At 42.1% G+C, this 144,179-nt stretch overlaps 5 protein-coding genes and 1 long non-coding RNA gene across 8 annotated transcripts; 4 read left to right on the top strand and 2 right to left on the bottom strand.

Annotated features, from left to right (window-relative positions):
* Window positions 1-13,991: 13,991 nt before the first annotated feature.
* Window positions 13,992-14,782, bottom strand: LOC134285633 (uncharacterized). Its single transcript, XR_009996513.1, has 2 exons — window positions 14,224-14,782; window positions 13,992-14,157 (listed from the first exon to the last, which is right to left on the bottom strand). It is a non-coding gene; the product is annotated as an uncharacterized LOC134285633 (long non-coding RNA).
* A 105-nt stretch (window positions 14,783-14,887) lies between these two features.
* LOC109429297 (uncharacterized) lies at window positions 14,888-17,789 on the top strand. The gene is made up of 4 exons (XM_019705190.3): window positions 14,888-15,032; window positions 15,096-15,852; window positions 15,997-16,419; window positions 16,499-17,789. The coding sequence occupies exons 1-4, from the start codon at window positions 15,019-15,021 to the stop codon at window positions 17,702-17,704; spliced, it is 2,400 nt and encodes a 799-aa protein (XP_019560735.2). The 5' UTR covers window positions 14,888-15,018; the 3' UTR covers window positions 17,705-17,789.
* Window positions 17,790-19,326: 1,537 nt separating this feature from the next.
* On the top strand, window positions 19,327-32,402 carry LOC134291784 (uncharacterized). Its single transcript, XM_062859984.1, has 2 exons — window positions 19,327-21,112; window positions 28,228-32,402. Exons 1-2 carry the CDS (start codon window positions 19,327-19,329, stop codon window positions 32,400-32,402), a joined length of 5,961 nt encoding a protein of 1,986 aa, XP_062715968.1.
* A 17,110-nt stretch (window positions 32,403-49,512) lies between these two features.
* LOC109398221 (uncharacterized protein B0303.4) lies at window positions 49,513-51,801 on the bottom strand. 2 transcript variants are annotated; one of them, XM_019670546.3, is made up of 5 exons: window positions 51,696-51,801; window positions 51,564-51,624; window positions 50,983-51,377; window positions 50,288-50,822; window positions 49,513-50,216 (listed from the first exon to the last, which is right to left on the bottom strand). In XM_019670546.3, exons 3-5 carry the CDS (start codon window positions 51,191-51,193, stop codon window positions 49,736-49,738), a joined length of 1,227 nt encoding a protein of 408 aa, XP_019526091.2. In that variant the 5' UTR covers window positions 51,194-51,377; window positions 51,564-51,624; window positions 51,696-51,801; the 3' UTR covers window positions 49,513-49,735. The 2 variants fall into 2 exon arrangements, with proteins under 2 accessions (XP_019526091.2, XP_019526092.2); XM_019670547.3 differs by having other exon boundaries at window positions 51,691-51,760.
* Window positions 51,802-62,724: 10,923 nt separating this feature from the next.
* Window positions 62,725-138,465, top strand: LOC109398214 (kelch-like ECH-associated protein 1B). The gene is made up of 5 exons (XM_029859991.2): window positions 62,725-62,916; window positions 121,595-121,924; window positions 121,989-122,246; window positions 122,320-123,002; window positions 136,468-138,465. The coding sequence occupies exons 2-5, from the start codon at window positions 121,619-121,621 to the stop codon at window positions 137,849-137,851; spliced, it is 2,631 nt and encodes an 876-aa protein (XP_029715851.2). The 5' UTR covers window positions 62,725-62,916; window positions 121,595-121,618; the 3' UTR covers window positions 137,852-138,465.
* LOC134285631 (uncharacterized) lies at window positions 77,849-91,843 on the top strand. 2 transcript variants are annotated; one of them, XM_062846787.1, is made up of 2 exons: window positions 77,849-87,759; window positions 88,063-91,843. In XM_062846787.1, the coding sequence occupies exon 1, from the start codon at window positions 77,905-77,907 to the stop codon at window positions 81,166-81,168; it is 3,264 nt and encodes a 1,087-aa protein (XP_062702771.1). In that variant the 5' UTR covers window positions 77,849-77,904; the 3' UTR covers window positions 81,169-87,759; window positions 88,063-91,843. The 2 variants fall into 2 exon arrangements, with proteins under 2 accessions (XP_062702771.1, XP_062702770.1); XM_062846786.1 differs by having other exon boundaries at window positions 77,849-87,764.
* Window positions 138,466-144,179: the final 5,714 nt, after the last annotated feature.

The following is a 144,179-nucleotide window of genomic DNA, read 5'->3' as shown; positions in this document are numbered from 1 at the left end:
TGATGATGATGATGATGATGATGATGATGATGATGATGATGATGATGATGATGATGATGATGATGATGATGATGATGATGATGATGATGATGATGATGATGATGATGATGATGATGATGATGATGATGATGATGATGATGATGATGATGATGATGATGATGATGATGATGATGATGATGATGATGATGATGATGATGATGATGATGATGATGATGATGATGATGATGATGATGATGATGATGATGATGATGATGATGATGATGATGATGATGATGATGATGATGATGATGATGATGATGATGATGATGATGATGATGATGATGATGATGATGATGATGATGATGATGATGATGATGATGATGATGATGATGATGATGATGATGATGATGATGATGATGATGATGATGATGATGATGATGATGATGATGATGATGATGATGATGATGATGATGATGATGATGATGATGATGATGATGATGATGATGATGATGATGATGATGATGATGATGATGATGATGATGATGATGATGATGATGATGATGATGATGATGATGATGATGATGATGATGATGATGATGATGATGATGATGATGATGATGATGATGATGATGATGATGATGATGATGATGATGATGATGATGATGATGATGATGATGATGATGATGATGATGATGATGATGATGATGATGATGATGATGATGATGATGATGATGATGATGATGATGATGATGATGATGATGATGATGATGATGATGATGATGATGATGATGATGATGATGATGATGATGATGATGATGATGATGATGATGATGATGATGATGATGATGATGATGATGATGATGATGATGATGATGATGATGATGATGATGATGATGATGATGATGATGATGATGATGATGATGATGATGATGATGATGATGATGATGATGATGATGATGATGATGATGATGATGATGATGATGATGATGATGATGATGATGATGATGATGATGATGATGATGATGATGATGATGATGATGATGATGATGATGATGATGATGATGATGATGATGATGATGATGATGATGATGATGATGATGATGATGATGATGATGATGATGATGATGATGATGATGATGATGATGATGATGATGATGATGATGATGATGATGATGATGATGATGATGATGATGATGATGATGATGATGATGATGATGATGATGATGATGATGATGATGATGATGATGATGATGATGATGATGATGATGATGATGATGATGATGATGATGATGATGATGATGATGATGATGATGATGATGATGATGATGATGATGATGATGATGATGATGATGATGATGATGATGATGATGATGATGATGATGATGATGATGATGATGATGATGATGATGATGATGATGATGATGATGATGATGATGATGATGATGATGATGATGATGATGATGATGATGATGATGATGATGATGATGATGATGATGATGATGATGATGATGATGATGATGATGATGATGATGATGATGATGATGATGATGATGATGATGATGATGATGATGATGATGATGATGATGATGATGATGATGATGATGATGATGATGATGATGATGATGATGATGATGATGATGATGATGATGATGATGATGATGATGATGATGATGATGATGATGATGATGATGATGATGATGATGATGATGATGATGATGATGATGATGATGATGAAATATATCGTAGAAATCCATGACTAAACACACGCGTTTTATTCACTCTGCTGCCCATTAGGTTATGGGCCCAGAGAAAGTTCTGTGAAGAATCGAAGATGCAGCAAGCAAATTCTGGAAGAAACGGATCCGGAGACTTGACGGCCGTCACGGGATCTCAAGCTCGGGCGGCCACGCAGAATTACTCCACACAGAACCACCCGGCAATCGAACGCCTGGTTGGCCGCTAAAACTGGCAAACATGGAAGTTTGCAGTACGGACCTTTCTGGAGGTGGAGGACCTTTGGCCTACACCGGATGCCGACGGAAATCTCCCAGTGGTGGATGCGCGGAAGGACAGGATTGCAAGAGGCAAAATAATTTTGCTGATCGATCCGGTTAACTACATCCACGTCGAAGAAGTGAAAACGGCGGCGGAAGTCTGGAAGAAGCTAACCAACACCTTCGAAGACACGGGGCTAACACGCCAGTGGGCACTGCTGCACAAGCTAATCACGACCAACCTCAACAGCTGCGGTTCAATGGAGGCCTACGTGAACCGGATGGTTTCCACAGCGCACCAGCTGATTGGAATCGGGTTCCCGCTGGACGATAAGTGGATTGGTATGCTGCTGCTAGCTGGCCTGCCCCAGGAAAATCGTCCAATGGTGATGGGCCTGGAAAATTCGGGAATCGAAACACAGGTGCAGGGGCGTACAATTTCGTTTCAATGATACACTTTCATGCAACATTTGAATGAGTCACTTCAAGTGTTTCATACATTTTTCTAATGACTCGGTCGTTAAAAAAAACTTTTCCACTCATCGTAGCACTCGGTAGTCTCCCACCCGGTCGCATTGCTTGTGCTTCACCCGTCAGAGCATTAGTGTCTCACTGGTGCGCGCTAGTCTCTCAATGGTTACGGGCGTCGGTAAATTGGATTTAAGTGGTCGAATTTGTTATCCTCTTTCATAAAACATAATTATCATTCTATTGGCGTGCACCACTATTTAAAAATGTGGTTTAAATAGTGTTTTTAGCATGTTGAAGTATTTCAATGACTCATAAATGAAATGAAAATCCAAGTGTATCATCCCATGTTTCATACACACTTGTTTCTGTAGCAGCAACGAACGAGTGTGTTGCTGGGTGAGAGATGAAGCATCACAGCAGTCCGTTATGGGAAACGATTTGCTACAGTCGTCGTACGTCATGTTTTCCTTTCGAAATTGCACGACCCTGCACAGGTGACATCATTAAAACAAAATTGATCCAGGAGACGGACTCGACAGTGGTTACCATGTAACCAGCGTTTGTTTCGGCGAAGAAAAACTCAAGCGGTTTCCATAGCAACGCGAACACAAGCCCGAAGGGAGAAGGACCGAAATGTCGACGGTGTGAAAAATTTGGTCACATCGCAAAATACTGCCAAGCCAAAGGACCAGCGAAGCGGAACGGACAGGACAGGAAAGGGGACGCCTTTTGCACCGTTTTGTCTGTACAGGACGCAGCTGCGGACAAGAGTTGGTATTTCGATTCGGGTTCAGCCAAGCACCTCACCAACAACAAGGCACTTCTGGAGAACGTACGGGAAGCGAATGGTAGCATCTACGCGGCGAACAAGGGCATGATGAGAATCGTTGCGGAAGGATCTGCCAAGCTACAGCCCACCTGCAATCCCGATGCGGTCAAGGATGCGGTCGAAGTGCGAAATGTCGAGCTGATGAAATGAAAGCTTATCGCCTTTACAACTTGAAGGCGGGCACGTTCTTCAGAAGCCGTGACGTAACATTTTTGGACGAGGGAGTCCACGAGCGTGAAGTGGTCGTAACTGCGAGGTCAAGCGTTCCTGACCGTACCTTCGTTAGACTGGATTTCACGGTTCCGAATGTCGATGATGAAGCCCGCCCAGAAGTTTGTGAACAAGTTGATCGCAACGAGACGGACGACGATGAAGCGATTTCGAGTGATGAGTCCTTTGAAGATGCTGATGACACCGTGACAGATCCTGCGCTCCCATCGCACCAAGTTTCAATTCCGCCCGTGTCACAGGCGTTGAGGCAAAGTGGTAGGGAGCGCTTTCTTGCAGGCAAGTATAGAGAATTTCGTTTAGAATCAAAGGGACTGCAGTCGTTAAAATTTTCAGATCGGAGGCGTTCCACCGTCCAGCCTGCAAACGTTACCGAGGAAACCGCTGCGCCCCCGTCGTCTTCAAATTCAACACCCACCAGCGATGAGATGCAAGGAGGGTTGATGCTCTGCGATAGGGGGCGCCTGCCCCAAGGCAAGTATTCCAATGATGTTGTTCCATGTTCAGATACTGGACGAAGCTGGACGACCCAACCACGCACCAGGAAGCACTATTGTTCGTGCAGTTGAAAATCGGAATTTTTGACACGCGAAAATCGATTTTTCTCCTAAACCGTGTGTCGGACGTACGTCGGGCACAGTGCGCTGGATAGAGGGCCAGGTCCGCTGTCCAGCGCACTACGTCCGACGTTAGGTTTCACGTATGGATTTTGAGAAAATTCGATTGTCGGGTGTGAAGAAACTTCGGGTTTCAACCGCGACTACAATATCTTGTGATGATGCGGAACGTTGGCAGCAGCGAGGGCAGCAGGCGATGCAGGAGGAGTACGGTTCAAACGTAAGAAAAACAGTATAATAGGGGGATTCACTTAACAGCGTAACCTGATTAAACTGATTAAACGTCGCGGTCACCAAGGCAATCTTTGATTATTTCATTCGCAGAATCATGAAATATTTCAAATAAGCAGAAAGTCATGGCTTACGCAGCAATTTCATCTGTTTAGTGAGTACCCCTAATATATTATTACATACAAATCGAATGTAACTGTATAGTAGCTACAATGTGCAAAGCTTTTAGCGAACCATTTCATTACAGTCCGGATTCGCTGGTTGGGTCACGACTGCGCCCCGATTAGCGAATCGTGTTCGTTCGTTGGGGCAACTGACAACTGATCAAAATGCTCTAGACACACGCAAGTGACGAGAAATACGTCACGGAACACTCACATACTTGCGTAAACGTTCTGTATACAGGAGCTGTGATGCGACGGCGGTCAGACGTCAAACTCGTTTTGGCATCTATTTTGGCATTGACAGTGCTTTTTAGTTGGGTTTTGCCCCAACCAGTGAACATTCAACCATCGAGACAGCCCATCTAACGAGCTCTCAACGAACGAATCGTCACTGTATAATATACATTATTGTAGCTGGTACACCGACGAACCGACGTGACAGCTAGAACAAATAAATTCAAATTTGTTGTCCGCGACGCCATGATGAAAAATAGCCGAACACTATCGCCACCTCTATAACGGCTCGCGATGTTTTGCTAGCACGACACCAAACCCCCGTGTGTTCATATAGGAAACGGTTCGTGTCTGCGCTGATTTGACAGAAGCGATCGCTCGCTTCGCTGGTCGACCGTTAAATTGGGGGGGGGGGGGGCAGTTTTGAATCAGCACTGTCATGTCGGTTCGTCGGTGGCTGGTACACTGCATCACAGACAAACAGACGTAACTGCTTGAACGATTTTCATGGAAATCCATCGCCCAGTTCACACTACCATCACCTGGCGGAAAAGTTGCACGAATCACTGTGTTGTGCAATATCGTCAACATAAGGCGCTAGTGTGAAACGTCAAACGTATAGAAAAACGATGCGCGCTCCTCTGGTTGTGAAAGCCACAACTGTGAAAATTTAAAATGATCGTTAAAAGCGTGGTCGATGGAAAATTCGCAAGTGTTACGTCTGTTTGTCTGTGACTGCCGAGGAATGGTTTTCACCAAACACCCTATGGTTATTGTCGGCGAAGCACTAACTTAGAATTCGGTGGTTGGACTTCCGAACCGAACTTTTCTTCCGAAGTAACTAACTGTCAAACTGGTCAAACTACTTGTCATTCGAGTTGTCACTGCAGGTCACTGCCACCTGTGCCCCCTTAGTAAAAAAAAAACCAAAACATTAGGCCACATGAATAAAGCTGAGTAAATACTCTTTACTAAATCTTTGTGAAGCCGTAGAGCAAATCTTTGTGAAACTTCACAGAGATCTGAGTAAAGAGTATTTACTCAGTTTTATTCATATGGCTTATTGTTACTCTCAAGCGCTGACTGCAATTTCTAGGACATTTCATTTGAATTTGTGAGGTTTTCTGTGTGGTTTAGGTGGTTTCTTCATTCGCATTGCATAAACATGGCTGTAGGAATCATAAACCACCTATAGCATCATCAAAAGAATGCTATGTGGAGCGGACCTGGTGTGATGGTTAGAACCCTTGACTATCACGCCGAGGACCTGGGATCGAATCCCACTCCCGACAAACTCGCAAAATGTGAGTTCTTCCTTCGGAAGGGAAGTAAAGCGTGGGTCCCGAGATGAACTAGCCTAGCGCTAAAAATCTCGTTAATACAGATAAAAAAAAAAAAAAAAAAAAAAAAAAGAATGCTATGTGATCTTCCGAAGAGTATGACAACCGCAGGCGAATCCGAACACGGTTTGTATGGCCACTATTGTTGTTGCCTGATGCCCAGGAAACGGGAAATCCGTGACAAAAAACGACTATCGGTTCAGCCTCGGGTTCAGCTTGTACGGAATCAAAGGAATCAAACCTACAAGAAGTTTCTGAGAAGCGCTGCTCAATTTCAAATCAAACCTTCTTCTAATCTCTAAACGACTCGAGCCGGTTGGAGCCGGTGTTGAGAAAAGTAAATAAACCCTACTTGGACCAGTGGTCTAAGGTTGTCTGATCAGAGAGACACGTGAATTACATAAAACTGGACTTTTTTTTCTTGATAACTGTGCAAATTGCATCAAAAAATTTAGTGAAACGTTTTATAATATTACATGACAATGGAAAATGATTGTTTAATATTAACGAGTGGTTATTTGATGCCATTATGTATTATTACGAAACATGATTAATTTCATACTTTTTCGTCCCGACCACATGTTAGTGACATACTATGAACTTCGGAAGAAGGTAGACGTGTCGTTCACCGAAGCAGATTTTCTATTTTTTTCCGAACAGACAATAGTTTTTATCCGGGAATCTCTCCAAAAAAAATTAAAACATACTAAAATTTACTCTTTTTTTCCAGCCGAATTAACACCTTGAACGATTTTCATGGAAATCCATCGCCCAGTTCACACTACCTGGTGGAAAAGTTGCACGAATCACGAAATTAGTCTATGGTGCTAGTGGCCGGCTGTTCGGGCTCTAAAGAAGTTGATCATCAATATAAATTTCTATTCCCGATCAGCCTAGATAGCCGTGTAGTGGCGGTAGCAGTTCCCTCAACTGGCTAAGAATATCACTACGGATTGCCTAATCCGGTGGTAAAAGTCCACCAAACAAGCGACCCCTAATTCATGGTGTTAAGCGAACCGTGCCTAGGAATGAATGGTTAGGGGGGTCTTATAAATACTTAACCGTGAACGGAGCCTGTGGAGTACCAGGGCACCCTCCACAGTATGTTGCCCTTACTGTGTTAAACGGAGCAATGACGCAGTGGACCTTATTTGTCTCCGGGATAATCGGCCACTTTTCTTACGTCTCAATTCCGAGGCTTAATAAAAGTGGGTAAATGAAAATTTTTTTTTATGACAGGAATTAAGTTCGTACAGGTAAACCTTCATCACGCAAAAGGTGCTTCTGCTGTGTTGAGTCGAAGGTTTAAAAAAGAAGGACTGGAAGTGGCGCTTATTCAAGAGCCATGGTCCAATAAACGAAAGATTCTTGGAGTTCTGACACAAAATAGTAAACTATTTTATGATGAGCAACAAGATTCACCCAGAACCGCTGTCTTAGTACGCAAAACGTTAAAATGCTATCCTATTACAGAGTTTATCAGAAAGGACATTGTTGCGATCATGGTAGAGGTACCAACCACTAGGGGTAAAACTGAGATCGCTGTGGCTTCAGCTTACTTTCCTGGTGATGTTCCTGAGGCACCTCCTCCTGAGATCGCATCATTTGTCCAATTCTGTAAAGAAAACAACAAATCGTTTATCATCAGCGTTACCAGATCTACGGAAATTTCCGTAGATCTACGGAATTGCGCTTATTTTACGGAACTACGGATCCGTAGAATAAATCTACAGAAAACCCGGTTTTTATACGGAAACCTACGGAAAGCTACGGGAAATCTACGGACTTTCAACCTGAATCTACGGAATAAAAATTCTGAAATTCTCCCCCCCGCTCATCAATTTTCATCTACGGAAGCACTTGAGAAAAAATCTGACATCACTGTTTATCATTGGCTGTGACGCCAATGCACATCACACGGTTTGGGGTAGTACGGATATTAACAGTCGAGGTGAGTCACTATTAGAGTATATGTCTTCGAACAATATAGACATTTGCAATAATGGTGATAAACCTACTTTCTCAAATGTAATCAGACAAGAGGTCTTGGATCTAACACTGTGCAATGCTGCAATCTTTGACAAGATCACAAACTGGCACGTGTCAGATGAGATTTTCCTATCTGATCATAAACACATAATCTTCAATTGGAGTGGTGGAGATTATTCTAGAACCGCATTTAGAAATCCCAGGAGGACAAATTGGGATCAATATGTAGAATTGTTGAATACGCATTCACTTACAATGGGAGAAACTATTGATTCAACCCAAAAGTTAGAATCATTTTCTCAAAGGGTAAATGAAAGTATCATCAATTCCTTTAACAGAAGTTGTCCCACCACTGGCGTAGCCACGGGGGGAGTTTTAGGGTTAAAACCCCCCCCAGAGCCAAAATTTGTGGAACAAATTTTCAGTATAAAGCGCTTTGCGACGAAAAAATTTTCGGCTGCGCTGCTATTTTCAAACTAGGAATACAATTGCTCATTACATTTTACAAAATGTAAATGTCTAATCAAAAAAGGTATCATTGACCGTTGAAAACCCCTCCCAGAGACAATTTCTGGCTACGCCACTGTGTCCCACCATACAATCGTCTTCTACTAGAGACGTGCCATGGTGGAACTTAAAACTGGATCGCCTTAGAAAATTTTCTCGTAAAATGTTCAATAGAGCGAAACAAACGGGAGATTGGACTCAGTACAGGAAAGCCCTGACTGAGTACAACAACGAAATACGAAAATCGAAAAGAAAGTCTTGGATGCTGACATGTGAAAACATAAACAGCACTCCTGTAGTTGCAAGACTACAGAAAACGCTTGCAAAAGATCATTCAAATGAATTGGGAAACCTGAAGCGCGACGATGGAGCTTTTACCAAAACTCCTCGTGAAACTTTGGATTTAATGATGGAAACCCATTTTCCAGGTTCGGTTCTAAGTGTGGATTCCAATGATACTATATCTCTGGAAGGTGAAGGATGTCCTAGTATAAACTCTTCGGAGTCAACTAGTACAATAAGCACCGCCTCAGATTTAGCTGATGAAATCTTCACGAAGACCAGAGTGGAAAATGCAATTAGATCTTTTCAGCCTTTTAAATCTGCAGGAGTTGATGGAATATTTCCAGCACTGATTCAAAATGGAGAAGCGGTGTTGGTTCCACCACTAATTGAGATGTTCAAGGCTAGTTTAAGATTGAATTACGTTCCATCAAAATGGAGACTTGTAAAAGTTATCTTTATACCAAAAAAGGGGAAGCGAGACAAGACGCATCCCAAAGCATACAGGCCAATTAGTCTTTCTTCAGTTTTGTTGAAGACTATGGAAAAGGTTTTGAAGGATTTTATCAATTCTTCTTACATAAAAGAGCATCCCCTATCAGACTTCCAGTTTGCTTATCAATCTGGTAAGTCAACGGTTACGGCACTTCATTCGCTAGTAACAAAGGTGGAAAAAACGTTTTCAGCAAAAGAAATAGCTCTATGCGCCTTTTTAGACATAGAAGGAGCATTTGATAATGTTGACATAGTAGGCAATCGCCCCTGCCCCGAGGGGTTAGTTACACCCTTGACAACCATGGAATGTTATTTTTTCCTAACAGTTAGTTCTTGATTAGACTCCGACCAGTGTGGTCGTTAATAAACTTACTCCGAAACTTACCAGTGTCCGTTTCATTCCGAAGCTCCCACTTCAACAGGTTATGGGCACCAGCGCGTTGCTACGTGGAAGCGGTGCAGTGGAGTGACCATGTGTGGAATGCGGATATTCTCGGATGCAAGAGGATTGTCGGAGGTGCTCACCGATGTGGTCTCGGAAGAAGCAATCGATAAGAGCAAGTTTGAAGAATGGAATCTCCAAGCGGCTGGCGTATCAGAGGTGATCACCGGTGTGGCACCGGAAGCATCAACTGAACGAGTCGTGTTGGTGAAGGACCGAAAGTAATCTCCAAGCGGCGGACAGAAGTGATCACCGGTGTGGCACCGGAAGCATCAACTGGACGTGTCATGTTGGAGAAAGATCGGAAGTTACCTCGGCTGTTTAACGAAACGTAGGGCGTTGCGGAAGTTCTCACCGGAGATAAAGCCAAGTTCGAGCCAGAGGGGGAAGCAAGACGCACGAGGGCAAGGTGAATCGCAATTTGATCGTCGGAGGTTTTGCGGATCCAGTGGGACTGGAGTCCCGGACTGGAAGCACAACGGAAGGTTCAATTGTCGAATAGTTGTGCCTGGATTAGTGGACCAACGAACCTCAGGAATCCAACACCAAATCCAAAGACGAAGGGAAGTTTTCGCTGTTCGCGGAGGTCGCCGGGTGGTCGATTGAGAGGGGGTGTTGACATAGTAGGCAATCGCCCCTGCCCCGAGGGGTTAGTTACACCCTTGACAACCATGGAATGTTATTTTTTCCTAACAGTTAGTTCTTGATTAGACTCCGACCAGTGTGGTCGTTAATAAACTTACTCCGAAACTTACCAGTGTCCGTTTCATTCCGAAGCTCCCACTTCAACAGATAATGCCTCCTATTCATCTATGAAGCGTGCCATGGAGAACAAAAACTTCGACCAATGTATCATACATTGGATTTATACTGTGCTTGCAAAAAGAGAAATCACCTCTGAGCTGGGAAGTTCTTCTATAACAGTAAGGGCAACGAAAGGTTGCCCTCAAGGAGGAGTCCTCTCACCACTAATGTGGTCCTTGGTTGTAGACGATCTTCTAAGAAGCTTGAAGGAAAAAGGTTTCGAAGTTGTGGGCTTTGCAGACGATATAGTCATAATAGTGAGAGGAAAGTATGACGTATGACTGTTTCGGAGAGAATGCAAAGGGCCCTAAATTATACACATTCATGGTGTATTAAGGAGGGCCTTAGCATCAACCCGTCAAAAGTCGTAATCGTCCCTTTCACTAGGAGAAGGAAGATCAACCTAAAAGCTTTTCGGCTTGGAGGGATACAAATTCATCCTAGTGATCGAGTCAAATACTTAGGTTTGATACTGGATGCTAAACTGAACTGGAATGCTCAAATTGAGTCCGTGATCGGTAAGGCAACAAGTGCGTTCTGGTTATGCTCCAAAACTATTGGCAGGAAGTGGGGCTTGAAACCAAAAATGATAATGTGGATTTATACTGCCATAATCCGCCCAAAAGTGACGTATGCTTCGTTTGTCTGGTGGCCAAAAACAAAAGAGGCTACCACGCAATCAAAGCTTGCGAAAATTCAACGTCTTGCGTCCATTGCTGTTACAGGAGCGATGCGAAGCACACCATCAAAAGCTTTAGATGCGATTCTCAATCTGCTACCTTTGCACGAGTATGTGCAATTAGAAGCAGAGAAGGAATTGCTGAGATTTGAACGAGTTGAAAAGTTTATGCCAGGTGATCTTGTAGGTCACCTGAGCATTTCACAATACTTCCAAAATAGGCCAGTAATGAAAATGATTAAAGACTGGATGAAACCTGTGGAAAACCATGATGTTCCTTACAAGTTGCACGAAACAACTCGTGCAGATTGGGAAGTCGGAGGTCCCACTGTTCGTCAAGGATCAATCAAATTCTATACAGATGGCTCAAAAGTTGGAATAAAAACGGGAGCAGGAATCTACGGCCCTGGAATACAAACATCAGTGGCGATGGGACACTATCCTACGGTGTTTCAAGCAGAGATTCTTGCTATTTTGAAATGTGCAAATATCTGCCTTGAGAGAAAATACAGATATGCAAATATTTGTATTTTCTCAGATAGTCAAGCTGCACTAAAAGCATTGTGCGCTTACAAATGTACTTCAAAGCTTGTCTGGGAATGCATTCTTTCACTGCGCAGGCTGTGCCAAGGGAATTCAGTAAACTTATACTGGGTTCCAGGTCACTGTGGCATTGAAGGAAATGAAATGGCAGACGAGCTTGCTAAAAGTGGTTCCAATTTACAGTTTGCTGGCCCAGAACCATTCTGTGGTATATCAAACTGTACAATTAAAATGGACCTGAAACGCTGGGCTGAGCAGAGGGTGATATCCAATTGGATGGACGTCAAAAATTGCAATCAGTCAAAACGATTTATAACACCAAATGCTTATAAAACCAAAAAGCTCTTAGAGCTCAACAAGAGAGCTCTATGTACATACACTGGCCTAGTAACTGGACACTGCCCGAGCAGGTATCACTTGAAAAATATTGGCCATATTCAGAGTGATATCTGTCGTTTCTGTAATACGGAACGTGAAACCTCGGAACATCTGCTTTGCAGTTGTGGTGCTTTATACACGCGCAGGCAAAGATTTCTGAATAGTGGTTGCTTGCAACCCAGTGAGATCTGGTCTGCAAAACCTGGGAAGGTCTTGGAGTTTATCAATTCCATTGCACCTGACTGGGAGACGACGCGTCATGGCAGTAGCTGATTACTTGACACATGGTAATTAGCTGGCTAGATGCGAATATCAAAACGGGACATGCCACAAAAGTTCAGCCTATTGGACGCAGTGGCTTAATTTCCCCAACAGGGGAGGAAAAAAAAAATGGTGCTAGTGTAAAACGTCAAACGCATAGAAAAACGATGCGCGCGCCTCTGGTTGTGAAAGCCACAACTATGAAAATTTAAAATGATCGTTAAAAACGTGGTCGACGGAAATTTCGCAAGTGTTACGTCTGTTTGTCTGTGACTTTACTCTTTAAAGAGTAACACGCTTAGATCAGTTTACCCATAGATTTAATTCCAAGATGTAAAAGTAAGGAACAAATTCCGTTCAATTCATGACGCCATTCGCTCCCCCAGTAAATTCGCCCGTTCCTGTTTTCGCTCGAAGCGGCGCCTTCACTTGTGAATTCGCTTCATGTTCTTGCCCATTCATCATAGCAAACAAGTAAATTCGGCAATCCCGTTACCATGGTCAAAGCATTCTTGTTTATTTATTTCATGTCTGGAAAAAATGACACGAAAATCATCTGCTTCGGCGTCCACGGAAAAGCATCTGGCTGTAGCTCTCAGAGCGATCAAGGAATTGCCTTTCATCAGGATCCTACATGAAGTGACCTCCACTTGCGTCATCGAAAGACCTAGGGCCACATTATTGGTCATTTATCAATAAAAGCGCACTCCCTTCAACGTCATTCTTGCCTTATCGTTCCCGAGTCCCGGTCAATTCTATCGAAGCTGAAGATGCACATCTCACTTGTGCAACAGCACAGACTGGTCCAGTGTAAATTATTAAAATGAAATAAATAAACAAAGTATTTTCCAACAAGGGTCCACCCACACCTTTGACTTAGACACTACTTCTCCCTCGTCCGAAAACGTCCAGTGGTCGAATTCCGGCGCACAATTTCTTGGAAGAGAAGAAATTTTCTTCCCTTACTCACCAGCAAAAAAAAATCGTTTCTTCGAAGAAAAAGTGCGCCGAAATTCGCCTTCAGGAAACCCAAAAAATCAAAAAGGATTCTGGGAGAATCGAGGTTTTTCGAGCCCATTCCGGAAGCTACAGTTGATTTGATCTGCAGCATGGTGGCTACGCACCTTGGCACGTAGGTAGACCGGATAGGGTCCCGGTGTGCAATCCACTGGGTTTGCAGTTGAATCGATTTTCCATCGGAAAAAAATCCCTTCGTATCAGCAAAGCCGACGTTCCTGCGTTGTACCTGGCTCTCCTATGGAAATCTGCTGTGTTAGACGTCCTTAGGGACCGTGTGCCTATCAATGGCAAAGTGAACCCTTCTGAGGATAATCCTCTAGTATATCCGTGAGGTTAACTGAATAAACCAACATGCTCGCTGAACTTGTTTCGGGTCAGAATTTCTCCTTTGGAGAAAAAGCTCCACATTGGGAATCTCCTGGAAAGCTCCAAGCTCGAGAGAATCCCTGGAATAACTGACGCGGGGAAAAATGGCTGGGTAAATCCCCAGTGTAGTCCACAAAATATGTGTACACGGTGTTTATTTCGGGCTTCTAGATATTCATAAATCGCGTTGATTTCTGTTCCATCAAAAGTTGTCACGCAATCCTTATCTTCCTGCCGACCGAAACATTGGAATATCCATTGGGTTCTGACCTGAAGCGTCGTAAAGCACTCAGTATCGTGTGGCCTGTGAGAGATCAACAACCTCGTAACCATTTTGTTCTTTCCGGCTGCGTCACTGCAAAGCTGATACCATAATGACCTCTCTATGAACCACCGCTTATGCTCCGTGAGATCACTCAGATCTGCGTCCGTGATACCCGGCACCATCCAGCAGTATATGTAAAAGTCCGTCCGCTATGGCCACTTCATCCACCTCCAGCAACCACGCCACCGATGATAACATGAAAAAAAAAACACGATTGACAATTAGAAGTGTCAAAAGCGTCGCCTCCTTGTGCGCATTCAAAAAGTACGTACTGGGGGATTGGGGTCATTGAAATCTGACGAAACTGGGGTCACGGGCGAATTGCTAGTTTCGTATTGATTGTTGGTTTACCTTTTTTCCAAAAAGTGCACAACCGCAAATATGCGTAAATGATACTCAAATATAGGTTAACAAAACTCAAATATGGGTAATGTGGACACACATATGAGTAATTGTAACCCAAATATGGATTATTATTACCTATAAATGAGGTTGTGCACTTTTCCAAAATATGAGTTTTATTTACCCATATTTGCGTAAAGTTTACGCAAATTTGAATAAAATTTACCCATATTTTAGAAAAATAGGTAAACTGATCTTAGCGTGAAAGGCAAGTGAAAGGTCGTTTACTCTTTTTATGAGTTCACAGTTACTCTCGAAATGGGTACTTTTTCACCCTTTAAAGAGTACTTTGATCTTACAGTGCATGCTGTGGTTGCTGTGAAGTTCAATGTGAAGCTTTTATTTGTAAACAAAATTTCGCTCTGGCTGGAAAGAAATTTTTATTATTTTTCGAATAAATCATTAAAATCAGATTATTGAACATATTTTGTTATATTTATGGACGCAGCAAGGTAAGTATAAGGCGATCTATCAGTGTAGATTATTTTCCAACATGTATCATCAATGGCTTCCAGGGAAAATATCGCGAAGTATGCCACCGGCAGCCAAGAAGACAACTACTGCCGATTGTGTTTCGCCAAAGCATTCAAACTACGGAACGTGTTCCCCTACGGAGATGACCCAAACAATGACCTGTACCGCAAAGTGCTAACACTGGCGCTGGTGAATTTGGACCACAAACTGGAGCCGGATTGTTGCATTTGCTTCCGGTGCATTACGCAGCTGGAGGACTTCAGCAAGTTTCAGCAGAACTGTGTGGAATACAATCGTCTGCTTTATCGGGCTCGGGGCCAAGGGGAACCTGCTTCGGTGCCGGCGGTAGAGAGCGTCCCACAGTTGCAGTCGGTTAGCAGCAGCAATTCGGTTCCAAGCTCCACGAGGACCCCGCGCGGAAAAGGCCGAAAGGATGAGGATCCATTCGCATCATCTCAAGCTGCCGATACAAGCAGCGGAGGAAGAGAAGCGAAGCGACGAGGTAAGGCCCCGAAACGGTATTCTCCCACAGAGGCGAAATCAATCGGGCGGAAGCCCGGTCCGAAAGTGTCGAAGCGGTATCAGCAACAGGAGTCTTCCTTCGAGGAAGACGCCAGCGATTCGGCCGATGATTATGTGCCTTTGGCTAAGCGAAAGCTAAAGGGGCTGAAGGGAAGAAAGCAGAAACGAGCGGTCACGGTTTCACCAGCAGCGCAGAAACCGAAGCGCTCTAGGCGGGCGAAGAACGTGAGCATCGACGACTCGGACGCGGAAATGGGCGAATCAAAGCAAGCAAAGGTGATATTTGCTAGAATTTTTAATAATACTTTTAGATATTTATGCATAAGTTTCTGAAAGCATCTGAGAATTTCCGTAGACGCTTGTCAGAAGCATTACTATGATTTGGAAAAAGATTTCGTAATAACATAGATTCATTTGTAGGTTTTGACATCCATAAACTTCGTCGTGTACAACGCTGGCCACGGAAGTATCAACATCATGGCCGGTGGGTACCGTTATTACAAGTACCGTTACTACAAAAGCGGCAAGGATGACATTCGCTACGGTTGGCAGTGCATCGAATCGGACTGCCCTTCGCAGATGTACACGAGCAGCATCAATACAGGAACCATCTACTGGAGGGATCGATACTTCGAGCACAATCATCCCTCGGATAACGTCGAACAGCTGATGGACGCTAAAGAGGAGCCCATGACTGCGGAAGAGTGCGAAGAGGAGGCTTCCCATCAGTACGAACTGATTGCTAGCGGGCGTGGCCGGCATACGTACAAACTGATGAAGTTCTCCACGGGGCGGGAAATCTTGATGTACGGCGAACATCGGCACCGGTTGTTGACTGAAAGGGTGAGTTAACGTGCCAACCAACCTTTAGATAGATTTGCGTCAAAAACAATAAAAAATTTAAACCATACTTTATTTCCAGTCGGATGGCATCAAGATTTTTGGATGCACCACGACTTCTTGCCAGACCGTAATCTACGTGGCCCCAGACAACGAAATGCGTGTTTACTGTGGTGCGCTTACCAGCACCGAAGAGGCCGCCGAGCAGGCCTACCGGAAGACATCTAAAATTCTCCGCTACGAGGGCCACTACTTCATCTACAGTGGCCGTAAGCTAGAGAACCGGAACTGCACGGCGTGGAACTGTGTTATGCGCAAATCGCTAGAGTGTCTGACCGTCATCTACTGCACCAAAGATGACACGGTCATCACGTTGAGGAACCAAATTAAGTATTCCCATAACCATCCGGCCGATGCCTTCAAGATCGTTGATGGGATGCATATCGTTGACGTTAAAAAAGAATCATATCCTCTCGAATCGACCGACTATCACATCGCCAAGAACACCCAGAAAACCGATTTCGTCATCTTCGAAGGCATGCGCTACTGCATTGTGAACACCAAAGTAGACGGAACTAAAACCTGCCGATGCTTGGAAACGGAAAACTGCGGATGTTACATCTACCTACTGCCCAACGGAACGGTCATCAAGTATAGCAACTGCAACGAGCACAGTCACCCGATTGTCGATCCGCCCAAGAGTATATACGAGTTCGACTACATCATCGAAACGTTGGACGTGTCACCGATAAACAACGAAAACAACCTGCTCCGGCGGTGGTACAAAGACTACGAGTACACACAGAGTAACCAGAAGCAGGCAGGGTTCTTCTACTATCGGTGCGTTGAGAGACTCTCGGGCTGCGGTGCAGCGTTCATCACCAACGAAGATTTTACCAACATCCGGGAAACTAACGAGCACCACAATCACCCGAGTCCGCAAACGGAGAAAGAGCAACGCAAGATCATGATAACGGTCGAAGGCACCAAGGACTTTACCATGACGGCGAACAGCGAAGGGCACAAGATATTGAAGTATCAGGGTAATCGGTACTGCCATTTCTACAACCACAAGGACGGTTGGCGGGTGTGGCGGTGCTTTGGTGGACCACGCTGCAGGGCCACGGTGTTCCAGGATCCCGCCAACGGCCGGATCAACGATGTGGAAAGGTTTGCTCACGCGCACCTCAAGGGGTGGCCGGTTAACTACAGTGAAAGTGAACCAGTAACGCGCAGCAAGGAGCCTGACGAGGGTTCGGACAGTCGCGAAAGTGCAGATTGGTTTTGAAGACTGGCAGGTAAGTAGCTGGAGAAGGTGGAAGTGTTGATTAGATTAGATATGGATTATAAGAAAAAGTCATTTTTTGAATTGACTCGATACGTCGTTTTGAAGATGCCTCTGTCCCCGCCTCTGCGGTATCAGGCTCGTAACGATAAACCCCAAGAAAACCCAACAACTATTAGGTCTCAACAAAAGGGATCTCAACATCTACACCGGTCTAATAACTGGACACTGCCCCTGCAGATACCATCTACAAAAGATCGGAGCAATCCAAACCTCAAATTGCCGCTTCTGTGACGAGGAGAGGGAAACATCAGAACACATCCTCTGCTATTGCAGTGCACTCACTCAACGTAGGTTCAAAGTTCTGAGCAAGCCCTTTTTGGGCCTGCTGACATATGGATCATATCTCCCAAGGACGTGGTTGGCTTCCTAAAGCTAGTCTCGCCAGAATGGGGGAGTCACATACTGTAACTCAGGATCTCTATTCATCAATAATAGATGGTCTTGAGTTCAGTCGATACCAAGGTATCTCAGTGACAAATATGGTTCGATTCCAGGTTGCGATTTTGTTTTATATTGCGCAAAAATATTTCATAAGATGTCTTATGAAATGATATCATAAGAATTTCTTATATATACAGGGTGTTAGGTTCCTGAGTGCAAACTTTTTAAAGGGTGATAGAGGACCATAAATGGTGAAAAAAAATTGTTCTACGCATATGGTCAAATCTCAACCGTTACGTAGTTATTGAGCTCCCCATGTTTTTGACTCTTATTGCCTTAACTGGCTATAACTTTAAAATGGTCAAACTTTTCGCAGTTTTTTTACCCTTATTCGAAAGATTATTGAATTTTCTATCAAATGGCATCTGTTACGGACCACCCTATGTCCGTGCGCACCCTTCATAGGTGACTTGGCCGACGCACACTATAGCAGCCTGATGATAGTACCTATTGAGCATTTGTGTTTGAAGTTCGCTGCATTGTGAGCCAGGACATAGGAAAACAACAGAATTGTAAAGCGCATACAACACGCGAAGTGCAGTAAATTGAATAATTCTTGTTATAGTTTGATATAAAGATACTAAAAATTAGGGTCATGCATTGAATTTGTACCTTAATCTAAGCCTTAATCTATCATACATGCTACGAAGTGATATCTACATGCTACTGGTGAGAAATCATGCAAAATCATTAATACTACTTACTCTAACCATAAAACTAAATCATGCAGGTTTCTATTATCCACAAATAGACGATAACTACGGCTAAATTGGGGTATATTATCGATAACTATTACAAACAGTTGGTAAGTTGTAACAGAAATAAAATCTATAATGTACAAGATTGTTAAACATCATACTACACATGCTAGGCTCACCAGTTAGTCGAACAGAGTGGTACCGTCAAGACACCGAATACCGTCTCTGTAAGAGTAAATGCAGTAAACGTAAGTTGTTTTACCACTTCTTTGTCAAACCCTAAACTGAAGTTAACAAAACGAAAATGTATTTGGCTTTAGGAATTTATAATCCTCCAGTTCGTGAAATATATGGATTAATACGTTCGGAAACTCTTTTTTATTCGGTGGTGCCAACATCTTATAAATTCGTTTAACGCGAGATATGTCTAGCCGTAGCAATCTCAAACCGCATTTGAGACCCGGTGCGATGACAACCCGGTCTGTTGCCAAATCTGGTGGTAGTGGTGGTCAAAGTGAAAATCAAGTGGAGGATGGTGCTTACGGTGGAATTGTGCCGGTGGTGGTCACAGGGGTTACGTCGCCAGAGCATCAGACGGATAAAACCCTGCCGGGAAGAACATGCAAAGTGTGTAGTGGTCCAGACAATGATGAAATGGTCCAGTGCGACGTCTGCCATAAGCGGTATCATTCTGTCTGCGTGGGAGTCACCAAGGAGATTGAAGACAGGAGTTGGAGCTGTGCTGCCTGCGAAACAGTAACCAGGGCTCTGCAAATCCTATCAACCTCCGACAAGGCTCCAAAGCAAGCGGAAGTAGCATACAGAAGCAGGTCATTGAATCCAATCATCTCGTCGAAACAGTATACACTGCAGCCTCCGGAAGGACCGTCGAGCAAAGGAGCTGTGAAGAAGGCGTCGCAGTCGAAATCCATATCAGACCGATCGGCCAAAGGAACCTACTCTTTGGTCTCTCACGGTTCTTCCAAAAGCTCTTTGCTGAAACTCGAACTTCAAAAGCTGGAAGAGGAGCGGGATCTGGAGCAGAAAGAAGCGGAGAAACAACGTAACTACCTGAACAAAAAGTACGACCTCCTGAGGCAGCTCACAAACCAGTCAGAAGCGACCTCTGTTGCGGAAAGCGTGGATCGAGTAGATGCCTGGATCGATGATGTAAACGGTCGTGCACGCAGTGAATCGGTCGTTGAGCCACCTTTCGTGAATTTCTCTCCTCGCGGATGTTCAACAACAAATCTCTCAAACATAGGCAGGGGTTCCCATGCTGTAAGTGAACAGTCCCCTGTGTTGGCCGCTCCTGTTAACATCAGTAGACGTTCCATTCCAGTTCCAAATCCCGGCAATGCTTCTCTTTTGCGCCCGTCTAAATTTCTCACGATCCCGCCAAACTACGATGGAGCATCCTCTGTAAGTCAGAGTTCCTCAACACGTCATCGAAATGTCCGACATGGACCTACTCGAGCACAGCTAGCTGCTCGGCAGGCCATCTCCAAAGATCTGCCTAATTTCTCCGGCAATCCTGAAGATTGGCCGATTTTTCTGTCGTCGTTTAACAGCACCACATCGATGTGCGGTTTCACAAACGACGAAAACATCATTAGACTGCAGAAGAGTTTGACAGGCCGGGCATACGAGGCAGTAAAAAGTCAGCTAATGCATCCAGCAAACGTCCCCGGAGTAATGGGCACCCTGAAGATGATGTTCGGGCAGCCTGAAGCCATCGTACACTCGCTTTTAGCCAAGATCGATGCGTTGCCAGTCCTGAGGGAGGACAAATTGGAGACACTGGTGGATTTTGCGGTGAACGTGAAGAACTTTTGTGCAACGGTGGACGCTTGTGGTTTAGAGGATCACTTGTACAATGTGTCGCTGTTGCAACAACTGGTGGCCAAGCTTCCGCCAATCTTGAAGCTGGACTGGGCATGCTACCGTATGTCTGTACCTCGAGTCAACTTGGCGACTCTCGGAAATTTCCTCTATTCCCTAGCAGAGGCCGCTAGCACAGTCACGATCCCTACGGCTACCATAGATCAGAAGCAAACTCGGAGCGAACTTCGCTCATCGCAGAAGGGCAATGCCTTCCTAAACGCTCACTTGGAGTCCCCACCGGAAATCTTCACATCGAAGCTAGCTACACCAAGCAGCGTCAAAGATACCGCAGCGCCCAAAGATCGGGTCAACGAGTGTCCGATTTGTAAGAGCAGTTGCAGAGCAGTCGACAAGTGTACACAGTTCCTTGAGCTCACCCGTGATGCACGCTGGGCTGCCGTGCGTGAATTCGGATTTTTTTTTTTTTCATTTATTTAAGGCTCATGCGCCAACAGGCATAACGGAGCCGAATTCAGTTAAAACTTTTTACAATTTCATGTTTTTGACTTATAAACTATGTTAATTTTGGGAAACCGTAAAACTCGCGGTTTGGTCGAGGTTAGGGGGAACAAAAGTATTCGAGGAAAGGATAGGATGATGGGGGCTTTTCGTTGACACGTGGCAGCATGGCGTGGTGTATTGCTGCTGGTCGAACGTAGAGTAGACAAACAACCTGTAACGATACAAACAAACGATTTTCGGAGGGACACAAGGTGGACAAGTGGAACAACAAGTTTGGGTATCAAACGTAGACACGAGGTGGACAAGTGCATCAACAAGACGGGGGTATCAAACGAAAACTTCAGCTTGTTTCAAGAAGTCGTACACAAGCTTCATGTACTCAAGATCAAGTTTACCCAACACATCTCTAATGTCTTCCTTTTCTGGTTTCCCTCGGGCCCTGAGGGATGCACATAAATCGGATCTGGCAATACCGTATTCGGGGCATTCCCACACAACATGGTTGATATCTTGATAGCCTACACCACAGCTACAGCGATTGCTATCTGTGAGCCCTATTCGATAGAAGTGCGAGCCCAGAGAGTAGTGATTGGACATAAGTCGACACATTATCTTGATAAAATCTCGACCCATGTCCAACCCCTTGAACCACGCCGTCTTCGATACCTGTGGGAGAATTGAATGTAACCACCTGCCCAATTCCCCTGCATCCCATTTTTGTTGCCAACTGACCAAGACATGCTGACGAGCAATCGAAAAAAAATCATTAAAGGCGATATGACGGTCATAAATATCGCCTTCCATAGCGCCCACCTTGGCGAGCGAGTCCGCTTTCTCATTACCCGGTATCGAGCAATGCGAAGGGACCCAAACCAAGGTGATATTATATGCTTGATACGATAAAGCACTCAAAATTGATCGAATTTCGCTCAGGAAATACGGGGAGTGCTTCACCGGCCTCATTGAGCGAATAGCCTCAATTGAACTGAGACTATCCGTAAAAATGAAATATTGATCAGAGGGAAGAGAGGCGATTCGCTCTAATGCGTAGTGTATAGCCGCCAATTCTGCGACATATACTGAGCAAGGACTTTGAAGTTTATGGGCGGCACTATGAAGTTCGTTAAATACACCAAATCCAGTGGAATCATTTGTTTTTGACCCGTCAGTGAAAAACCTTCTGTCGCAACTGACTTGACCGAACTTGCTTGCAAAAATTTTTGGAATTTGCTCCGATCGGAGCGGATCTGGAATTCCACGGATTTCTTGCAACATGGACAGATCAAAAACTATAGTGGAATTGGAGAAGTCTTGGAAGCAATCACGGTTGAGAACATTCGAAGAAGGGTTAACCTCCAGAGTCATGTACGTGTAGTACACTGTCATAAACTTTGTTTGATGAATTCGTTCAATCAGCTTTTCAAAGTTTTCAATTACCAATGGATTTAGCACCTCACAGCGGATGAGGAACCTTAACGACAATTCCACGAAACGATCTGATAAAGGGAGTACTGCTGCTAGTACCTCCAAACTCATTGTGTGCGTCGAGTTCATGCAGCCTAACGCGATCCGAAGACAACGATACTGGATACGCTCTAGCTTCAGTATGTGTGTTTTCGCGGCGGACTGAAAGCAAAAGCTACCGTATTCAAGAACCGACAGTATCGTTGTACGATAAAGCTTTATCAGATCTTCCGGGTGGGCTCCCCACCATGTTCCGGTGAGGGTACGCATGAAGTTGATTCGTTGTTGGCACTTCTGATACAGATAATTAATGTGCTTTCCCCAGGTGCTTTTAGAGTCGAACCAGACCCCCAGATACATATGTGAAAGACCTTGAGTGAGTTCCCTACCCAAAAATTGAAGCTCTAGATCTGCTGGATCACGCTTCCTAGAAAAGACAACTAACTCAGTTTTCTCCGGAGAGAATTCGATACCCAGCTTTACAGCCCAAGCAGACAAATTGTCTAAGGTATCTTGCAGTGGTCCTTGCAGATCTTCCGCCTCTGGTCCGGTGATAGAGACCACGGCGTCGTCCGCAAGCTGTCGTAGCGAGCAATTTTCCACGAGACATTCGTCGATGTCTCTGACGTAAAAATTGTAAAGAAGGGGGCTTAAGCATGAGCCCTGGGGGAGACCCATGTAACTAATTCGTGAAGTTGCCGAGGTTCCATGAGAGAAAAACATGTGCTTCTCAGACAATAAATTGTACAAATAGTTGTTTAAAATCGGGGAAAGCCCACACTCGTGGAGTTTGTCTGAAAGGACATCAACGCAAACTGCATCAAAAGCCCCCTTAATATCCAAAAATACTGAGCCCATTTGCTCTTTTTGAGCGTAGGCTAGTTGAATTTCTGTAGAAAGCAGCGCCAGACAATCGCTCGTTCCCTTGCCTCTGCGGAAACCGAATTGAGTATCTGAAAGAAGGCCGTTCGATTCAACCCATGTGTCGAGCCGATGGAGAATCATTTTCTCTAGCAGCTTCCGTAAGCACGACAACATCGCAATAGGGCGGTACGAGTTGTGATCCGACGCGGGCTTCCCGGGTTTTTGAATGGCAATAACCCTCACTCGTCTCCAGTCATCCGGAACAGTGTTGCTCTCCAAGAATAGATTGAACAAATTCAACAAGCGCCTCTTCGCGACGTCTGGGAGGTTTTTGAGCAAGTTGAATTTAATTCTATCCATTCCTGGGGCAGAGTTGTTACATGATAGAAGCGCGAGTGAGAATTCTAGCATCGAAAAGGGTGAATCTATCGCATTCCTTTCGGGTGGATTACGACGAATATTCGCTTGTACTTGAACCGAATCCGGACAGACTTTCTTTGCGAAGTCAAAAATCCATCGAGGCGAGCTCTCTCTGTCCTCATTAACCGACACCGCGTTACGCATTCTCCTTCCGACCGTCCAGAGAGTCCGCATTGACGTCTCCCGCGATAAACCGTTGACGAAATTCCTCCAATAACCACGTTTCTTCGCCTTCACGAGGTTCGTGAATTTGTTGTGAAGAGAGGAATACCGCTCGTAGTTATCCCGTGTACCGCGCTTCCGGTAGATCTTGAACGCAGCGGATCTTTCGCGATAGGCTCCGGTACATTCTTCATCCCACCACAGAGTGGGGGGTCTTCGCCGTATCGAAGTTCCCGGAACCGGCCTACGCTGCGCTTGAAGAGCACTTTCGACGATTAACCCGGACAAGAATTGGTATTCTTCCTGCGGTGGAAGTACGTCAACCGACTGCTCGCCCTCTGAGATCAATTCAGCATATTTACCCCAGTCGATATGCTTCGTGAGGTCATACGCGACGTCGATCTGGCGAGCCTGACACGAATCATTGGTAACTGAAATTTTGATTGGCAGATGATCACTACCATGGGGATCCTGAATTACATTCCACGTGCAATCCAATGATAGTGAATTCGAACATATTGAGAGGTCTAACATGCTTGGAGGATCTGGAGGTTTAATTCGCGTTGCTTCCCCGGAGTTCAAAATTGTCAAGTTGAAATAGTCGCAGAGGTCATATATCAGGGTTGCGCGATTGTCGTCCTTCGAAGACCCCCAGGCTGTTCCGTGTGCATTAAAATCTCCTAGGATCAACCAAGGCGCAGGCATAACACAGCATATTTCCGCAAGATCTCTTCGAGATACTCTAGCGCTGGGCGGTATGTACACACTGGCTACACTGAAACTTTTACCCTGTATAGTAACATGACATGCAACTATTTCAGTGTCGTTCATCGGGGGGAAATCAATTCTATAAAAGGAATGGAGCTTTTTGATCCCCAAGATCACCCCTCCATATCCATCCCCTCGATCACAACGAATAATATTAAAATCGTGGAAAGAGACATCTTTATCGGAAGTTAGCCATGTTTCACTAAGAGCAAATATGTCGCAGCGTGTGTTGTAGACTAAAAATTTGAACGCATCCATATTTCTAATTAAGCTTCTACAATTCCACTGTAGGACTTCAATCATATCTCCGACCTCACTGGACAAATTATCCATCGAAAGATATGAAAGATTCAAGAATCGGCCATTTTGAAGTCAGTTGCTTCAGAAGAGGTTTCAAAAAAGGAAGAGCCATGCTTATCAACCTTCTTATAGCGGGGGAGACATTCAACGTTTCGAAGATGATATCCACTATCCCAGAAAGAGTCAATTTTCCGGAAGGGTCGACTGGATTCTGTCGACGTTCCTGTTGACTAGATTGTTGGTTTTCAGGGCGAAAAACTGGGGCAACTGGGGTTTTAGATGCACCCGGAAGTGACGGAAAGTCTCCAGACGAAAATTTAAAGCCTGGAGGTGATACCTTTTTAGTGTTTCCGCTACTTCTTGATTTTGCCAGAGGGATTCGCTGAGCAGTTTGAGTAACAGGAGCGTTTTGAGAAACTTGCTGTTGCATGTGCCGTTTTGCAACAGCTCGCTTCCTTTTCGTTCCTGTCTCAATTATATTGTACTCCTCGCCTCCCTCAGAGTCAGAGCCTTGATCATCTGCCGGCAGGGATGCGAAGATGTTATTGCTAGTAATAGGATGGGCCGATGAGACAGCAACCGGGGCGATCTTTTTCAGCATTTCTGCATAAGATCGTCTCGATCGCTGTTTTAGAGAGTTTATGTCGCGTTTCTCCCGCTCTACGTACTTCGGGCATGCACTGAGCTCGTGGGGAGGAGATTCGCCACAAGTGGCACATTTTGGCTCCATATTGCAGGAGCCCTCCGCATGTTGATCACCGCACATACTGCAACGTGGTTTGTTACTACAGTAAAGTGCGGTGTGGCCCAACTGCTGGCATTTTGCGCAGTGCATTACCTTCGGTTCGTAGAGGCGAACAGGTAGTCGAAGGAGCCCAATCACGAGAACGCTCGGTAAAGCGGAGCCGGAAAAGGTCACCCGGAAAGAGTTGGACGACGTTTTTGTGCCGTCAGGATGTGCCTTGTTCATTTGCACGGCATCAAGTACCGGAACTAGCGGGACGGCACGATTTTTAAACCCGCCGGCTCCAGACAGGATGGCAGCACGAGTTAAATTATCTTCGGTGACCACTCCGTAACACTCTATCTCGTGACTAGGAAGATAAGTTCTGTACTCCCGCAAAAAGAGCTCAAAGGCAACAATTCTGTTCGCTTCTTCGCGATCACTAACAGTGACACGCAATTTATCGCGGCTGGGTGAGTCTATCTCAAGGATGCTTCGAAACGATTTTGCCAGATCTTTTTCGATTTGTAATTTATTTAATTTTTTTCCATTCGGTTTGGGCCGAAAGAAAACCAGAAAGGGACCCTTAGATCCGGGTGGGTAAACTTTCGGACGGGGGCTCGCCGAGTTAGTAGTAGATCCAGGGATAGAGGAGAATACAGGGGGTTGAGATGAATTGCCAGGCGGACAAAAATTTGTTACCAAGAGATTTTTCACCATGGGTTGGGACCGTGTTTCATTCACCAAAGAACTAATTGGGACAATTCCGGAAGAAGCAGAACAACGGAGTATTTGAGAAACTCCTGGATCATTTTGATTATCACCAGTCTCCATGGCATCAGAGTTCTGAGTTAGCACTATAGAATTAGTGGACAAACCACAGGCTGTCTCGTCATCGGATGAAATTATGTGATCCGACGAACCCCCACCGGTGTCATTCGTTTCCATGCGGGCCTATTTTATTCTACCACAGGGAAACAAGAATGGAATCAACTGAGCTGAGTATGCTTATACCAGCCAATGTTAATAAAAAACCAATAAGAGGACAAAATTAACCGAAACCGAATGTTCAAATACAATATAAAGTTAAATCGGGAAAACGAAGAAAATGAAGGAGAAATATAGCAACTAAAAAAAATGCCAATTCAAATACGTATACCTACTTAAGTACTAATATAGTATAAGAAAATGTAAAAAAAAAGAAAAAAAATCAAAGAAATAGAAGGATAGCAACTAAAAAAAAACAATCACTAATTCGAAGACGTGGTATTACCTGAATGTAACCAGTAGCCCTACTTCGAGAAAAATAACCAAGTCAAAAAAAAAACGAGAATAAATCCAAAGAAAATTGCTTTTATAACCACTGTGGTAGGGAAACGGCAGAGCGAAAGGGAGTCAAACCAAAAGAATACCAATAACAGTTGAAGTAATATCGGAAGAAACGGGCAAGGAAAAGAGAAAAAAAAATGGAGAGAAAGGATTGCAACTAAAAAAAAACACCATATATGTGTACCTACTTAAATACTAAATTAGTATAAGAAAATATTATGAAAAAAAAAATTAAAGAAGAAGGATAGCAACTCAAAAAAAAAAACTTATAAAATTAATGTGATGAAAATAATTCGTGAAACAGGGGGAACTACTGTACCATCGAAAATCAAATTAAAATTATTGCTGCGAGCCAGACGGGGGACTGGGGAACAATAGAGCGGCAAAATCTATCAAACTACTCAATTTGTCTGTGCACACGCAAGACCAATTGGGAATAATTTTATATCCAGCGACAAAGAAAAAGAGCAAACCAACAGATCAAAGCGAAATATTTACCATACGCTCCGAAACAACGTTGAACCATGCGCTTTGCCTCCATGCACATGAGCAATGCCCGGTTGGATGACCACCGCAGACACTGCCGCTGTTGTTGTGGACGGTGTGGTGTTCAATTTTGCAGGCGATTGTTGCACTCTCGGTTGGGTAGGTAGACTGTTTCTGATGCTGTCATCGTCGTTGGGTGATGAGACGGATGAGGTGTAGATGGCAACACGTTGATTTTATTGCCTTTTTGGACAGCTCCAGGGGAATTGATGAACGGCCACTCCGTAGGACTCGGCCTGGGAATGCCGCTTCCAAGTAAAGCAAAGCCTATTTTTTCACTAGTTAATTAGGCACTAGTTGAACTTGTAAAAAAACCTATCACTTTTAATAGGAAAAAACAATCTCTATTGAAATAGGCTAGGGCAAGAAAAATACGTGTGTCTCGCTCAGATGCTTGACAGGGAATGAGAATGAATTCGGATTGTGCCGTAGGTGTCTCCGGCGACACAGTGGAAGCTGCAACAGTAAAGAATGTGGAAAGGACGGATGCACGTTCAAACACCATGCATTGCTACACAATGATCAGCAGAGACCTCAACAATCAGCCGCAGGAGCGATATCGCCGAACCCGACACCTAGATCTTCCCAGCTGGATACTAACCTAGGTCACGGATGTAATACTCATCGTACAAAAACTTCGGCTGTACTCTTTCGATATTTGCCCGTGGTGCTAAGAAACCGTGATAAAACAGTAGAAACATACGCGTTTTTCGACGAAGGTTCTGAGCTCAGTCTGCTCGATGATGGTTTGGCGAAGTTCTTGGAACTGGATGGCGAAATCAGTCCACTGTGTTTAAGATGGACTGGTGGAAAAGAGCGCAACGAAGACAACTCCCGCGTCGTAAGCCTGGAAATAGGAGGAATGTGTAACCAACCCAAGATGTTTAGTCTGAACAATGTGAGGACAGTGCAAGAGCTGCTGCTGCCTCACCAGACAGTCGACATGAAGGAATTATCGCAGTTATACCCCCACCTTCGTGGGCTTCCAATAGATTCGTATCAGTCCGCTCAACCACGGATCCTCATTGGCCTGAAGCATGCGTTCGTCGGCTTAGTGCTCCAAAGCAGAGAAGGAGAGCTTAATCATCCAATCGCATCGAAGACACGACTTGGATGGACCGTGTATGGAGGATGTACGGAGGATGTTCCTAACGTTGTCCAATGTGCATTTCATGAACTCCAGCACAACAATGGTACGGACGATGCCCTACACCAAGCAATGAAAGAGTATTTCTCTTTGGAAAGTCTCGGAATAGCGAAAACGACGAACTTACTTCTGTCTGATGAGGATCAACGAGCGGAGAATCTTCTACGTTCCCTGACGAAGCTTAAGGATGGCCGTTACGAGACAGGCCTACTCTGGCGCTACGATGGTGTACGCCTTCCAGACAATCATGACATGGCCCTTCGCCGTCACCGTTTCCTCGAAAAGCGCTTGGAGAAAGATCCGCAGTTGGCGAATACGCTGAATCAAAAAATTGTTGATTACCTGCATAAGGGATACATTCGTCAGGTTACTGAAGAGGAGCTGAACCAACAGGTATTGCGTGTATGGTACCTTCCGATCTTCCCGGTCACAAATCCGAATAAACCAGGAAAGATAAGGATTGTCTGGGATGCTGCAGCCTCAGCATTTGGGAAATCGCTCAACTCGGCGCTTCTGAAGGGCCCGGATCAGCTATGTTCGTTGCTGTCTATTCTTCTCCAGTTCCGTGAACATCGAGTTGGCCTAACAGGTGATATCCGTGAGATGTTCCACCAGGTGGACATTCGAGAGGAGGACCAGCACTGCCAACGTTTTTTCTGGACAGACCAAACCGGCGAAGTACGTATCTACATAATGCGCGTCATGACCTTCGGAGCCTGCTGTTCGCCGAGCTGCGCTCAGTACGTTAAAAACGTCAACGCTGAGCGGCATTCGCAGAAGTACGAAAAGGCGGCCGAAGCTATTACTAAAAAGCACTATGTGGACGATATGCTCGTGAGCGTCGAGACAGAGCAGGAGGCCATCCAACTTGCAAACGAAGTGAAGTTAGTGCACGGAAACGGCGGGTTTGAAATGCGTAATTGGGTCAGCAACTCGAGTCCAGTTTTGAAGGCATTGCAAGGAGAGAACGTTCCAGAGAAAAACCTGGATTTGTCATCAGAGCTTGCTACCGAAAAGGTTCTCGGAATGTGGTGGTGCACATCAACAGATACCTTCACGTTCAAAATTTGTTGGCACCGGTACGATAAAGAGCTGTTGAACGGTCATCGTTGTCCGACCAAGAGGGAAATTCTACGGGTGCTCATGACAATCTTTGACCCTTTAGGATTGATCGCCCATTTCCTCATGTTTTTGAAGATTTTGCTGCAAGAAGTCTGGCGTTCCGGAGTCCAGTGGGATGAACCGATCCAAGAGGCCTCTTTCGAAAAATGGAAGCAATGGCTACAGATCCTTCCTCAAGTAGAGCAAACAAGTATTCCCCGTTGCTTCCGAATCCGCACCTCCCTTGACGTAGCCTACGAAGCGCAACTACATGTGTTTGTCGACGCGAGCGAAAATGGTTTTTCTGCAGCAGCATATCTTCGCTTTCAGCAGGATAACGTCATTGAGTGCTCACTGGTTGCAGCCAAAACACGAGTGGCCCCGCTGAAGTTTACATCTATTCCGAAACTTGAGCTTCAAGCAGCTGTCATTGGTGCTAGACTGGCCAACACAATTTCCGAGTCCTTGTCAGTTCCAGTCTCAAGTCGTGTTTTCTGGTCTGATTCCCGGGACGTAATCTGCTGGATCAACTCGGATCATAGGCGATACAGCCAATTTGTGGCATTTAGAGTGAGCGAAATCCTCGAAACCACCGAGATCAACGATTGGCGTTGGGTACCTACCAAACACAACGTTGCAGACGACGCCACCAAGTGGGCTGGTTGGCCAGACCTGAGCCTCGATAGCAGATGGTTTAAGGGACCGGACTTCCTGTGGCGGGCTGAGTCCGAATGGCCGCGTGCCCCTTTCAAGGCCTCCTCGACTACTACGGAACTTCGTCCGAATCTGTTAGTACACCTCACAGTTCACGCGCCAATAGTGAATGTGATCGATTTCTCCAGTTGGAAGCGACTTCTCCATGTGACGGCCTTCGTACTCCGGTTTCCTGCAAACTGCCGACGCAAGCTACAACAATTACCCACCGGCACCGGACCGCTAACCGCAGAAGAACTGATCGAAGCTGAAGCCTACTTGTTGCGGGTTGCGCAAATTGACTCTTTTTGTGAAGAGATCGCCATTCTTCGAAGAGTGCAGAATTCATCGCATGAGCCTTCAACGCCACTGCCCAAAACGAGTGCCCTTTACCAGCTTTCTCCTTTCCTGGATACCCGTAGCGTTCTCAGGATGCGGGGCAGAACACGGCTGTGCCAGTATACTGCAGAAGACTCCAAGAATCCCATCATTCTACCGCGTGACTACCACATAACCACCCTAATCATTGCACACTACCATGAACGATACCACCACCGCAACCATGAGACCGTCATAAACGAGCTACGCCAAAAATACAATATTTCTCGAATCCGCGTATGCTACAGCAAAATAAGAAGACGATGTCAGCGATGCAAGAATGAAAGCGCCATTCCACGTCCACCCATCATGGCTGACCTTCCGCCGGCTCGACTGGCAGCTTTCTCACGTCCCTTCACACATGTAGGGATAGATTACTTCGGCCCCATCCAGGTATCCATCGGGCGAAGAACCGAAAAGCGCTGGGGAATGCTGGCTACTTGCCTAACGATTCGTGCGGTCCACATCGAGATAGTCCACACCCTCAGTACGGCCTCTTGTATCATGGCCTTAAGAAATTTCATCGCTCGTCGTGGAACACCCAGAGTGATTTATAGTGACCGAGGCACAAACTTCGTTGGAACGAATCGTGAGTTACGCGAAATAGAAGCAGCTATCAACGAGCCGGACATTATGAAGGAGTTTACCAGCACTGAGACGAAATGGGTGTTCAACCCTCCGGCGGCCCCACACATGGGGGGAAGTTGGGAAAGGCTGATTCGTACTGTGAAAAATAATTTGATGTCGATTAGCCCTTCCCGTACCCTGCGAGTTGAAGAGCTCCAGAACTTCTTGATCGAGGTCGAGAATACTGTCAACTCTCGCCCGCTAACTCATGTACCGCTTGACAACGATTCCGAACCGGCTATCACCCCAAATCACTTTTTTCTCGGTTCATCCAACGGTACAAAGCCTCTCACCTTGATCGACGACAGCGGTATCGCGTTGAGGCAGGCTTACACCAAATCACAAATCCTAGCTAACCAATTTTGGAAGCGTTGGGTAACTGGGTATCTTCCAGAAATCACCAGACGGACAAAATGGTTCACCTACACAAAACCGATATCCGTCGGCGACATTGTTGTCATCGTCGATCCCCAGTTACCACGGAACTGCTGGCCCAAAGGTAAGGTCATCGGAGTTACAACAGGAAAGGACGGCCAAATCCGATCAGCTACAGTGCGCACAACGAACGGTGTGTACGAGCGTCCCGTGGCCAAGTTGGGAGTCCTTGATGTCAGGCGCGATGGTGAGTAAGTCAACACTGGGTTGGCGTACCCTGAGGGGAGTGTTACGGACCACCCTATGTCCGTGCGCACCCTTCATAGGTGACTTGGCCGACGCACACTATAGCAGCCTGATGTTAGTACCTATTGAGCATTTGTGTTTGAAGTTCGCTGCATTGTGAGCCAGGACATAGGAAAACAACAGAATTGTAAAGCGCATACAACACGCGAAGTGCAGTAAATTGAATAATTCTTGTTATAGTTTGATATAAAGATACTAAAAATTAGGGTCATGCATTGAATTTGTACCTTAATCTAAGCCTTAATCTATCATACATGCTACGAAGTGATATCTACATGCTACTGGTGAGAAATCATGCAAAATCATTAATACTACTTACTCTAACCATAAAACTAAATCATGCAGGTTTCTATTATCCACAAATAGACGATAACTACGGCTAAATTGGGGTATATTATCGATAACTATTACAAATAGTTGGTAAGTTGTAACAGAAATAAAATCTATAATGTACAAGATTGTTAAACATCATACTACACATGCTAGGCTCACCAGTTAGTCGAACAGAGTGGTACCGTCAAGACACCGAATACCGTCTCTGTAAGAGTAAATGCAGTAAACGTAAGTTGTTTTACCACTTCTTTGTCAAACCCTAAACTGAAGTTAACAAAACGAAAATGTATTTGGCTTTAGGAATTTATAATCCTCCAGTTCGTGAAATATATGGATTAATACGTTCGGAAACTCTTTTTTATTCGGTGGTGCCAACAGCATCTTTGAACTGATTGGTTTAGTTAAATAAGTAAGTTTTCTAGAGCAAAATAGCTAAACATAGCGTGTTTTAATTTGTTTATGTCAATTATCTTTGAAAAATGCGTAATAATTAAAAATTATTTATTTCGCAAAGTTGTGGCTTCTGTTCCACTCTACAATTCGTTCTTTGACATCAAACTTCTATCTCTTATCGTTTTCTTGCAATTTCGATTTAAACATCGCATTTCAGATCATAAATTTGCAATCGTCATGGTAAGCACTTTTTTGCGCACTGTGCCACACATTTAAATCAAAATTGCAAGAAAACGATAAGAGTTAGAAGTTTGTCGTCAAAGAACGAATTTTAGAGTAGAACAGGGGCCACAACTTTGCCAAAGAAAGAATTTTAATTTATTACGCATGTTTCAAAGATAATTGACATAAACCATTTAAAATACGCTATTTTTAGCTATTTTTCTCTAGAAAACTTACTTATTTAACTAAACCAACCGGTTCAAAGATGCCATTTGATAGAAAATTCAATAATCTTTCGAATAAGGGTAAAAAAACTGCGATAAGTTTGACCATTTTAAAGTTATAGCCAGTTAAGGCAATAAGAGTCAAAAACATGGGGAGCTCAATAACTACGTAACGGTTGAGATTTGACCATATGCGTAGAACAATTTTTTTCACCATTTATGGTCCTCTATCACCCTTTGAAAAGTTTGCACTCATGAACCTAACACCCTGTATATGATATCTATAGATATCAAAACTTTTTCTTATGTCGAAATTTCATAAGACAAACTTATGACCTTCTTAAGATCAGTTTTCTCAGTGCATAGGTGACTTCAACACGAAGGTCAGTTCCAACAAGACGAACATAACATAAGCATGTTATGGGACGATATGGTCTTGGAGAAATAAGCGAAAACGGCGAGCTGTTTGCATAGTTCTGTGGCAATAACGACCCGGTGATCGAGGGCTAACTCTTTTTCCAACGACCAGTGCATAAAGTCACGTGGGCGTCTCGTGATGAACATACTGAAAACCAAATCTACCACATCTGCATCAACATAGTAAGGAGACGAGGCCTTATTGATGTCCCGGATGTGTTGCGAAATGAGCGAGTACTCACACATCTAGTCAAACTCACTCATGAGTATGAGCAGTACACCTTAAACTCACCGTGAGTATTACTCACATTTGAGTAAGCGCTGTACAACTCACACTCACTCGTGAGTATTGACGTGCACATACTCACTCACGAGTATGCTTTACTCATATTCATACGGTAATCTAAAATTTATCTAAAGGCTTGGAATCCTATCAAACATTAAAATGGTATGTTTTATTGGGGCGAATGTATTGAATCAGTAGACAAGGTTGCTTGTCAATAATTCTATTGTTATTTGTTTTATTCTAGTGAATTGTAACTTACTGCTAGTTCTTAAGCGCTCCGATAAGGGCGGTCCTGAAGAGGTCCCCGCTGAGCCCAACAGCTTCGTAAGGGCTTTTGTCTGAACTTAAACCTCTTGTAGACAGAGATCATTCCCCTGAAATGGCTGTCATCCACATATAACTGGCGTGAAGCCAAAAATTTGGTGCAGGACGTGGTGTGATTTGAATGGGCGGTTGTAATCAGCTGAAAACAGTAATTTTTTTCTGTTAGTGCAGGCGTGATATTCACATATAATTAAGTTCAGCGTTGTTTTAAATGTACGAAATGTATTTTCATGCTTGTGCGTCTTGTAAATTTAACAAAGAACATTAATCGCATTGAACAAATGTGTAAACGATCGTTTCTCAAATGCACGATAATTCGTACGACGAATTGAAAGCAGATTGAAAGGCAAGCTGAATTTCGCAAACCTGTAACCGTGACGCCCCACCAAAGGCGGCGGCTTCAAGAACTAACGCTTTCTTCAGGGGGTTGGCAGAGATAGCAATTAAAAAAGTAATTTTACGGAATCGTGTGGTGTGCTCGATTGGTAGCCGATTTGCAGTGGTGGAAAGCATCATGCGCTTGACGTGTTTTTTGGTTCGCATCAAACACAATCTTTGCTCACGTGCTCGCGAACCCAAAAAGAGAGAACGGTTCACGATTTTCCGAATCGACGAACCAACACAAAACAAATGTCGAACGAGCAGAATCGCAGTTGGTTCGCCAGAAGGATCACAATGTAGAGCACTTGGTTTGTTGCCATTTTTTGTACACTTAAAGGTAATTAGTTGGGTGTTTTATGATTATACTGGTCAGGTACCATACCAATAAATGATATAGACGAAAAAGTTTACCAACATTTGATTTCATTACAAAAATATCGGCCGCGAACCTCTAAAATAAAAAAGCATCGCACTTGCAAAAGATGCGATGCACTCGTTGGCGTTCGTGTCGTACGATCGTGAGCCACAGGCGTGCGAACACAATCGCACAGCAGAGGTTTGCGATGCGATGGCATTTTTTTGTAGCGCGTAAGCTCACGTTCGCGATCCATTTCCACCACTGCCGATTTGATAGTTCGATAGCAGCAGACTAGCATTTAATGACCTGCTGTAGTGGTGCATATAGTGCTGAATTAATGCCATTTCAGCTGCTTATTGGTTACCTGGGTGTGATTACTGGCCATGTTACTGGTAGTAATTTGCTCGGCAGTTTTTTTTTCTTTTTAGGTCCGAGGCTCATATAATTAGGGTGGTCCAACTTTATATGAAAAAAAAACTAAGACTTAAAAAAGCTCATGGGATTCCTTCAGAATTTGTTGACAAAAGGACCCATAAGTTCCAATAAAGTTTTGTTTCAATTCTATCAAGTCTAAGCATTTTTTACCCTTCTTACACCCATAAGAAGGGTATAAATACCGCTTGGAAAACCGACTTTCGATCCGAGGCCCGCAGGGCCGAGTCACATATACCAATCAACTCAGCTCGACGAATTGAGCAAATGTCTGTATGTGCGTGTGTGTGTGTATGTGTGTGTGTGTATGTATGTTACAAAAAAATGTCACTCACGGTTCTCAGCCGTCTGTTGACCGATTTGAGTTCTCTTGGAAGCAAATGAAAGCTACTACATCCTAGTAGAACGCTATTGAATTTTATTTTGATTGGACGTTCGGTTACCGAGATATCTTTCAAAGAGTGCTAGGGAGTAGTACAACTTAATTATTTTAGATATTTTTGACAAAGTGTATCACCATAAATTTCTCAGCCGTCTATCAACCGATTTGGGTTCTTAAGGCCCCAAACGAAAGCTACTACATCCTAGTAGAACGCTATTGAATTTTTTTTTTTTTTGATTGGACGTTCGGTTACCGCGATATCTTTCAAAGAGTGCTAGGGAGTAGTACAACTTAATTATTTTAGATATTTTTGACAAAGTGTATCACCATAAATTTCTCAGCCGTCTATCAACCGATTTAGGTTCTTAAGGCCCCAAACGAAAGCTACTACATCCTAGTAGAACGCTATTGAATTTTTTTTTGATTGGACGTTCGGTTACCGAGATATCTTTCAAAGAGTGCTAGGGAGTAGTACAACTTAATTATTTTAGATATTTTTGACAAAGTGTATCACCATAAATTTCTCAGCCGTCTATCAACCGAATCGGGTTCTTAAGGCTCGAAACGAAAGCTACTGCACCCTAGAAGAACGCTTTTGAATTTCATTCCGATTGGACATTTTGTAACCGAGATATCTTTCGGGGAGTACTTTGGAGTAATACAACTTTACTTTTTAAGAGGTCTTTGACAAAATGCTTCATAATAAATGAATCAGCCGTGTGTCAATCGATTTGAGTTCTCTCAGCATCAAATGAAAGCTACAGCATCCAAGTAGTATGCTATTAAATTTCATGCCGTTTGGACATTTTGTTTCCGAGATATCTTTCCACGAGTACTAAGGAGTAATGAAATTTACGCTTTTGAGAGATTTTTGATAAAATGTATCATAATACATTTCTCAGCCGTCTGTCAACAGATTTTTTATGATCATATTTGGTTACACAAGTTAGTTATACATGAAAATGCAATTGCATCAAATACATAAAAGCTACTATCTCTTTGTAATATTTGAGCTAAATAAACAGTAGCAAAAATATCACGGAATGTATGTAAGAAAAGCCTTTTTACCCTTCTTACACCCATAAGAAGGGTATAAATACCGCTTGGAAAACCGACTTTCGATCCGAGGCCCGCAGGGCCGAGTCACATATACCAATCAACTCAGCTCGACGAATTGAGCAAATGTCTGTATGTGCGTGTGTGTGTATGTGTGTGTGTGTATGTATGTTACAAAAAAATGTCACTCACGGTTCTCAGCCGTCTGTTGACCGATTTGAGTTCTCTTGGAAGCAAATGAAAGCTACTACATCCTAGTAGAACGCTATTGAATTTTATTTTGATTGGACGTTCGGTTACCGAGATATCTTTCAAAGAGTGCTGGGGAGTAGTACAACTTGATTATTTTAGATATTTTTGACAAAGTGTATCACCATGAATTTCTCAGCCGTCTATCAACCGATTCGAGTTCTTAAAGCCCGAAACGAAAGCTACTGCATCCTAGAAGAACGCTTTTGAATTTCATTCCGATTGGACATTTTGTAACCGAGATATCTTTCGGGGAGTACTTTGGAGTAATACAACTTAACTTTTTAAGAGGTCTTTGACAAAATGCTTCATAATAAATGAATCAGCCGTGTATCAATCGATTTGAGTTCTCTCAGCACCAAATGAAAGCTACAGCATCCTAGTGATATGCTATTAAATTTCATGCCGTTTGGACATTTTGTTTCCGAGATATCTTTCCAGGAGTACTAAGGAGTAATAAAATTTACGCTTTTGAGACAAAAAAATCTGGTAGTTGAGCCCATGGTCGATGATTCTATTATGGAAAGCAATCAACTACAATATTTTCTAGAATGACCAAAAATCAAAATCATACATACGAATAATACAACAATAATTTTAATAAGTGTAAGAAGGGTTCTGTTCACCATAGGTGGATTAATTCAGGTTTTTTATGAAACATCCATCAATTTGTGCTGATAGGGCACAAAGTTGTACCGGATTCTAGCAAAAAATTGCTTAAAAATCAACAATTCGTTTTGCTGGTTTTTGCTTTGCTGGATGCGTTTAGTGTGTAAGTTTCATGTTCGAAAGTAGAGCACTCAAGTAAATTTACTATTTTTTGTAAATTTTAAATTACAAACTGATCAAGTATTTAGTATGAGGAAAACATTACTTCTCCTTACGGAATAATATGTAGAACGGACTATTTTTCCGCACAGAAAAACTACAGCTCTTCTTGATTTACAAGGGAGGCATTACCAGTGTAAAACTTTTTTCCTTACTTGCCTGCACAAGTAATTTTGAAGCGAAACCACTATTTGGCCATTACATGCCCTATCTTTTTGCACAGTATGTAATAGAAACTAGCCATATGGGGAAAAACGATCAAATGTATACAGAAAAGAAAAGTTTTAAATGTTTGGACCTAGGAGATGCTGTAATTGACCCTAGCATTTTTTTATTTGATGGTAGGTAAATATATGCCAACATCTTTATTGAATACCGTAAAGTGACCCGACGTATGCGAAAAAAGTTATACCCTTAACAAAGTGTGGCGTAATATAGAGATTTCCTAATTGATGATATTACTTTGCATGCGTAGGTAAACAATAAGAATTTTTAGCCTATGTCGCCAAAGCTCACGAGCAGATCCACCTTTCCTCGGAAACTGTGCATAGTATATAAATAATTGTCCGGAATAAACGCGGCGCTGATATTGCTTTTGACGACCATCACCTTCTTATCGACGAGATCCGGCTACGCGTTGTTTGGACCCAGTCGCAGGGGGGAAGACTCGGATGACGATTCCACACAAGCCGATCAGAAGATCCAGCTGTGTAGAGATCATTCGTTGACGAGCTTGGCACCCGAGAAGCGGATATTCCGGATGGTGGCAGTGTAGAAGAGCAGAATCTGCCCATAACTGCATAACAGTCACATTCGACAAAAGTAGGCATTGTACAAAATGGAGTTTAAAGTTTGCAACATGCGCTAGTATGGAGACGATACGAAATTTCAAAAATTTGTCAATAATTTAAAATTCATCCTTTTGCAATGAAATTTTCTACAGCTCTTCTTGTATGCTGGACGAATACGTAAAAAAATAATCAGACCAAAATATGATTGATATTACGCTTTGACACCAGTGTGTATTTCCAGTGTGACTGTTATGCGGTTACATTCATAAATTTTAGCCAATGAGACAAAACGACTTGGTATTTGTTTCACATTTTGCAGAACAAACTTAAAAAGTTCATTTGGGTGGATGAAAGTACTGATGATTGGGAGATGATCCCCGGTATTAACTCAATATTGGCAAAAAATGCAAATGTTACAGTTATGCAGTTATGGGCAGAGAATGCCTTTATTGAAACCAGCGATAATAGCCAGGGTGAGCTGCGCACTCAGCGAAAATATTGGATCACTGATGAAACCTGACGGAAGAATGAGGTGCACAGAGAAGCAAAGGCCGTGATAGAGCGAACAAAACCAGAGCAGCCAATTACGATAGCCGTCAGCAGTATTTGGGTCTAGAAAAGGAAGTCAAACGCTGCTGCAGGCGGGACAATCGAGCGTGACTGGGTGGACTCCCTAGCTGACAAAGGGGAGAAAGTCACCACAACTGGCAATATCCGCATCCAATCTCACGGCGTCTTAGTCAAGCAAGGATGAATTCGAGAATGCTACTGAAAGACGCTACTGGACACCAACTGACCAGCTAAAACGTTGGTTTGAGTACTTCCAACAACTTCTTAAGGACAGACTTGTTAGAATCCCAAAATGGCCGTCACAATGGCCGACTTTGGCACCTGCTACTCACGATTTTGAGCGCATAAATCTCTTCTTAAACAAAACCAGCGCACCTGAGCTTATTATTTATATCTTATTACAAGTGATCAAGAACAGAATAATGAAATGCACTATTGCTTGAAGCATGCTTCTTGAGATTTGTGCGTCTGAAGTTTTGATGCACTGTTGAAGCGGGATTTCAAGACGTTTGTCCTTAAAGTTTCGACGTCCGATCAACCAAAAACATCTCCGCATGAACCGCGTAGGGTACGGCACATCACTCGCGTCAATTCTGAGGCACCATCACTGCAGGAGATTGAAACATCCATCTGAAGCATGAATGAAGTCCAACAAAGCTCCCGGGGTCGATCGCATATCAGCAGAGTTGCTCAGAGCTGACTCTATGCTATTCGCGCAAATGTTGCTTCAACTATTCTGTAATATCTGGGACATCGCGACTTTTCCGGTCAACTGTATGCAGGGCGTTAAGGACAAACGTCATAAAATCCCGCTTCAACATTGCATCGAAACTTTAGACGCACAAATCTCAAGAAGCAAGCTTCAAACAACAACGTATTTCATTATTCTGTTCTTGCTCACTTGTAATTAGCTTAAAATCAAAAGCTCAGCTGCACTGGTTTTGTTTACGAAGAGATTTGTGCCCTCGAAATCATGAGTAGGTGCCAAAGTCGGCCATTGTGGCGGCCATTTTGGGATTCTAACAAGTCTGTCCTTAAAGTGAAGGTTTCCAATAAAGGTTTGACTGTGTGCGACAGCTGGCGTGGCATCATGTTACTGTGTATTGCTCTCAAAGTTCTGGGCAAACTTATCCTAAACCGGATACAGGACCAGGCAGGATTCCGTGCTGGAAGATCTCAAGTGGACCATATTGACACGCTCCGTCTCATCCTGGAGCAGGTTAACGAATTCCAAGAGTCCCTCTATTTGGTATGTATTGACTAAGAAGGAAGCTTTTGAGCATCTAAACTACGAAAATCTGTGAGGCGTTCTGAGACGCAAGCGAGTTCCGGATAAAATCATCAACCTCATCCAAACGTAGTACGAGGCATAACGGAGCTTTGCCCGACCCCATCCGGGTAGTCGCATGTGAGAGGCAAGGATGTATACTATCACCGCTTCTGTTTCTCCTTGCACCGAATCGTGGGCTACTTAGTAGCCCATCAGTTTTGCACACCGTCCATCGTTGCTTTAATCAGTCTAGTCAGTTTCCCAGGACCGCTGTTTTCGTCCATAATTCTCCAAAGCTCTGCGCGGTCGATATTGTCGTATACCGCTTTGAAGTCGATGAACAGGTGATGGTTGGGACCTGGTATACACGGCATTTCTGGAGGATTTGCCGCACGGTGAAGATCTGGTCCGTTGTCGACCGGCCGTCGATGAAGCCGGCTTGATTACTTCCCACGAACTCATTTGTTTTAGGTGACAGACGACGGAAGATGATCTGGGATAGCACTTTGTAGGCAGCATTCAAAATAGTGATCGCCCTGAAGTTCTCACATTCCAAATGGTCGCCTTTCTTGTGAATGGGGCAGATTACCCCTTCCTTCCACTCCACCGGTAGCTGTTCGGTTTCCCAGATCCTGACTATCAGCCGGTGCAAGCAGGTGGCCAACTTTTCTGAGCCCATCTTGATGAGTTCAGCTGCGACACCATCTTTGTTGGTTTTGAGCTGGTGAATGGCATCCTTAACTTCCCTCAGCGTGGGAGTTGGTTCATTTCCGTCATTCCGCTGCACTGGTGTCGTCGCTTCCTCCGTTGCCGTGGTCTCACGTGCCTACGTTCTCCACGCCATTCAGGTGCCGATCGAAGTGCTGCTTCCATCTTTCGATCACCTCACGTCCGTCCTCAAGAGGCCTCCGTCTTTATCCCTGCATATTTCGGCTCGTGGCACGAAGTCGTTGCAGGATGCGTTGAGCTTCTGGTAGAACTTCCGTGTCTCTTGGGAACGGCACACTGCACTTCTTCCAGGCGACGCTTTTTCTCCCGAAAGAGGCGGGTCTGCGGTTTCCGCTTCTGTTTGTAACGTTCCACGTTCTGTCGGGTCCCTTGCTGCAGCATTACCGCCCTCGCTGCGTTCTTCTCCTCCAAAACCATTCTGCACTCTTCGTCGAACCATTCGTTCCGTCGATTCTGTTCCACGTACTCGATGGTGCTTTCGGCTGCGTCGTTGATGGCCGCTTTCACTGTACTCCAGCAGTCCTCTAGAGTGGCCTCATCGAACTCGCTTTCGTCCGGCAACGCGGCCTCGAGATTCTGCGCGTATTCTGAGGCGATATCCGGTTGTTTCAGTCGCTCTAGAGGTTGTACCGTGGCGGTCGCCGGTACCGTACATTGTTGATGACGGAGAGTTTTGGGCGCAGTTTGACCATCACTAGGTAGTGGATGGAGTCGATAATGTCGGAGAAGTGCCGTTCGTCAATCAGAACGTGGTCGATTTGCGATTCCGTCTTCTGTGGTGATCTCCAGGTGTAACGATAAGGGAGGCTGTGTTGGAAAAAGGTGCTTCGTATAGCCATACTTTTGGAGGCGGCGAAATCAATGAGTCGTAGGCCGTTTTCGTTCGTCTGCAGGTGGGCGCTGAACTTACCAATCGTCGGTCTGAATTCTTCCTCCTGGCCTACCTGAGCGTTTAAATCTCATATGATGATCTTGACGTCGTGGCTTGGGCAGCGATCGTACTCGCGTCTTTTTCATCTTCAGTGCTTCCGGAGTGAGGACTGTGCACGTTTATTACGCTGATGTTAAAGAATCGGCCCTTGATCCTCAACATGCACATTCTTTCGTCGATCGGCCACCAACCAATCACGCGCATCTGCATGTCGCCCATCACTACAAAAGCTGTTCCCAGCTCACGTGTCTTGCCGCAACTTTGGTACATGGTATGATTACCTCCAAACGATCACCGGTCCGCGCTACGATCACCGATCGTCGGTGCTACGATCAGTCTTCCCAAAAACACGAGCCGCGTTGAGCCTGAGCTCACACGCTAAAACTGCTCAGCACTAAAATGTGTAAGACCTACTCATAAGTGCATAATTTCCAGACCACACAAAAATGAGTGACAGTTACACATTCTCAAAAAACAGCTCGTACACTCGTCTAGATGCGAAATGTTGATTTGTTTTTGTTTTCCAAGGTCACTAGTAAACCGAGCTAGATTGGCGTACGAAAATTTTTGCGAATTTAACGATTTTGCGGACACTGGAGCTGATTTTGTAAATGTGCAAGGGTTACACATTTTTGGTGTAGTCTGGAAATTATGCACTTTAGTGCTGAGCGGCGTTAGCGTGCAATTTTGCAAGTGCGCGTTCATCCCGAGCGTGCATTCTCTCTCATGTTCGTGTTTGTCGAGAGCATCGAGCAGGCAAGGAAAAAATGAACACGGCGCTGGGCTTAGGCTCGAGCTCAAGCGCAAAACTCAGGCTCAAGCCTAGTGTTTAAGCTGTGTGTGCGAGCCTACTAGCCAGCTTGTGTTTGTCATTCTTCGGCAGGCGGTGCGCGGTGGCAAAGCTAGGTGGGTTGCCGTTGCCTGCGTGACACCGGTGTGCGGTTTCTCAAGTGATCGAGAACAATGTTTTCTATTTTGACGTAGGACTACGTCTCTCTTTTCTATACCGGGTGTCATTCTAAATTTTCAGAAATCAGCCGCGTTACGTTTAAAGTGGAGATTTTGAGCGTTAATAGCTCAGCCATTTCTTGTTGAATTTTCAAAATTTTGGCACCAATCGATTGCAAATCTTTACACCAATTATGTCCAATAATAATATTTGCTGTTTTTCAATAACAAACTATTGAAAAATTGGGAAAAGTGAACCCATGTTTATTCCAGCCAATCACGATCGAGCACATTTTGGAGCACATTTTGGATGCTCCCGTCGAATATAAAAGCTACTGCTTCTTCGCATCTTCCCTCATTTGCCTTTGTCGTCTCGAGGTGAACGCATCGAACGAGAGCTGCCCACTTTCTTCGTTTGCGTTTTCGCTCATTATTCTTTGACGGCCGTGTTGGCTCGGCGTCGGTGGTTGTCGGCAAGGGTGCTGTTGCACATTCGCCTTCTAACCGTCTAACGCGGCAGACGAAGGAAAGAATACGTTTCATCGATTGCTCGGCGGTGGTGGCAGAGGCAGCAAAATCCACAGAAAGATCAGCGACATACGAATTTGCGAGTTGCGTCGCTGTCCTCGGGGCTCGGTCCTTTCGCCGATTGATTGGCGGTGGCGCATTGATGATAGCATCAGGAACATCCAGGGCAACAAGCGGCGGGCCAATTTTCGACGGCGTTCAGCATTCAGCACGGAGGAATCCAACACGCATTGCGTGGCATGATAAATTCATGTCATTTTTTGTCTAAAATCTTTCAATATTCAATCGGTTCTTTTCAGGACCATAGAAAAGTATTCAACAAGTTTTGTGAATCAGATAATTATTTCATTCCATCATGGATCGGTAAAAGTGTGGTGCAACCGAAAAGTGAAAGATTGAATGCTTGGTGGCCCCGCAAGAATGATGATGCCGGCCACTAATGGTTCCATCCGGAATTTATCAACCCTATCCGAACCATTTTTCGTGAAACATCGAAAAATTATAACGTTGTTCGAGTTAAAATGATCTTAACCTTACAATATTTTGATTACTTTATTCGTTAAATGGAAATTTTCTCATTTCTCGGTTGATTAATCGTTTCAAGCGTCTGGTGCATGCGGGGCGGGCCATGCAAATAAAATATACTGAAAAGCCAGCCGAATGGGAGGAGCTTCATCTGCTAATCTAGGGCATAAAAGCTGCTCCCTCTGATTTCTTTAGTCATTTTCGTTGGATCAGTCAAGCAGGGTGGATGTCACCTCCACACCAGAGCACTACCCATCGGCGACTCTCGGCTATCGTGCTGATAGCGTCATGAATCTTATCCACGGCAGAAAGCGGCCTACCAATTTTCGGTGGCATCCTGCAGGATTAGCACGGAGAAAACCAACACGCATTGCGTGGCAAGGCGGTTTCATGCCATTTTCTTCCTGAAATCGTTACTTTATCAAACGGTCCTTATCAGGATCACCAAAAAATGATTCTCCAAGAGTTGTAAATCAGATAATTTTACTCCATCAATCGAGAAAAGTGTGGTTCACCCGAAAAATGAATGATTGAATTCCGGCCACTAATGGTTCCACCCAGAATTCAGCAACGCATTACCCTATCAGAACTATTTTCCGTAAAACATTGTTTAACTCTAACAATTTTCGAATTAAAATGATCTAAATCATCCAATATTTTGTTTACTTTAACGCTTAATGATTTTTTTTTTCCATTTCTGGGTTGATTAATCGTTTGAAGCGTCTGAAGCAGGCGGGGCGGGCCATGCAAATGAAATATTCTGGAAAGCCAGCCGAATGGGAGGAGCTGCATCTGCTAATCTAGGGGTATAAAAGCTGTTCCCTCTGATTTCTTTCTGGATTCCGCCAGACTGAAAAAATGTCGAATGTCGGGTTAAAGTCGGGTCAATTTTTATCGAATGTTGGGCCACTGTTGGACCAACATCGATCAACTATTGGGTCTATGTTAGGTTTGGTGGCTAAAATCAAAATAGGTGAATGATAGGTTGATGTCTGGTTTGACGTCATCAACTATGGTAAAAGCTTTAAACCTACAACACCACAAATTTATGCTTCCTAGCTGGGGCTCAATTGAATGATGTGCCTTGACTGAGGCTGGAGCTGAAAATTAGTAAAAGCTCGAGATCAGTCTTACCCAACCAATCACAATCAAGCATAGTTCTGTGAGGCGACACGACGAAACTTATATAAGTGGTGCACACACTCATTTCGATCATTTCATCGGCACACACAGCAGCGGACGGACAGCACCGAGCGGCAGCAAGATCCCAAAAAAGATCCGCTTCAACGGATGAGCAAGCGGGTGGCACCGCCCTCTGTCCAATGAAGCCTCGATTCTTTTCGGATCAATCGGTGGTGGCGGCATGGGTGGCAATGAATTATACCAAAATGGTTCTTTTAAGGGCCCCAAAGCTTCCGAAAGAGTTATTTGGAGCATTATTCAATTATTTCTAAAAATTCAACTAATTCTAATTTTTATAGTTTAGTTTATCGATAAAGTTTAATTTTTATACTAAATATACACCGCTGTATATTTGGTATTTGAAATTCCAAATTTACTGTCAATGTCATTCCAATCGAGTAGGATACCTGTCAAATGCGCTTTAAGGTTGAAGGATTCGTCATTGACATAATCGTCATCATTGAAAGTTCGAAAGCAGTTTTCTCATTCTAAACTGAAATTTCTGCAGTGAAAATAAGTTTACTGTACTCCAATCTTCAGCCGCAATACAGTGAATACATTTTCACTGCGGAAATTTCAGCTTTGTACGAGAAAACTGCTTTCGAATTTTCAATGATGACGATTATTTCAATGACGAATCCTTCAACTTTAAAGGCATTGCTCGGCAGCATCATCGTCATGATACGGGAATCATCATTACCAGCAACAATCGCCAGATTTCGAGTCTTTAGCATATAGTGATTTTACTCTGGCCGTTATTTTTGCTGAATAGATACACGTTTACTTCATCTGTGAGCCCCAAATTCTTTATTATGCGTTAAAAATTAGTCCTACGTCAACATTGCGGTTATGTCTCAGACATTACACACTCCTAGTTTTTTAGTGACTAAATTTGATATGCCGCAGTTGATTCCTGGATTTGTTGCTAATGCTCTTTAGCCGCATGGTTTTCACGCTGCCGCCGATTACCATGCCGACACATTACCATGCTTACAATATCATCACCATGATCTTATCTAAATACACCAGTACATGGACACAATATTCCTTACAGATCCCCGATTTAAAAATATAGTATGTATACTAAGGTGGCCCACACTTATATAAAAAAACAAAAATTTCGAAAAATGCCAAGTCTTACCTCCTAAATCAGTTGTTTTGGACTCCCAGAAGCTACGTTCAAAATTTGAGCAAAATCGGTTGAGCCTGAGGGGGCGCTCAAAACGCTTGAAGTTTGTATGGGAAAACTTGGCCAAATGTATGCAGAAATTTTAAGTTTTCGAATTTTGCCGCTTGGTAGCGCTGTAAGCGTTCAATAATCAATCTTTTTGGTATTATTGTAGGTGACTATATGTCAAACAACTTTGTCGAAGATCGCAAAGTGATCCAACGTCTGTGAAAAAAGTTATACCCTAGGTAAAGTGAGGATAAACTTAATTGTTGTTTTTCCAATACATGTAAAGGAATAATACCAATAATGAAATCTCAATACTTTGCCTCACTTTGCCTAGGGTATAACTTTTTTCACAGCCGTCGGATCACTTCGCGGTCTTCGACAAAGTTCTTTGGCATATAGTCACCTACAACAATACCAATGGGTTTGATTATTGAACGCTTACAGCGCCACCTAGCGGCAAAATTCGAAAACTTAAAATTTCTGCATACATTTGGCCAAGTTTTCCCATACAAACTTCAAGCGTTTTGAGCGCCCCCTTAGGCTCAACCGATTTTGCTCAAATTTTGAACGTAGCTTCTGAGAGTCCAAAACAACTGATTTAGGAGGTAAGACTTGGCATTTTTCGAAATTTTTGTTTTTCATATAAGTGTGGGCCACCCTAATGTATACCCATTTTGTTATTGATAACTAAGTTGCTCGTCGACTATTCGTTAGGATCGTTAGGATCCGTATGGCTCAATTTGAGATTATTCTGATTATTGTTGGTAATAGCCGGAACTCTTTTTTTAACGTATCTGCTGGAACAATGCCTGCTTCTCAGCCAGTTCAATGAGGCTGAATTCCCACGCCTTCATAGCTGTGGCTAAATGTCCCCCTAATTAATTAACTTATCCTTCTGTAACTCGCGCGGCTTGCCACCACTGTTAGGTGAGTGCAAAAAGCGAGATTTTTTCAATGTGTTGTACAAAATACAACACCGCGATCGCATGAGGGTTAAGCTCTTAAATCATATCTATATGAATATCACACCCATCCAAGATTTGTGCAAGTATTCATGCTATATGCTATGCTATGCTATCTATATGAATATCACATCCCAAGTGTTTGCGTATGCAACAGAAAAATATATAAGATCTTCGATCGCAGTGTCATACAGTGGTGACCAGATTTTGTAAATCCCCGTTTTTGTCTACTCCCGGTTTTGCTGGCTTTTTTATCCGATTTTACCGTGAAGACATAAAAATTTGCACTCATGTTTTGCATGTTGGTGATTTCAGAGACCCCTCCTCCCCCCGTCGACTTTTGATCACACAAACACTTGAAAATTTATTGAATTAAGCGTATACTTTGGCTAGTCCCCTGTCCCTCCCCTCTTATCTAGAAGTTTACGTGCTTTATGAACGCCCCTCCCCCACGGTTATTTTGGAACGCTAAGAAGGACCGAAATGTTCCGTAAGTGTAGAATTAGCCTAAGTTAAAATACACGTAAATAATAATTCAAAAAAAAAAACGAAATGTTCCCGAGTTGATGCGACAAATTGTAATTTTTCTAAAACAACTCTAGTACGTGCTATCGACAGCGACCTTCAGCACTACAAATGTTGCTTATAAAAATTTAATTCGGTAGCTTTTTTTGACCCAACTGAAGAACTTACAATATTTTAACCCAGCCGCCCTTTGGAGGTCTAAAATACGTCATGGCGACCAGCAATGTGTTTATTAAATATAAAAAAAAAACAACCCATACTTAATCGAAGTGGATCACCGGTGAATCACGCCATCAACAACTGTGACGACAGCTACTGCAAATGTGGCATTGAACCGTTAGAACATTTCTCAGCTTCTTGACCGCAGTGCAAAACCGAAACGAGTGCGAAGCTGCAAACACCGATGTTTTCAGCGCGGTTGTGAGCGCCGCTGCGAGCTTGAGCTCGAGTGCATGTTCATCCCGACGTGTGCATGCATGAACTCGAATCTAATGTTCAGCATGAGCAGAGTGTGAGCACGGCTACACATCCGCGCGGGGCTGCACCTTGAAGACTGGCTACGATTCTGAACCCGCGGTCCTTCAGTAGATCGGAGAATATGCGGGTGCTCCCGATGAAGTTTGAGAGACTGCAGTTCCACGTACCGAGCTTCCAATCGCAAGTCACTTTTCGTCGCTGTGCTCGTCGCCATTCTTCTCTTGTTGATTTTTCGGTGCTAGTCTTTTTTACGGCTGGCTCGCAGGCCTGACACCTACCCACTAACCCAGGGAGCTGGGTTTACCTTCCCGGATACTACGAGATGTAAATGTTTCTGCTGAATTTTCGCGAGGGTTACTGAAAAGTTGTTATTAGAAGACACACTTGCTAATTGACAAATTGAGCGATGAATTTATGAAAAAAAAAATCGCTTTCTGGTAGGATTCGAATCCACGACTCCGTACTCGCTAGACCGGTGTTTTAACCAACTACGCCACAGAACAGGTAAAGACTCTTTTCAAAATTGTCAGGAAAGTTCGGCAAAGAAAATACTCGGATGTTTTAAGGGAGTTCATTGCATGTGTCTCTATTTAATGCAGCAATAGATACAAAACGATCACTGTTTTGGGATTATGTACACGCCGGGCCATCATATTCCGGACTAACAACTCACTATGAGATAATTTATTATAACCAACGAAAAATAAATGTTTCCGTCCAGAAGTTTTCTCACCTGGACCTTAGATTAACTTACCGCAAATGAAAATCGATCACAACTAATTCTAGTTCGCACTGTTGCTATCGGTCAGGATGATCGTCGGCATCATGATCAGGAATATGGTAGTGGTCACAATCAACCCGATGGTCGAGTTCAGATTGAACAAATGCCCGTAGTGGAACCGACAGTACCAACAGTAGGCAATCGCCACCGAAAACAACAGCGTCCCGATGTAGATGAAATAGGTCCCGTAACGGGCGGAGTTATCATGTCCGGTGCCTCCTCCGGCAACGCCCACTCCGGTGCCGTATTCACCACCAACACCGCCGCCGTCGGTTGCTCCGTTGTCTCCCAGCGCTGAACCAGCGGTGCCGTCTCCCGCTGGTCCTCCCATCTGCGGTTTAGGATTGTGGATCAGACAGTGCACGACACAGTTGTCGAACAATCCGCACGCCGCTAGGGTCTTGCTATCGGGTTGCAGCACGTGCCCGTTGAACACCAGTCGGACCAACTTCTTGGCAGCCAGTTCGATTGAGAAGTTACGCCTGGAAGAAGGAATATCTTTTTTAGCATTTAGGAGTCCAGTTGAGAAAACACATCCCCCGCTGACACTTACTTTTTGAAATCTCCAATTCCCTCGTTGAGGTTTCCCTCCACCAGTTTGGAATCGTCGTTCAGATACTTCAACTTGATCCTGATCTGCTTCGACGGGGGCTGCTCCCTTGGTTTGGCCGTTTCGCTACCCGCCGAATTCAATCCATCCGAACCCTCCTTCGGCGCCCCCGTAGTCTGCCCTCCGGTACGGTTTCGTAAACCGTCAGCATGTTCGCTGGACGTCGACGCCGGCACATCGTCCAAGTCGCGATCCATTTGTCGTATGATTTCCTCGGGACCTAAGTCCACCTCATCCAAGCTGCTGCGTCCACCACGACCGCTGCCGACGCCACTAGCACCGCCGCTGACAACAGCCGATGTGCTGGGATAGGTTGTTTCGGAATCGCTGATATCGAGACCGGTGGCCGATTCGGATGCCTCCGTTAGGATGGATTGTGTGATGTTGTCGATCGACGAGGCAATGCTATCGTTGTCCAGGTCCAACTCTTCCGTTTCCGTAACGTTGGAGATGTTGGATTGTTGTGATGAGCTTCGAACTGGAAAGAAAAGAATACAAGTTTAGGGGCGTTTTCTTTTGAAATGCTTAGAACGCATTGTCGATCATAACATCCGTGATGTTCATCTGGCCAACGTGCCTCGTTATGTGAACCATCAGCTGCTGCTAAAATTCCACTGCTTTATCATCAGTATACTTACGAATATTGATGGTAACCGGTTGTTGAGTGATTCGGTTCAGCCGTCTCAGGTTGTTTTCGATGACTAGAACGGCGGCCTGCGAGGTGGGACGATCCTCCCGGACATACGTCGAACGCCACGCAAAATACACCACAATCAGTGCCAAGAATCCAAACGTCCAACTGTGGAGAAATTCTTCCGATTCGTCGTAAATTGGCAACATATTAAACATTGACCCCTAGGTGGATTTCGGGACCCGGCGTTGAACGTTTCCACCAGTTCAGGCTGAGAATTCCACAACGAACGTCCAACGATGCTGCGAGAGGCCTCCCCCACAAGCAAGGATGTCTTGTTGTAAGAGACGGAACTACTGGTCGATGATATCCTTGTCGTGAGTGTCACTTTGTGTGACCATTCTATGGGAAGATTAGAAAAACGCAATCAGCATAGCACTTACAGATAGCGCAATGATAGTGTTGTGAAAAGATTGCAACAACTTCAAGTCGTCGTCATTGCGCTAATCGCCCATGGCCTTAGATGGTGGTAGCCTTTTGGAGGGGAAGTCAAAAATAAGCAATTTTTAAAACTAAAAACAAACTTACATAATCCTGTTATTGGTGCACTAAACATAAACAGCAACAATCCCGCGGTCCTCTAGAATGCCTACAATCGAGAAACAGAACGATTTACGTCCGGAAATGTACGAAAAATCCAAATAATAAAGTTCACTTTACGCTCCTCTGCAACAACAGCACGCAAATGGGGAAAACAAAATTTTCTGACTTGATTTTCGTCTCTTTTGTCTGACGTATCCTCGCGCATCAGCAGATGACGGTGGACCACGCACACACCCTCACACTCTGAAAGGCGAAGGGCGAACGCAAAACGAAGGCAAGTTGTTACGAATATGCTGACCAAAAGGGAGGATCGCAAAGATGCCACAGTTGACTAGTCGTGGTCTGTCGTGGTAACCGCGAGCGAGGGAGTGTTCATTAGAGTGGGTCTGCAAACTCGGAGAAAATTAGGTTTTTAAATTTGGAAAAATGTATTGATTTTTTGATTTTATACCCAAGTAACCACAAGCATTATATCATTACACTAATTCAACCGTATTTTAGTATATGTAATGCAAAGCAACTATTATTCAACAGGTCTAAAGAAATAAAGCATTTCCCTACATTTCGAATGCTTTGTAGCATTAAGGTATTGTGGATTTACCGGCTACTTGTTTTCTACCGGTTACTTGAGTAGCCGTTACAAAGTAGCCGTTTTCATATAAAAATCAACTTGATTGTCAAAAAATGAATGTCGCTGAGTAGCTAGTGGCAACGAGAAATAGCTCTCTTCTCTCTCTCTCTCTTCTTGGCGTAACGTCCTCACTGGGACAAAGCCTGCTTCTCAGCTTAGTGTTCTATGAGCACTTCCACAGTTTTTAACTGAGAGCTTCCTCTGCCAATGACCATTTTGCATGTGTATATCGTGTGGCAGGCACGAAGATACTCTATGCCCATGGAAGTCAAGGAAATTTACTTTACGAAAAGATCCTGGACCGACCGGGAATCGAACCCGTCACCCTCAGTATGGTCATGCTGAATACCCGTGCGTTTACCGCCTCGGCTATATGGGCCTAATAGCGCTTACAATAAAAATGTTTAAAAAGATTTTTAAGTTACTCTTTTTATAAAACGGCTACTTTGGAGGCCATACTGAAGCGACCGGTAGAATACAAGTAGCCGGTAAATCCACAATATTTTGACAGCTAAGTTTTGTTCTATATGACCAGTGGTTAATGCTGCATTGCATTATCGTGCTAAAAGCATCCTAGCACAAAATAATGCAAGCATTTATTGCTCTATACACACCATTTACAAAGGTTGCATCTTCTTGAACTGCATTTGTAAACAAGATGGATTCGACGTCCGGAGAAAAGTGGAAAACTTTTTTAAAAAGTGGATCTTTCAGAAGGAGGGTGTATAAATATCGTTCGATAATACCAGGAACAAATGTTAAGAACAGAAATGCAGTGCGTAAAACTAACATTAAACACCAGACACACGGTCACACACAATCTTCACATTTAACACCTTTTCCTTCAACGGCAAATCAAACCGAATGTCTGCCGGAGTGGCCCCACTATGAAATCAGCCAGATGAAAGAATTTCACGGAAGCGAGCTTGCATTCGGTGAACAGTTAAATCCATCAGGCGTAGAAGAATACCCGAAAACTGCAAGCCAGAATGAAACCCTACGCCAGTGCCTCGAAACTATCTCTGAGCTTCGTGCAAAAGGATACAAAGATCAGGATCTTGAAACATTCTTGAGGAATTGGAGCATTGAATACAGGATTTCCCATCAAGCATTGAAACCTCTGCTTCAAAAGCTAAGCGAAGGGCATGCTCAACTACCAACTGATCCGAGACGACTCCTGAGAACACCTCGTATCGTAGTAAACCTTTGATCCACAACATCGAAGGTGGCTATTACTGGCACCATAGCATAGGTTAAATTGATTTTGAATGACTGTAATACTGTAATTTGGCGGATTACCATTTGTCAAACTGGCAAATCTTTACATGGAATGGTTATCTTACTGTTATCTCGAATAGTCTGAGAAATGGTTAAATGACAGTTCCTAATAGTAACCAATAGTATGGAAAATTCTGCGTTTACAGTTGGTGATTATGCGGGAGGTCAAATTTCTGTCGACTTGCTTAATTTCGTTGTTGAGGCTGCGCCATGAGCCTCTGGGTCTGCCTCTGCTGCGATGTCCTGCTGGGTTCCAATCTAACGCATGCTTGCTGATTTCGTTTCCGCCCCTGCGTAGAGTGTGGCCGACCCACCTCCACTTTCGCTCCCGAATTTCTGTCGCTATCGGCTTTTGATGACATCGACGATGGAGCTCCACGTTGCTCCCGCAGGCATCTATTGATGAAGACCTGCAGCCAGGCCCGGATTTAAGGGGGGCAAAGGGGGCAAGTGCCCTGAGCCCCCCGATTTAGGGGGCCCCCAACAATCCCAAAGCACTATATATTTTGATTAACGAAACCATAAAAAATGCACTTACATAGACGATTATATTTTACATGTATCCTAGAGTAGCTAAAATTGAGTTCTTTAAGGGTAACCAGATCATTTCATAATCTGAATTTTTACAACTTCTTAATACTAATCTGTAGAAAGTAGCTTGTAGACGTGTGTCTTCAGTGGTGGTTAAAACTAGAATACATTTATTTCTGACAATCCTTAAATCTATAATATTCATGGCATACTACGACCTCACTTCTGTTCAGTCTTCCAACACTCCTCCTGAAGTCATAGTGATTCCCATGCAACTTCGGAAATACTCCAACTTCGATTTCTGCAATGGCTTCGTTAGTCCGTCTGCTATCTGCTCATCCGTACTCACGTAGGCCAGGTTGACAACTCCACGATCGAGGGCTTCTCTGATGTAGTGATGTCGAATGTCGATATGTTTTGTGCGGGGATTGTACCCGCCATTCTTTGCTATCGCTATGCAGCTTTGGTTGTCGCAGTTTATCTGGATTGCCTTCGCCTCTCCAAACAAACTTGAGATACCGCGCCACCAGGATGCTTCTTGTACGGCGGCCGATACCGCCATGTACTCCGCTTCACACGTCGAAAGTGCAACTGTTGGTTGCTTTTTGCAGGACCACGATATCGCTCCTCCTGAAGTAAGGAAGGCGTATCCGCTTGTGGATTTCCGCTGCTCTGGATCCGATCCCCAGTCAGCATCGCAGTATCCGACGACCTCCAGATTGGCGTCCCGCTTGTAGTGCAACTTCTGCTTCGATGATCCCCGAAGATATCGGAGAACGTGTTTTACGGCTATCCAGTGCTTCGGACCAGGGTTTTGGTTGAACCTGCTGAGGACGTTGACCGCGAACAGAATGTCCGGCCGGGTGCACTGGGCCAGATACATGAGGCATCCAACTGCCTCCTGATATGGAACGTCCTTCATCGCGGCGACCTCTTCGTCGGTCTTTGGCGACATTTCTGTTGAAAGCTTCTCGCTGGCGTTCATCGGAATCTTGCTCATGTTGAATCGCTTCAATACGGTCTCGACGTACGCCTCCTGGTCCAGGGTGATACCGTCGTTCGTCTTTTCGATCCGAATCCCAACGCAATGCTTCGCTGTTCCGAGATCCTTCATCCGGAAAGTGTTGCTGAGATGCTTCTTCAGCTTATTCTTCAGGGCTTCATCGTTGCTCATGATGATCAGGTCGTCCACGTAAATAGCCACAATGACAATCTTTCCTCCTCGGTTCCTTACGTACACGCAGGGATCGTATTCCGTGGAAATCAGTCCGAATTTCTTCAGAGCAGCATCAAGCTTCTGATTCCAGACTCGACTTGATTGCTTGAGTCCGTACAGAGCTTTATTTAGTTTGCAGACCAGCGTTTTGTTGCGACCATCGACGAAGCATGGTGGTTGCTCCATATAAATTTCCTCGTCCAACTCGCCCTGCAGGAACGCCGTCACAGCGTCCATTTGGTCCACGGCTAGATTATGTTTGGCAGCTAGGGCAAAGAGGTACCTCAGCGAACTGTACCGGACGACAGGGGCGTAGGTCTCGTCATAGTCTACCCCCTTTCGCTGAGAGTAGCCTTTTACTACCAATCGCGCCTTGTGACGTTGCACTCGTCCATCTGTATCCAGCTTTGTTTTGTAGACCCACTTGCACTTTATTGGTTTCCGTCCCTTCGGCAGCTCGGTGAGAGTCCAGGTATTGTTGTCTACCAGTGCCTGGAATTCTTCCTGCATCGCACGCTTCCAGCACTCGCTGTCGTCTCGTCGGAAAGCCTCTTGGTGTGACCGGGGGTCCTCCGAATAACGATCATCCAGCTCGGTAGTCATCGCAACGCACCCATGGTTTGGCGCATCGTCATCGGTGAAGCCTTCGAAATCGCTCGCATCGTCCTCAGAAATGGCTATCTGTGAAGTTTTCAAACCAGGAATACCAGCACTTTGAATAGAAAAATCTTTAAACTTGCCTGGCAGTACGTGCTCCCGTCCACTGCGCCTCAACACCTTTGACCAAGGTGGTTCTGAAGTTTGTCGTGAAGGGAGCACAAGGTCAGTCAATGTTGCTGTAGATGTATCGCTCTCGTCAGTTGAATCTTCAGAATCGTCCTTGCCGTCATCATCGGAACCGGTATTGCTTGAGGCATTTGGCTCGGGCTGAGTAGGTACAGGTTGAAGTGACATCTCTGCAAAGTCTTGAACGTCCAGTCGAATCAGCGAGGAAGGCTTGTCCCGCTGCACCGCTCCCGATTCGCTAGCTTCAGCAGCTGCCTCGTCCAAGAAGATTACCTCACGACTCTTGATGGTCGTCTTCTTCTGCGGGTCGTACAGACGGTATCCTTTTGTCTCCTCGTCAAAACCAGTCAAGATGCACTCGAACGATTTTGGATCCCACTTGCGTCGCTTCTGTTTCGGAATCTGAACCATGGCCTTCGTTCCGAAAATACGCACGTGCGACAGAGTTGGCTTCTTTCCACTCCAGGCTTCCTCGGGCGTCATGTTGTGACCACGAGTTGGCGATCGGTTGGTCAAGTAGACAGCGGTTGACACGGCTTCGGCCCAAAAACGTTTCGAGAGCTTGGACTCGAACAACAAGCACCGTGCCTTCTCCACAATCGTCCGGTTAGCACGTTCCGCCATGCCATTTTGCTCGGGGGTATAGTCGTTTGTGGTCTCGTGACGGATTCCTTTCGAACTGAGGTAAGATTGAAAGCCTTTGTTAGTATATTCCTTACCATTATCAGTCCGGATGGACTTCAACTTCTTTCCGGTCTGGCGCTCCGCCATAGCGTGGAAGTTTCGGAAAACGTTCATGACTTCATCCTCCGATTTTCGTTTCAGGAAATATACAAACGTGCGCCGAGTTTTGTCGTCGATGAAGGTGATGTAGTAACGATTACCCCCTAGAGAGGTCTCCTCCATCGGTCCGTTGATGTCGGAATGAACCAACTGCAGCACTTCCGAAGCTCGAGATCCTTCCTTGCCGAATGATAGCCTAGCCTGCTTCCCCATCGGACAGATTCGACAATCCTTCGTAGCCTTCTCGTTGATCCGGATTCCATCAGCTAAACCGTTTGCGAGCTTCCTAATGTTTTCTCCGTTTAAGTGGCCCATTCGTTTGTGCCACAGCTCCATGCTTCCAATGGATGTACAGGCCAATGCTGTTTTCGGTCCGCTGCGTGCCTTGTCCAGTTTGAATTGGTTGTTCACGTGGCTGCCAGTCGCCACAACTTTGCCTTCGGTATTCAGCACCTTGCATCCTTGGTTCGTGAAGTTCACCGAATAACCCTTCTGAACAATTTTGCTTATTGACAAAAGGTTTGTAGTCAGAGAAGGGATCAGCTGAACGTCACTAATCGCAACACCGTCCTTGTCCTTCTGGCACGCCGGCCAAATCCTTGCCGTACCACTAGCGACGATGTCCATCATGCCGCCGTTAGCTGCCATTACCTTACCGCATCCATCGTCGAAGCTTTCCAGTAGGTCCTTGCTTGGCGTCAAAATCCAATCGTCTGCTTCTCCCAAGTCGAACGTTGATAGTACAGTGCAAAACGTGTCGCCCTTCCGTGCTTCCCTGCAGTCCTTTGCGATGTGCCCGGACCGGTTACATTTTCTGCATTTTGGACCCTTCGGTGCAGTAGGCGTCTGTTTCTGCTTCCCGTTTCTATCCTGCCGTTTGTTGGTTGCGAAGGCTTGATTGTTTTTTACGTTGCTATGGTGATAATCATCTTCCTCTTGCAGCAACTTGGTTTTCACGTAGTCCCCGGTGATTGCCACGCCGGAGTTTTCCAGCGCCATAATCATCGGCTTGAACTGCTTCGGGAGACCGGCCAGTAGCAGCATTCCAACCCACAGCGACGGGATCTTGAAATCCAACGAATTCAGCTGGTTGGAAGCTGAGACGAGACTCGCGAAGACGGTCTTCTTTTTCTCCACTTTGTTATTTTTTTCTTCTTCCTATCTGTGTTGACATTATGTTTTGGGCTGGTGGTTCAAACACGTACGTGACCGCGTTACCTCACATGCAGTGTGACTGAATCCCATTCATGCACAAAATCATGTTGAGGTGAAATTTTGCACCGCCAGCAATCGCCAAGCAAAGTAATCATTGGAATATTTTGTTTTCAATTTAGTTTTGACAGTACAGTAGAAGAAAATGCTGCTCGGAGTGAATTTTGGCTTCAGAATTTATCTCGGATAGCAATACTTTCCTCGTTTTAGGTAACGTAATCAAACGGGCTACAACTGACAGCTCAGTTGGGCTGCACTTGACGTTGCTTTTTTTCCTCTTCGCGAGTCTCGTCTCAGGTTGGAAGTAGCCACCACCTCGTTGACGTACTCTGCCATGCTAGTGCAGCTTTCCAGGGTCAAACGAAGCAATTTGTGCAGTAGTCCTACTTGCCTGGCCAATCCTTTGTCCTCGAATGCTTGCTCCAAACGATCCCAGGCTTCTCTGGCCGATTCCGCATCCTCAATGTGAACGTAGATCGATGGATCCAACAACAAGATGATTTTCAGCTTCGAACGAAGATCCTTCTGTTCTTCCACAGCCTCGAATGTTCCGTCGTCCTTCTTTTTCGGTTTCACTGCGTCCCAAAGTCCTTCCAGCTGCAGATATGTCTTCGCTGCGAACTTCCACGATGACCAATTCGCCCTTCCGGTCAATCTTTCGAGAGCAGGAAGGCTTGATCCACCGTATGAGCTTCCAGGGAAACCGCTAGGTTGAGTTCCGGAACTTGAAGTCATCTTGAATCGTGTCTTGAATATTCTAGCTTGTTAGCAACAGGCCCATAACCTGTAGAAAGTAGCTTGTAGACGTGTGTCTTCAGTGGTGGTTAAAACTAGAATACATTTATTTCTGACAATCCTTAAATCTATAATATTCATGGCATACTACGACTTCACTTCTGTTCAGTCTTCCAACATAATCTACATCAGTTCGTTTAGGACAGTCGTTTCCACGAGAAAGAGAATGTAATGATTCTTAAAGAGGTTCAGAAAATTCGGGACAGTTTTGAAAACCAGGTTTCCAAGATTATCTCGGAGTAGTGGATTTACGTTTTGGGTTTCACCGACGTTTTTGAGAATGTATTGCAACAGTTACTTGTTAGAGTTCAAACATTGAATTACTTGTAGAATAATTCTATCTTAAATAAAATGTATGCATATTATTAGGGACAAGACAGAGATAAGATGAGTAAATTTGTTTTCATAATGTTGCTCATAATTTCTCTGGATCGCACTGCATTTCACAAAGTGTTAACTGCCAGGGAAAAATCGAGCAATCCCGATTTTTGCTTTTGGAGACATTTCTGAAGCAAGAGTATTGTGTTGTTCTTTGCTGAGTATTGGGTTGTTCTTTGCAGAGAAGAACATTAATCAAAGACAATTAGATGACCGGCATTGAATCACAAAAACCACACAACAATTGGGTTCTTTAGGGGTGTTCAGATTATTGCATAATCGGAATCTCCGTCCAACAATTAGTCGAAATCCAAAATTTCATCATTTTTGGTGCCCGGGAACTATTTTTAAAATGCATTTAAAGTTTGTATGGGGAAAATTTTTTGTTCGGGGAGAACTGTCACTTTATCGATTGAACTGTCATTCTATCCACGGAAATTAAAACTGTTTTGTTTATTTAACCATCGAAACAAAGGAATTTGAACGCAATAAAATCACCTTATATTCAGAAAAATGAGCTCTTTCGATTAGGCTAAAGAAAATGGCAATATTTAATTTACTAAACAACCCAATTGGTGAGATCTTTCCAATGTTATTTATTTATAAATAATTCTATTTCAGTATGTATTTGCTATATAACTGCATATAAGTTGAAAAATCGCTATTTTCAACATCCTTTCATCTATTGGAAGCTGCTTAAGTATTGGCTCTTTCTAAGTTGGTGAAGGGATTTATAAATGGTTGCAAGGACTTGGCCAGGTGTGCGGAGATGAGTGAATCTATGACATTGTAGATAGTAGCGACATCAGCAATATTAATGGATATATTCAACTTTGCAACTCAACCCAAGATTTGTGCAAGTATTCATGCTATGCTATGCGATTGGAGACATTTCTGAAGGAAATTGATCGATTTTTGATCAGTAGAGTTGCCCCGAATTGCGCTGGAGCTATTCTGCGCTGCACAGTGTTTTGCCCCTAGGTATATTCCTAGGTTGATGACATTTACACTGTAAATCTGAATGCAGCATCTTGAATACTTGACTTGGCCTGAATATTTCCAACAATAATTCAACATCATAGAAACAATTGAAATTAAAAGAAAAATTATTTGATTGAATAAACAAAACAATTGTGTGAAAAAAATTTCTTCCTCAATCGCAAAAAAATCAGTAAAAAATAAAAAATAAAAGAATTTTCCACTAATATTATTAGCACTTGTAAATTAGTGACCATGAAAATACAAGTTGTTTTGGTTCATTTACCAGTCAGAATTCATCCGACAGTTCACTATTAATTTGAAATGGCAGTTGATGTTTGTTTATATTCTGCATTTTCCGCGTAACATCCGGAAATAACTTCATTTATTCCGAAGTTTTGCATTTTTTATACGATAGATGAAGAAAAGCATATGCTGTTTGGATAATTTTCGGCCGCTCTGACGAAATATTTTTTTACAAAGTATGGCACTGCAAGTACCTAGATTTTTAGTAAAATGTCCCAAAGATTTAATAGTAATGGTTGAAAAACAATGTATAAAGATTTAGCAACATGTATTATGCTTCTTGTTAAAATCCCAAGTGATCTGGGATGCAAAAATTGAGCTTTTTTCTACTTTTATATGTCGCAACTCGATTCGAGTTAGTGTATGTATATTGTAGCTCTTGATTAGCTTAATGATGCGCAATACAAGCAATTGATTCAAATTTATTTCGCATCTGCAACTTTACCTGTGCTTATGCAGTGACCATAACCATAATTTTACCAAGAACCTCCAATCAAAGATGGGTATTGTAGAAACTTTGGAGAACTTGAGAGACTCAGCAGAAATTATATTTTGAATACAAAGTGTACATCAACGCAATTTTCTCTTCAATGAGTTTCGAATACATACTGCCAAATTAAATCGTCGAAAACTGGAATTAAGGTTGACATGTTAGATAATTTTTTTTTTTGAGTTCATCAAAATGTTAAATCGATATATTCAAAACTAAATATGACTTCTGCGATACTTTAAATCTAACTTGTAAATTATTTTACAAGACCTTTGAGACTTGTAATCAAAAGTACAAGTCATAGCTAATATTTTATACTTGTAGTTTGTTTATGCAACATACACTTGTAAATTCTACTAATAATATTAGTCCATCCGACTTGTAGTATTGGACTTGTAACTTGTACTTGTAGTATTTTTATGCAACAGAAAATTATAAGTTACAAGCTACAAGACTAATATTATTAGTAACATTTTCATTATGCTACAGGCCCCAGGTTTCACTGGCATATAGCTGCACAGATTTCACGTTCGTGTTGAAAATTCGGATTTTGGTGCGTCGACTAATCTGGTTGTTTTTAAAAACATTTTTTAAACTCGTAAAAGCAGCCCTCGCCTTCTTGATCCGTGCACCTATGTATGTCGATCTTGATGCCGTCACCGGCTGCCATTTGGCCACCAAGATATTGGAAGCTTTCAACATTCTCCACTGATTGCCCAGCTACCGTAAAGCTGGGAGGGTTGACCGTGTATGTAAACGATATGGTCTTGTTGACGTTGATGGTAAAAGACCTGCCACTGAGGAGCGATTGGCAAGATCATCGAGCTTGCTCTGCATATCAGAGCGCCGTTGAGCAAGGAGAACAAGGTCATCAGCCAGTTCGAAGTCATTTAGGTGCTCCATGGTAATGCGCTGTCAAAGCACTCCACGATTTGGTTCACGGTTAATCTCACCTACCAGGATCTTGTCGATTACGATGAGGAACAGTAGCGGTGATAGGATACATCCTTGCCTCACTCCAGCAACGACCCGGATGGGATTGGACAAAACACCGTTGTGCAGTGCTCTGCACGAAAATGCCCTGTACTGTGCTTCAATGAGGCCGATGATTTTCTCAGGGAGACCCTTGCGCCTGAAGGCTTCCCCCATGTTTTCGTGATTGAGATGGTCGAAAACTTTTTCGTAATCAATGAACACCAGGTCTGCGCCAAGCACCTGGTAGCTTGGCTGCCGGCAGCAGCTGATCAGGGCGCCAGGTAAGCTGTCCTTGTTTCACAAATTGAATGTTTTCAAATATGCGTTTGTGCGCGAAATCTTTGCTGTCAACCTCGTCAGCGACCGTTTGAAACGGCGACTGTTTCAAATGGTCGTGGACAGTTTGGAAATGAACGATCAATATATTTCGTGAAGAAATTCCCTCAAACTGTAAACACGCCCAAAGGAACAACCTTCACCTTAAAAATGGTTTCAGCCCCTCGGTTTTGGTAAGGGAAGATTCAAATATTACGTCCATCGTTTTTCGGGATTTCTAGACCCCCCCTCCCCCCTCTGTCACGCAATTTTCCTATACTCAATACACGTGCTGTCACACTTTTCTGGACCCCCCCCCCCCCTCCCCCAAATGTTGGACGTAATTTTTGAACGTTCCCTAACCCTATGGCTACCAACAAGCTGTCAAAAGTAACAGCTGACAGTTTGCTTTTTCGTTTTGTGTTATCGGGTCATCCTTTTTGCCCTATCCTTCGCACGAAGCACGAACATCAGCCGACGACGACGTCGGTTCGCGGCCGAGCCAAGTGTGTTGAGAAAGATGCGTGGCCATCTCGCTCAGTTCGATATTCTCGGTGTTGCGAAAAAGGTGTAAACAAGAGTTCAGTGCTACTCGGGCGCATATATTAGAGCCTGTATTTTGGATTATATCCAATCACTCGTGCTTCACGTTTGATCCGATTCAGTAAGTACCCACCTAGCTGGCAGATCGTTTTAACGGAATTCCGATGACCGGGTTCGATAGCACGACAAGCTGATGGCGGAGCGAACTTTGGCTCCCCGCAATCGCAAAATATGTGGGGAACTGCGTTCCAATTGGAGCAATGGATGACAACTTCCGCCATGACTGTGTGTTGAGTATATTCCGCACCCCGGAAGGTGATTTGGGGGGCTGCTGGTGAAGTGGTTGGCCGTCGGTGCTCTAGACGAGAAAAGAAAGGGAAATTATGTCAGTGAACGAACAATTTTAGAGCCCGGTCGTCTACTTCTCGACGAATGTAAAAATAGAGTGGCAAGAAAAGTGCACCACCTCACTAAGCTGTAGGCGGCCGAATCTACATGAGCGACAGTGGGAATTTCGCATCCCGAACAGAAAATGACTCGGCATAAAATGCCCGACGAAAGATATCGTGCCGCGCCTCGATGGGGTTAAAGTCGATTCTGATAGCCATTCCTGCGGCTGACCTATAACGCACATAAGGACATAGGGGGGACCATTGTGTCCGCAACCCCACCGGAGGAATGATTGCAACGTCGGGACGAATCAGGAAGTTTGTCTTCGTCAGTGGCGCAGCGCTGCGCTGATGGCGCAATGTTTACATTCAACCAGCGGAGCAATAAAATCCACCTTTTTCGTCTTTTATATCGCCAGGCATTATTACGAAAAACAAGACGCAAGTGGATGGGCCAATAATTTTACCACCTCACGCTCATTCAGTAATTTTTGAATTTCGTCTATGGGGATGGTCAGTTGCGGTTTTACCGTGGATTTGGCTAGCTATTGATTTGATTTGATGCAGAACTTCATGGGGTAGTGTTGATGCAAGTCTAGACGAATCCATTAGAGCAAGATCATACATTGCTTTGCTTGGATAAAGCGATATTATAGGAAACTAAATTATTTTACCCTCGTTATATATAACGCGGGCATAACGAAGGATTGGTGTCATCAAGTCGCAAAGTTTTTGTTCTATTTGTAGACATCGTATGCATTTACAATACAATGTTGCTACTCTGCAGAGAGAAAGAAAATGCTGTAAACAAAATCTTTACCACTTAGGGTGGATGTCCTCCTAATAGAGTATCGAGATTCGAGAATTAGATTAGGATGTGGGGCAATTTGACCAGGGGTTCCTAAAGGTAGGACTCGAAAATCCGGGGGCTTGATAGTATATTAGTTCAAATTTAAACTATTTTTGGTCAATGCAGGTATGACATCTAGGGTTACCTCCAGAGGAATTTATTCCAGTTGTGGACTTCTTCAGATGATTTATTCAAAAAGTTCTCCTAGGACACCTTCAGGACATTCGGTGAATATAACTTAAAAATTCCTGCTGGGGATCCATCTGGGCATTCCTCTCGAAGCTGCTTCTGGGGATTCCTTCAAAAATCTATCTGATGTCTACTTTAGGAGATATATGTGGATTCTTCCAGACATGCTACCTGGAAATACCTCCAGGAATTGCTGCTGCGGATTCCTACAGAAATCTGTGGATTACTACAAGAATTTCTGTTTGGCAATCCGCAATGAGATCTTTCTGTGGATGCCTCCAGATTCCTTTAAGGATTTCTTTAGGAGATTCTGACTAATCTAAGAATTTCTTCAGAAGTGTTTTTAAAGAATTCCTACATTTGCTGGGGATTAATCCAGAAATTTGATCTAGAGATTTTTCCAACAAATACTTAACAATTCCCATAACAAACTTCCTGAGAATTCCCAGAAGGAAGATTTCTAGAAAGAACTCAGGAGGGTTCTCAGATGCAACTCCTAGCCTAGAGAAATAACAGAAGAAACTCACGAAAGATTCCAAGAATGAACTTTCGAAGGTTTGCACTAACATCTCCTGAAAAACTTTCGGAAGAAAATCCAGGACGACTCCCACAAAAAACTTTTGTGGATCCCAAGAAAGAAGTCCCGAAGGATTAAAAAAAATATCAAGAAGATTTCCACAAGAAAATTCAGAGATATCCAGAAGGAACTTCAACTGGATTCTCCTAAAAAAATTTTGAAGAAAAAAAAACTGGCAATCCCAGTAGCAAATAGTGGAGAAATTCCAACGACTATTTTGGAGACCCAGCAGAATCTCTGTGAGCAACATAAGAACAAAGTCAAGGATGAAATCCAGCCTGGAGCCTCGTAGCCGTGCGGTTAGGGTCACCAAGCTTTTAATCGCACCATGCTGTGGGGTGAGGGTCCGATTCTCGCTTCGGGCGATGCAACTTTTCGTGAGAATAGATTGGTCTCCGTATCCACTGGTGCATGATTCATAAGTCCGTTATCTAGTGTTAAGTTACGTTCAGTCTGTACAGCCTCTGGCTGAAGACGGTGTCCGCGTCTTTTTAGAAATCCAGAAAAAAAAAACTCCTGCAGGCATCCAAAAAAAAAAGGTCATACTGGAATCCCAGAAGGAACTTCTGCAAAGACATTGGATGAATCTCGAAGGGTTTTTTGAAAGAATCCTGTTAATAAAGTCTACCAACTGATAGTAGCACTCTAGTGGTTACCTACTTATCCACGTACCTCACGTCTTCCTAAAAGAGTATCGCTGGTATAAATATCGGGATCATACGGCAGAGACTGCACAAGCCATGGATGTTAACATCTTTATTATTCTTCAAAATTTCAGAAAGATCATCTGGGTGAATCACAAACCGAGCTCCTGGTGGAACTTTAGGAGGATCTCTTGTGTAACCCAGAATGAATTAAGAAATTCAAATTTCTGTTCCTGAAGGAATCTCCGAATAAGCTCCAGAAGGAATTTAAGAAGGGAGAACCTAGAAGCAGGCTTGGACACTTATCACAATTTCTGCTCTTGTGATTTACATCGTCAACATCGTCATGAATTTACAGTCTTTCCACCTTAACTTTTCACCTTAAAAAGGATGTTGAAATATGATGTCGCGCAAATAAACATATTTTCACCCGTGTGAAAACACTTCATAGTGAATTTCACTTTTAAATGTCCGTGTGGCACGGCGGTGTGGTTTTGTGACAGTTCGAAATGACGTTTTAGATATATTATGTTCAAAATCCTTCTATAAGTCGCAAATATTACTAATCATGATGAGTTTGGTGGTGTAAATCCAAAGAACCGAACGTAGTCCTTCAAGGTCTGGAGGTTATATGATTAAGTCACACCCAGAATTTTACAAAGCACATTCCAAAGCACAAATCTGAGGAACCAATTAATGATTTACACTAAAAAGTTGATCGGTTGGTCACTCCCTGCGGGTCATTTGGTTTTTCAGATTTGTGCTCTTGAAAATTCGGGGTATTTCTTTATCATATCTTCACCTACAATGCGAACGAGCCTGGTAGAAGGAACTACTGAATAAATCCCAGACATCTTTTTTTTAGGTATCCAAACAAAAACTTTTCATTGAACTCCAAAAAATAACCAATCAGAATCATAAGGTAGTTCCTCCTGTGATTCCTCAGCCTCAGGGGTTAGTTCCTTCAGAGGCTTCCTCTGCGATTCTTCCAGCAGTCCCTTCTGAAATTTCTAAACAGATTCCATCTGAGATTACTCCAGAAGCTCCTTCTGACAGCTCGCCAGGAATTTCTTCATGCAGGATTTTTTTTGAGGTTTCTCCAGGAGTTCCTTCTGAGATTTCTTCAGATTTTTTTTCAGTTTCATAAGGGATTCCTCAAGTAGTTTCCATTTATGGATTCCACTTTCTGAGATTTCTCCAGGAGTTCTTTCTAGGATTTTTTTTTATCTATATTAACGAGATTTTTAGCCCTAGGCTAGTTCATCTCGGGACCCACGCTTTACTTCCCTTCCGAAGGAAGAACTCACATTCTGTGAGTTTGTCGGGAGTGGGATTCGATGCCAGGTCCTCGGCGTGATAGTCAAGTGTTCTAACCATCCACACTCTTTCTAGGATTCATCCAGTCGTTCCTTTAGGGACTCCTCTTCGGAGTTCCTTCTGGGACTCCTCCAGTATTTTTCTTTTCTCAGATTGAATAGGAGCTCCATCTTCTTCTTATTCTTCTTCTTCTTTATGGCTCGACGTCCCCACTGGAACTTCCTGCCTCGCTTCAACTTAGTGTTTTTTAAGCATTTCCACAGTTATTAATTGAAGGGCTTCCTGCCATTGCATGAATTTGTATATTGTGAGGCAAGTACAATGATACACTATGCCCAGGAAGTCCAGAAAAATTTTCCGACCGGAACAGGAATCGAACTCGCCCTCTTCGGATTGGCGATCCATAGCCTCTACCACTAGGCAAACTGGAGACCCTATCTGTTATTCCTCAATCAGTTCCTTCTGTCATTCCTGCAACTACACTTATACTTATGACACACATGTGATACAAGAATCACTGTACAATTGCGCTTGAAATGAGTGCCATACTGAAAATTCTCTCAGTTCAAGTCAGTCTTGTTAGAATTTTCTTGACACTGCGTACCGTTGTACAGAAATCACACTCGTATCACAAGTCTGTCCGGGGTATTAGCAATTTTCGCTCGATGGTGTCGTGTCAATCGAATGTCGCTAAACGTGTCAAAATGTCGGTAATTTCGTTCGGCTCTAAATGCTCCTTGCTACATTTAGATTATTCTCTGGCGGGTATTCGAATGCAGCGTGAAACTACGATCAACGATTAGCGTTTTCACCAATAATAGCACAAATTTCCAAAATGGAGCAGACTTACTGTTACCTGATACGGTAAAAGATTTAGGTATTCTCATGCATGTTCAGCTGTCCTTCAAATGCACTTCAAATCTTGTCTGGCTGGGAATGCATTCTTTCATTGCGCAGGTTGTGTCAAGGGAACTTCAGTAAACTTATACTGGATACCAGGTCACTGGGGCATTGAAGGGAATGAAATGGCAGACGAGCTTGCTAAAAACGGTTCCAATTTACAGTTTGCTGGTCCAGAACCATTCTGCGGTATATCAAGCTGTACAATAAAAATGGACTTAAAATGCTGGGCTGAGCAGAGGGTCATATCCAATTGGATGGATGTCAAAAATTGAAATCAGTCAAAACGATTTATAACACCAAATGCTATAAATAGACCAAAGAGCTCTTAAAGCTTAACAAGAGAGTTTTATGTACATACACTGGCCTAGTAACTGGACACTGCCCGAGTAGATATCACTTAAAAAATATTGGCCAGATTCAGAGTGATATCTGTCATGGAACGTGAAACCTCGAAACATCTGCTTTGCAGTTGTGGCCGCAAAGCACCTGCAGGCAAAGATTTCTAAATAGTAGTTGCTTGCGACCCAGTGAGATCTGGTCTACAGAACCTGGGAAGGTCTTGCCATTGCACCTGACTGGGAGACGACCCGTCGTGGCACATGGTAATTAGCTATCTAGATGTGAATATCAAAACGGGACATACTACAAAAGCTTTCTACAAGGCAACATTGATTGATCGTTGCTCCTCAGCATGCTGGAAATGAACACACAAATTCTGAAAAAATTCTGGAACTCCCGGAAAACTTTCAGAAAGATTTTTTGGAGAATTTTAGGGGGGGGGGGATCTCTGGAAAAATCCATGAAGGTGTTGCTGGAGGAATCCAGAACGGTACTTCATTAAAAATTGGAGAAGAACCTCCTGACAAATCTCAAAAATTCCGGAAGGAGTTTCTACAAGAATCCCAAAAATAACTTCTGAAGGAATCCCAGATGACACCTCTAAAAGAATCTCAGCATAAACTCCTGGAAGAACTCCAGAAGGAACTTCTATGGGAATTTCAAAGAAATGCCTCGAAGAACTTCATTAAGAGCTCCCTGAGGAATCCCAGGAAGAATGGATGGGGAAATCTCCAGCAAGTCATAAAGCAGTACACTTCCTTGATTATTAAAAATTTGCCAATCGCGTAGTACGAACTGCATCCTTACCAGGATACCACAATAATTTCCACAATTCCAATAGAAGTTTTCTCAGACTACAAGCAAAATATCTTTCTCAGATGTCAATTTCTAGATTTTTGCTTAGGCTAACCAAGCCAAGTGGAAATTACAACTTTTCATTGCTCGGACATTCATGCACACCACAAAAACACGTGTTTGATGAATAAATATAGATTTGAATTATGAAAAGAAATCCACGTGCTCCGACGACACACTAATTAGTCCTGTTCAACGACGCAGGTTGAACTTGCTCGAAGTTGCTGCACCTTGCTTTTACCCATTTGTCATCAAACGGGTAAGAGCGGGATGCAGTAACTTCGAGCAAGTTCAACCTACTTCGCTTTGATATTCATGCACATTGTACACAACAGAGATTAGATGCTCATCTAATTCCATCCGAAGAAGATTTGGATTGTGAAAAGAAACAGACCATGTAGTGACCGACATCGGCCGGAATCCTTCCCTGAATCGGAAGCGGACACAACGAGAGATCCGGATCCCCCAACTCAGCCTTCCCCCGTCACTATCTTCCAAACACTCCCCGTTCCTCACACTCCCTGCTCGTCTAGACAATTGGGAGTCGTGGGTTCGATTCCCACTGGAGCACGTGGATTTCTTCTCATAATTCAAATTTCAATTTGTTCATCAAACACGTGTTTCTGATGTTGTGTGCATGAATGTTAGAGCAATCAAAAGTTGATTTTTCTCAGAATTTCACAATTGGCTCCTTTAGCGGGGTTAACTAATTCCATATTCTGAATGTGCATGTCAAACTGAGCCGAAATTCAAATTTTCATCAATTTTGGTGCCCGGGAACCTATTTAAAAATCAATTTGAAGTTTGTATGGGAGCGATTTGTCGAATCATCCCTTGTCGCAATTTTGTACTGGGCGGAGCTGTCAGGCAGTTGCCCAGTTGTCAAAAGGTGATTTCAAAAAATGTCTTTGAAATTGATTTTAGGTATCAAAATAAAGTTCTAAAAATCTGAAAAAAAAATCATAGTGACTCAGAAAGAGGTGCTCTTTTGTATAAAATCAAAAAATCATTACATTTTTCAAAATTTAAAGACCCAATTGGCTTCTTCAGCGGTGTTGAGATAATTCCATATTCAGAATCTGCATGCAAAACTGAGCCGAAATCCAAATTTTCATGAATCTTGGTGCCCGGGAACCTATTTAAAAATCAGTTTGAAGTTTGTATGGGAGCGATTTGTCGAATCACCCCTAATCGCATTTTTACTGGGCGGAGCGTCAAGCAGTTGGCCAGCTGTCAAAAGGTGATTTCGAAAAATCTCTTCGAAATCGGTTTTAGGTACAAAAATGAAGTTCTCAAAATCTAAAAAAATCATGGTGGTTCAGAAAAAGGTGCTCTTTCGTATAAAATCAAAAAATCAATACATTTTTCTTAATTTAAAAACCCATGGAGATGAACCAGCCTCGGGCTGAAAATCTCCCTAATAAAGCTAATAATAATAATAAAAACCCAATTTGGGTTCACCCACACACTTAATTTGGAATACCGTGTTCGGTAATTTTTTGACGAAAATAGAACACCTGTATACAGCTATACTGCATTGTTTACTTTTTGCACCAGGTTTTGACAGTTGGTGTACTGAGCCTCAGTAAAATCGATTACCGAAGCTATCGAAATAGTATTGCTGTTCTATTTTCGTCATAAAAGTGCTGAACAGGCAATTCAGGATTGAGTGTGCAGAAGGCCACACAACAGGCATATTTACCAAGTGTGAATAAGCCTTTTTACGAGACGTTTCAGAACAGCTGATCGCAGCAGCGGCGTCAACTGACAGAAGTCCCCGCACGTTTGTTTTGCTGGAATATCGTGTAATTTTTGAAAAGGTACTTTATCGATAAGTTTGAGATATGAGAAATTTGAGCCAAAATAGGCTCAAAAGCTGTCGTAGAAGCAATATAAAACTCGATAATTAATCAGGTATTTTTTTCGTTGCGATTGACTCGTTAACTTGTGAAAAAAAAAATAAATAAAAATTTCTAATTATGGTTTTAGCCAGTTTCAAAAAACTACGCTTGACTTGCGCGCAGTCATTAACCATCATCAACCGGATGATGATTGAAAACGTAAACATCAGAGCGCGTACTTCTGTCGTTTGACTAGCCTCATAAAATAGACTATTGACACATTTAGGGGCTGTCCATTAATTACGTAAGGGTTTATGGGGGGCTTGAGAAATCTTACGCGTCATACAAAAATATTTGGGTTCTCATACAAAAAATCTTACATGGGGGGAGGGGGTGCCAAAAATCGTGAAAAATCTGCAATGGAACAGTCTTCAGCACAGTTGTTCATAAGGTCAATGGCATTCCGAAGGCAAACAGTTTGATTAACTATAGTCTTGTATAATGGCTCATTCTGGCACCAGGTGAGGTGACGCTAGTGAGTAGGGTACCAAGCCACTTTGGCAGTGGCCGGTATTTTGGGCACTTTTCGCTATAACTCAGTCGATTCCACACCAATTGACTTCAAATTTTGTACCTAGATACTATACGTATCTCACCGCGTTCCAAAAATTGTGTCAATGGACTACCCGCTTTGCGCGCAGCCACAGTTGATCAGCAGGAGTAAATCAATTTAATTTTGTATGGCGAAAAGCATCTAAACTTGAATTACTTGAAATAGAAAGCTCTTCCTACAAAAATATTTGGTAGGCATAATAGTGGTTGCCATTGTGCACAACCACTACCAAATATTTTTTTCGAATAATGTGTTCCACTTTGAAGAATTTGCCTTTAGATGGTATTCGCCATACAATATTTTTGCGATTTACTTTTAGCGATTTTTCGCGCATAGAAGCTAGCGCCACATTGGTCGATGCGGAGAGTAGGAAAACAGCCGATGTAGTTAATTCTTTGGTTTAAAACTGTCTGAGTTATAGCAGAAAAATGCCCTAAATAGAAGCCCTGCCGAGATGGTTCCACTTCCCTATGTAAAATTGCCTATGTAAAATTCCCTATGTAAATGACCATAACTACAGTAGACGTTCGCTTGTTGGAAACGCTTTAACTGCAAGCTCGCATAGTGCAATAATAGTGCTGCTATCGCATCGCTCATGTCAAAATGAAACGTCCACACTGTCCCTCTTCGTATGCCAGTCCCATGTCGTTTCTAATGCGAATCATATTTTTGTCATGGACGAGGTCATTAATAACAAATTTGATATCTTTTCCGCCTCATTTTATAGCTCAATATGCCTCGAAAAGGGTATGCATGAAGTGAATACATTTCTTGTTGCACATTTGGCTGCATTTTGCAGCAAGTAACAGTTCTTTGATGTCTGTCAGCTCTTGCAGTTATCGAATTTTATTTTTCGAATCACGTTATCTTTATCGAACATCCATTGCAATGCATCTTGCGATCCCGATAAGATTGAAAGTTCAATTCTTTGGTAAATTTGTTCAGAAGGTCGTTGGAATGCGGTATGAGCCTCTGTACGAATTTGCCCTGTCCTGCTCACTCCCACAGAAAATTTAAAAACAGCGCGCACAGTAAAAGTCACATTTGACTTTTACTGTGCGAGCTGTTTTCAAATTTTCTGTGGGAGTGAGCAGTACGCCAGATTCGTGCAGAGGCTCATAGGCAAGTAGTTTGATTTTCAATTGTGTCGCTAGATGACACTAGTGAGCATTTTAGCTATTATATCTCGTGATCTCGATGAGCTAGAAAGTTCGAGTCTTTCGCAAAGTTGTTCAGAAGGTAGTAGAAATAGAAAATGTTTATTTTTACATGCTCACTAGCGTGACCTAGCGGCATAATCGCAAACTAATGCCTTCTGGATGCCATTGACCTTCAGAACAGCTTTTCTGAGGAATGTGTTTTTGCAGACTATCAGGATTTCGAGATACGTATAGCAGTGTAAATATAGCTAGGTATTTTCAAGTAATGTTGAACTTTTGTGTGGGCGTTGCAATATGTAACCGAGTATTTCATCTTGTCATATAACTTAACTGCAAATGAGGTGTTCGTTTACCTTTTTCGAGTGTAACACTACCACAGAGAACAGACGTTCAAGTCCAGTTTCAAAACTGTGTGAGGAATTTAACGGTTATTTGAAATGGCAACACATGTGGCAACTTCGTGATGGCGTTGGTATCGCAAAGTTCTCATGCTGCTTAGATGCCGCTAGTTTTTTTTTTAATTCTTAATCACTTAACCTAATTTACAGCTCTATCGTCCACTAGGGCACTACGTGAGCAATTTCAATTGACAACTGCACCTACAGTTTTGTATTGCGTCTATATGTATTAGAGTGGGTCATTGTTTATATGGAAAAATGAAAAATTCAATGGTCTATCATCAGATCAAAGCTTTTTTGATCCTATTTCAGGATACAAATACAAATAGTCATTACCATACATTATTACTTAAGTGAAACAGAGTAAAACGTGTAAAACTGGCAAAAAAGGCTATCAAAATTTTAGCGTGCAATCGTTCGAAACTACACGTCAAAGCAAAGATAGCAAATAAATCAGTAAGAAGTGTAATGTATCAATTTTAGCACAAACAATTTTGAACGTGTTTTTGTGGTGAGCTACACGCTTAGATCAGTTTACCTTTTTTCCAAAAAGTGCACAACCGCAAATATGCGTAAATGATACTCAAATATAGGTTAACAAAACTCAAATATGGGTAATGTGGACACACATATGAGTAATTGTAACCCAAATATGGATTAATATTACCTATAAATGAGGTTGTGCACTTTTCCAAAATATGAGTTTTATTTACCCATATTTGCGTAAAGTTTACGCAAATTTGAATAAAATTTACCCATATGTTACCGGCAACACTGTTGACCGCGAAACGATGGTGAAACCACCGTCCGTTCCCTCGTAACTGAGCGGCTGTCGCCGAGTGGACTGACAGATCAGACAGCAGCTGATAGAACAAAGACAGACAGATTCGTTTAGATTTCGCTAGTACACAATTAGGCAGCGTTTTTGGCAAACAAGTGAATTCAGTGGATTATTTCGATAGTTAAAAGTGAGTTTGGTGAACTCTTTGTTTCCATTGTTATAATGAATTTATTCTGTTATAGTCAGTAAAATTACAGTAGTTTCGGACAAAGTCAGCACCGCACAGTAAGGAAAAAAATCCAGTTAGTCAAGGTACGTTTGGTACAGAAGTCAGAATTATTCTCATGTCCGTAGTTCATAACCTGAAATGAAACAATAATGTAATTTCTGTAGATTGTACTGTCCACGTTATTCCCGGTTACCGACACACCAGAAAAGTGACCGAAAAACACCGAAATTGTAAGTATTTACTGTTAACTGATAACTGACAACCCACCAAACTCGACTGAATTTGATTAAATAAAATTACAGCTTTGTAGCTGCTAAGTCTGCAACTAAAAGAACGGTGTTTGTTCTGACGATCGGGAACATTCTACAAAGAATTTCGTCCGAAGTTGGATGATCGTTTGTTGCCCATCGCTGGTCCCTGCCGAGGAGAACAACCGGGAAGACGTCCGCCGCCTGAACGACCCACGATTGAAGACCATCAACATCACACCGCCGCCGCCGTCGTCGTCGCCGCCGGGGGTTTGATTGCAGTAAAACAAGTCAGTATACAGTTTTCTTTTTGCTACCATCTCGGATCCCGCACCACAGTAGTGGCCCGTGCAGTTTGGCAATTTAGGAAGCTTGTTTGGTAGACACTTGAGCTAGGGCAATTAGATCAAATTATGCCGAAAAAGAGCAAAAATGTTACCAACACGGGGGGAATTGATAACCCATGCAAAAAATGCAATCAAATACTGGGAGATGATAATTGGGTCTGTTGCGATGTGTGCGAATCGTGGGTACATTTTCAGTGCGCGGGTGTGAATCAGTCAATCGCGGATAAGAGCTGGAAGTGCGGTGACTGTCTAGCCGATTGGGACGGCACCGATGTAACATCAAAATCGGGAGTGTCGTTTAATGAATCGTCAGTGAGTAAAAGTAGTAGTCGTGCATCTCAACGATTGCAGCTCAGCCTGCAGCATCTAGAGGAGCAACGTAAGCTGAGTAAGTTGCGGGCAGAGGAAGAGCTGCAGATGAAACAAAAAGAAGAAGAAGCCCGACTGAAGAAGCTGCAAATGGAAGAAGCAGCGAAATTGAAGCAGCTGGATGACGAGCAGGAATATTTGAAGCAGCGGTACACTCTGTTGATGCAGATAGCGGACGAAAAGGATGCATCTAGTAAGCGAAGTGGAGTCAGCGGAAAAAGTCGACGAACCGGAGTAAGCGTGAAAAGTAAACGAGACCAGTTGGAGAAGTGGTTGAAGGGAGCTGTGGTGGACGAATTTGGACAATCGAAGCCGTCGTCGTCTGGAGATCAAGCTGCCCTGCCGGTTCATACAGTTAGTGAATCAGTTCAGCCGGCCGTTGTGACTAGAGAGTCGCAATTACCAGTAGTTTCATTGCCGAATAGTTCGTCGCAGTTTTCTGTTCCGTCGAACGTGAATCCACTTCCTGCTTCGGGAACCATTGGAAATGTTCCAACGCTGGCGAAATCCTATGAACAGCTGTTATCTGGGCAAGGAGTTTCCATGGTGTCGTCTGTTCCGGCATCAGCAGCGGAACCTTTCGTTTCTTCAGTTCCGCAACGACCAGTAGCTTCGTCAGATATCAGCGCAATTCTTCCGAGATTGTTGGATATTCGAGTCGGAAACACCAATTCTGTGGCGGTGACGTTACCCACAGTCACTTTCGCTGCACGGGATACAGTAGTGTCCTCAGCTCCATGTACAGCATCGCAATCCTGTGTTGGTTCCAGCGGTCTGATGTCAACAGTTTACGGAGGTCATCCGTACCGTCTACCCTCGTTGGTTTGACCGCATCTAATCTGAACACTTTTTAATTTGACCCCCGCTGATCTGCACATCGTTCAAACTAAAAATGGTTCAAACGTCATCCTGCTCATGGAACGGGGTGAGACGGAACGCAGAATCAAAACAAAACAGCAAAAAGTGTTACCATCAGTGTGTTTTTCGATTCCCACAGGGTTACTAGAAGTTCAAATTAAAAATGAACCCCGTTGGTTTGCATGAGGTGTCGTTCAAACCAACGGGGGTAGACGGTACTACACGGCCGCTCCAATGGCGCATCTAGCACCAACGAATGCAGTAGCTTCTGGAGATTTCGTTCGAGTGAATTCATCGCAAAGCTATTTCGGTAGTGTTCCACATCCAGAAGTTCCGCATAGTTCAGCAGTTCTCCACGGGAATGCACCCTTAGGTTATTCGTCGACCTCTCCAATAATGAATGCCTTTGGACCATCATCGGCTGGAGCCGGATTGCCGAATGCAACTCAATCGAGTCCTGCAGTGGGACCAACTAGTGCCCAACTTGCGGCGCGACAGGTAATGCCCCGTGAGTTGCCCAAGTTCAATGGCGATCCCCAGGAGTAGCCTATCTTCTACAGTTCCTTCAAGAACACTACGGAGGTATGCGGATATACCGATGCAGAGAATTTGGCCCGTCTACAGCGAAGTTTGGGAGGTTCTGCATTGGAAGCCGTACGAAGTCGCCTGCTGTTACCAGCGTCAGTTCCGTATGTGATTGAAACGCTCCACAAACTCTACGGGCGAGCGGAAATTCTGATCAGTTCGCTTCTGAAGAAAGTGAGGAACGTGCCAGCCCCCAAAGCGGAGAACCTGAGTTCGATTGTGGCTTATGGTTTGGCCATTCAGAACTTGGTCGACCACATTATCTTGGCCGATCAGCAAGCACATTTGGCAAACCCAATGCTGCTTCAGGAGTTGGTCGATAAGTTGCCCACATCTCTCAAGATGCAGTGGGGAACCTACAAGCAAGGCGTTGCTTATGTTAACCTGGCGACATTCAACGGTTTCATGGCAGGCCTTGTGAACTTAGCGTCGGAGCTCACTATCGACGTGGACTGCGCACAGAACCAGCATGAACAAGTTCGCGCGGAGAAGCCGAAGCCAAGGGAGAAGCTGTTCACTCACGCTAACGAATCGTCCGATGCAGCCAGGAAGGAAAAGGACACGTCAACAGAAAGGTCTGTGTCAAAGGCCTGCTCGTATTGCGGAAAGGACAATCATCAGATCCTGAACTGTTCCAGTTTCAAGTCTTTGGATATTGGAGCGAGGTGGAAAGCAATGCGTCAGAAGAAACTGTGCCGTCTGTGTTTAGTTCCGCATCGGAAATGGCCATGCCACTCGAAAAAGGAGTGTGGCGTGGATGGCTGTCGTTTTCGTCATCACATGCTGCTGCATAGTAACCAGCTTAGCCGAGGCGAATCCGCTGAGACAACGAAGCCAACAGAAGCGGTGCAGCACAACTACCACCACACGAAGTCGTTTTCTCTCTTCCGTTATCTGCCAGTCACGATTTTCGGAGACGGGAAACAGGTAGAAATCTACGCGTTTCTGGACGACGGATCATCGTCTACGTTACTGGAAGAAGCAGTTGCAGTTCAGTTGGGGATTGACGGAGAGCCGGATAACCTTTGGTTAGGATGGACAGGGAAGATTGGCAGACAAGAGAAGAGCTCCAAAAGGGTCAACGTGGAGATTTCCGGAGCTGGGAAACAAAATACCTTCCAGTTGAGCAACGTACGGACGGTGCGTGAGCTAGGACTTCCCAGTCAAACGTTGAACTATTCCGATCTGTCAGGATCCTATCCACATCTACAAGGTCTTCCCATCAGCAGTTATGTGAATGCGAAACCCAGAATGATCATCGGCATCGAGCACGTTCATCTCCTTACCAGTCTGAAGCTTCGCGAAGGCGGGAGAAGCGATCCAGTCGCAACGAAAACTCGTCTCGGCTGGTGCGTCTACGGAAGAAATTCTGGAAGTGAAGGATCCGTGGAACAGCTGAATCTGCACGTCGGTCAGGAGATGAGTAACAGTGATCTGTACGACTCGATGAAGAAGTTTTTCGCAGTTGAAGAAGCTGTGGTCACGAAGCATCTTGAGTCCGACTAAGATCAACGAGCGCGCAGCATTTTGGAGGCAACTACAGTCCGCCGAGGATCTAGAATCGAGTCTGGTTTGCTGTGGCGAAAGGACACTATCCACTTTCCCGAGAGCTACAAGATGGCGATGAACAGACTCCTGGGGTTGGAGAAGCGTCTGTCCAGAGATTCGGAACTTCGACAGAGAGTGAACGAGCAGATCAACAGCTTCGAACAAAAGCAGTACATCAGTAAAGCATCAAAGCAAGAAGTCGACAGTCTAGATTCCCGCCGTGTCTGGTATCTACCGCTGGGAGTAGTGATCAATCCCAAGAAGCCAGGCAAGATTCGCATGGTTTGGGATGCGGCCGCAAAAGCTTATGGAGTCTGTTTCAACGATATGCTGCTGAAGGGTCCGGATCTTCTCGTACCGCTAGTAAACGTTCTATTGCGATTCAGACAGGGGAAAGTCGCCGTGTGCTCCGACATTCGGGAAATGTTCCTCCGAATCCTCATCCGTGATGAAGACAGATGGTCGCAGTGCTTTCTTTGGAGAAGTAGTCCGGAGGAAGAAGTACAAGTTTACGTAATCAACGTGGCGATGTTCGGTGCAACCAGCTCGCCATGTACAGCGCAGTTTGTGAAGAACTGGAATGCTTCTGACTACAGCGAGCAGTACCCCAGAGCAGTGGAAGCAGTTACCAAGAACCACTACGTGGATGACTTCCTCGACAGCGTCAACTCGGTGGAAGAAGCAGTACAGTTGGTACAGCAAATGCAAGATATCCATGCAGCAGCCGGTTTCCAGTTTGGGAAGATACTGTCCAACGAGCAGGAAGTGCTAGACCGACTAGGAGAGACGAGTACAGCGATCAGTAAACCACTGCCAGTAGACAAAGACCGAACATACGAACGTGTTCTGGGCGTCACATGGATTCCGTCGGAAGATGCCTTCACATTTAATAGCCAGGGATTGGAGGAAGTTCTAGGTGCCGATTGGGCGATACCAACGAAGCGCCAGGTCCTGCGTATTGTGATGAAGCTCTACGATCCCTTGGGATTCATCGCACACTTCGTCCAAGGGAAGATTCTGATGCAGGAGATTTGGCGGACAGGTACAAACTGGGACGAGCCTATTGCGGAGCAACCACGCGAACTTTGGACAAGGTGGATGGAGCAGTATCAGCAGATCAAAGAAGTAAACGTTCCGCGCTGCTTCTTCAAAGATTTCTGCCCACAGCAAGTCAGCGATATTCAGGTCCATGTGTTCACAGATGCTAGCGTGTCCGCCTGTGCGTGTGTGGCCTACCTTAGAATCACAGTAGATGGAGAAAGTCAGTGTTCGCTGATCGCAGCAAAAACTAAAGTTGCGCCTCTTCGAGCACTTTCTATTCCACGTTTGGAATTACAGGCTGCCATGATGGGTTCCCGTTTACTACAAAACATCTGTTCGGCCCTAACCATCAACATTCAGAGGCGTTTCCTGTGGTCAGATTCAGCAACAGTTCTTGCTTGGCTTCGCTCCGATAGTCGTCGGTATCATCAGTTCGTGTCTTTCCGTGTTGGTGAAATCCTGTCGCTGACTAGTGTGGATGAATGGCGCTACGTTCCTTCTCGCGAAAATGTAGCGGACGATGCCACAAAATGGAATAGGGGGCCTTCATTCGACCCGGGTTGCCGTTGGTACCAGGGTCCAGCATTTCTGCAAGATCCGGAAAGTCAGTGGCCTACGGAACGGCCAGGAGATACAGCGGAAGCATATGCGACCACCGAAGAAATTCGCCTCGTTGCAGTACACCGAACAGTAGTGGAAGTGATAGATATTGAACGATTTTCCAACTGGAACCGACTGCTACGTGCGACAGCATATGTTCACCGAGCTGTAGCAGTATGGAAGCATTCAACGAGCGGGACAAGATCGCTTAAAGTACTGAGCCAGAGTGAATTTGCGAAAGCTGAAGAAACACTTTGGCGACAGGCGCAAGCACAGGCGTATCCGGAAGAAGTTCAGCTGTTGGAAGAAGGACAAAGTGTGACAAAAGACAGTTCAATTCGTGCGCTGTTTCCATTCCTGGACGAAAAAGGAGTTCTACGGGTTGGCGGCAGAATCGAACAAGCTCCATCGATTTCATACGAAGCGAAGCACCCAGTCGTGTTGCCGAGAAGTCATCGGATCACATACCTCGTTGTGCTCAGCTTCCACCAGCAGTTCCTGCACGCGAACACCGAGACAGTGTGCAACGAATTGAGGCAACGGTTCTACATTCCGAGGATGCGAACAGTAGTGCGGAGCGTATGTCGTAGCTGTCAGTACTGCAAGATTAAGAAAGCAGCACCAGTTCCACCGATCATGGGACCGCTTCCGAAGGTTCGTTTGACTCCCTTCATTCGTCCGTTTACGTACGTCGGCGTTGACTACCTGGGTCATTTCGAAGTGAAAGTCGGTCGCAGTATTGTGAAGCAGTGGATCTGTTTGTTCACGTGCCTCACAGTTCGAGCAGTTCATCTGGAGCTAGCACACAGTCTGTCAACGAAGTCTTGCGTAATGGCGTTCAGGCGTTTCGTTAATCGGCGAGGAGCTCCGCTGCAAGTATTCTCGGACAACGGTACCAACTTTGTGGGAGCCAGTCGTCAGTTGTCAGAGGAGATCCAGAGGATTAGAACCATCAACGAGGATTGTGCGGCTACGTTTACTAACGCCCGTACGCAGTGGCACTTCAACGTTCCTGCAGCTCCGCACATGGGAGGACCGTGGGAGCGGATGGTGAAGTCTGTAAAAGTAGCAATGGCAGCAATATCCGACAGTCCGCATCATCCGAGTGACGAGGTGCTCGAAACCATAATGCTGGAAGCAGAGGGGATCGTTAACAGTCGTCCACTGACCTACGTTCCCTTAGAAGCAGCCGATCAAGAAGCGCTCACTCCGAATCACTTCTTGCTGTACGGTTCGAGCGGCATAAAGCAGCCTACAGTCGATCAGTCAGTCAGTCTTCGAGACAGCTGGTCAGTCGCTAGGAACATCGTTGACGAATTCTGGCGCAGATGGGTGTTGGAGTATTTGCCGATGTTAACAAGGAGGACGAAGTGGTTCGAGAACGTGAAACCTTTGGAGCCTGGTGATCTAGTCGTGATAGTAGATGAACAGACACGAAACAGTTGGGAAAGAGGAAGGATTCTGGAGGTCTTTCCGGACAAATCAGGCCAAGTTCGACGTGCAGTAGTACAGACAGCTCGAGGAGTCTTCGCCAGGCCGGCAGTGAAGCTGGCAGTCCTGGATGTGGCGAGCAACGATAAGAAGGCGGATGGAGTCGCACCGGAAACGGAAGTGGTTCACGGGGCGGGGAATGTTACCGGCAACACTGTTGACCGCGAAACGATGGTGAAACCACCGTCCGTTCCCTCGTAACTGAGCGGCTGTCGCCGAGTGGACTAACAGATCAGACAGCAGCTGATAGAACAAAGACAGACAGATTCGTTTAGATTTCGCTAGTACACAATTAGGCAGCGTTTTTGGCAAACAAGTGAATTCAGTGGATTATTTCGATAGTTAAAAGTGAGTTTGGTGAACTATTTGTTTCCATTGTTATAATGAATTTATTCTGTTATAGTCAGTAAAATTACAGTAGTTTCGGACAAAGTCAGCACCGCACAGTAAGGAAAAAAATCCAGTTAGTCAAGGTACGTTTGGTACAGAAGTCAGAATTATTCTCATGTCCGTAGTTCATAACCTGAAATGAAACAATAATGTAATTTCTGTAGATTGTACTGTCCACGTTATTCCCGGTTACCGACACACCAGAAAAGTGACCGAAAAATACCGAAATTGTAAGTATTTACTGTTAACTGATAACTGACAACCCACCAAACTCGACTGAATTTGATTAAATAAAATTACAGCTTTGTAGCTGCTAAGTCTGCAACTAAAAGAACGGTGTTTGTTCTGACGATCGGGAACACCATATTTTAGAAAAATAGGTAAACTGATCTTAGCGTGTACGGAGATTTTGTCTTTCGCTCCCCCCTGGCGTTAGCGGCACAATTTTGAACTAAACTGTTCGCCTTCCGGATAATACAAATGGATTTTGAATTAACTTTGCCGAAGACTCAAACTTTCTCTCTGGTCAACACCACGAGATAGAGAAAAAAACTCATTTTTTCAATACCCTTTGGCATCACCTAGCGGTAAAACTACGAACCAACTGCTTCCATTCGAGATCGCGAGATAAAACTAGTAATAAATGCTAATTTTACATGCTCACTAGTGTAACCTAGCGGCATTATCGTGAATCAAACTTCATGCACTCTGAATGCTATTGATCTTCTGAACAACTTTGCTGAAGACTGTGCCTTTACAGGTTATCAGGATTTCGAGATACATAATGTACAGCAGAATAAATTTAGCTATTTTCAAGTGATGGTAAACTTTTTAGAGGATGATGCAATATTAAACAGAGTGTTGAGATACTTCTTCAAGCGAGTCCGTACTTATGACGGACAGAGTATCTTGTCATATAATTTAACTGCAAATGAGGTCTGTGACACTATATACAAGTTACCCTGTATTTGGTACTACAGTAGACGTTCGCTCGGTACAAACGGTTTAACTGCAATGCTTTTTAACTGCAAGTTCGCTAAGTGCAACAATTTTGCAGTTATCGCACCGCTATCTGTCAAAAACAAAACGTCAACAGAGTTGCGATGTTTTTCGGATGCACTACAGCTGCGTTGCGATGTTTTTGAGTGCATTCTGGCTGCGTCCAACAGCATTTGACAACTGTTTGACGGCTGTCAGTCGTTGCAGTTAGCGAATTTCATTCGGTAACTGAAACATAAACATGTTGCATTTATCGAACGTCTACTGTATTCGCAACAGTTGTACGGTGAATGTAGACAGCAAGGCGCCTTTGTAAACTTGAAGGATCCCGCCAAAAAATATTAATTTTGATTAGTTAGGTGTTTCCTATGAATTCGGGAAAATCAATCTAGAAAATTTGCTAAACCCGCATGATTAGCGAATTTGCAAAAAGAAACTTATGGTCATTTATTAACCCAGCACCAGCAGAGTTTCGTCACGAACTATTTCAGATTAATAATTATCACTCGTCTACCACTGTTTCGATATGTACATACGTCACCGATCCGATCCGGTGCGCGCCACAGAAACCTTCGTGGGGTAGGTGTGAAAATGATTCAGAATTTGGCCTGCAGTTAAAGTTATTGCGTTTCGCATTTGGGAATGAAGTCATTCCACATGTTGAACTGTAATAATGTTGTTGTTGTTATACTCATTGTAAGAAATAAAAGCTTTAGATACCGAAATCCCTTATCAAACACTATACGACTATACTTTCCAAATGTATGTACCCACATAGTGTGAAACGTTCCACCTTTCTGGGACCTTGAGGAACGTTAAAGACCGGCCACGTTTCTTGCACTCACCATTCGAGACAGCAGCGCAGTGACCGACGTCCTCTCTGCCGAAGCAGTGTGTTAGTCTATAGTGGACCGACGCGAAGTTTCGTTGCCATTTATTGTGTCTGATGAATCAGCATGATTGATATTTTCTCGTTCCTCTTTCGCTGCTGGTGCGTTTTAGCCGGCTAACCACAGCTATGGGTTTTTCTACCACATTCACGTAGGACACTGTCAATTTCCCGAGTTGTAGTGGATGGCAAATCGAGAACAAAACTAGCATGAACTGTTATATCCGCTATACAGAGTTACGTTACGTAATCAACTAAGGTTACTGGACCTACTTGAAAACTAATAGACGATTCACATCGTCTTCAGCCAGATGCTGCACAGGCTGAACACATTACTTACACTAGACCACGGACAACACACAGAACACCCAGTGGCCCAGTGATGAGTTTTTCGTTTGACAAAAAGTTTCCACCGACTGCAGCGGGAATCGAACCCACACTCCGAGGCTTACGATACGCCTAGACGACTGCCACTGCTAATCGCACGGCCACGAAGCCCATAATAGTTATCTGTTTTTGGGATATTCAAGGTCGTCCAAACTGACATGCAGTTTAGTCCTTGTACCTAGGTTATAGGTGTTACAATAGTTACTCTCGCTATGAAGTTTTAAAACACATATCCAACTTTACTCAACGATCCCAATGGAAATGGAAAATTCATTCTGGGTATTCCATACCTGCCAAACTACTCCAAAAGGGCAGAACTTGAGATTTACACTCGTTATAGTAGTCTTATATACTGTACAGTGATCTGTTCCATTCTAATGACAAAATATTGTCTCTAGTTGTAATGTTCTATTATTCGGGTCAGGGTTCGCTATGTTCATGAATGGTTTGTTAATACCTAACACTTCCACGCACACCTTCACCGCGTGGCCGTCCAGAGTGTAATGTCTAGAAATGCAGACTGAACTCACAGCTGAGCTGCTGATGGTAGCTGATCACATGCGTTTAGGAGACATGGCGAATGACGCAGGGCAGACAGTTCATTTATTTTTCCTACTGTCTATGAACACAGACATAAACCTGCCTACAATGTTGCACTTGCACTAAGTGTTCTGTTGTATTTAGAGTAGTGCGTAGGATGAGAATTTATAGGCAAAGAGATGTAGGGTGAGAAAGTTACGTTACAAAATAAGGTTTCTCATTTGGTCACACTTTCAGTTCAGGTTCATACATTGTAAGCTCTGCCTTATTTCGATTGACGATGCACAAGATGCTCATGTTTATAAAACATGAGAGTAATTTATTTACGAATGACATTCGTGGTAGCGTATCGCTTCGCTATAGAATGTATAATGTCGCGCTGAATGACTCGCAATGATTTGGTTAGCATGTATGTAGTCCCGATGCTGATGCCAAGAAGACTAACGCGCGTGAGAATGGTATGGTGGATTTGTAGTTTATTTTCTTATTTATCGATATGTACCACCATACTTACACCGCCGTACGAATCACAAGAGTGCTGCCTCCAAAGAGTATAGTTGTCTCGGTGGGTTTGTTTTGTTCTGGAAACTGTTCGTACTAGCTGGTCGTGAGAAAGTGTTACAGTATCGAACAAAAGTTTATTACTTTTTCATATATTTTTATTTTGTTACCTACGTAAAGTGAACCTCACCCTTATAGTTTATTTTACGAAACGACAACAGTGTTGATATTGATATTAACACTCACGGGCTTGGGTGCAACCTCCTGTCAAATTTTCATTCATGAAATGAGCGATCAGCTGATCCGAAACGTCTCGTAAAATGGCTCATTAGCGAAATAAATTCGCATGAAAAAGATGCTCGATCTTTAACTGAGCTTGTGGGGTACAGTAGACGTTCGCTCGGTGCAAACGGTTTAACTGCAATGCTTTATAACTGCAAGTTCGCTAAGTGCAACAATTTTGCAGTTATCGCACCGCTATCTGTCAAAAACAAAACTTCAACAGAGTTGCGATGTTTTTCGGATGCACTACACCTGCATTGCGATGTTTTAGAGTGCATTCTGGCTGCGTCCAACAGCATTTGACAACTGTTTGACGGCTGTAAGTCGTTGCAGTTAGCGAATTTCATTCGGTAATTGAAACGTAAACATGTTGCATTTATCAAACGTCTACTTACCTGGGCACCCCCCACAGAATTTCGTCCCTTACCGCGTTAATGCTGGGCTCTGGCGTGATGGATCTCTTTTCCCGTGATACTCGTGGGATTCAAAAATGAATTCCAATCAAAATAAAAAAAATAATCAACAGGAGGTAGTGGTAGTGGCGAGGCTAACCCCTTCGCAAGATCATCGATTTTGCGTCCATGAAGTCCAACATTAGTAAGGACCGGAAAACGGCACTGTTGCGACTTCGTAAATCGATGGATGATGCCAAGCCGGATCACGTAAGACTTGGAAGACTGCAGCAACGGCGGAGCCGGTGAAAGTAAAGGTTACGAAGTCTACCCAGACGGAGGCCTTCGCTTTCGCAGGAACTTCCTGCCAGGAAGTACAAAAGGTGTGGCGGATGCGACTGCTCGTGACTCACAGACGCAGCCAGGAGGATGCTATCTGTGAAGGTCGGAAGTAATGCCGGCAAGTAGGACCTCAGCCAGGCTTCCCGGAAAGCTGGGAAGAGTGGGCCTGAAAAGGCAATTGTTCTTGGGCCCTCAACAACCACAGAGTAGGGCGTACTAAGGGGAGGACTCCCCTTGGACGAAGGTCGAACGGACAAAAAGGAGAAAAAGCCGCACATCGAGGAAGTCAGGTTTACGTCCACGGTTGACCAAAGCGTGAAAGAGCATCGTAATTCGGGGTCCAATTGATCACTTTAAAACAACTTTTGCGGATAACTTTAGTAGAAATTAGAGCATATTGCCATATGGAACTCCATGAAATTACGTGACACAATTTAGCTCGACTCAAAATATCAAAAAAATGAAAATATAATCCACGAGTGCATATTTACTAATTTTTCGACGTTTTTATTGGCCGTAGTTGAAAATACATAATTTTTAAATGTTTTGTCCTGTCCCTAGCTTATACAGTCGACTCTCCACATGTCGATAACGTACCTCATTCGCCCTCGTACGGTGTTACAACATTCTCGTCCATGCTGCATTCTTCTCATTTTTCAACTGTTCACATTCGCCGTCGTACCAGTCGTTTCTGTGATTCGGAGTTGCGTAGCCTAGTGATGCAGCCGACGTACTACCTATGGTGGATCGGACGTCCCTCCAGCCACCTTCAAGTGCATACACTTATATAGCTATATAGCTGCGCCAAGCTGCTCTTTCGTTGGTAGGACCACTGCTAACTGATGTGCGTAATCTTGAGCCACATCTACGTTACGTAGCTGCTCGATGTTGAGCCGCGTCTTTGCGTCCGTGAAGTCTAATATTAGCAAGGACCTCAAGCAGGCCCTTATTAGACTTCGTAAGTCTAAGATGGTGGCAGAAGCGGCAGAACCCGTGAACTTAAGGGTTCTGAAGTCTACCCAGACGGAGGCCTTTGCTTTCGCAGGTAATACAAGTAATCGCAGAAGCGTGTGAGATAGCCGTCAAGTAAAAAGCTACCAGGCGGCGCCCGCAAGTCACCTAGGCTGCTAACCAAAAAGGTTTTTGTTTATTCCTTGTTGGGTGTCTAAGTCACTACGACTAGTTGTTAGATCTATTATGAAGATTGGTAGTAAAGCCGGCAAGTCGAATCCCAGCCAGGCGTCCTGAAAATACCGTCCCGAATCGAAAGAAATAGGGACTTGCGACCACTGATTGGCTCTCAGAAATCACAAGCTACCACTGTTCAAGGGAGAGGACGTCCACAGGACCAAAGTATAGCGGAAGAAGACGAAACCGCAGCAGGTGTAGGACCGTTGGGACACCAGGCCTAGCAAAACTTAAAGGGGAGGTGTCAAGCGAGTGAAAGGCGACGCGCTCGTCATCAAAGCTGAACCGCTGAATCCAAATTCAACAATCGCGTAACAATATTGACAATGTCGCACCCTGCGTTTGTTGCGCTTGTCACAACTTGAACAGAATAGGATAAAGATCGTACACCACGAGTTTAGAGATTTTTAAGCCTTGCATTGGGGTCAGCACGAGTCGGTAAACACTGCCACGCTGTTGAAGATCTACCTCCAAACAGTTTCAATTTTGGGTTAGTAATAATCGATTATTCACGAGTTGAAAAATATGCACAAATTCAGCTTCCGTTTTGTCTGCAACACAAATTTTCGATATCATGACATTATCTGCTATCAGTTGCGAAAAAAAGAATCGTCACGCCTTCTTTGTTGCTTGTTTTGTGCCCAATTTGTCTAACAATTCTCTTCTCTGGACTGGACAGTCCAAGTAATCGGAAGGCTTGAAGGCGATTAGGAGCGATGCAGAACTCGTGAATCTGGGAGCCGACGTGCGCAGAATACAGCTTCCGCTCGATAACTGGACTTTGTCGACAGTCCAGTAAGCGAGCGCCGCTCGATAACTGGACTGAGCTTCCGGAGCCGGAGGCTATTGTTATATTTTGTTTTGTTTACCGATTTGTGAAATGTGAGGTTCTTCTTCTTCTTCTTCTTCTTGGCGTAACGTCCTCACTGGGACAAAGCCTGCTTCTCAGCTTAGTGTTCTATGAGCACTTCCACAGTTATTAACTGAGAGCTTCCTCTGCCAATGACCATTTTGCATGTGTATATCGTGTGGCAGGCACGAAGATACTCTATGCCCAAGGAAGTCAAGGAAATTTCCTTTACGAAAAGATCCTGGACCGACCGGGAATCGAACCCGTCACCCTCAGCATGGTCATGCTGAATATCCGTGCGTTTACCGCCTCGGCTATATGGGCCGAAATGTGAGGTTATATTTCGCTTATTTTTGACAGATAACTGCTTTTTAACTCGACTTTGCCCCAGTTATCGAGCGCCCAGTTAAAAAGCAGTCCAGTTAAAGAGCAGTCAGTTATCGAGCGGATGCTGTACGTCTATCGTACAGGTGAAATGATCCTCGAGATCAAGCGCGACAAGGAACGCAAGGGTGCCGTCTACATAAGTCTGGCGGAAGAGGTCCTTGGCGAGGGTGTTGAGGTGAAGAGTTTGTAACGCAGAAGAGCTCGTCACGGCACTGCGGCAACAGTGCGTGGTGTATGTGGCCACTACGTTACGCTACGGAAGGGCCCGGCAAGGACACATGTAGCCTTGGTACAGCTACCTGTGGCAGGCGCTAACAAGTCCGCTAAAGTAGGGAAGCTCAAGCTGGGTTGGTCAGTATAGTAACTGACCTTGCACGAGCACCGGAGGCTTGCTTCAGGTGTTCGGAACCAGAACACAATTCATTGGACTGCAAAGACCCTGAAAGAAGATGTGTCGACAATGTGGCGGTGAAGGCCACAAGGCTGCACGAGTCCTCCCATGTGTATTAGACCTGTTCACTTTTTTTTACCTACCCGTGTCACATCAAATTATCAATCCACATGCAAAAACAAGGCTTCAGTCCAAAAATGAGCCAAATTGGTAAAGGTTTAGAGGTGTATCAAATCGATTTTGTGTTTTTTCGAGCATTTTCACGAAAATGTACTCCAATATCCAGAAAATTGCTCTGGAAAGATACCGAGAATACCGTTAAAATATAGTTAGAAAAATACTCTACAACTTTGCCGAAGCCACTACGGTGTTTAAATTGCGTATTTCAAAGTTATTCAACAATTTTCGTTAAAAAATCACGAAAAAATACAATATTTTTACGATTTTTCATGTGAAAGTCATGTAATTTGGTGCAGGTGGTTGTTTCAAATTGGTGCAGGTGGTTGAGCATGAGATTGTCGATTCGAAGATTCAAGGTTCGAGTCCTGGAATAGGATTTTTTGCGTCTCGATCCAGCTATAAGTTAATGAAACTACGCACTGCATCTCATTGCAATTTGGCATCATAGCCTTGTTTCAAAACCGTATCTCGTCGCCACGATTTATTGTCAACAAGTAAACTAGGGTGCGTGTACCAATTATGGCACTACCTAAGGAAAGCTATTTATACAAAAATAACGAGAAGACCAACGAATGTCATCAATAAGTTAAAAGACAGCTTAGTTTCCATACTTTACAGGGAAAATATAGAAACGGAGCCAAAACTACTTTTAGTATTGATTACAGCGCGTGCCAATGATAGGAACCCTTTACCAGTTATGGTTACATTTTTTTAACTTCGGTTCCTTTTCGCACTATTTGCATGCATTCCTTATGGGATTAGCCATAACTGGTACACTATGGCGAAAAAGGGTGCAAGGAAGCCGAAATTTTAAGGAAAATTATTTCTATCATGATTTGAGGAAAATGTGGAGTTTAAATGAGTGCAACTATATTTTGTGAACGTGATCTGTTGTTCAAAATTTTTTCTTGTTGATTTACATCGTTAAAGGGTGAAAATTTACTGTGGCAAATAATTGGTACTATAGCCATAATTGGTACACTTACCCTATATATCTAGCTAGTCCTGGAATGGGCTTAATTGGCAGGTCCCGATCATTATTATTTGGGAGATTGCGTGTACACCGTGTCCAATAAGTTCTCATACAAAATCAAATTCAATTCATTTCACATCTGTAATTAGGATTTTCGAAGTAAATTTATTTATTGAAAGGCCAACTAACATACACCAAATACAGCATATGTTTCGGAACTATCTGTCCTTTATCCTTCACTGCTGATCGCTTATGTGTCGTAAGTCCATTTCAGCTGGCACGCACGCCATTTCATTGATATTTCGTCACATTTTAACAAGTAATGGTTTTAAGTTGAATCAAATTAGGTTTTGCATTGCTAGTAGCAACTATGACCAGAAGAGAAAAAATATGAGATGCTGTATTGGTAAAGTACGGAGCCGTTTTATTTTGTTCAAAATAAAACGTAAGTTAAACAAAAATGTGCATTTACCTGTTTCAATGAGATTTGTTGTGTTAAAGAAGCATGGGTGCATCTTATCTGGTTGATTCATACCATTCTCACTCAAAAAACATGCTTGTATTCCTATTGTGGTAAATATTGTCCAAAATTTTCGTTTTATGATGTTTATCTTTGATATAACGGTAATTTTCATGAAAATCAGCCCAAGTTGAGCTTACTTGCAAATTTCTTACCATATCATAACTAAAACTGTATTGTTTTTTTAGCCTTAGTATATCCATTTGGTACATAAGTTGGGATACAAACTCAAAATTTATCCTCGCTACTCCATTTCGCTACCGTAGAATGAAAAACTTTTCGGATATTTTTCTTGCGTGTCAGAGAAAACGGATTTCAGAAAACGAAAGTGTACCCCTAGGCTTATAAAAACAAATCTATATATATATAAATGAGTTTGAAATTCCTTTGAGGCAACAAAACTCAAGAACGGCTGAACCGATCAGGATCACTCTTGCAAGGTTAGATTCGTATTCTTGGTGGCTGTGTTTATATGCAAAAAAAAGTTACGAAAATGAACTAAAATGTAGAAAAATTGTGAAACTACCGCAATTTGCATGAACTGGGAAGAAAATAAACACGATCGCAATAAAACCGATCTAGAGTGCCGTGGTCCAATGAACCCAACAGTTGTCAAACCACCACAGCCACAAATGGCAAAACAACGTTTGCCGGGACAGCTAGTAGAAAATAAAGTTATTCTAAATCGTATGCTTTATTTGATCAGTATTATGTGGCCCTTCAATACATGTATTCATTTTGAAAATATGAATCACATATGTGAAATAAAATTATATTTTCTAAATTTGTATTTTGTATGAGAACTTATTGGACACGGTGTAAGTCATGGCAGATTCATCACCCTAACAGCTACAAAGAAAGAAAGAAAAAAGTTTATCATGTATTTGAGCTTGAACCTGGGACCTTCTGATCCGCAGGCTCGAGCCTTATCATCTGCACCATTTCTGATACATAAATCGAAAGACATTAGAATACGAAGGCATGACATCTTAATCATGGGTAACTTTGTTTTTATTCGTGCTGGTAACTCTGTACGATTTTTAGCATCAACGTGACATACAGGGGATGGCCAAAATGTTTGGGATAGGCAACTTTTTTTTCTCTCACAAAAACGTTCAACATGCTATAACTTTTCATAGAGTGCATCAAAAAATCTCAAATTTTGACTGTTTGTCTACCTATTATATGTGCATCATTGGTACAAATTTGGGCTCGATTGAATAATATTTCGCAAAGTTAGAACCGTTCGGGTAAAACACTATTTTTCAGACAACTCATTTTTGAGCTGTCATATCTCGGAAACCAGTGAACCGAATTGAATGAAATTTTGAACGTACACTAACAATATGTAAATGCTTCACAAACTATTAAAACATAGGTACTTTTTAAACGTTGAAAAAAGTTATCATGGATTGACACTTTTTGGATTTTTCTTGAAAAATGTAATTTTTTTACATCAATGTCAATAAATTTTAGTGTTGATATTTAAAGATTTTCCACTTCTGTTCTCAAATTATTACCCGTTGCAAGAAAATAGTGAGCGAAAAAGGTGCAAAATCGCTAATAGACCTCCGCTGGTATGTTTAATCGTTATGGTGTCTTCTACAATAAGTGCGCGAATTGGCCAAGGAATACTGCGCCGAAAACACCGAAATGATTTTTCTTACAGGCGGAGGTTGCGCGTACAAATTTTCGCGCAACGCATAATATCTCTAATCAGATATATTAGAGCCTATTTAGATTGAAGGAAGGACACATTTAATAATTTTTGTGTGGTATTGTAAATTTGACTTATTTTCCTCTATATGGGTAAAAATTTCAACCCGGTATAACTTAATTCGTCGTGAGAAAATATTACATTTTATAACGTCGTATTAAGTATCAATATATTGTTGATAATCGTTAAAAATTCATTCAATTCGCTTCACTGGTTTTCGAGATATGACAGTTCAAAAATTAGATGTCTAAAAAATAGTGTTTCACCCGAACGGTTCTAACTTCGCGAAAAATTAATCAATCGAGCCCAAATTTGTACCAATGATGCACATATAATAGGTTGACAAACAGTCAAAATTTGAGATTTTTTGATGCATTCTATGAAAAGTTACAGTATGTAGAATTTTTTTGTGGGAGAAAAAAAGTTGCCTATCCCAAACATTCTGGCCATCCCCTGTACTTTTGATAATTGTCAACGAAAACGAATTCCTACACAAAAACGATGTATGAACGAAATGTTCGTTACACAAAGGAGTAATAGCTAATTAAGTTAGTCACGTAAAATAATGTAAAATTACATGACTTTTATATGTAAAAACGTAAAAATATCGTTTTTTTTTCGTGATTTTTTATCTAAAATTGTTGAATAATTTCGAAATACGCAATTTAAACACCGTAGTGTCTTCGGCAAAGTTGTAGAGTATTGTTCTAACTATATCCTAACGGTATCTCCGGCGCCTTTTCGGAGCAATTTTGTGAATTTCCGAGTAAATTTCTGTGAAAACGGCTAAAAAGACACAAAATCGATTTGATACACCTTTAAATCTTTATCAATTTGGCTCAATTTTGGATTGAAGACTTGTTTTTGCATGTGGTTTGATAATTTGGTGTGTCTCGGAGATTCGGAGATAAAAAGTTTCAAAGTGAACAGGTTTAATGTGTATAATTTGTTCCGGGAAATCCGTGAACAACGGGAGGTCTTTGGTGCCCGGCCTTAGCCACAAGCTGACAGATCACAGTGCAGGTAACGCAGCGGATTCGTACCGGGTTCTCTTCATTAACGGCAATTGGGTAACGGATGGGTTTGGAAAATCGGCGGCGATATGGAGGACCGGTAAATATCCCGTTCAGGAGTTGGTGTCTACTACTTACGAGGGCTTCGTGGTCGCCAAAGTAAACGGGGTCTTCTGTAGCTATTATGTGCCTCCACGGTGGTCAAACGAGCAGTTCAAGCAAATGTTGGACTGCTTGACGACCGTGCTAACAGGGCGAAGGCTGGTGGTAATAGCGGGTGACTTCAATGCCTGGGCTGTGGAATGGGGAAGTCGTTTTACGAACCAAGTGGTGTCAGGTCCTGCTACTGGCTATGCTAGATGTAGATCTGGCTAATTTCGGAACCAGAAGTACCTTTAGTTGGAACGGAGCGGAGTCCATTACACCGTTCAACACTAAATTTTGTAATGGGATGAGAAAGAAAGAACAGGTTTGGGCCCCCAGAAGTGTCAAAGTGAAAGAATTTTTGAAAAATATTTGACCGGGCCTTCACAGTTTAAATTTAAAACCGAAGCTTGTATGGAGAACTTGGGGTGTTCAATTGATATGTGTATTAGAACGCGCTGTGCATATATTTAGGCGTTGGACAATAACGATAATAACCCAAATACCGAAAACGCTTAAAAATATGCACGGCACTTTCTAATGCGCATATCAATTGGACACCCCAAGCTCTCCATACAAACTTCGGTTTTAAACTGTGAAGACCCGGTCCAATATTTTTCAAAAATTATTTCACTAGGTATGATACTTCCAGGGTCTCAAACCCCTGTTCTTTTTTTTCTCATCCCATAGCCCCAAATTTTGTAAAATTTTGTCGAGCAGTGTATCGACGTTTCTTTTTGTAGTCCTGGCCTAACAAGTAGTTCCAACTGGAGAATAGACGAAGGCTTCACTCGTCACAGCGATCAACAACAACAACAGCAGGCAGCGGATAGATGAAGAGACGACTCTCCTAGGTGAAAGACATCATACTTCTACGACGAGGTATCTAGGAAGGCGCTCCGCCGTGAGCGAAATCTACTCCGTTTAAGCGGGGACGAGCTAGTAGCGGTGCTCTGCGTGCCAGCGATGCGACGATGCCTAGGCAAGTCCATCCTAGAAATGGAAGACCTCCGGCTTACTGGTGAACTCAAGCGGTTACGATCCTGCGCCACGCCTGCCTATGGGCTAGACAGTGGATGCAGCGTACACGAAGAACGGCGGGTGTCGTTCGCCGCTGCTTAAATCGCGCTGAAGACCGAGATAAGGGTAAGCAAAAAAGGTCTGCTTTGAGGGTCGCCTCACTGAGTGCCAATGCGAATCCGTGGGGTGATGCCTACAGGATCAAGATAGCCAAGACAAGAGGTGCAATGGCTCCTACAGAGCAGTCCCCAGAGATGTTGGAGCGGAGCATCGAGAGGGTTTTTTCGTAGTCATGATCATAGTGCTTGACCTCCTTTCGTAGGACAGCTGGGGACTTAGGCTGGCGATGAGGAGAGGCTTACCGATGAGAAACTTGAGGGGATAGCTAAGTACTAAGTACCTTAGCGTAGGTAAGGCCCGAGGTCCGGACTGAGTTCCAAACCTGGCCTTCAAAGTAGCTATTGCATAGCCTCCTGAAATGTTCAGGTCTGCTATGCAGAAATGCCTGGACGAGGGAGTTTTCCCCGAGGTTTGGAAGCGACAGAGCCTGGTTCTATTGATAAAGGCGGGAAATCACCCGGAGATCCGTCGACATATAGACCAATATGCTTGGTCGACACGGCGGGAAAGGTGCTCGAAATATCATCCTAACAGAATGTTGAGGCACTCCGAGAAAGTAAATGGTAAAAATTGTGCTAAGCTCGAATTCGAAAAATTCTTGCAACCATGAATTATAAAACCACATTTCGCCTTTTCTCTCGAACGCCACTGTTCGCATCGACTGAATGTCTCTCTCACTTTTTGTGTTATGGTGGGCGCGCTGCTGCTGGCTGGATGGAGATCCTCAACGTGTTGTAGATATGACGAAGGCGACGACGACGAGTGGCGATGGTTGATTTTGCCCCAGCAACCGCGCGTGCTTTTGCTTTTGGTCCGTTTGGGTTTGGAAATTTCGTTTTTGCAAGTCATGCTGACTCTGAATGCTGCCGCTAGCTGGCTGGTTGGCCCGGTTCAGGAGCATTGCGGCGCATATGCTGCACCGATCACACGGATCACACTACGAGGCAGTCAGTGAGCGAGCGCGTGGATGATCCGCTTCACACGCGCACGCGGTCAGGTAGGCGCATTGTTGTTCGTTACTCTCATCCTCTATGAAGCACCATTGATTGCTGATTGTTGGGTTATACGACGAAAAGTGGGGCTTCCTGCGGGGTACCTTACCTACCGCTATACGAAAGTTCAATGTATTTGCGCCGGTAAATTAAAACCATAATTGAGTGGTCACTGGAACAGTAGAGTTTACACCATTTTTCACTCGGAGTATTCTTCATTATCCCATTAATATCCTGACCTTCATCACTGTAGAAAAACACTGTATTCAGATCTTCATTTTAGTTGAGTCCTCTATTAAGAAAAAATAGAAATATTTGTGTATGAGACTTTAATGACACCTAGAACATCCTGAACAGCATGAAGTACGACATAATTGACATACCAGTTGTTATAAAAGTTGAATTTGGATATGAGTTACGTTCATATGTATCCATTTAACCTTTACCAAGAATATCAAAAGGTGTTTTGTATTCTGTGATATTCTAGGTATTCCAAACTGTCCTTTAGAAAAGGCCTTAAAATCTACCAGAATAACTTTATATGTTTTCGCCATAAATAACAGCATCGCATAATCTGGTTTACGGATTGCAACCGCTTGAAATTTCAAAAGTCATTTAGAGACACCATATGGATATTCCAGGTCAGCCAAACTACTATGGAGTTCAGAAATTCAGGTCTACACTCGTTACAGTAGCCAATCTGCTATACATGAAAGTCTCTTTAATAAAGACAAATCAATCAATCAATCTGCTATACAGAGTAACGTTGCATAATCAACCACGGTTACTGGACCAACCTGAAGTCTGCTAGAAATTATTATGAACCTTTGGGACATTCAAGGTCGTCCAAACTGTCCGATAATGAAGTCCTTCTAGCCTACAAGGATAACTTTATGTGTTTTCGCCATAAATAATAGCAATGTATAATCTGCTGGGGAACGTGAAGTTCTTGAAATCTCAAATGTCTATAAGAGACACTATAGGAATATTCCAGGTCAGCCAAACTACCTTAAAGTTCAGAACTTCAGGTCAACACTCGTAACAGTAGCCATATCTGCTATACAGAGTAACGTTGCATAATCAACCGCAATTACTGGATTAACCAGGAGTCTACTAGAGATTATTATGAACTTTTGGGACATTCCGGGTCGTCCAAACTGTCCGATAATGAAGTCGTTCAAGTCTACAAGGATAACTTTATGTGTTTTAGCCATAAATAATAGCAATGCATAATCTGCTGGGGTTCACGAAGCTCTTGAAATCTCAAATGTCATTTAGAGACACTGTAGAGATATTCCAGGTCAGCCAAACTATCTTGGAGTTCAGAACTTTAGAACAACGCTCGTAGCAGTAGTAATATCTGCTATACTTAGTAACGTTGCATAATCAACCGCGGTTACTGGACCAACCTGAAATGTATTAGAAATTATTATGAACCTTTGGGACATTCAGGGTCGTCCAAACTGTCCTGAAGTTTAACTCTGGACAGTGTCAGTAACTATTCTCACGATGAAGTGTAACATTACACATCCAGCTGTAATCTGTAATCCTCCTGTCATTTCATGAGCCGTTCCAAGATAGTTTTGAGATATTCCACATCAATCAAACTACTCCTAAGACCATAGTTTCAGATCTACACTTGTGATAGTAGCTTTTGCCATTACGTTAAGTAATGTTACATAATCCACTGTATTTACTAAAGAAGTTCGAGGAACAATAAGCGTTGTAAAATATATTTTTGGGATATTGTGGCCCATCCTTACTGTTATGGAGCTTAGTTGATGTAAACAACCACTGTAACATGAGGCGATTTCGTTTAAGATAGTAACGTTACACAATCAAACAAATTCTATGAAGCTCTTAACTCTCAAGGGTCACTTCATGATAGTTTTGCGATAGTTCTATCAGAAGCTCAACCCATCAGGCAAAGGCTTCGTGCCACGAGCCGAAATGTGCAGGGACAAGGGCGGGAGCATCTTGACGGACGGACGTGAAGTGATCAAAAGGTGGAAGCAGCACTACGACAAACACCTGAATGGTGCGGGGAGCACAGACATGGGGGACCAAGACAACGAAAACAACAGGTCAGCTGATAAGGATGTTACCGGAGCTGAACTCAGAAAGATGGGCCCGGAAAAGTTTGGCTGATAGTCTGGATCAGGTTAACCGAACAGCTACCGGAGAAGTGGAAGAAAAGGGTCATTTGTCCAATCTACAAGAAGGGTTACAAGTTGGAATGTGAGAATTTCCGAGCGATCACAATTCTGACTGCCGCCTACAAAGTGCTATCCCAGATCATCTGTTGTTGTCTGTCACCCAAAGTTTGTGTACATGAGTTTGTGGGAAGTTATAAAGCCGGCTCCGTTGACGGCCGCTGGACAGTGGACCAGAAGTTCTCGTTACGCACATAGACTTTAGGATCTAGACTCAAGAACGTTTTGGATGACCTAGGCAAGGATGGGAACACTCACTTGCAAAGAGTTACACTCACTTGCTATTTTCTCAGCTCAGAAGCGTGCAATCAAGAAACGATGTATGGACGACTTTTGCCTTGTGGTTTTGTTTAAAACTTTGCCGAATAGAGTAAAGGTCACACATGCATACCCAAGTCGTGACAGCGCCGTGATTGTAATTTACACTCACCTCGTGGAGAGTTGCCTTCGCAGCTCCCTCGCGACTTTGGTATGTGTGTGCGACCCCTACTCTATTCGGCAAAGTTTTAGACAAAACCACAAGGCAAAAGTCGTCCATACATCGTTTCTTGATTGCACGCTTCAGAGCTGAGAAAATAGCAAGTGAATGTAACTCTTTGCAAGTGAGTGTTCCCATCCCTGGACCTAGGATATCCTGACTAATCAAATGTTGTCTATTTAAGGACAAACGTCTTAAAATCCCGCTTCAACAGTGCATCAGAACTTCAAACGCACAAATCTCAAGAAACAAGCTTCACACAAAAGTGTATTTCATTATTCTGTTCTTGCTCATTCGTAATAAGCTTAAAATAAGAAGATCAGGTGCGCTGGTTTTGTTTACGAAGAGATTTGTGCCCTCGAAATCGTGAGTAGGTACCAAAGTCGGCCATTGTGGCGGCCATTTTGGGATTCTAACAAGTCTGTCCTTAACTTTCAGAAGGTTTGTTAGACATGATGGATTACAATTCGTAGCTTTGTATAGTGATCTAATAGTGTCCATTGAACTTTCAGAAGGCTAACTGGACATGATAGATTACAAGTCGTAGATTTTTACAGTAGACGTTCGATAAGTGCAACATGTTTACGTTTCAGTTACCGAATGAAATTCGCTAACTGCAACGACTGACAGCCGTCAAACAGTTGTCAAATGCTGTTGAACGTAGCCAGAATGCACTCAAAAATATCGCAATGCAGCTGTAGTGCATCCGAAAAACATCGCAACTCTGTTGACGTTTTGTTTTTGACAGATAGCGGTGCAATAACTGCAAAATTGTTGCACTTAGCGGACTTGCAGTTATAAAGTATTGCAGTTAAACCGTTTGCACCGAGCGAACGTCTTCTGTATAATGAAAGAAATTATCGTTACACCCGTTGACTTTAGGATCTAAACTCGAGAACAGTTTGTATGACCTAGGATATCCTGACTAATCTAATGTTATCTAACTTTCAGAAGGCTTGTTAGACATAATAGATTACAAGTTGTAACTTTGTATATTGAAGAAGTTATCTTGTAGACTTATCGATCTAAACTCAAGAATAGTTTTGATAACCTGGGATATCCCGACTGATCTGATACTATCCATTGAACTTTCAGAAGGCTTATCAGACATGTAAAATTACAAATCGTTGCCTTGTATAATGAAAGAAGTTATCGTTACATCCGAGGGTTTTAGGATCTAAACTCAAGAACAGTTTGGATAACCTAAGGCATCCCGACTGATCTGATACTGTCCATTGAACGTTCAGAAGGCTTTCTGGACATGATAGATTACAAGTCGTAGCTTTGTATAATGAAAGGAGTTATCGGTAGACCCTTTGACTTTAGGATCCAGACTCAAGAACAGTTTGGATGACCTAGGATATCCCTAGTGATCTGATACTGTCTATTGAACTTTCAGAAAGCTTACTGGACATGATAGATTACAAATCGTAGCTTTGTATAATGAAAGAAGTAACTGTTACCCCCCTAGACTTTAGGATCTAAACTCAACAGTTTGGATATCCTAGGATATCCTGAAAAAGTATTCTGCATCATATTCTACTCTTTCTATGATGTTGAGCACGTTTACGGCAGTTGTCCAATTAAGGATGGTTAACAGTTCCTCAACAGTCGCAAGGACGTGGCCACTGGGTCACTGAACAACCTTCTTGGGATAACAGGCCTGATGACAAGCGTCCTTTCTTGATCTTTCATCCTTGAACATTTTTATCAATTAATTCGTCTTCATACCGTGTAAACTTGTCTGTATGCACATGCGACCGTACGCACGTCGTCGCCTCAAACTGTGGATAGGGCAAATATTTATTGTCATTGTGGTGGCTCGTGGTCCTCTGTCGCCGTCGTCGTCACGATTACACAGATTCACCAGGCAGCAGCGATGATAAGTAAGTTGCAGCTCTTCTATAGAAGAGCGTTTGTTTGGGTTCCCCAGAATCCCCAGTTTTCCTCATCGTCGTCGTCGTCGTCGTCGTTGGCCGATAACAACACTTTCGTACCTATAGATATTTTGTCGACTCACGCTTATTGCGGATAATGGCGAGTGTTTGGTGTGAAAGCTCGATGCGCACCGGTAGCCTTATCCACCACGGGCATGGTCGATAAATAATTATCGTAAGAAAGTGATTGCGGCGACGATGTTGGTGGAAGATTTATGAGATGGTTCTTCTGAAGAATGCTTCGAAATGGTCTTTTAACATTTTACACAAAATCATGGAAAACCAGCAGATGCTTCTCGTTTCCCAATTTTCTAAAAAAATGATAATGTTTCATAATTGCTAACTTCTTGAGTGTTTGAACTTTCAATACATTTGAACAGTAGTGCATTTGTTTTTCTGACTTTGGTCAAATGCACAGAAAGCTTAATATTATCAATATCAAGTGCATCGACCTAGACTAGAAATCTAAGACTTATCTAATCTGTGTCTACTGTTTTTTTTTTTTTTTGTACCCTCCGCTCACCCCCACACCAAAGAGCTCACACAGAGAGCCCTCTGGTAATGGACACTTACTAAAATAATATACAAAATAAACGCGGAGATATTAATCTAATCTAATCTAATCTAATCTAATCTCACACTAACGCAGCCATTACTTGAATGCATCCTGGAAAATGAAGACTTTTCAAGTCTATCATTTTTCTTGTCTAACGGCCAGGCCAACTGCGCAGCATGTACCGCAGAGAAGATTTCAAGGGATAAAACGATTTCAACATAATCAATATTTGAAAACATTCTACACCTTGAAATCGAGGGGAAAGATGGAAGCGTGGACCTCCCGTACCAAACGCTTCCAAATAACTATATAGATATATAAACATGTTCGCATATATAAATATGGTGCTGTGTACAGTGATTTGCTAAAAAATGATTAATGCGCCAGCTATGGTGATAAGATTGACTGAAAAGAGAATAAAGGATTAATAAATAAATACTGGATAAGGCATAAGTGATACTCTCGTTACAGTTACTATTTTTCGAAAATGGTATTATTATACAGTAAAATTACCTGAGTCCCCCTGAAACAAAAGGTTTATTAGCAGTTAAAAACAAAACATAAAATAAAACATGAACATAACAAAAAAATACATCAAATTTTAATCTGCAATGCTACCACTTTATGAAGGAAAATAGCAAGATTAAAATTTGATGCAGTGTGGTAGATCTTACACCGTAACGCACCGTTCTAAGGTGATCTACCCACGTTACGGGATCAAAATAAACGCGGAGATGCGGAGATATTAAACAACAAAAACAAATAGTGTGAATTCCCAGTGGAACTTCGTTCCTTTGAAGGGATTCACAGATTAAACTAAATTAATAAAAAAAACGAACTAATAAACTATACTAAACTATAAACAATGTGATAATGGTTGTGGCTTTTTACATGAACTCTAATGTTATAACTACAAATTAAATAAAAACGCAGGCAAAAAACTAGCAGGAGCCAGAAAAAATCCACGCATTTATGAAAAGAAATGGTTGACACTCTAAACGATGTATTCGGTTACATTCCGTAGTAAATGTTGCTTCAGCTTACTTTTGAAGAGACTTGTACTTGTAATACCTTTTATACTGATAGGAAGTGAATTAAACTTTAAAGGACCATAGTTTGAGATGCAGACTAGACCCAAGTTCGTGTTCGCTCTGTTTCTCAAAAGTTCATGTGCATGTCTTGTGGTACGAAGATTAGCTCTGTTTGGAAATACGATGTTGTGATGAAAGTTACGATTATTCAAAATATTGTGAACAAACATAATTGTTTGAGAATCACGTAAACCAAGAATTGGAATAATTTTATGACCCAAATTAGTGTAAAGCGTGTTTGTCGGAAATAAGGGGGGTAAATTGAAAATAACTTTTATACATCTATTCTGTAGCACTTGATTTTTTTTGATTTTTGATTTAGCAGCGTGGCCCCACACTATGATTAGATACTGTAAGATAGAATGTATGCAAGCATAGTAAAATTTCAGTAATGCTTCTTTATGCACGAAGGACCGAACTCTTTTCATTAAACCACACAATGTTGAAACTTTTTTTGAAACTTGTTTTATGTGAGTATCCCAAGAAAGAAAAGAATCTAAGTGTAATCCCAAATATTTGAAAGATGAAACTTTTTCAACGTGAACATTATTGATGCATGGATCAGGGTGGTGTGGTACCAATTTACGCAATGAACGGAAAATCATATATTTTGTCTTTGTAAGGTTAAGAGACAGCCGATTTCCGTTAAAGTATTTTATAAGACATTCTAGATCTGATTCTATGTTTCTAACAACCGAGTGAATACTGTATTGGGGGTAAAACAAAGCAGTATCGTCTGCAAAAAGTCTTGGTATCCCATGAAGCCTCAAGTTACCCAAGTCGTTTATATATAGTAGGAAAAGCAGGGGACCAATGTTACTTCCTTGGGGAACACCAATGTCCGTCGTTCGCAAGCTACTACGGGCACCATTTATGGTAACATATTGTTTACGATTAGATAGATAACTTCTAATCAAATCATTAGCAACCCCTCTGATCCCATACTTCTCAAGCTTTTTCAAAAGGATTTCATGATTTAGGGTATCAAAAGCTTTCTTGAGGTCTATAAAAAGACCTCCAACAATCTTTTTGCGATCAATTTCACGAGCCAGTTCATCAAAAAGTTCTATAATTGCAGTTGTTGTTCCACAGCCTTCCCGAAATCCGTATTGATATTTATACATAACATTGTTAGCACACAAAAAGTTTACAAGTCGACTAGTTAGAAGTTTCTCAAGTATTTTATTCAGGGCCGACAGAGTTGAAATTGGCCGATAATTAGAAGGATCGAGTGTGTCTCCAGATTTGAATACCGGCGTGATCTTGGCAATTTTCAAAACATCGGGATAAGATCCAGTTGTTATAATTTTATTAAAAAGTTTTGTGATTATTTCAGAAAATGGAGCCATGTTAGCTTTTAGTAGATCAGCTGGAATATTATCGTACCCTCTGCTTTTGTTACTGTCAAGTTCATTTATCAAGATACAAACTTCATTTGCACTGGTTGGCCTCAAAAATATCGAGTTGCTGACTTGTTTTACGGTATTTAAAAAGTCGAAGTTACTAGTTGGGAGTTTATTAGCCAAATTATTTCCGATAGTAGAGAAGAAACTGTTAAAAACTTCTGCAACATCGTGGCCTGAATCCAAAATATGTCCATCTATTCGCAATTTAATTCGTTCCTCTGTTTAGTGCGGCCAAATATTCGGTTCAGACTCTTCCACACATTAGAGTGGCTTGAACTTTTCAATATGTTTTCGTAATACTTTTTTTTACATTGTATTTTAGTGGTTTTAACTTTTTTTGAAACGTGAGCCAACATTTCAATAACATGTAAATCACCAGGATTTCTTTTGTGTCTCTCAAGGTAGTTATTCTTAATTTGAATCAATCGCCAGAGGTTAAACGTCATCCATGGACAATGGTCTCCTTTAACATTAATAGTTTTAGAGAAAGATCTTGTACATTCACTCACCAAAGAATTGTACTTTGCAATAAGAGCCTTAAGGACAGCATCTACATCGTCAGTAATCTGAAAGTTATTTAAGTACAATGAGAACTCATTTTGCAGTTTTACGTGATCAACAACACTACCCAAGTAACCACAAGCATTATATCATAACATTAATTCAATCGTATTATAGTTTAGCTAATGCAACATAACTTTTATTTGACATCTGTCAAGTAATGAAACGTTTAATCTACATTATGAAAGCATTGAAGCATTACGAGATTTTGACAGTTCTGTATAGTTCTATAGAGCCGTTGTTAAATGCTTCATTACATTATCATGTTAAAAGCTTTATAGCATTCAATAATGCAAGCATTTATTACTTTATGTATGCCTTTACTAAAGCTTCCATCTTTGTTAACAGAAAAATATCGCTCAGTTCGAAAAAAAAAACTGTAAAACACTTTTAAAAACAGAACCATTCAAAACAAAAGAAAAGCAAACCAAAATTTTCATGGATTGCTGCGTAGCACTTAGATTATCATGCTCAGATGTTGCTGTTTGAAAATTTATATTATGTATGGTTTTTTGGGTTTCTGGTTGGGACATGAAAACAATCAAATGCTGAGGGAACAAAAAGTATATGGGGTACAGGTTTCCTTATTTAACATAACGCCTCGATTTCATAAAAGGAAGGATTAAAGGGCTGTCTGTATTGTTTCTTATTTATTGTATTTTAGATAGAAGTGAGCACGTATGAAAACAAAAAAAAAACAGAATCAATACAGACGAATTTATATTCGAGAGTAACAGAACTGATGGCATTCCGACCCCAGCACACTCAATAATGCACGAGCTAAGTATACTTTACTTTATGTTGCACATTTTTCCAGGTGCAAAATACATGGTATCGTAGCACACAGCGTTAGCGCGTCCGAGTTTCATCGTGGTTCAGTTTCAGCAGTCTAGGTTCAATTCCCGAAATACAATAAAAAACATCAAAGTGAGAGTATCGGAAGATAAAAATAGATAGAAAAATGAAAAACATACTTTTTTTTCTTTTTTGACATGATGTATTAAGTATGCATTCCATACGATTTGATTGCATTAGCTATAAGGTACAAGCATTTTATATGCTTTAGCAATCACCACAGTAAAGCTTGCTTTAAATCAACAATAGTAGCGCCACTTTCGACTTTAAACCTACTTTAATGGAGCCTATATGATAAAACAACTTTATATCGAATGTCATATAATACACTATAAAACGAAATTAATGCTCTATATACAGCGTCATGGTTACTTGGGTAGTCCTCAATTCTTGATGCTTTCTACCATTACTCAATGCGAGAGATGATATCACTGGAATATGGTCGCTAATTTCATTGAAAATTGTATAATTCTGAAGCTGTGATGCAAGGTCGATTGGACAAATACAATGGTCTAATATATTGTTGCTTATTGGGCGAGTTGGGATTGTGTTTGTGCATACATAGCCATAAGATTCCAATAAATTCTTGTACTTCGTAACTACATTGTTATTTTGCATATTAATTGGTACATTTATGTCACCAACTACAATAAACGGCTTAGACGGGGTAGCAAATGTTAGCCAACTTTCTAAAATGTCTTGAAATGTGTTATAATCAAAAGACGGTGGCCGATAAACACCAACAAAATTAAACAAGTTTCCACATAATTTAATTTCTAAACGCACATAGTGCAAGCCATCTATTGATTTATTTTCTATTATTTTAGATTCCAAAGAGTTTCTTCTGTTTTAGCATTCCGCAGCATAATGATGATTGGCGAAATGCTTTCTAGCGTTCCCATTTTGACAACAACCGGACCGAATATCTGGAAGTTCAAGAACGCTCGCAGGCAGGCATGACCTATCGGTTTTTATGCGCGCGTATTTTGTGCAGACGCATGGTCACGGCACGTTTATTGCGAAAGAGAAAGAGGAATTGTATGGGCACTTGCTCCTAGTCCAGACTGGGAACGCGTGGGGAAGCGAGTAATCATCGTTCGGTTTGCGTTTCGGTCTTTCAGTTTTGGGTCGAAGTTCAGTAGTGTAACATGTTTATTTTGGCGTTGGTCTAGATACATGAAGTTTGATCTTTGGCAATAGTGAAGTGAAAAATTATGGTTTTATTTTTTAGTAAACAAACATATACATTCAAAATCCATGATGTAAGTACCAGTGTTTAACCCTTTGATGCCGGATTTTTTTCCAAGCATTATCATAGAGTTTTTTCTACTTATTTCTATGGTTTTGGTGCTCAGGCTCACACTCTCTGACAACAATAAAGAGAGCGAATGATGCAAAAGAGGAACTCAAAAGTGAGTTAAAAAATACTCAAATTTGGGTTCTCTTGTTTTTCAGTGTAGGCTATTAAAATATATATCAACCAAACACAGTTGGCCTTCAAGTAAAGTTTGTGGTTCAAAAATCAAGTGCGTTTAAACGAATTTGTACCACTGTAATAATTCTAGCATCTAATTGAAGTTTCTGTTTTGGCTGTATAGAGTTATGTTGTATAATCTATTATACTTACTGAAACTCACAGAATACAATTAGACACTATGACATTTCTGGGGATATTCAGAATCGTACACACTGTCTTGCAATATGGACAACATGCAACATGGAGTCTACAGTCGTAATAAGTTTTTTTTTTGCTATTTTTAGTTACACAACATTTCCAACAGTAATGATTGTATCTATTTCATTCATTTAGCGTTAATAACAATTTACATATAATAAAGCTGAACCATAAATTCTTCATTACATCACTCGGTTTGTGGCTGCAGTCTTTATCCTCAACCGCGTCCCACATTTGCCGAATTTGTGCTCCAGATGTGGCTTCGACCTTAGCTGAAAGTTATTAGTTGTAAAGAGGTGTAGTAATTCTGAAAAAACTAAAAAGTATGTTGGAATGGCTCTGAGTTTCACAGAAGGTTACGGATCTGAGTGAGTTAGACTAGGTAACGTAACGTTTTAATTAACGCTGATGACTACAATGAAGACAGATTTAAAAAAAAAAAAATGAGTCTAATTAAAGTTTGAACAACCCTAAATTCTTCATTACACCAACAATGCTAGCCATGAAAATGTTTGACACTTCTCTGGTCATTTTGACAGGCCACACGCATGCACGAAAAAGACGGATCATATATTCTACTTTATCGATCTTGTTGCCGTTCTTTCCATGCTCATGTTACATCTGTCAAAATGACCTGAAAGTTGTCAGTTATTTTGAGGTTAGGTTCGTAGGTGTGTTAAAGAATACTTCAAATGTACAGAATAATGCCTACTAGTTTTAGAAGAATATTAGTAAATATGGTTTATTATGTATCATTATTTAGTGTAGCAGGCTAGTATAGATATAGAGTTGTGTACTCTAGATTGGACAAAACTTTCATGAAGTGACCCTTGAGAGTTACGAATTTCATGGGTCCTATTTGGTTGTGTAACGTTACTATCTAGAACGGAATCACGTCATGTTACAGTGGTTGTATTTATCAACTAAGCTCCATAACAGTAAGGATGGCCCACAGAATTAAAGAATTAAAAAAAATACCATATTTGAACTAGATTGACCAATATACAAAGTTTTGCAAATATTTGAAATATTGTATTGAAATATAAGTGTAATACCTCAGATTCTAGACAAGATATGTTAAATCTTTTTTTGGAGAAAAGACGCATTTGAAGGATACTATCAGATAAAACTTTTATAGTTGAAAATAAAAAAAAAAGATGAAAAATGCTTAAAAATAGACCTTTTAGCAGCACAAAAAAAATGTTCTGCCATTAATATAAACACAATATTTCAAAAAACCAATACCCTTCAAGAATTCAAAAAGTCTTGGGCGAGAAGGGGTCAAGTTAGGAGAATACTTTTGAACGCGAAACTGGGCTACAGCCTTTGTACTTTTTAATACACAAGCAACGCAAAAACATATATTACTTTGCCATTTCTAATTAGATGTTTACAAGTCTTTCGCACCTGTTCTATCAATAGATTCGCGAAAAGAACGCGAATCGACCGGACAAAGGAGAAAGAAAGATTTCCGTGGACCGGTGGTTTTCAGTGTTGTGTAGGTATACCTACAACAGCACTAATCTTATCTTGAACCGAACCACCGTAAATCGCCGAGTCACTCTGACGCCGTACGATTACCTACTGCTAGTCCAGAAAACCATGTGAGAAAAAAACCCTTGGGATTTCAGATAAAACTACTATTTAGTTGGCTTACATTTTGATTCGGCGTACAGCTTCGTAGGAAAACTGCCTCACACGACGATGGCCGTCATCAGTCACATTGAACAAATAGACCAAATTAAACGTTTTGTTTTTGGTAAATATTTTGGGCGACTCGCGTTCATGTTGATCTCTTCCCAGCTGATAAGAAGATATTCTAATCTCGGTGGATGGGGATGGAGGAATGAATTTGGACGAATTGATGACTAAACGCGCATACGCGAATGCACTTTTGAATAAATGTGGTACATACCTATCTGTAACATAAAATGCATTAATAAAATACATGATAATAGCTGTGAAAGTTAATTTTCATACAAATGGCCAGCTACGACATGCTGTAATTTTGTTCTACTATGGCCGAGTAAGTTGAAAATTTGTCAGAGAACCACAGGTACAGTAGAGGTTCGATAAGTGCAACAAGTTTACGTTTCAGTTACCGAATAAAATTCGCTAGCTGCAATGACTGACAGCCGTCAAACAGTTGTCAAATGCTGTTGGGCGCAGCCAGAATGCACTCAAAAATATCGCAATGCAGGTGTTGTGCATCCGAAAAACATCGCAACTCTGTTGACGTTTTGTTTTTGACAGATAGCGGTGCGATAACTGCAAAATTGTTAAAAAGCATTGCAGTTAAACCTTTTGCATCGAGCGAACGTCTACTGTATGTTGAAATTCGATTATGCCAATAAGCTACGCTTGTCGAGTCCAGGTGGAAATCTATGAATGTATGATAGAACTAGTACAGTAGACTTTCGCACGGTGCTTAACTGCAATGCTTTTTAACTGCAAGTCAGCTAAGTGCAACAATTTTGCAGTTATCGCACTGCTATCTGTCAACAACAAAACGTCAACACGGTTGAGATGTTTTTCGGATGCACTACAGCTGCATTGCGATGTTTTTGAGTGCATTCTGGGTGCGTACAACAGCATATGACAACCGTTTGACGGCTGTCAGTCGTTGCGAATTACATTCGGTAACTGAAACCTAAACATGTTGCACTTACCGAACGTCTACTGTAATCAAAATACAGTTGACGTTCGCTCGGTGTAAACGCTTTATCAGCAATGCTTTTTAGAGAACTTGCATCTAAGTGCAACAATTTTGCAGTTATTTTACCCCTATCTGTCAAAATCAAAACGTCAACTGAGTTGCGATGTTTTTCGAATGTACTACAGCAGTAAAGCGATATGTTTTTTAATGTATTTTGCCTACGTCCGACATCAATTTGCAACTGTTTGACGTCTGTCAGTCGTTGCAGCTAACAAATTGCATTCGGTAACTGAAACATAAACATGTTGCACTTATCGAACGTCTACTGTATAAAGAAGCGTCTTTACAGGTCTTTACCCAATTCCATGGGTTGATAAGTTTGAGTGCACAAGAAAACGTGTTCTTACATAGGTGTTCAATCTACGTACCTGTACGTATACCTGTACATCATCTGCATTGATGCTTAACATTGTATGCCAGAAATTTTAATCAAACTTCCCCATATTTGACTGCATTACTGTGTCACCACACAGTTCAAATTCGTTACTTTTGTCTTCTCCGAGCACAGTTTTGATAGCGCTTAAGAACGCTACCAATATGGAGCGTGCTAGCGTATACGCAGCAGGTACGACGAAGTTGATGATGCCATATTAACCGTCGCGGTCCCGCGTATTATACTTACTGATAAGCAAAATGGTATGAAATTTCTTTCTAATGACTGTTGTAAGCTGTTTTGCTTTTGATAAGAATCAAGTCAATTTCGGAGAAGAAAGGACAATATTGTACTGACCTGCTATAAGGTGATGATACATAGGGGCTGTCCATAAACCACGTGGTCATGAGGGGGGGGGGGGTTCGGCCAATGACCATTTTGTATGGACGAAAAAAAAAATTTGTATGGACTAATGACCACGCGGGGGGGGGGGGGGGGGGGCGGGGGTTGAGGAGTCCCAAAAAAATGACCACGTGGTTTATGGACAGCCCCATATCTGCAAAAAAAACGACAGTGAGAACAGCGCGTTCGTCGCATTACGCATATGGCAGACAGATTGCTTGCGTTTTTTTTTTAAATTTGAGATAAGGAAGAGCTTTGGCTTGTAATTTCTCACGAACTCATCGGCTTTCAGTGATGGACGACGACGGAGGATGATCTGGGATTGCCCGTCTAGATGAGTTCATCTGCGATATCAGCCTTACCAACTGCTTTGTTGTTTTTGAGCTGGAGGTTCCTTGATCCTCCGTGCCTACCATCAGGTGCTTATGGAAGTCCTGCTTCCACATTTCAATAATCGTCCGTCGAGTGGCTTTCGCGCTTGTCATTTCAGACTTTGGCTTATGCTTAAGGACAAACGTCTTGAAATCCCGCTTCAACAGTGCATCACAACTTCAGACGCACAAATCTCAAAAAGCAAGCATCAAACAACAACGCATTTTATTATTCTGTTCTTGCTCACTTGTAATAAGCTTAAAATGAGAAGCTCAGGTGCGCTGGTTTTGTTTACGAAGAGTTTTGTGCCCTCAAAGTCGTGAGTAGGTGCCAAAGTCGGCCATTGTAGCGGCCATTTTGGGATTCTAACAAGTCTGTCCTTAAAGCACGAAGCTGCTGCGGGATGCGTTGAGCTTCCGCTAGAACTTCTGTATTTCTTGAGAAAGGCACAACATTAGTTCCGTTTTCACGCGTTTCGCTTCTTACATGCGGCGTTTTTCTTGTGAAATAGGCAGATCTGCTGCTTCCGCAGCTATTAACCTTGTACAACACATGAAAATTATCGACTATTACTTTGAAACCATTTTTTCAATCGATGTCAAACCAGAATGTATTCTACAGGAAACTTATTTGGAATATTATAAGACCTTTTTGAAAACAGTATAACTCCTTATAATGCGGAAAATTGAAAATCGCATTATGAAGAACGTACTATATATAAGATAAAATAGACAGTTGAATGTGAATTAGTGTATTTCAAAATCTAAATGATTTAGAAATATGGTGTCTTCGGCAAAGTTACTTGGGATATCAAGGGCCTACGCGAGGTGACCTAAGTAATTCAGATTTCAAACGATAGGCGGCGCTAGTGAGCATGTAGTTTTTACATCCCATATAACTCAGGATCCTAAGTACTTAGAAAGATGATGTCTTCGGCAAAGTTGTTTAGTAGATCGAACACTAACTGATGGAGAGCCGTATGATTTGAAACTCCACATCTAGGTGGCGCTAGTGGGTATTCAAATTTTATAACTCATACATCTCAGAACCCTGATTACTTAGAAAGATGGTGTCTTCTGCAAAGTTGTTTAGTAGATCAAACACTAACTGATGAAGACAAGCATGATGTGGAATTCCACATCCAGGTGGCGCTAGTGAGTACTTAAATATTATAACTCATATATCTCGAGATCCTGATAACTTAGGGCCTACGCGAGGTGACCTGAGTAATTCAGATTTCAACCGATAGGCGGCGCTAGTGAGCATGTAATTTTTATTTCCCATATAACTCAGGATCCTGAGTACTTAGAAAGATGATGTCTTCAGCAGAGTTGTTTAGTAGATCGAACACTAACTGATGGAAAGCCGTATGATCACAGAGAACAGACGTCCAAGCTCATGTAGTGCAGTTATGTAAAACATTGCAACGGTTGTTTTGAAATAACTGGGAATGTGGCCATTACGCGGCGCTGTCAAATTTCGAATCGGGGTACAAATTTGCCGTTGTTTTACCTTTTGGCGCTAGTGTCACCAAGTGTGCACCCTAGTATATTTCCACCAAGAGAATGTGTTGGTTTTACTTGAAAACCAATAATTGAATTCTTGTTCAACTTGTTTCTTATTGAAAATAATGAAACTAATTGTCAATGGGTAGCTCAAATTTTGTTGCTGGATTAGTGAAATAATCATAAACATCTTGTTATTTAAGCAAATACAGCTCAGAATCTGAGTAGGAAAATTTAAAGGTGCGCTAGTGCAATGTTTCTTCAGAAAGCGCCATCATGGTGTCGAAACAAGTTTTTGAGTGGGAAAGTCACCGTCGATGTCGCTACTGAGCTTGTTTTTTCTTTACACAAGATTTTCAAGCAATTTTGTTCGAGCTCGTTCGTCTGTTCTCTGTGGTATGGTTTCCCATATAACTCAGGACCCTGATTAATTAGAAAGATGGTGTCTTCTGCAAAGTTGTTTAGTAGATCAAACACTAACTGATGAAGACAAATATGACGTGCAAATTTACAACCAGGTGGCGCTAGTGAGCATTCTAATTTTATACCTCATATATCTCAAGATCCTGATTACTTACACTCAGAATAATTAACATTTTGAATATAAGTGTACTGCACTTAGATTGTGACCAATTGGTTTTGCACTTAAAAACTAAGTGCAGCCCTATCGAAACTTTGTCAATCCAGTCAAGATGAATTTTATGTGCAAACCTATTACTTTGTAAGCATCAATTAACTGGATTTCAATAGCGAGGTACATGGTTTCTATTGATAAAAATAATGAAACTATTTGCATTAAGAATTGGCTTTGAAATAAAAATAAATGAGAATTTTTATAATCTGTGATCGAACTGATATAAATTACTTTCCAGATCATTTGCTATGCTTGGATTTGGAAAGAACTTAATCAATTTGATCACAGATTATACCATATTTGAAATGAAAAAGCGAACCGTTGACGAATGTTATAAAATAAGTTTTATTTATAATGCATTGCAAACTTAACGTAAATAGCTTATAATGGTTAATCATTTACATTGAAGACGGGCTTGGTGGTCTAGTGGCTACCGCTTCTGATTCGTATGCAGAAGGTCATGGGTTCAATCCCTGGCCCGTCCCTTTCATCGCACTTTGTATCTTTCTATCCACTTTCTCTCTCTCTCTCTTCTCTACATATACAACTCATGTATATTCATATGTTCATAGCCATCGCTAGAACCAGAAACGAATTGAAAAAAAGTCGTTTCTCTCCCTTCCAACTTCCACTCACAGCACAGTGTATATAACGCCTACAAGTTATGCAACCAAAGCGTGCTGTGCCGCTTGACCTTATTCACCTTATTCACCACACAATCTATCACGAACACTATAAATAACTCCTATCCATGGATCGATCACCGACCCAACGGTGACTCCCAGATCTCCCATCCTTTCCGTCTAACAAATACTCCAGTCCGTGCTGGTTGTGGGGATGCAGAGGTGATCTAGGTCTTTGGTAGCAACAACCAGCACACTCTAACATTCCTTTCCCTTCCCAACTGACTATAAGGACGTGGCCGGCGCCGTTATTGATCCAAAATGCATGAGCTGCTAAAATTGCACTTTGAGAATAAGTGGAGTGTCCCAGCCCTTATTCATTTGGATCTCAGTGCAATTGGTACCAGCTCAGATCAATCACGGAGGTGCAACCATTGACATGTATAGTCAGATTTGACCGTTGACCGTTGATAATGGTTAATCATTTACATTGAAGATCCATGGTCAGAGAAACCATTCGCTTACCTTTACAGCAGATCGTGTCCAGGAATCGAAATGTATCGGGTCCTTTTCCGTTAGGTGAAACCGTCGATCGTCGATGTGATTTTGGGGGAATAGCTGCGTCCAATGTTAATTGTTAATAGTTGAACATTTCACACCGCTGGTTCACGTTCCAGCAGCAGCTCCATCCGGTAGCTCCAAAACCGTTCGCTAGTTTGGTGGTAAAGTGATCGACGCAGATTTATAGGAAATACACAAGAGATGTGCATAGTTTGAAGGTTTTTGAAGCTTGAATAATAAGTTAACTATTTACCTTATAAACTTGCAAGCAACTATAACTTTGAGCACCACGTTTTAAAGAGAAATCTTGAAATATTGTACGACACAATGCAACTTCGGCTGGCGCCATGCTCGTTCCACGTTTGTTATGTTTATCTTTGGATTTTATGTTGACAAGGTTGCTTTTTATGCTGCTACACTCTAAATTTATCATGTATAGAATGGCATTTAATAGAGTGACTTTTAATTTTTATTTGTTGCACATAGAATGTTTTTTTTTTTCTCTCTCGTTCGTAATCTATGTGCTTTCTGCACTTAGATTCTATCAGTAAATTAATTTGAGTTTGGATAGATGATGTCTTCGTCATTGTTGTTTGATGGATAAAGAGCTTACAGTTGATGTGCCGTTTGATACGAGATTCCGCTACAAGGGCACGCAACACATTAATTTGCTAAAACATGCAAATGGATGCTTTTTTAATGTTTTCAACAAGCTGTGTTTTTTTCTGTCAACAATATTTGAACCGAATTGAATGTAATTAAAAGCCCAATAGAACAGTTAACATGCCGTTCATTCCACTGTTGTTCTTTGTACAACACATGAGAATCACCTGTTATTACTTTGTAGTAAATGTTTCTATTGATGGTAAATCCAAATGTATTCTTCAAGAAGCTTATTTTGAACAGAACAGGACCTTTTGGAAAACAACGTAACTTCCTAAAATGCGGAAAAATCATAAACCGCATTATGAAGAACGTACTATATATTTTATGGGACATTAGGGCCTGTCCATAAACTACGTAGACTCTTTGGCGGGGGGGGGGGGGGTGGTTCTGGTCAAAGTCTACGCTCCATACAAATTTCGAAAATTTTGTATGGAAAAAAGTGTACGAGGGGGGAGGGGTGGTTCTGAGATGGCCAAAAATGAATCTACGTAGTTTATGGACAGCGCTTTATATCTCCGTATCCTGATGACATAAATAGTTGATGTCAGTAGCGAAGTTGTTTTATAATTCAAGGGCTTATAGATGATGGTGGGTTTTATTTAAAATTCCAAAACAGGGTGGCGCTAGTTAGCGTAAATCTTATATCTCATATGTCTCAGGATACTGACGATTTAGAAACATGGTGTCTTCGGAAAAGTTGTTTGGTAGGTCAAAAGCTTAAGGATGAGGTATCTTCTCCTCCATTTGGCCTTTGATCTACCAAACAACTTTGCCGAAGGCACCATCTTTCTGAGTAAAGTGGAGCTTCGTGGACGTTCGGTTAGTGTTACCAAGCGTGTAACCGCACCATGCATGTAATGTATGTCGTGTCCATGGTCTAGTGTTAATTTCTGTTCAGCCTGTGCAGCCTCTGGTTGAAGACGGTGTCCCGTGCCTTTTAAGCGGGATCCTGAGCTACATGAGATTAAAAATTTACATGCTCACTAGCGCCTCCTAGTGGTGGCATTTGAAAGCAAACTGTCACTCATCTATAAGCCCTTGATATAGCAAACATCTTTGCCGAAGACACTATCTTTCTAAGTAATAAGGGTCCAGAGCTACATAATATATAATATTTACGTGCTCACTAGCGCCGCCAAGTGGTGAAATTTCAAATTAAACTGCGAATTATCCGTAAGTATTTGACCTATCAAACAACTTTGTCGAAGACACCATCTTTCTAAGTTATCAGGATCCCGAGATACATAGGATATAAAGTTTATTTGCTCACTAGCGCCGCCTAGTGGTGGAATTTCCAATGATACGCCCAATAATCTGTAAGCAGTTGACCTACCAAACAACTTTGCCGAAGACACCATCTTGCTAAGACATCAGGATCCTGAGATGTAAGATATAACATGATATTGCTCACTAGTGCCGCCTAGTGGACGTTTTACGAATCAACTTTGTCAGCATCAAGTAGCCCATGAAATTTACAACAACTTTGCCAAAGACAGTCCTCCTCTGAACAATCAGGATCCTTTGATATTTCAGAATGTAAGGGTGTTGTACAAAGTACAACGCGCGACTGCTCGCGTTACAAAAATTGGCGCGAGTACTGAAAGGTTAATATCGTTCCACGTTCTACCTGGCACCATGGGTCATTCCTTACCGTCTGCGCTGCGTTTTCTTCGCACTTTTCTCTGTAGTTCTCGTCAGTGATCCAAAATGTACTATCAAAAACTGTAGTTTGCATGATAATCGTGGATGTATGGTCTTGACTATCATGCAACAAAAACATTCACGTATGACCAGATGAAATATTCATGGGTGACTGTGACATTTTTTTAATCACGGCAAAAAATGTAGTGGATTTTCAAATTGAGTGAACTAATGAACAGCGCTGTTATTGGTAGTGAGCTTCCCATGACGATGAAAAAGTAGGCCCTTTCATCGTCACAAGACAAAACGAGCATTCACGCTCTTCGTCATGTCATTTTGCAATGATCAAGCGTCATGACGGTAACTTTCATATTGTTTTGAAATTAAAATTTTCATTTGGTCCAAGTAAATTTAGGCTGGCCGTTGTATTTAACAGATAGAGAGGATATTCATTCATGCTTTGAAGGATATAAACAATGACAAAATCCATGAATGTTGTAGTAATTGCATTGTTTACAACCATGTCACGCTCCGTCATGACCAAAAAATGAGCGAATATTGTTAGCCTCTCTTGGTCATTTCCTCCCGATTTGATGACATTGAGAGAGGCACTTCTGTAAAATTCGCGTGACGACTCGTGTTGACGCTGACGCTTTCCAAGCCTGCTAATGAAATACCAGTGGTTCCGAAAACTGCGAACGGGACATGCGTATAATTTAGGAACCGGAAGTGTGAAGAAGCGGAGACAAAGATTTTCGGATTGTGCTTTCCGAGGGTCATAACCACCAATGGAGCAGGGGAACAAAAGTCAGTGGCTCCCAACTGAATAGTTACGGCCCACGTCTAACAAATCAAAAAGTCTCATGCCGTACGGATATTTTCAGACCTGGCTAATTGAGCTGATGTTGAAACCCGATATCCTAGGCCATTTTGGAATTAAATATGGCGCTTGGGGTTTCTGGGACAATACAGGGACACTACTGAGGGTTTCCGCCATCGTCAAAAACGCCCTTGTAACGACTTTGAAATCAAATCCGCTGAAAATGCTCTGAAGCTTCTTGGAATGTCTCCAAAATCCCCCTAATACCCCCAGAAACCCCATGTAACGCACCTCAGACCCTCCGAAACCCCAGAAAACGCCATGTAACGCCTCGGTAACGTTTCTGAAATCCGCCGAAAATGCTCTGAAGCTCTTTGGAATGCCTCCAAAATCCCCCTAATACCCCCAGAAACCCCATGTAACGCACCTCAGACCCTCCGAAACCCCAGAAAACGCCATGTAACGCCTCCGTAACGTTTCTGAAATCCGCCGAAAATGCTCTGAAGCTCTTTGGAATGCCTCCAAAATCCCCCTAATACCCCCAGAAACCCCATGTAACGCACCTCAGACCCTCCGAAACCCCAGAAAACGCCATGTAACGCCTCCGTAACGTTTCTGAAATCCGCCGAAAATGCTCTGAAGCTCTTTGGAATGCCTCCAAAATCCCCCTAATACCCCCAGAAACCCCATGTAACGCACCTCAGACCCTCCGAAACCCCAGAAAACGCCATGTAACGCCTCTGTAACGTTTCTGAAATCCGCTGAGAATGCTCTGAAGCTTCTTGGAATGCCTCTGAAATCCCCCTTAAACCCCCTCAGACCCCAAGTAACGCCCTTGACACCCTCTAGCACGAGTTATCCGCATTTTTCTTTCGCAGTTTTCGGAACCACTGGAACTCCAACTCTACATTTCAAAACTGTCATTTCGTACTCCCATCATCTTGATTTGTGTTACAATCATGGTGCCAAATGCTACATTCATGGTAGACGACATTGATGCATCGACGGCAGCATGAATGTAGTGTGTGACGGTAGTATGCAACATTAGTCATGACGGTAAAGGCGTTGCGACGATAATGAAAAAAATGTACTATACGGTTCACTGGTTCTCGTCGAACCCGTCGGTACCTTACATTATTAATGACTGGGAGTTCTTGGCGTAGTATATCCATCTCCAGATAGTAGTCAGAGCAGGGATGCCAGGTGAAATTTTCAAATGTCTTCACAAGGCACGCTAAAATGTCTTCACATGTCTTCACACCCCATATTGTGGCTTTAGAATAAAATAATGTTATAAAATATGTTTATATGAAGGAATATACCGTGAGGTCATCCAGCAATAATGCATGATTCTCTCCAGAATTTTCATGGCAAATTTAAGTGGTTTTCCCGAAAATTCCTAAACAAGATCCTCGGATTTATTTTCACGAGTTCCACGAAAAATCCAGGAATTTCTCTAGGAATTCCTTCGAAAATTCTCCCGAGAAGTCCTCGCGAATACTTTCAGAAGATCCCTGGGAATACATCGTAGAGTTTCTCCGGAATTATCCCAGAGCATCCTCGAAAACTCCCCCAAGTGGTCCTCAAGAATTCTCCCAGGAGTTCCTCGCAAATTCCTGCAGAAGATCCTCAGCAAATCCTCATGCAGTTCCTCCAAAAGATCCCCAGGGATTCCTCCAGGAGATTCTCAAAAATTGTTCCAGAAATTCCACGAAAAATCCTCTAGAAGTTCCATTTGAATTCTTTCATAAGTTTCTCGAGAATTTCTTCAGGCGTTGAGTTTCCCGAGAATTCTCCCAGGAATTCTTCTACACGTTCCTCCAGCAGTTCCTCGGAAAATTCTACAGGAGTTCCTCGGCAATTTCTCCAGGACTTCCTCGGGAATTCCTCCAGGAGTTCTTCGGGAATTTCTCAAGGATCTCTTAGGAAATTTCTCCACGAGATCTTCGGGAACTTCTCTAGGAGTTCATCTGGGATTCCTTTAGGAGCTCTTTAGAAACTCCTTCAGGAGATCCTCGGGAACTCCTTCAGAACATCCTCGAAAAATCCTTCAGGAGTTTCTCGAGAATTCATCCAGGAGATCCTCGGAGATCCTCCAGGAAGTACTCGGCAATACTTACAGAAGTTCCTTGGAAATTTCTGTCGGAGTTCCTCGGGATTTTTTCGGAAGTTTATCGGGAATTCCTTGGCAATTCCTCCAGGAGTTCCTCGGGAATTCCTCTAGGAGGTCGAATCGAATCGAAATTGAATTGAATCAAGAATTCTTCCAGGATTTTCGAGAATTCCTGCAGCAGAACCTCGGGAGTTCCTCCAGGAGATTCTCGTAAATCCCTCCAGGAATTGCTCGGGAATTACTCCAGGAGTTCCTCGGAAATTCCTCCTGGAGCTCCTCGGTAATTCTTCCAGGAGGTCCTCGAGAACTCCTTCAGACGATCATCGAAAAATCCTCCAGGAGTTTCTCGGAAATTCCCTCAGGAGATCCATGGAGGAAATCGACGAGAATTTCTCCAAAAGATCCTCAACAATTCCTCCAGGAGTTCCTTTAGAGTTCACCCAAAGATCCTCATGAATTCCTTCAAGAGATCCTCCAGAATTTCTACAGGAGATCCTCGGTAAATTCCTTCCAGAAGTTCTTCGGGAATTCTTGCAGGAGTTCCTCGGGAATTTCCCCAGAAGTTCATCGACAGTTCCTTCAGGAATTCCTCAAAAAGTTTCTTGGAAAACCTCCAGGAGTTCCTTGGTAATTCTTCTTGGGATTCCTCGGGAATATTCTGAGGAGTTACATGTTTCTCGGGAATCTTTCCAAGAATTTCACGAGCAGTTCTTCATAGTTTTTCGAGGTTCTTTTCCGGCAGTTCCTCGAGATTTATTCTTGGTCCCCAGAAAACCTACTCCAGGAGTTTTCTGGGACTTCCCGACGATTCTCTGGAGGTATTCATAGGTATATCCAGATGAATTTCTGATAAACTCCTGAAACATTTCCCAAGAATCTTCTGGAAGAATTCCCGAGAAAATGCTAGAGGGATTCCCAATGAACTTTTGGAGGAAATACCCGAAAAAAAACTTCTTTAAGAATTATCGAGAAACTCCTGGACGAATTTCCGAAACTCCTAGAGGTATTCTCCTAGAGGCATATCCGAGAATTTCTTGAAGAATTTCCGAGTAACTGAAGGAGAAACTCCCGAGCAACTCTGGAAGAATTCCCGAGTATCTCATCAAAAACCTCCTGGAAAAAATCCGATGAACTCCAGGAGGAATGCCAGAGGAATTCCTAGAAGAATTCAGAGGAATACATGGAGCAATTTTCCAAGGAATTTTCTAGCAATTCCTATGGGAGTTCTAGAGGATCTCATAGAGGAATTCTCAAGGAATTCCTGAGGAACTCCCGAAAAAGTTGTTGACAAACTCCTGGAAAAAATCCCGAGGAATTCATGTAGAACTTCCCAAGGAACTCCTGGAAAAAATTTTCGAGCAACTCTTAAAAAATTTCTCAAGGAACACCTAAAGGAATTCTCGAAGAACTTTTAAAGTAATTTTTTAGGAACTCCTGGAGAAATTCCATTGGAACTCCAGAATGAATTCCCAAGATACTCCTAGTGGAATCCTGAGGAAATTTTGGTGGAATTCCTGAGGAACTTCTGGGAGAATTTTCGAGGAACTCTTGGAGGAAAGGAATTCCCGAGGAACTTCTAGAGGAGTTCCCAAGGAGCTCCAAAAGAATTCCCGCGGAGCTCCTTGAAGAAATTCCCGAGGAACTCGTGGAGAAATTCCCGATGAACTCTGGAAGAATTCCCGAGTAGCTCCTGGAGAAATATAAAAAAAAAACGCCAGGAGAAATTCCCGAGGAATACATGAACTCCTGGAAGGATTCCCGAGGAACTGCTGGAGAAATTTCTGAAGAATGTATGTAGGATTTCTCGTGGAACTGCTGGAAGAATTTTTGAGGAACGTCTGGAGGAATTACCGAGGAACTCCCGAAGGCATTCCCGAGAAACTCCTAAAATAATTCTCGAGGAACTTCTGAAGAAATTCCCTTGGAACTCCAGAATAAATTCCCGAGGAACTCCTGGAAGAATTTCCGAGTAATTCCTAGATGAATTCCCGAGAAACTCCTGGTGGAATTCCTGAGAAACTTCTGGGAGAATTTCTGAGGAACTCTTTGAGGATTAACTGAGGAACCCCTTAAGGAATTCCCGAGGAACTTGCAGAGTAATTCCCAAAGAACTCCTTGAAGAAATTCTCGAGGAATTCTTAAAGGTATTCTCTAGGAACTTTTAGGAATTCCCGAGAAACTCCAGGAGAAATTCCCTTGGAACTCCAGGATGAATTCCCGAGGAAGTCCTGGAGGAATTTCCGAGACCTTCGAGAAATCCTTATTTCTCGAGGAACTCATGGAAGAATTCCCGAGAAACTCCTGAAGGAATTCCCGAGGAACAGCTGAAAAAAAAAATCGGCAAACTCCTGGAGGAATTCCCATGAAACTGAAAGAATTCTTGAGGTACTCCAGGTGTAGTATCCGAGGATCATCTAGAAGAATTCCTGAGAAACCTTTGAAGGTATTTCTGATAAAATCCTGAAGAAATTCTCATGGAACTCCTAGAGAGATTCCCGAGGGACTACTGGAGAAATCTTAAAAGGCTTGGACAAATCTTCGGGCAAGTCTACGGAAAATTCTGGATGAAGCTCTGTCTAAAATACAAACGAAGTTCTGGGGAGAATTTCCGAAAAAAAACCTTGGTTATTTCTGAAAAATTAGAATACTCAGTTGAATTTCCAGAGGAATTTTGTTGATAGCAATTTAATTTTCTATAAACAATTGCCGATGAGAAATTAATTAAATAGTTCAGCATGCTTCCTAAAATTTCCATGAAATGGTGGTCATCTAATTTGATTCGTATTTTAACTAAAAACTGCTTCATAATGTCCACCAATATGAGGATGACCGAAAAAATAGGAATTTGTAAGTTTAAGGTTTTAAATGTTCAAAATTTTATCTACAAAAATTGAAACGCATTTCATCTGGAAGTGTTCCAAGATTTCAAATATTGGTTTAGATTAACAACATTAATAAATATTATTTTTCTGCTTTCAAAAGTCTTCAAAAGTCTTCACAAAATTTGAAATGTCTTCTATATGTCTTCATAAAAATAAATGTCTTCACAGAACTTCAAATGTCTTCAATTTGAAGACATGCCTTCACATCTGGCATTCCTCTGAGTCAGAGTCATCCTTGTTATCATCAGTGCTTCCATTATGTTGATTACGCTGAACTAACCCAATAATGCACCTCTCAATTTCAATCGTGTCATTCTGTTTTCCTTGCAGAGTTCGGTGCCAAAGCCGTTGGCAATGGAGGCCGCTTCGGACTTCATCGATCGACTGGGCGACCATCCGGAGACGGTCGATGACGGCTCGCCGCAGTCCCCGGAGGAGCTTGGCGACATGACCTTCCACATCGCCAACTACGCCAAGGAGGCACTCAAGATGATGTTCATGATGCGCTCCCACCACATGCTGACCGACGTGACGCTGGAGATCGAGAAGGAAACCTTCCACGCCCACAAGGTGGTCCTGTCGGCGGCCAGCCCCTACTTCAAGGCCATGTTCACCGGCGGGCTGAAGGAGTGCGAAATGTCACGGGTCAAGCTGCAGGGTGTAAGTTCAGTTTTATATGGATAGGGCGTTTGTTACAGTATCTTTTCGACCTTCCCCGGAACAGGTTTGTCCAACGGCGATGGCCCGAATCTTGTTCTTCATGTACACCGGGCACATACGAGTGACGGAGGTGACGGTGTGCCAACTGCTGCCCGCCGCCACCATGTTCCAGGTGCCGAACGTGATAGAGGCGTGCTGTGCCTTCCTGGAGCGGCAGCTCGATCCTACCAATGCCATTGGTATTGCGAACTTTGCTGAGCAGCATGGGTGCATAACGCTGCGGCAAAAAGCCAACCAGTTCATCGAGAGAAATTTTACCAAAGTAAGATTTTTGGTCCTCAGGGGTGCCCTAACATGTATAATTCTAATTATTGCACTTCGCTCCACACTTACAGATCTGCCACGAGGAAGAATTCCTGCAACTATCTGCTATTCAACTGATCTGTTTGATCAAGAAAGACGAGCTGAACGTCCAGGGTGAGCGGGACGTTTACGACGCCGTACTCAAGTGGGTTCGCTACGACGAAGACAACCGGTACCCCAAAATGGAACACATCCTCTACGCCGTACGGTGCCAGCTGTTGACCCCCAGCTTCCTCAAGGAGCAAATGAAATCCTGTGACGTGCTGCAGCGGGTTCCGGCTTGCCGCGATTATCTGGCAAAGGTTTTCGAGGACATCACCCTGCACAAACGGCCCTCGGTGAGGGAGCGCAAACCGAACACAACTCGAATGATTTTCGTTGCCGGTGGATACTTGCGACATTCCCTGGACATGTTGGAGGGCTACAACGTGGACGACAACGTGTGGGTCACGCTACCGAACCTGACGGTGCCCCGGTCGGGGCTGGGCGCTGCCTTTCTCAAGGGTACGTTCTACGCCGTCGGTGGACGGAACAATTCGCCCGGCTCGTCGTACGATTCCGACTGGGTTGACCGGTACAATCCGATAGCGGAGTCGTGGCGGCCGTGCTCGCCGATGTCCGTTCCGCGGAACCGGGTCGGGGTGGCGGTGATGGATGAGCTGCTGTACGCCGTCGGTGGTTCCACGGGCTGCGAGTATCATAATACGGTGGAATTGTGAGTATTTGGATTGGGAGGGAAATACAATACTGATGGGCGTAGCCAGAGGAGGGCAGGGAGGGGAGGTGTCGTTTTGTTAGGAATTTTTGATGGTATTGCTTCCTCAAGGAATTTCTCCAAATATTCCTTCAAGAATTCCTCCAGAGATTCACTCGAGAATTTCTTCTGTTTTTTTAGGATCAGGGATTGGTATTCAGGGACTTCAGGGATTATTTTATAAATTCTATCAATGATTCACCCAGGAATTCTTGTTGGGATTTCTTTAGGATTTCCTCTTGGAATTCTTTCAAGAACTCAACCAGAAATTAATCCAGAACTTTCTCCAGGAACCGTTTCGAGATTCCCTTAGGGATTGCTTCCGGGATTCCTCCTGGGGCTTCTTCACGAATTCCTCCAGGGATTTTTTTAGGAACTGCTATAGGGATGCCTACATGAGTTTCTTCGCGAACTCTGCTTGCATTCAGGATTTCTCCAAGAATTCCTTCTTTGATTTCTTCAGTTCCTCCTCCTGGGAATTCTTCAGAAAATTCTCTTGGGATTCCTTCATGAATTCTTCCTGGGACTCCTCCAGAAATTCTCCCAGGGATTCCTTCAAGAAATACTCTAGGAATTCCTCCGCGAATTTAATTAATTGATTTATCTTTATTATAGAGACTTTCAACCCTTGGCTGATTCGTTTCTTTTCCGCTAATTTAAGAATTCTTCCAGGAATTCCTCAGAAAGTTCTTGCAGGGATTCCTCTAAAAATCCCTTCAGGAATTCCAATAGAGATTCCTCCAGAAGTTCTTCTAGAGATTTCTCCAAGGGGTCCTCAAAGAATTCCTCCAGGGATTCTTCCAAAAATCACTTCAAGGATTCTTCCGAGAATTTATGCAGGGATTGCTTTAGTGACTCTTCTGAGAATTTGTCTACAGATTTCTCTAGGAATTCCTACCGGCATGTATCCAGGAATTGCTCCAGTCATTCTTCTAGGAATTCCTCAAGAGAAACCTTTAGAGATTGCGCTAAGGATTCCACGGACTCCTTCCAGAATTCCTCTAGGAATTTCTTCAGGAATTCCTCCAGGGATATTTTCAGGATTTGTTCAAAGAATTCCTTCAGGAATTATCTCAGAAATTCGTATATTATTTCCTCCAAGAGTTTCTTCAGAAAATCCTCCAGGTTTTTTTTTCAGGGATTACACCATGAATTCCGTTAGGAATTCCTCCGGGAATTTATCCAGGCATACAGTCAGGGCACAGACAAACAGACGTAACTCTTAGAGGAAATTCATCAAAAACTTTTGCCCGGTGTCATTTTTATGAGCACACTGCCACCTGTTGGTAGAACCGCGCGCGACACTGTCGGCCATGATGGATTTCGATTTGACGTTTTGCTGACACGCACACTACTGCACAAATTGCCTGTAATTTTCATTTGCATCATTCAGCAACGTGTACACTGGCAAACGTCAAAGCGATCGATCACTAGCGCATCTGGTGGAACTATCGCGCAAATCAAATGAAATTTGAATTGATCGTTAAATGCATGTGCCAAGCTGTTTTGAAGAATGTTACGTCTGTTTGTCTGTGGTCAGGGATTCCTCCAAGGATTCGTCCGTAAATTCCTCCAAGAATAGGACAGATCGGTGAAGTACTAGATTTGTAGTAATGAGCTGAATTTTAGTATGGTGAGAAGGGCAATTCTTAGTTTCTGCAATAAAATGGTGCAAAAAGCGTGGGTATTATGATTCCTTGCCTAATTTGATGCTGTTTGAGCAAAACTTTGAGCAACAGTGTTGTTGTTTTCTCCATTTCTTGCAACATAAACAACATAGTTATCCAAAGTTTTGCTCAAACAGCATCAAATTAGGCAAGGAATCATAATACCCACGCTTTTTGCACCATTTCTTTGCAGAAACGGAGAATTGACCTTCTCACCATACTGAAATTCAGCTCATTACTACAAATCTAGTACTACACCGAACGTGTCCCATTGCTTCAGAGATTCTCCAGAAATTTCTCTAGGAATTCATCCAGCAATTTCTGCAGAAATTCCTCCAGAAAATTCCTCCAACAATTCTTCTAGGTATTTCTCCAGGGTTTCCTCTTCAAATTTCTCAAGGGATTCCGCCAGGATTTTGTCCAGAAGTTTCTCCGGGATTTCCTCCAGAGATTCATCTAGGAATTGTTTCAGGAATTCCTCCAGGGATCCCTTTAGGTGTTCTGCCAAAAATTCCTCAAAGGGTTTCTCCAGAAATTTCTCTAGGAATTCATCGTAAGATTTTTTCAAGGATTCCATTTCTATAGGGATTCCTCCCGAAATTTCTCTAGGGAATCTTCTAAGTATACAACCATGACTTCATTCAAGAATTCCTCTAGGAATTCATCCTGGGATTCCACCGGGAATTCTTCTAAAATTTCATCCAGGAATTTCTTTAGGGATTTCCAATAATTCCTCCAGGTATACTTTCAAAAATTCCTCAGGGATTCCTTCAGAAATCCCCCCGGGAATTCCTCCTGAGACTCTTACAAGGATTTTTGATTAGATTCTCCAAGAATTGCTTCAGAGATTCATCCATTCCTCCGAGGATTCCTGGAATTCTTTCAAAAATGCATTCAAGGATTCCTCGAGGAATTCATCCGGAAATTCCTCTAGGGATTCCTCTAGAAATTTCTTTAGGGATTCCTCCCAGATTACCTCTAGAGATTACTCCAGAAATTCTTCCAGGAATCACTCCTGGAAGGAATTCACCCAGGATTCCTCCAGGAAATCCTACAGTAAGTCCTTCAAAAATTTCTCCAGGGATTCCTCCAAAATATCCTCTAGGGATTTCTCCAGGGATTCCTTCAGGATCTCCTCCTCAAATTCCTTCAGGCATTCTTACAGAAATTCCTCCAGAATTCCTACAGGAATTCCTCCTGGGATTTCTCCAAGAGTTTTCCCTGGGATTTATCCAGGAATTCCTTTGGTGATTTCTTCAGAAATTCATCTCGGGATCTTTTTAAAAAATCATTAAGGGGTACCTTCAGAAATTTCATAAATGTATCCATCATCTTTTCCAATGATGCACCCAAGAATTTATCCAGGATTGCCTGAAAATTTCGAGAATTTCTTTAGGATAGTTTTAGAGGAATGCATAAAGGAACTAGCAATTATCTCCAAAAAATCTTCTAGGATGTCCATATCCACGGATTTGTTCAAGAATCCATCCATGAAGTTCTTTAAGAATTCCACCTGCAGCTCCTGCAAAGGTATTCCTTCAGAAATTCGTCCTGAGATTCTTTCAGGAATATATCTTGTTTTTTTTTCTCCAAGAAACCCTTCAAGAACTTATCCATTATTTTTTTCAGGAACTCCTCCAGAGATTCCTCTATGAGTTTTTCCAGGGATGTTTTGGAGGTGTTCCTTTAGAAAGCCCTTCAGGGGTTCTTCCAAAAATTTGTCAAAGGACTCCTTCAGATATTCCCCCGGGAATGCCTCAAGGGTTTCTTCCAACGATTGTTTTAGAACTTCCAATTGATGGAAACATATTTGAAATATGTTAAGGAGGCCCCCATGAACTCTGGAAATATCTCTGGAGGAATTCCTAGACGAAATCCGTGGATAAATTCCCAGAGAAATCCCAGGAAGAATTCCTGAAATAACTCTTGGAGGAATTTCTGAGGGAGTTTCTGAAGAAAACTCTGGAGGCATTCGCGAAGGAGTCATTGGAGGAATGCCAGAATTTATGCATGGAAGAATCCCTGGGCAAATTCCTAGCGGAATCCTTGGATCAATTCCTTGATGAATTCCTGGATGAATCCCTGGAGGACTTTTTAAAGAAGGAAGCCATGGAAGAATCCTTAGAGTAATGCTGTTAAGAATATCTGGGCAAATTGAAGCAATCCCTCGAGTAATTCTTGGAAGAATAGCTGCAGGAGGAAAACTTACAGAAATGCCTTAAGGAATTCCAGAATTAATCCTTGGAGTAGTCTCTGAAGGATTTCCTGGAGGAATTACATATTTGAGAAATCTCTGGAGGAATTCCTAGATGAATCTCTGGCTCCCATGAGGAGATCATGGAACAATTCCTAAATAAATTCCTGGGGGAATTCCTGAAGGAATCCCTAGAGGAGTTCTTGGTGTAGTTGAATCCCTGAAGTAATTTCTAAAAAATCCGTGGCAGAATTCCAAGAGAAATCTTTGGATAAATTCCTGGATAAATTCTTGGAGGAATTTCTGGCAGAATTCCTAGAGAAATCCTTGGATATACTCCTGCAGAAATTCCTAGAGAAATTCTGAGAGGAATCCCTGGAGAACTTTTTGGAAGAAATCCCTGGGGAAACTCCACAAAGAATTTCTGGAGGAATTCCTGGAAGAGTTCCTGGAGGAATTTCTTTATGAATGCCTGGAGCCCTGGATGAGTTCTTGGAGTACTATCTGGAAGTATTTCTGGAGGAATTCCTGGAGAAAAATCTGAAAGCATGACTGGAGGATTCCCTAAAGAAATTCTGGATGAAATCCTGAAGGAATCCCTAGAGAAATTCTTGAATGAATTCCTGCAGGAATTCGTGAAAAAATCCGTTATATAATTCCAGGAGGAATCCTGGAAAATTCCTGAATAAATTCGTAAAAAAAATCCCTAGATAAATTTTGGGAGAAATCCCTGTAAAAATTTCTGGAGGAATTTCTTAAGGAATTCCTGAAAGAATTTCTAGAAAAATTACTGGACTAACTTTTGGAGAAATTTCTGGAAAAATCCCTTGAGCAATTCCTGGAGGAATCTCTAGAAGAATTTCCATAGAAGTTTATAGAAAAACTCTTGGAAGAATTACACAAAGTTATAAAGATTCTAGAAAAAGGTATAATTATCCGATGGCCAACTTTGAGCTATTATATCTCCGGATTCAATGAACCGAATGCAATGAAATTTTGATCATTCATGACTCATATAATGAAGTTTGAAAAACAGTTTACTTAATTTGAAATTATTAATAAGAAAAAAAGTTATGGCGGTTAGAATAAATGTATGTTTTTTTTAGTAAATTTATCTATTTTTCATATGCATCCCATTACTTTTTCAATTTAATGCCGATTATTTTGTTACTTCCTTTCAAAACATATTCATATTGAAGTCAATTAGAGGGAATTTAAATGAACTATAATTACTATCTCGAATTTTGAAACGATGATGAAATTTTGGATAAATTGGTGGTCTATTAGAAAAATAATCTAATCGTAATAATTTTCTTTCGTGTAAAGAATTTTAAGTTTAGTCAAATGTTTTTATTAGCTCATTATATAAGTCATAAATGATCTAAATTTCATTGCATTCGGTTCATTGAATCCGGAGATATAATAGCTCAAAGCTGGCCATCGGATAAATATACCTTTTTCTAGAATCTTTATAACTTTGTGTAGAATGGCCCGATCTTTTCCAAATTTTGACCACTGATACACAACTAGTTGATGAACATACAGTAAAAATTTGAGAATATTTGATACATTTTTCGAAAAGTTACAGCGAGTTGAACATTTTTTGAAAAGTGAAAATTTTACCTATCCCAGTTATTTTGAGTATCCCCTGTATCATGCCTATTAATAAGCTTATATTGAGCGTAGTTTGCTCGACGGTCGTTACTTACGAATGAGAAGTTCTCAAAGGTAACTCTAGAAGATTTTTTGGAGGAATTTTTGCTGGATTTCTTGGAGGAATCCCTGCAGCAATTCCTGGAGAAATCTCTGGAGGAATTCCTGGAGGTATCTCTAGAGCAATTCTCGGAAGAATCCCTGCAGAAATTCCCTGAGAAATCTCTGAAGGATTTCCTGGAGGAATTCCTAGAGCAATTCCTGCAGAAGTCCCTGGAGGAATCCCAGGAAGAATTCGTGAAGAAATCCCAAACGGAGTTGCTTGAGAAATCGTAAAAGGAAGTAATGAAGATATCCCAAAAGGAATTCATGAAAAAAACCCTGAAGAAATTCCAAGAAGAGTTCGTGGAGGATCTTCTGGAAGAATCTCTGTAGCAATTCCTGAAGGAATCCCTGGAGGGTTGAGAAATTTCGGGAAATCCCCAGGATATATCCCGGAAGCAATCTCAAGAGGAATTCCTAAAGGAATCTCGAATCAATTCCTGGAGGAATCCCTGGATGAATTCTGAAGGAGTTCATGAAGGAATTCCAGGAGGAATTCCTGAAGGAATCCCAAGAAGAGTGCCTGAAGGAATTCTTGCAGGAATTTGTAAAACAATCCCTGGAACTGTTCCTGAAAGAATCCCATATGGAATTCCCAAGTGAATCCCTCGAGGTTTTCCTGAAGAAATCCCAGAAAGAGTTTCCTGGAATCATTGAATTGAAATCTAAAGAAATCCATATCTGCAGTAATTTATGGACGAATTATCAAGCAATCCTTGAATGAACTTCTAATGGACATTGAAAGAATATCTGCAAGATTTTTTTACAGAAATACTTTGAATGATTTCAAATGGAATTATTTGAGCAATATCTAGTGGAGCTCTGAAGAAATCTGTGAAGGAAAACCTGCAGAAATACCTAAAAGCATCCTAGGTGAAATTCCTTCGGGAAATTCTGGCGAAATTTCTGAAGGAATCATTTAAAAAACACTGGAAGAACCTCTGAAGAAATCCCAGAAGAAATTTCCAGAGGAATGCCTGGTGAAATCCCTAGAAGAATTCTTCAAAGAATCTGTGGAGGAATTACTGAAGGAAGCATTGGAATCGCCTTGGAGGAATTCTTCGATGCTTTCTCGCAGAAGTATCTGTAAAATTTTCTTAAGGAGCGTGAAAAGAATTCCAGAAGCATTTCTTGGAATGAGCTCTGAAACAATCACTATCAGAACTCCACAAGACGTCCATGGAGAAATTCACGATGAAGGAATACCTGGAGAAGGCCCTTGAAGAATACTCGAAGAAATTTCCTGGAGGAATTTTTGAAGTTGTCCCTGGGGAAATACTACATGCTATCAGCATATGATTCTTAAAAGTCTTTCTCTTTCTTTACCGGAACCGGTTCCGCCATATCCGGAAAATTAGTCATGTTGATTATGTAGGGTTTTTTGCCCCATTCCCGGCATAACATGTAAATAAAATTGTGTATCACCTAATTTCACAACAAACGACCGTTTTCGTCCACTTCTTCCATCTGAATCAGATACCTTATTGCGTAAATTTGTTGTTAGTGATTGTTGTGAAGATTTTCAGTCGGAAAGTTGATTTTGAACGAGTTTACTGCACCTAGTCCAGCACCAATTCTCGGCACCAGTGCCTAACTTCCAGCAAAATCAAATGGGAAATCACTTCGGCACCCATCTTTGTGCTGCCGAAGTGCACTCACCTGCGTGTGATAATTGTTTTGAGCACTTGTGCGGCTTCAGAGTGAAAGCCCGAGCAGGGAATGAGAACAAACCTATAACAAATTGATAACTCATTTTGTTATTGATAACAAAATGAAATCAAAATAAGTTTTCTTTCCGAATTGTTTTTATTTAACATCAAATTGAGATATCATTTAGTTATCATTTCAAAAACTCAATGATAACAAGATTTGATTTCAAAAATCCAAAAAAGGTTTAATATGCTTTATTAATATTAATTATTCACAAACTATTTGTTAAATCTATCAGAGTATTTTACTTACATATTGACACAAAATTTATAATTTGCTGAATTTTGGGTAATGGTCATGCTATTGATTTAAATTGGCTTGAACTTTAGTACGTCTTTTTAGGGTGACTGGATATTATCGACAGGTTTGTTCTCTTCGTTATGAGGGGATACTCATCGGCCAAGTTGCCTGAAACTTGGTTGTACAGCTTGGTTGGGAAAGATTTGAGGTAAAACTTTAAATTCAACAAGTTTCAAAAAGCCTTCCATGACGAAGAGAACAAAACTACACAGAATACAAAAGTTCCCAGATATCAGTTATTTCAATCTAAACATATTGCCAAATATTTTTAAATTTTCAAATTCTATATTAAAGGCAAATGAAGTTAGATATGGCCAACCGAAGTAATTTACGGTCATTCTACTGTTGAAGGTCACATATTTTACCTTTATAAAGTATTCTCGCGCGAAAAAAGATTCATTGTAGCTCCGTACCAAAATGATGAATCTCGTTATGTTTGAAGTTTTGAAAATAACACAGATATTTATCATACATAAAAATGATGAATGCTATTTCACTTATTGTTCACTTGTTTCATCGCTTAACAGACTACGAGTAGCACTAAACTCATGTGTTAGATACGTTTTCAATCTTTCTAGATACTCACATGTATCTCACCTACAAAAAGTTTTATTGGGATGTTCTTTTTCAAAGTTTTATAGCTATAGAGCATGCTTACATATTTATGCCATAATTAATAATAAGTCACCTCAATATCTTTACAGTAAACTTCAGTTCATGAGAAATTCGAGAACTTTGAGCCTAATAATACCTCAACATTTTTCTGCATACTACGGTCATTCCTTGTTTGTGAGTGGCATAAGCAATTGGAATCGTTTATCTACGACACTTAAGTCATCTGCTACTTTATGTGGTTTCAGAAAGGGTCTGCTTGGGGAACTTGAACGCGTGCAGTAGAAGTCAAGGAATCAGAAAATTCAGGAACTTAGACAGTAAGAGTCAAAATGTTTGTCAAATATGAATTCACCACAGTGTAACATTTTAAGAAGATTTTCCTTACGTTACATGATTTTCAATAAACAAATAATAATAATAATATGCCAAACGGCCATTTTACCAATCAACAATTATGCCAGATTATGCCATTTGGCCATTATGCCAAAAGACTATGTCAAACGACATTATGCCATACCCGATGGAATTATTGTAGTAAAATATTTTTCCTATCGGATGCCTTATTTTTTCAATGTCATCATTTTCCCCGGGTAACGAGGGAAAAAGCTGAGAAGCCGAATTCGTTGCTCGATGGCATTCAATTTGAGTCCCGATGCCTGTGGCTCTGGGATGTCGTGAACATCTCACACTTTTGTTTTGCTGCAGTGCATATAATCAGAAGGAAAAGCTGAAATATAATTAATCTATACAAAAATATTAACCCTCGAGCGATCGCGCTGTTATATTTTGTACAACACGTTGAAAAAATCTCGCTTTTTGTACGCTTTTTTGTGGTGTTGACGCAGGTAGTCAACCGCGTGAGTTACGGAAGGTTAAGGGCAGTTGTCCTTTGACTCCAAATTTACTTTTCTTTGTCACTTCAATGTCCATCATTAATCTTTTAGTTGAATCATGGTATAGTTATGCTGCATATCTATGAGGATATCATATCCGATTTCCATACAACTTTTCTTCGTTTAGGCTCCAAGTTGTAGAAATGACTGTTGATGAAATGTTAGTGTTACAATCGATAACACTACGCCATTAAAAGGTGCCATATTCTGATAATATCGTATCAAACAAAACAAGTTTTCAATCTTCAAGAGTCTTCTAAATTTAAAATAAAATCTAATTTATTTTTTTTCTTATTCATGTAAATTAATGCCTAATAAAATATCAAAATGAATACTAAATTTGTTATTAATTTTTAGTTATTACCCTTTAGATTTGATAACTCCCTGAGAACTGCGTATGATATCAAGTCGTAAAATGTTGATAACAAAATGAGATATCAATTTGTTATCAATGAGAACTCATTCTGATTTCAATTAGATATTCCAGTATATTATTTTGTTATCATTTTTGTTATGTTAACACTTAAGTCATGCAAAATGAAAACTCACTTTGTTATCAAAATTCGTGATATCTAAATAACTCAATTTGTTTTCAATTCGTTCTCATTCCCTGCTCGGGAGTGTAGCTAATTGACTGTGGATCCCGTTGCGGAAATGTTGCGGGAGATGATTACCCACGGAAGTGCGTTTGAAAAATAATGCAGCAAGGGAACGTCCATAAATTACGTCACGCCTTTAGGGGGGGAGGGGGGGTTCAGTAAAGTGTAGGGTGGCCACCCAGTCGGGAATTTCGGGAAAACCGGGAAAAGCTCGGGAATTCGAAACCACCGGGAAAAAGTCGGGAAAACCTCGGGAATTGTTGCTAGCCACCGGGAATTTTCAAAATTTTAAAATTTGTACAGTCTTTAGAAGCATAAGTACGAGAATCTGCGGGAAATGCAGTCAACAACTGTTGAACTAAGTATATAACATAGTGGGTGAACTGGCGTAAAAACCATTCTTGGAATTTAATATCTTGTCGTCAAGTCACGACAATTAAAGTTAATCATAGTGATGTTACCTAACATCATAATTTGAACAGTTTCAAAGATATTCTAAAGAACATTCTGGTGGAAAGACTGGTTGAGACACATTCTAATATTTATAGATTCATATGTCATTTATGCATTTCAGGATGTACATGTTCCATAAAACATAAAGCGTCCTATAAAAGTTTAAAAAAAACATAACAAAAATTATAACTTCTTTCTAAAAAATTATCCTTGTTCAATCTCTAGGAGAATACTTGATATAGCCTTTGTCCTTTGAGCAAAAAGTCTTTGAGAAATTTGGATAGGATGCTAATAAAATTTTGAATAAATGAATGAATTGCCCCAAGAATAAATTAAAATTAAAAATTATGAAAATCTGGATGAGTAATTCTGGTCAAAACATTCTTGCAATTTAAGAATAGTTAGTGAAAAACAATTGAAAGAATATTTAAAGGGATTTTTACTATCTGATGAAATTCCTCAAAGCACGATTATTTTAGTTCATAAAAGTATTTCTACTATTTTGTTTGAAAGATTTTTGTTGTTTTTCATGAAGTTCTTGGAAGTACTCATTTGTTGAACTTGTGAATAAACATGTTCGGAGAAAACCGGAGTAAGTTTCCGGGAAAATCCCTTTTTGGTGAAGCTTTAGCATAAGTCCTTGGTAAAACTCCTGGCTCAGCAAATTCTCGAGAATTTTGATTATTCGTAGTTTCTAGTTAAACTACCAACTGACATTCTCGCGGGAGTTCCAGTGAGTATTCAAAAGCATCTGGAGCAATATAGTTGTATGATTTATGGAAATAAATAATTCCCAAATAATCAATCTGTCTCTACATTATGGGGGAAATATTTTCTCAAAAACTAATACTTCAGGAATTCCTGGAGAAATTCTTGACATATCTGAAAATGTGAGCAGAAATTAAATCTCTGAGAACTGCATATTGCAATCACTGATGAAATAACTGAATGCTAGACGATTATCAGACAAAATCTAAGATTTCTTGGATCTCTCAAATTTCTCCTAGAATTTCAGCGAACGGTTTCAGCCTAAGTAACCTTCCTGACTTTCTGCAGTAGCCATTTACGCTACCATAAAGTTCGCCATTGGTTTGCTATTAAAATTGTATCATGAAAATGACCATCAAAAATACTACACTGAAGATTTCCCTAGAAATCATTTCCAAAATTTTTTCACGAGTAATCTTTCCAGATATTTCACCAGAAGTTCATCTAGAATGTTTTTTGTTTGGGAATTCTGTTATTGCCTATTAGTTTCTTAAACGAACTTACCAAGATTTTTTTAGAAGAGATTTTTGGAATATTACTAAGAAATCCACTAATAATAAGTTTGTAAATCCTATAATCATAGTGTATTCTCTGAGAATTTCGACCCCCCAGGATTATTCTTTTTATTTTCATTTGCTTAAACAACTGCATGATTTGTACTTGTTGGTCATCTATGAATTTAAGGAATATTTAATGAAGATGTCGTAACTTTAATGCCCATCATTGGATACAAGGGGACGGCAACCTATTTTTTCACTATGGAGTTTGACAGGTTGGATTGTGATTCCTTACGTGGAGCATAAATTTATGCTCCAGCCAAAATATTCACCAACACAGTCGTGAAATTTGAATGTTTACCTTTTTATGAGGGATATCGGTGCAAAACGCTTACATCACATTAGATCTCATAAAAGTGTTGATCATGAAAAAGCGGCATAATTTGATAATTTTCAGTTTCAGAGTGTCGATGTTTAGGTAAAGTTCCTACAGAAAATGGGAATTGTTTGTGAAAAGACACACAACACCTCTTTTCGCAAACTTTGTTCGCCAAAGTGCGTTTTTCCTTATTTTCTCCCGCTGCTGTATTGAGTGAATGTTGGTATTAGTGAGCTCTGGTTGCGCATGATAAGCGGCAACAAAATCAGGTCACCGTAGCATCCCCGATTGGATGCGAGACAAACAACATACAATTTTTTTCAAATTCATATGAATACTATGTTAAATCCAAGGATTTGAAAATATTCAATATTAATTCTCTTAAATTTTTCTCAGCAAGTTACGTTTAATTTTCATTGTAAATCATTCTGTTTTAGAATCGGGAAAATTTTCAAAAAGCTATCGGGAAAACCGGGAAAAACTCGGGAATTTTATTTGTCGCTCTGAGTGGCCACCCTGAGTGTGACAATCCATACAAAATTTTCAGAGCTCCCATACAAAAAGTGTGACATAGGGGGGAGGGGGGTTGAAAATGGGCAATTTTTGCGTGACGTAATTTATGGACGCTCCCCAAGTGATATTTTGATTTGTTTTGCTGTGGGGTGCCGGGAATTGACGCAGGTGCCCAAGTAGTTCGAAACCCTATCCCATGAATAAAAATCACAAAATTAAGCCATTCTCACCACGCTTGTTATTTGGTAAGATCTAGATTGAAGTAACGCTCTTAGAGAGTTTCCTGGCTAAATTTTGACAATTATGGATGATATTATGTCTTATTAGAATCAGGGTTGTAAAATGTCACAAAAATGTCATTTCGTTATTTGGCCATTTCTTCGCCCCTAGTAAAAAATGTGTAGGCATACCGACGATGTCGTTATTTTAACTAGCATTATTGAAGGTTAGGGTTCACCGGCAGAAGTTTGCACTCAAAATGGTAGAACTGGAAAATGTCATGACATTTTTTCCGAGATTTTTTCCATGACATTTCCGTAACATTTCACAACCCTGATTAGAATATGTAGTTTATTTTTGAGAGATTTTTCTTGGAACTCTGAATAGGGCACTTGCTGGCTTTGTTTAGTGTGCCCCTCTCAGGTGTGCCCAACAGACCCTTTGATTTTGCTGGTAACGCTTTGTAATGAGAATCGCGTTATGAAACGTTTCACAGCAAAATCAAATGAGTCTGTTGGGCACACTAACCCAACGTCTCCACTAGACAGAAATGTCTTGCCATTTTGCTGGACAGATGTGTCATGACAGAAATGTTCTCTCGCTGTTTGCATGGAAAGCAGCGGTGTTGATCATTTCTGTTACGTTTTCTCTTTCTGGCAGCAAAATGGCAAGACATTTCTGTCTAGTGGAGACGTGGGGTAAACAAAGCCAGCAAGTGCCCTATTATTGACAATCTTGAATCGACTCAAATAAAAAAAATCGGCCAGGACCCCCACCCCCCTGCCTTCCTCTGAATACGCCCATGAACCAAACTAAGCCTTGAAGTTGAAGATCTACTAATCTGACCTATCTTCTCTCCAACAGCTATGACCCGGAACAGGACACGTGGACCCTGGTAGCACCGATGCACTCGAAACGCCTGGGCGTCGGTGTCGCCGTCATCAACCGGCTGCTGTACGCCATCGGAGGATTCGACGGCCGGGAGCGGCTGTCCACCGTCGAGTGCTACCATCCGGAGAACAACGCATGGTCGCTCATTCCGTCGATGAAGTTCGGTCGCTCCGGCGCAGGGGTGGCCGCTCTGCACCAGTACATCTACGTGGTGGGCGGATTCGACGGTACGCGACAACTGGAAACCGTCGAGCGGTACGATACGGAACAGCAGACGTGGGATATGGTGGCGCCAATCACTATTGCCCGAAGTGCCTTATCGCTGACCGTGCTGGATGGAAAGCTGTACGCCATGGGCGGATACGATGGACAGAACTTCTTGGCCATAGTGGAAGTGTACGATCCGGTGAGTGACCGTTGGATGGAAGGAACACCGCTGACCTCGGGCCGGAGTGGGCACGCGTCGGCGGTAATTTATACGTCTTCCTGCATAACAAACTATATGGAAAATCTCAACATAGCTGGAGACTCGAAGGGTGGCCGGAGGACGGATCGAGGGAAAGAAGGAGGAGACGGTGGGTTCGGATCCAGCAGTGGTATCCAGCGAATGGAGTGCGAGGCTTCCAGCTCGAGACAAGCTCCGGGTCCAAGTGAGGGCACACATCGATCGCAGAACCGGGAAACAAAAATGGACGTATGTGGTGATATTCCGTACGAAGACTGCGATCTGATGGTGAAAACGCTTTGCACCAATGCACCTTGTAATTGTGGTAATATGGCGACCGGGAAACTTGGCAGCATAGCGGAAGCAACACGGAAAGACCACGACAGCTCGCTTATTACTAGTTTTAATGATTCTAGTCTTACAGAGGAAAGCGAGGAAGACGTCAAGAATGTAATTCGCCCACCGGGCGGCACTCCGCCTATAATTCCAGAAAATACAGCCAACAACAACTCAGATCTTACATCAGCCCACACCGGTGACCATTCCATACCAGATAACACCCAACCAGTACCGTGTGAAAACACTGAAAGAAGACCCTTCACAAAATGCATGGGGAAGGTGAAGCGGAAAGCATCCAGCGGTTGGAACGAAGACAACTGTGCCCTGCTTCGTCTCAAGCGACAAATCACCTGCTTCGTGTCGTCCATTGTGTCCCAATGTCCAGCCCCGACCACCCCGAGCCTTACGAATGCGGAAAGTTCGCTCCAGCGAACGTCGCCCAGGAACTCGCCGCCACTACCTCGCCACGCGCTCGACCGCGGGCACGACCGACAGAATCATTCCTGGCCGGCGGGTGGTGGGACCCCGATGGATGAGTCACCGCACGATCCGATCTTCCATTCGGTGCCTTGACAAAGGTGTAGCATGTAGGACACCTTCTAGTTCAATTCTGGCAAGAATCAAAATGAAAACTAACCGACAAACCTATCCATAGAATTGTGCATTCCTTTTCTGCTCTAGATTTTATCTATTCCTAAGTAGTAAATTATTTTTTTCTGAATCGTAGCACTGTACCAGCGGGAAAATTGACCAATTTTCTGGTGTCGAATTAGCGATTAAATCGGATTAGGTAGCGTATGTGATTTTACGCGATAAGCTTCGGTGTTCATACTGTGTATGAACGCGCTAATCGTACTTTAAAGGTATCTGTTATCTCACTTTTTATATGTGCACTCGTATCAAGGATATTGTATTTGCGAGACGATTTGTATATGTGTCCCATAAATGAGATCTAAAAAAAACTGCCGAATTCAATTCGGAGTACTACAAGTGTGCAAAGAGTAAGTAGCGTGGCTGCAATTCAGACAAGTCAAGAATAACCAATAAGTAAGGGCATCAATTTGAATCCACTATCCTAGGGACTAGCTTGTGAGAAGTGTCATAAAAGTATATGTAAATACTACATAAGGAAACAGATTTTATATTATTATGACGGTCAAAATACAAATATTATTGTGTAAAACGAACTTACAAAGTTGTTTAATTTAAGGAATTTGAGGAACGCATGGGCACATTGAAAAAAGACTTCCTGAAGATGTTCTAAATAGAATATCTTATACACTATCCAGTCCAGACTGAATCAACTTCCACCCAACTGGTCATGACAGATCATCCACACTGGACCTTGTCTTGTTGGTCTTAAAGAACAAAATGATCGGCCTAACAAAGCCAACAAACAACTCACAACGTCTTACAACGACCTAATCGTCTGATCACTGGCCTATCACATTGGACGTTCGCCTCAACGCTGAGTTGACAGATTCAGTGACTTCTTCCCGAGCTATTGGGACTACTTTACGCAAACACTGTTGAAAGCTGAGACTATTGTGGTACCGCTATTCGCTTCGAATCAAAGATCATCTCTACAAACAACTTCTACAAACGCTCAACTGTAGAATCACAAAAGAATGCAACCAGGCTCGTTTTCAGTTCAACACTCCAAGCGTTTTAACATGGGAGCTGACAAATGTGGAAAATAACAAAAGCACTGCGAAGCATTGGTAAGTACAGGCAACAGCTTTTTGAAGATGCCACACTAGTTGCCTCTCCAGCGTTGAATACCAAAGTACTCGACGACATTTTTGCCAAATTTCAATGATAAGTGACCCAATCTCCGTCGCTCTTTGAAGTATATGGACCAAATTGTCCCTATACCTATTCGAGAATTCATAATTGATTAACCCAACATACGCCAGAAAGCATGGGAAGTCGTCCTGTCACGGTCGCCATGTGATATATGTGAGTAAAAGTGTAACCCGTTGGCCCTAAACCATTCTGTAGATTTCGTGGTTGTGCTCGAATTCTATGCAAATGTGAAGTGTTATTCAATCTAAGGTCGTCAATACTAGGGAAAGAGTTGTTAGAACCCTTGGAAATTTGGCAACGCAATCCGAACAGGGTAACCTGGTTTGAAACTGGATCAGTTCATAGTTGTCATCCTAACTCGACTCAAGTGATTCAGTGGTTCACATCATATTCAAGTGATTCAGGTTTGATTGACTTCATATTCAAGTGATTCGGGTCTGGTTGTCATCATATTTAAGTGATTTAAGTAAGATTCACTTCATATCCAAGTGATCCAGGTCCGATTTACTGCATATTCAAGTGATTCAGGTCCAATCGAACCTGAATCACTTGAACACACAGTTTGTCTGTGACTTGAATATGATGTGAATCGGACCTGAATCACATAAATATAACGTGAACCCGACCTGAATCACTTGAATATGAAGTGAATCAAACCTAAATCATTTGAATATAAAATTAATCACACCTGGCTCACTTGAATATTAAGTGCATATGACCCTGTATCATTTGAATTACTGCATATTCAAATGATACAGGTCGAATGCACTTCATATTCAAGTGATTAAGGTCTGATCCACATCTTATTCAAGTGATTCAGGTCCGATTTATTGCATATTCATGTGAACTAGGTATGGTGCACATCTTATACAAGTCATTCAGGTCTGGTTCACTTCATATTGAAGTGATTCAGGTCCGATTTACTGCTTATTCAAGTGATTCAGAGCTAGTTAACATCATATGCAAATGATTCAGGTATGCTTCACTTCATGTTCAAGTGATTCAGGTCTGATACACATCATTTTCAAGTGATTCAGGTCCGATTTACTGCATATACAAGTGATTCACGTCCGATTTACTGCATATTCAAGTGATTCAAGTCTGATTTACTGCATATTCCAGTGGTTCAGGTAGGGTTCGCATCATATTCAAGTGATTCAGGTCTAATTCACATAATATTCAAGTGATTCACGTCCGATTTACTGCATATTCAAGTGATTCAGGTCTGATTTACTGCATATTCAAGTGGTTCAGCTCGGGTTCACATCATATTCAAGTAATGCAGGTCGGGTTCACTTCATATTGAAGTGATTCAGGTTCGATTTATTGCATATTAAAGTGATTTAGGTATGGTGCACATCTTGTACAAGCCATTCAGGTCTGATTCACTTCATATTGAAGTGATTCAGGTCCGATTCACTTCATGTTAAGTGATTCAAGTCTGATTCACTTCATATTGAAGTGATTCAGGTCAGATTCATATCATATTCAAGTGATTCAGGTCAAGTTCACATTATATTCAGTGAATCAGGTCTGATTCACGTCATACCAAGTGAGTATTCAAGTGATTCAGGTCCCATTTACTGCATATTCAAGTCGAGTTCACAACATGATCACGTGACTCAGGTCTGATTCACTTCATAATCAAGTGATTCAGGTCTGATTTTCTTCATATTTAAGTTAGGCAGATCTGTTTCACTTCATGTTAAGTGATTCAGGTCTGATTGACTTCATATCCAAGTGATTCAGGTCTGATTTGAAGCATATTTATGTGATTCAGGTCTGATTCACTTCATATTGAAGTGATTCAGGTCTGATTCACTTCATACTCATTACTCAAGTGATTCAGGTCAGATTCACTTCATATTCAAGTGATTCAGGTCTGACTCACTTCATATTGAAGTGATTTAGGCACCGACGAACCGACGTGACAGCTAGAACAAATAAAGTTAAATTGGTTGTCCACGACGCCATGATGAAAAATAGCCGAACAATAATGCGATTATGGGCAGTATCGCCACCTCTATAACGGTTCACGTTGATTTGCTAGCTCCAGTCCAAATCCCCGTGTGTTGATATAGGAAAAGGTTCGCGTCTGTGCTGATTCGTTCGCTTCGTTCGCTCGCTTGGCTGCCCGGATAAAAACTAACCATAGGGTGTATGGTGAAAACCATTTCTGCACCATACAGTGTACCAGCTACAATAAAGTGTATTGTGATGAAATGGTTCGCTATACTATACATTTACATTGGATTTTTATGTAACAATATATTATACTGTTTTTCTTACGTTTGAACCATTCACTTTTCCGAAACATTATTTTTCCGTGAATTTTTAATTATTTCTGGTGTTCGATTTGAATAGGTCGTATGTTTGCTGTGATTCATATGCAGATTCGACCTATTCAAATCAAACACCAGATTTATTCAGTTTAACATTTTTTCCGTGCTTTGTTTTGTTGATGTTTGTGACTTTTTTGATGCAAAGGAAAGCTTTCATAGGAAAGAGAAAAAAGTGAATAAGTTGAAACATCAATTGATCAATAACATGTTTAAATCAGTGGTAAACCAAATGTCCTATTCTAAGAACTGCAGGTCCAAGCAGGGGTCCAAGAGATATGGCGGGCTAGGTGTGTAGAGTGCGATGAGAGAAATACGAATGTAGGCAAACCCGGAATGATGCAAGTCAGATTACCGTAAATCAGTGGATGAGTTCAACACTATTATTTCTGTATTTGCATTTAAGGGAATTTTCTCCTCTTCTCTCATGTGAACTTGCCTTCGACCACAATCGAATCAAATGCGATTGACAAACTTTATCTTTGACGTAGAGCCATCTTTAACACATGGACTGGACTGAACACTGAAATGACTTTTAATATAGGTTCGTCTGCGGGTTCACTTTTTAACCTAACTTATACTTGAATCGAACTTGACAGTTTTCTCATGAGTTGTTATGTATTTCCGTGTATTTCAAACTTTAGTCAAACTTGAGCCTCAATATTGCAATAACGGTTAAGTACGCTGTAATGATACTTATGTACCTCGTCACCCACTTCATGCAACTACATTAGTGGTCTAATAATACTTAGCGCGCTCGGCATAGTTCCATCATGCCGCTCAAAGTGTTGCCACAAATAATGCTTAGTTTGCGAAACCCGGTTATCTGGCTGGTGGGGCATGGGAGTCTAAGCTTCAACTGTTAATGCAATCAGAGACTACTCAGACCTCGACTCAGACTTGGACGTGGGCGATCCAATATATGAAGGGTTATCCAAAACGCTCTGGAGAATTCCCAAAGCGTATCTCATAATGCTAGTAAGCCTGAGATGCCATTAACAGGAGGAAAATGACAAGATAATATAACATTATATGGTTTATGTAATGTAAACCAATACAACATAACAAAAGAGAACCATTCCAAAACCATTTAATTAAATGTATAACCAGTACTGAAACTACAATTAAAAACAATATATTTACGGTACATTTTATTGTTTGAAACCATATGTGTACCATACAATGTACGGTTTATTAAAACCCACGTATCAGTATTCAGAACAATTCATTTACAATATAATGTATGGTTTTGCAAAAAAAATATATATGGAGAAAAATATTTTTTTATATTGTTACGATACTTAACCACCCGTATTGTAAAAATCTTATTTACAATTTACTGTATGGTGTTTACATTACATTTTATTGTTTTTGTATTTTTATTTTTACAGTAGTGTCTATTGTAAAAATATGGTTTTAAATAGTACTGTTACAATACAACGTTCGGTTTTTCTACTGTATTTTTTATTCGGGTGGTTGAGCGTTAAATTGGGGGTGGGGGACAGTTTTGAAACACCACTGTCACGTCAGTTCGTCGGTGATTTAGGTCCGATATATGTACTGCATTTTCAAGTGATTCATGCCGAAGACCTTCTGAACAACTTTGTCGAAGACTTGAACCTATCTTATCGGGATCGCGAGATAGAGCTGGTTAAAATGCTCATTTTTACATGCTCACTAACGTCACCTAGCGGCAGAATTGCGAACTAAATTGCTTGACTTTGCAAATGACCTCCTGAAAAACTTTGCCGTACAATTGGGTTTTTAAGTTAAGAAAAAATCAATGATTTTTCATTTTAAAACAAAAGAGCACCTTTTTCTGAGCCGCTATGATTTTTTTTAGGTTTTTAGAACTTTATTTTGGTATCTAAAATCAATTTCAAAGAGATTTTTCGAAATCACTTTTTGACAGCTGTCTGACAGCTCCGCTCAGTACAAAATGCGACGAGGGTTGATTCGACAAATCGCTCCCATACAAATTTCAAATTGATTTTTGAATAGGTTCCCGGGCACCAAAATTGATGAAAAGTTGGATTTCGGCTCAGTTTGGCATGCAGATTCAGGATATGGAATTATCTCAACACCACTAAAGAAGCCAATTGAACTTTCTATCTTATCGGAATCACAGGTTGTTAAAAATGCTCATTTTTACATGCTCACTAAATAACGTCACCTAGCGAAATTGCGAACCTGTTTGTTAAATTCTTTCTGTCACACTTCATTTCCACCGTCAGATAATAGGGTGGGGCGGGGCAAGATGGGTCACCTAAGGATGGATCACCATAACTTCATAAATACAAATCGTATTGGTTTGTATTCGCCCGCTACTCTTTAATACACTAGTTAGCTATGCTAAAAGTCGATAAAAAGTTCATTAAATACAAAATATGATGTTAAACAAGCAGTTTTAAAAAGTGATCGATTTTACGCCGTGAAAAAAGTGCGGGGCAAAATGGGTCACCTTTTAAGTAATTCACATTTTCTCAACGAAAAACGTCAAAATATAAGATTTGTTCCGCATTCATATATGCTCCATATCCATACTGAGTAAACAAGAGCTACTAGTAAATAAAATGTTTATTTGGAATATAAAAAAACTTTACGATTTGAACGGTCCTAAGGCGACTTGAAAATCAATGTTTTCACTAAAAAATTTCATAATTTTATGTTATAATTTTAAGCGTTCATTTCGCATGATTGAAGTCATTTATGAAATAGTCTTGTAATAAAAAATAAATAACTTTTAATTGCTCCAA

Source organism: Aedes albopictus, chromosome 1 (assembly GCF_035046485.1).
Source record: "Aedes albopictus strain Foshan chromosome 1, AalbF5, whole genome shotgun sequence".
In the NCBI taxonomy this organism is placed as follows: Eukaryota; Metazoa; Arthropoda; class Insecta; order Diptera; family Culicidae; genus Aedes; species Aedes albopictus.
This window is presented reverse-complemented; position numbering and strand designations above follow the sequence as displayed.

Excerpts from the sequence above, each read along its gene's own strand:
- LOC109429297 (XM_019705190.3), top strand. Across the intron at positions 15,853-15,996 it reads GCGAATCAAAGCAAGCAAAG|GTTTTGACATCCATAAACTT; the intron begins GTGATATTTGCT and ends ATTCATTTGTAG. Across the intron at positions 16,420-16,498 it reads ACCGGTTGTTGACTGAAAGG|TCGGATGGCATCAAGATTTT; the intron begins GTGAGTTAACGT and ends CTTTATTTCCAG.
- LOC134291784 (XM_062859984.1), top strand. The coding sequence starts at position 19,327 with ATGTCTAGCCGTAGCAATCTCAAACCGCATTTGAGACCCGGTGCGATG. Across the intron at positions 21,113-28,227 it reads GGTCAACGAGTGTCCGATTT|GGAATGAGAATGAATTCGGA; the intron begins GTAAGAGCAGTT and ends GATGCTTGACAG.
- LOC109398221 (XM_019670546.3), bottom strand. The coding sequence starts at position 51,193 with ATGTTTAATATGTTGCCAATTTACGACGAATCGGAAGAATTTCTCCAC. Across the intron at positions 50,823-50,982 it reads ACCGGTTACCATCAATATTC|TTCGAAGCTCATCACAACAA; the intron begins GTAAGTATACTG and ends TTTTCTTTCCAG. Across the intron at positions 50,217-50,287 it reads GGAATTGGAGATTTCAAAAA|GCGTAACTTCTCAATCGAAC; the intron begins GTAAGTGTCAGC and ends TCCTTCTTCCAG.
- LOC134285631 (XM_062846787.1), top strand. The coding sequence starts at position 77,905 with ATGGCGATGAACAGACTCCTGGGGTTGGAGAAGCGTCTGTCCAGAGAT.
- LOC109398214 (XM_029859991.2), top strand. The coding sequence starts at position 121,619 with ATGGAGGCCGCTTCGGACTTCATCGATCGACTGGGCGACCATCCGGAG. Across the intron at positions 122,247-122,319 it reads TCGAGAGAAATTTTACCAAA|ATCTGCCACGAGGAAGAATT; the intron begins GTAAGATTTTTG and ends CCACACTTACAG. Across the intron at positions 123,003-136,467 it reads TATCATAATACGGTGGAATT|CTATGACCCGGAACAGGACA; the intron begins GTGAGTATTTGG and ends TCTCTCCAACAG.